Consider the following 144,179-nt stretch of genomic DNA (forward strand, 5'->3'; position numbering starts at 1 on the left):
ATTGAACTTAGCCGTGCTAAAATGGCCTGGCCCTTCCTAAATTTAACAGTAGATATTAGGGTGTCAGGAAACATCACACATGGGCTGGTTTGTACAACTGAATGGGCCAGGAAAATTAATGGATTACCAGCTAGAAGAATATCCATCCACTGCAACCCAACTGCCCAAGGAAGTTATTCTCTTTTGGTAAAAAGTTTAAGCTTGGTGTTCCACCTGCCCATTCTTCCACTTAAAAAATCATGATTTCTGAAAAGGCTTTTCCATGTTGTATCTTTGAAAGCTTTTAACTCCACCTTTATTTTTAAATGCACTTATTTTTAGATCATGATGGCAGCCGTTCTGTTCACACTTTAATCTTACGGTAGTTGCTTTGTGAGGTTGAAGAACAAATTCTCTAAACTGGCCAATTTACTTCCTAGTCCATAGAGATTTTAGTCCTACTTCCATGTGTACAAAAAGAACCAAATGTGCCATTCTGCCAATATTCTAAAAGTAGTTTCTAAAGCTACATGTTTACCCAGTCACCGCTTCACAAGAGCTGCCCTAGTATATAGGCTTCACCAATTTAATGTCTACATAAGCATTTACCCAAAGAGCAAAAATACTATCCTTATAGACACACAAAGTGTCTACAAGGATGCTTCTTTGTGGGTTTGCTTTCCTGTCATACATAAAAAACCCACACAGAGGATTATCAGATCCTGCCTATGCAGTGTTCCCTTTAAATCAATCTGGAGCTTGCTATGGATAAAGAAGTAAAAATGTGATTGGGAATGGAAGAGACAAGAATGACAAGATAACAGTATTCAACAATGACTACACAGGCTGGGTCTGTCACTTGCAATACAGAGAGCGGTGACAATTAAAATGAAACAGGGAGCAGAGATATTACAACCTCTAGTCAAATAGTTCCTGTGTTTTTTATTTTGAGCACTTGGATGAGTTGAATCTATTTTGGGATTGGCATTCAGATGACCAAAATGTTTTAATAACAATAATTCTTTCTGATTTGAATGATGACCGGATGAATAGAATCCTATTGGAAGTACATTCCTTGAGCAGCAAATCGCCTTGGCTAATCTTTCTGAGATTAACTAGGAAAATCTGGCAGCAATAGTCCATTCCACTCTGGAGAAAGAGGGCCTAGAAGCATATGATTATATAATACTGATAAACCTAAAAGTGACCCTAGCTATTATCCGGATGAAAAGGCCAGCAGGGAACCTACCGTATTTAAGCTGCTTTGAACTTTCCAACAGTAAACAACAGTAGAAAGTTTTGCCAAGTATCAGCTACCGTGTGATGTCATGATATGCCATTTATAATAGGCACGTGGCTCCAATTACAGTACATAACACTAGATGGAAAGCTGCATGCTAACCTGGGGAAGGAACCAAGGATTTGTAATTTATTTAGATGCCTCCTTATATGCCATGACTGAAAGGGGAGGAACAGCTGCACCTGCTTTGCTAACTGTTCACAAGGCGCCTTCCCCAGATACTCTCTTTCGAGTGATGTGCTCCAAGTGGGCTTTCTCTGAGGTGTCCAGCTCGATCTTGTACTTGGCTAGAATCTTCAAGATGGGACGAAGCTTTAGCCACCACTGCGTTTTCGGGATACGATGACTGTCAAAGAAGGATAAAAGTAAGGTCAGTATCTTCATGGCAAGGTCATCCATTCCAATGCAACATATTTGGTGGCTGCAGCTACTCTGTCTTTGAGAGATATTTACCTGAGGTTGGGAAACTTGTAGGAAGCTATGAGAATGGGCATGTCCACAAAGTTAAACCATAGTGGTCTAGCGATTAAGGCACTAGACTAGAAACCAGGAGACCATGAGTTCAAATCCCATCTAGGCCATGAAAGCCAGCTGGGTGATCTTGGGCCAGACACTCACTCTGTCCAACCAATGGTGAAATCCAATTTTTTTAATTACCGGTTCTGTGGGCGTGGCTTAGTGGGCATGGTGTGGCTTGGAGGACATGGCAGGGGAAGGATACTGCAAAATCCCCATTCCTTCCACACTCCTGGGGGAAGGATATTGCAAAATCTCCATTCCCACCTCACTCTGGGGCCAGCCAGAACTGGCATTTGCTGGTTCTCTGAACTACTCAAAATTTCTGCTGCCAGTTCTCCAAACTGCTCAAAATTTCCACTACCAGTTCTCCAGAACCTGTCAGAACCTGCTGGATTTCACCCCTGTGTCCAACCCACTCAGTTATTGAGGGGAAAGCAGGAGGAGGAAGGAGCATTAGGTATGTCTCAAGGATACTTTTTCAAGAGACAACTGGACTTTCTGGTTTTCTTTGAAGACGTTTCATTTCTCATCCAAGAAGCTTCTTCAGCTCTAGAGCTAAAGAAGCTTCTTGGATGAGTAGCAAAACGTCTTCAAAGAAAAAACAGAAAGTCCAGTTGCCTCTTGAAAAAGCACCTTTGGGACAACCATGACCTGGATGACTGAGAATCTCCATAGACATTGAGCATTTGGTAAGCTCACCATCTTTATTTGTTATTTGTAAAAATAATAAAGGTGGGATACAAATAAAATATACCTGTGTTTTGGCCTACACAAATAGAAATGAACCTATTCCAAGATTTTCTACCACATGATCGAATAAAGAACAAAGAATTCAATTTCACTCCAGCAGATGCCTAGTTTGTTTAAAGTGAATTATGAGTTATTTAACAATTGACATTTTAAAAACAGACATACCTAAAACACTGAAGTCTGTGCTTGCTTAACAAACTAGAATTTTATTTTAAATCGGCATTCATGTAACAAGCCAGAAATCTACTAAACTGGAACTTGGGAGGAGAAACATTCCCCAAATTCTGCTTGTGTATATAACCTTAATTTATAACTTAGCATTACATGTGAAATGAATCAGGTTCAATGAATCACGGTCAAGTTATTTAAGTCATTCAGTTATAAGATGAACTTCATATTATTAATTAGACACACATCCTGTTTTCCTCAAGGAATTCAAGACAGCTCATACACACAAACCAGCTCTGTGACTATGTTGGGCTGAATGTATGGCTGAAGTTGCATTAGAATCTGGATTTTCCTAGTCTTCCTCTACCTCCTTATCCTCTACAATGCAGATTAAGCCTGAAACATTTGTTCCATTGTCAGAAAAAAATCCAACTTTAGCCTTCCCTTTCCTCTGCCATTTTTTAGATTTCTGAACCTATGGTTCACCACAAAAAGATCAGAAGAATAGGTGACACAGTAAATACCTATGACAGTTGCATGCAAGTCATATTCGGTTTGAGTGTTTTATTCTAACAATGAGGGCTAGAGACTATTTTTAAAAGATTCTTCGGTTCCCAACTAATATTGTGGATTTACTTAACTTTCCATGGTACACTTTCTGATTTTTTCTAGAGAGAAGACTTACTCAAAATCTGTTTCTTCTTTGAGTTCCATCATTGGCTGAAATACCAAGGCGCGTCTCCGCATACCCAGCAGGCAAGCTGAATCAGCAGTGTTGGCAAAGATACGACCTGCAAAAGGAACACATAAAATGTTAACATATTTTATGCAAGCTTGAGTTATTATTCTTCTATTGGAAAGCATTTACTTTGAAACATTGGGTGTAAAGTGATACATTGGAATTTAGCAGAAAAGTCTTCCATTAAAAAAAAAACCCTTTGAATTAAGTACTGCATCGGGCTTTTAATATATGTGAAAAGATCTTAAGCACTGACTTTGACCAATAGACCCCAAGAATCAAGACCATCATAGATAGTATCAAACCTCTGGTGTAGATACTTCTTTGCCTACTGTAATTGATTTCTCCCCTATTCTGTTTATTACCAACACAGGTGTAGCTGCCCACCAATCTAAGAGGCAATCCAGTGGAAAGCTCCTACATACCATGTCTGGAGCATTCTTTGATCTTGCCAGACATCCATGCCACAGCTTTGGCACCCATTTTTGTTCCAAAGTTTCGGTCAAAGGGAGTTGGTGACCCACCCTGTGAAGATAGAAGGAGAGTCATGTTAAATTATGGGTTAAACCTTAGAGTTATGGAAGTGTGATGAGGACAGTAGCTTGAAGTTTGAAAATCTTTGGGTAGAAAGAACTGCAGTGATGGTGTTGAGACAGGTAAGGAAACAGAGTTCAGTGGGCTACTGGGACTTTTCTGCCCAAGGATACTGATTACAGTAGGTGAGTTCACAGAGAGTATCAAGTCTGATCTTTCTGATGTACCTGCTGCATATGTCCCAAAACGTTCTTTCTGGTATCAAAGACACCTTTTCCTTCCTCTGAATACAAATTATATATGAAGTCTGTGGTATAGTTTTCATTGCATTTTTCATTCCTGGAAGCAAAGAAAAGAGGCATTCATGCGGCAGGAAAACATAGAATTGACAAGATAAATAGTCCATAAAATGGAAAGTGTTTTGGTATAATACTGTCAAAAGGGCATTTCATTTCAGAATGTTATTGACAACTCTTGCATATGCTTCTGTCTATTTTATTCACAGGGTCTTCCTGCTTCACTGATTAAAATCTCATTTTCATTTTACAGCCTATAATTTGTAGTTATTGATGCTGTAAATTATGAGCACCAACATTCAATCCACCTGGAAAGCACTTTGTTGAAGAAGGTGGATTTCAAAGAGCAGCCTAAGACAGTTCTTCAACCTTGGAGAAAAATCTGGCTCTTTTGAGACTCCCGGACTTATTTTCATCAAATGTAAACTTGGGCATTTAATCTTGTCCCTTTGCACAGAAATCAGGTGAGCTGAACAGCTGCTGCACTTGTTTTGGTATATGTCTCAGCATGAGGAAAAAGCATGCATATATTATATAGGTATTAAAATAAAGGGGAATATTTGTAGCTCGGGTTGAAATGAGGGATCCTTGGTGCTCTCTGAGCTTGCTTGTTTTCTTACAGATCGTTCATTACTCAAATCAGGTAACACCATCACTGCTAGCTTGAGTAATGAAATATCTGCAAAAAAACAAGCTAGCTCTGAGAGCACCAAGGACCCCTCAGGTATTAAAATGCTCGTGCTGTTTTTCACGATACCTCCACTGAATGGTAAACGTTATTGTCTTCCTGAGATACAGCTAGTTGTAGAAGGATGCTGAGAGCTGTCTATTTATAATATCTAAATCAGTATTTCTCAACTTGGGCAACTTTAAGACATATGGACGTATCCCAAAAGCATGGCTGGATGGGGAGTTAGGAGTAGAAGTCCATACTTCTTAAAGTTTCCAAAGCTCAGAAGTATTGATCTAGAGAAATTTACCCAGGAGATCTAATACTTTTTTTTGTTTCATTTCTCATGGCGCTTATTGGCCAAAAAAAAGTGAAAAAGCAAGCTAACATGTAAAATGCCTGTTTTTCATTTGGGACACTGGATTATGGTAAGAGAAAGGGTCTTGTTTCTCTACAGAATGGTAGGCTGGTTTGCCTGAAATACCCTGCAGCTCATTTTGCTGTTATTGCTCGTTGGACATGGGCACAATATTCATTCTGTATTTAGCGACATATAAACTGCTAAGTAGTGAATGGGCACTGCTGGCTATATGCTGGTTTGAAAGCAGTTCTACATGTTTCCCTACTCCTACAGTACAGTGTCAGCAATGTTGGAGAACTGAGCAAGTTTTTTTCTGCCATAACTAAGCTAGTTTTTTTAGGCCATAACCTAAAAAAGCTAACATTTTCGAGGATGCTGCATACTTTAAAAACAATTCATACATGTATAGCATCTTTCCACAAGTCATTAAACTAGTTCATTTTTTTCAGGTTCCATAGAAGTCTGAAAAATATGTTCAGATTTTTTCAGATTCCATAAAACTCTGGAAGAAATGCAGCTGCCATAATTGGATTTCTCAAAGGAACCCTGGACTTGCATGCAATCTGAAGTATTTCTTAAGTACCTTCAGAATTACTTTCAAAGCATGCACAATCCTACTAATTTCTATGTTCTGTGAACAACTTCTGAGCCCAGTTTATTTTGGGAGAATGTTGATAAACATGCACACTACAATTACAGCAACGTATGCATACCCTTGCTTTTGTTTCTCTTGCAGTGTCAGCCCTTTCCAGACCAGGAAATCGAAATCATAAATACTATTTTTTAATTGTAAGGGTATAGTAACAAAATCTTGCAAGTCTGAACGTGCTTCTTCCCTCCCTGTCTAGTAAGAAGCCTAGAGACATTTTTAGACAAATTACACTCCTGCTTTGAGATTTATTTTGTCAAATAGTTGTCTAGGCTGCAGCTTTTCCTCCTATTTCGCCAAGTTATTTTCGTACCCCATTCCCAAAAAGGACTCACCAGACTTACAGAGAACTCAATGACTTCTAAACTTTTAATCCCCTCTAATAAGTTTAGTCGGGTACCTCAATATTAGGCCTCTTTTCACGGTGGTTTTCATTTTCTCAGTCAGATGTTCCACGTTCATCTGTAAACCAAAGGAAAAAATGGCAACATTTGTTTTTATCCCTTAAATTGTACATTAACACAATGTTCAAATACAACACCGTAGATTTTATTACACTAGTGAAGCCACTAACTTTAACACATCCTTATTACAGAATCAAAATGAAAGCATCCCCCATGGAAATACTTTTCCATGTCAAGTTTATTAGGTAGTATGTTGTAGGTATTAAAGCCAATGATAGCGTTCGAATTTGTGGAGATGAGCACACTAAATAATTCTGTCTGAGAATGTCAAATTGCATTATGTCTATATCTATTTATATTAGTGAAGGCAGAGCCAGCGTCCACGGTTAACGAATGTCTTAAAGTGGTGCATTAGTTTGCTCTCTCTTCTCAAATGTCTGATTGCTTCTGAATAAAGACAAACCCCAGGAAAAAAGGAATAAGAGATGTAATAGGCATTCTCCTCTGGAGGGAGACAGGAAATTATATTGCATGTCTGTAGATAAAAGGCAAGTGCAACAAGCAGTTATACTTTCTCTTAGGAACAACTAATAACCAGAATTACACCCAGTGCAGAAATCAAGCAATGTTATCTGACTGGCTGGAAGAGCAAATCACACAGTGAAACAGCCAATGCGTTCTGTTCCATTCATTCTCTAATAAGCGGTGTTGCAATTACAACTAGAGTTACATTAGAGGTTTAATATCCACAGCAAAATATGTGTGTGTTGGGGGGGGAGGGGATTGAGAAAGTAGAAGAGCATCTTATAGCACATCAGAATAGAATTGGAGATGGGGTTGAGAGTCCCCATTTCCAGGGGTCAGCAACCCGCGGCTCTGGAGCTGCATGTGGCTCTTTCATCCCTCTGCTGCTGCAGCTCCCTGTCACCTGTCGGCTCAACAATTGATAGGGTTTTCAGTTAGGACAGGTAGAGGAAAAAGGATGCTGCTCTAGGAGGAGACTCTATGGTGGGGGAACTGGACTTCCAGTCAACAAGGAAAAAGGACACCAAGCTAGGAGGAGACTCTATGGTGGGAGAACCGAACTTCCAGTTGGCTCCAGAATTGAACGGGGGGCTTCCGGTTAGGATCTTTGTGGCTCTTTTGAGTGTTTAAGGTTGCTGACCACTGCCCATTTTGATACTTTGGAGGTTGTGAAAGATGGGATATGAAAGAACAGGCTTAAGCCAATCTCAACACGACTAAGTACCTTTGGATGCAAAAGCCCACAAATTTCAGAGATATTCTATTTTGGCTCTAGACAGAGTTGTGCTTCCCCGTGGTGAACTGGTTTGTTATTTGGGGGTTTTCATGCACTGCTTCAAGATCAGTGATAGCTAGAACCGAGAGAACTTTTGTATAGATCTGTTTGGTGTATCCAGCCCTGATCAGACACTTATACGATGGACACATCTTGTCCGGATTACTGAAATGTACTCTACAAAACCTCTACAGGGGGCCCTGCCGTTGAAGATCACTCAGAAACTGCAACAGGATGCCAACAATTATAGGTGCAAAATAATTTGTTCTTCCACTCCAAGAAGAGCCTTGGTTACCAGTTGGTTTCCAGGAACAAGCTAAGGTGTTGGCTGTCACCTTTAAAGTCCTTCGTGATACCAGACTTGGATATCTGTTGACTACCTTCTCCCCTTGATCTCTACCCATCTTTAAGATTTGGAACAGGAGAGTCCCTTTTAGTCTTACCTGAAGTATCTTCAGGGACTCTTAGATCCCACTTTCTCAATCACTGCCCCCACCCCTCTGCAACAGCCAGCTGGGCTCCAGCCCTGTTATATTTTGACAAAACTATTAAGATTTGGCTGTTGGCGCAAGCCTTAAGCATTTGAAGTGTTGTTCATGCATTTCCTGGGGGGAGGGGTGTGATTAAATTTACGAGCTATGGTTGTTCCTTTGCTGTGGAAAATAATTATTGCTGTGTTTTCATTTTTATTACTGTTCTGGAAATATGTCAGCCATTTATAGAGTCAGACATGGCTGGAGTGTCATATTACCTTAGTAAAATAATCATAGTAACAACAGAAAAATAATCCTTCTAATGCAGCAGTATGTTTCTGATAACATGCATTCCCTCTAGTTTCTAACTGGTATTTTTTCCCCCTGCTCTACCAAAAAATTCAGGGCTCTTCTAAGATGCAATAAAACTCACTTATCCAAATACTGGCTCCAGCTCATCCCCTAGATCAAGTGATGGCGAACCTATGGCATGCGTGGCAGAAGTGGCACACAGAGCCCTCTCTGTGGGCACACATGCCGTTGCCAGCTGCTCTCCTGATTTCTGGCGCACACACATGCTGTTTCTCGAGCCATTTTCAGGCCTGAAAACGGCTCAAAAATGGCTGAAAACAGGCCGGTTCTTTGGACTGTTTTTCAGGCGAAAAACGGCCCAAAAAACGACCTGAAAACAGTCTGAAAACGGCCAAAAAAATGCCCAAAAAATAGGCATGCACAGGCCAGCCAGCTGGTCTTTGGGTTTCTGGCACTCTGGCGCGCGCATGTACATTCTGGTTTGGGCACTCGGTGCCAAAAAGGTTCACCATCACTGCCCTAGATTATCAACACATGCAGTCCTCCTAGGGCCAGGTATGCAGTTATAGAACGAACTTTTGCCTCTGCAAAAGGTATTCACCTCCAAGTCATGGATGGTGAAAGGATCTTCATAAATGTAGGCAGCATCTGCTCCAGCTGCTAAGCCTGCCATAGTAGCCAGGTAGCCACAATAACCTCCCATGGTTTCAATGATGAAGACCCGCCGCTTGGTGCCAGCTGCAGACTGTTTGATGCGGTCGCAAGTCTAGGAATGAAACAAACCAGTTTCTTAGTTTTTATTTCTTAAGAACTTCATTTAAACACAGAATGATCATATTGAAGGAAGGGAATATAAAAGAGGGAAAGGGGGGTGGGGAGGTATCTAGACCAGTGCAAGGTAGAAATACAGGTAGTTCTCAATTTATGACCAGAATGGAGCCCAAAATTTGTGTTGGTAAGTGAGACATTTCTTAAGTGAATTTGTCCCATTTTACGACCTTTTTTTGTCACAGTTGTTAAGCGAATCACTCCAGTTGTTTAATTAGTAACCCAGTTGTTAAGTGAATCTGGCTTCCCAATTGACTTTGCTTGCTAGAAGGTCACAAAATGTAATCACATGACCCCAGGACACAGCATCGGTCATAAATACGAGTGTTACCAAGCATCTGAATGTTGATCACATGACTATGGGCATGCTGCCCATGGGGTCATAAGTGTGAAAAGACATGTCCCTTTTTTCAGTGGCGTTGTAACTTCAAACGGTCTCTAAATGAACAGTTTTAAGTCGAGAACTACCTGTATATAACATACAAAAACCTTCTTTCCAACTGAGCCAAGTGGGCTCCGTGTGCAAAGTGGAAACTCTGCCACTGAGAAATATCCACTCATTAATTTTAATTGCATGAAATTGCCTACAACTGTGTTCATTGTTTATTGATCATTTAGTTTGGCCTAGGATTACTAAATTTAATACTCTCCCGATTTAGGAACAGCTTTCTTTCAAAAGTATTAAGGGACACGGTGGTGCAGTGGGTAGAATGCAGTATTTCAGGCTAATTCTGCCAATTGCCAGCAGTTCGATCCTGACCGGCTCAAGGTTGACTCAGCTTTCCATCCTTCCAAGGTCGGTAAAATGAGGACCCAGCTTGTTGGGGGCAATATGCTGACTCTGTAAACTGCTCACAGAGGACTGTAAAGCAGTGTGAAGTAGGATATAAATCTAAGCGCTATTGCTATTTTCAAATTCCTACAGCCTATTTAAAACTTGTAGATGGTAAACCCTAAACCTGTATCCTCTATGACTAGAAACTCAAAATAAACAAAATAATATTAATGCTTTTTGAACCATCAGGTCATTTTCTTTCTTCAGGAGATGTTCCAGTTCCTGTGCACAGGAAATACTTGTTGCTACTACAAACCTATTCTTCACTTCAAAAATGCAAATTTAAGCACTGGTAAGATTCTGGCCTTGGTGAATTTTTCCTGAACTGGAGCTGGGATGCTAACAAAACACTTACTGCTGTTATGGTGTTGAGGGCAGTGTCTGCACCGATGCTGAAGTCAGAACCAGGAACATTGTTAGAAACAGTCGCAGGAATCACACAGATCGGGATGCAGAGCTCTTCATATTTGCACCGCCCTTCAATTATTTCCAGACTGCCAGTAAAAGCCTACCAAACGGAAGAAAAATGAGGGGAAGTTCACTTCTATAATCCAACCGGGAATCCAACTTTCTAAATTTGTTCAGATGCTGCACTCAAAACTCCAAGATTGTAAGCATCATCCTCTTGAAGCGTCCAGCTCCTCCCTTTCCATCTCTACCGATAACAAAGGAACTTCATTCCCATTATCATTCTTCCTTAGAATCAGATTTACATTAAAACAAGCTCTGAATATGTTTTTCCTTGTTCAGCTGGCTTAAGGTACAGATGTCCAACCATCAGTGAAACACATTTTGCCTGAAGAAAGATCTATGGAATATGATCTCACTTAGCTATATCTTCCTATTGATCCTATGTAAGATCAGTGAGTTGATCTAATAGCTGAACTCTGCACAGGCCTACCTCAAAGCCACCAATGATAATCAGCCCGTGGATGTTAAAATTGGCAATGGTGTTGCTGATCTCCTCAAAGTATTTCTTGGGCAGAGTCCTACGATCAAACATACAAAAACAATAAAATGTACCAATGATCCTCCTACACACAGTCCCTTTAATTCACTCATAGAATGTACCAGAAAGTTCTCCGTTAACCCAGAAACTTCTTAGTCACCCATATCAGAGAACTGACCAATCTGAATCTGTATAGACTCAGTATAGACTGTTTGGAGCATTTCAGTTATTCCCAGTGCTAAAACTGTGTTTCCCTGAAAATAAGACCCTGTCTTATATTTTTTTGAACTCCAAAATAAGTGCTTGGCCTTATTTTTGGGGAGGTCTTATTATTTTGGAGTGCGTGGAACAAGACGGGGATCCATTCATTCATTCATTCATTCATTCATTCATTCATTCATTCATTCATTCATTTATTTATTTATTTATTTATTTATTTATTTATTTATTTATTTATTTATTTATTGGTTCGATTTATATGCCACCCTTCTCCAGAGACTCAGGGTGGCTTACAATGCGTTAAGCAATAGCCTTCATGCTTTTGTATATACCTGCTTAGTAGGGCTTTCGGGGGCCCCTAAGTGGTGTTCTTTTTCTTTTTTCTTTATACAAAGTCAGCTTATTGCCCCCACAATCCAGGTCCTCATTTTACCTACCTCGAAAGGATGGAAGGCTGAGTCAACCTTGAGCCTGGTGAGATTTGAACTTGCAGTAATTGCAGGCAGCTGGTGCTACTTAACAACACTTTAGTCTGCTGTGCCACCAAGACTCTTACGTCTTTTGCCGTCTTACGTGATTTCCAGCTCTGTCTCCCTAATCCTAACCAGAGGAAATGGCGAGGACTGGCTGCATGTGCATTTAAATATTTTGGGGGGAGGGTTTATTTTCAGGGGAGGGCTTATTTTGGGGGGAGAGCTTATTATCCGGGGAGGTCTTAGTTTCAGGTAAACACAGTAGTCCTTGACTTACGGTCACAATTGGGGCTGGAATCTTGTTTGTTAAACAAAGTGGTCGATCAATGAGGCATCATGTGATCATTTGCTCAATGATCGCTATCCTGGTGCTCCTGGGTGTGGTTGTTAAGGGATCTCATAGGTTGTTAAGTGGACAGAGTCCCAGGTAAGAAGCATCGGTGCCTCAGAATAGGGGAGGCATTGGAAGGTTCCACTTAGGAACCTAAAATCTGCCCAAATTCAAGCAGGATTTTCAGTCTCTGAGAGGAGAGATATTTGTATGAAGTCGGTGCTGGATTTTCCTCTCCCACTTAAGATATACCCCACACTCCTTATCTTACCACATTATTTTTCTTTTGACTCTCTTTAAAATTTGGGCCTTTTAGCAGTATGTGCTTCAATATATATCAGAGGAAAGCATTTCAACATGTTGATTTATTTTTAAGTATGTTTAATTATTCTGAAGCCTCTGTCCCCTCATAATACCTTTTTGTTCCAAGGTTTGAGCCGCCTTTTCCAGTCCAACCACCAACTCCTGCCCATCCTATTTCTTCAATCTGAAAAAAGAAAGCAGGGGGGGGGGAAGAATTTCATAGCTCAGCAACACAATTATTACGATCTTCTGCTCAATATCCCAGTGGTGGGTTGCTCCCGGTTCGCACCGGTTCTATAGAACCAGTAGTAAAACCAGTGGGAGGCTCCGCCCACTGACCCTGATGTCATCAAAATGCTTCTGTGCTTGCGCAGAAGAGTGTGTGCACGAAGTGAGCGTGCATGCGCGGCCCTGTTGCAAACTGGTAGTAAAGGTAAGTAGAACCCACCCCTGCAATAGCCACACAATGGTATACAGAAGAAGGAATGTTTTAAGACACATGATGGACTTGTGAAAAAGCAAAAAGATATGGGATATAAATACAGTTCATATGGTGATGCAGAGAGTATTTCAAAATTAATATTTAGGTGAAACTGGATTTTTTCTTAGTAGGACTTGCAGCCAGTCAACTAGAAAAGGCTTATGGATGATTAGTTTTATACATGGCAACTTCAGCGAGGCTATTATATGCACAAATATGGAATACAGAAAGATCCATAATGGAGGAATGGATTGTGAAGATGGCAGACTTTGCAGAAATCTCTAAAGTGACTTTTCTGATTGAAGGTGGAACAGTAATTTATAAACAATTTATAAAAAACTGGAAATCCTTCGTGGACTTTTTGCTGAAAATGAGAAATATAAATTGGTGATTTGGGAATTTATTGATTAAAAAGGTCAGTTTATAGGAAGATACCTATGATTTGTTATTCGAGAGGATGAAATGATAATTACTGTGGTTCTAACTGCTGCAAAAAGATTGGTAAGTGTTTCTTTAATGAATGGTAGGTGTTTCTTTAGTGATATCTCAGGGGTTGCCACAAAGAAGAGGGAGGCAAGCTATTCTCCAAAGCACTTGAGGGCAAGACAAGAAGCAATGGATGGAAACTAACCAAGGAGAGAAGCAACGTATAGGGTTTCCTGCCTGAGCTGAAATTGGATTAGAAGATCTCCAAGGTCCCTTCCAACTCTGTGATTCTATTCTATTGTTTCCTTTTTTTTTTTTGTTATTTAGAGTTTTTTTATTCTTTCATATAACTTCCTTTTTTTTTTTTTACTTTTTTTTATGTTTCCATAATTATTTTGAATTCTTATGGAAATTTTTCTTTTAACAAAAATATTTTTTAAAAAAAAAGAATGCTTTAAGAAAGGAAGAAACTTCCTTGGCTTTTTGATAGAAACTGATTTTTAGCTTATTTGATCCTAAGGTGAAATGTCCCATTTTTGTCCCTTGGAAGGGGTTGGGATGTTTTAAGACTATAAATATGTGTTTTCTACTCTTATTTGGGGAGGGAAACATAATTAAAAAATGGTGATGCTGAAAATTGGCCATTCTGCTACCCACTGGGGCAGGGGGAAAATCCAGCAGGTTCTGACAGGTTCTGGAGAACCGGTAGCAGAAATTTTGAGTAGTTCAGATAACTGGCAAATACCACCTCTGGCTGGCCCCAGAGTGGGGTGAGAATGGAGATTTTGCAGTATCCTTCCCCTGCCACACCACCAAGCCACACCACGCCCACCAAGCCACGCCCACAGAACCAGCAGTAAAAAAATTTGCATTTCACCACTGAATTGGGGGATTGCAAAGCAAAAAAAATCTGAGAATCACAAGTGGCTCACAGGTTGTGCACTCCATTCTAAGAGAAATGGATGGGCAGGTTAAATGAATTACCTTTCCTTCAGCAAGGCCCTCAAACCCATCATGCACAGCCAGCATCTTATGCCCATGGATCAAGCCAATTCTGACGGTGGATCTCACAGCTGCATTCATGCCTGCGGCTGGTGCACCTACATTCATCACTGCCAAATTGTAGCCACTCTGGAAGAAGAAGAAAAAAAAGATCAGGCTTAAAAAAGTCAGAATTGGGCTTCCAATATATATATGCACACATCCCCCCCCCTTCAAAGTATTGATGGTCTTGGATTTCTTTGAAGGAACCAACCTGAAGGCCACAAAGACTCAGCCAGATTGCTCGGTTTAGAATCAAATTTTAATATCAATTGGGAATGGCTGCAGTTGTCCAAGCTCCCAGAGGGGGGCAGCAGATACCTATGTTTCCTCATAGCATGATATATTACTCTGTCAAACAGGGAATGGAGGGGGAAAGGGTTCTAGCTCTCCATTTCTATCTTCCATCCAAATACCAAGTAAATGGGCGCATATTCAGCCATTTTAAACAGGGCATTTCATACTCAAAAGGAAATATGAAAACCCGTTTTCTAGAACCCCAGCTTTATTCTAAATCATATATATATATATATATATATATATATATATATATGTATGTATGTATGTATGTATGTATGTATGTATGTATGTATGATGTATGTATATATATATATATATGTGTGTGTATATATATATGTGTATGTATATATATATATGTATATATATATATCTGTGTGTGTGTATATATATATATGTGTGTTTATATATATATATATATATGCATATTCTTTCTAGCCAGGTTTTACCTACGTAAACTTAGTTGTTCTACAGACCTAGGTTCTGTAAAATCTCATTCACAAGTTTCTGGGCCTTTTTTCTGCTGACAAACTGCAACTCTGTGTTGCTCTCTGGGAGACTCAGATTTCCGCCTTAAAGGCAGAAATAGCTATCTGAGTCTCCCAGAGAGCAACACAGAGTTGCAGTTTGTCAGCAGAAAAAAGGCCCAGAAACTTGTGAATGAGATTTCACAGAACCTAGGTCTGTAGAACAACTAAGTTTACGTAGGTAAAACCTGGCTAGAAAGAATATGCACATAAAAGCCTACGAAAAAGAAAAAAGATACATTGTACCTTTACAGGAAGGATATCTGAGAAGTGGGTGTGGCTCACTGGCGACGCCTTAAAAGGCAGAAATAGCTATCTGAGTACTGTGAAGCGGTATATAAGTCTAAGTGCTATTGCTACCCTGTTTCCCTGAAAATAAGACATCCCCTGATAATAAGCCCAATCAGGCTTTTGAGAGTATGCGCTAAAATAAGCCCCTCCCAAAATAAGCCCTCCCCAAAAATATTTAAACGCATGCACAGCTGGTCCCCGCCATTTCTTTTGGTTAGGGTTAGGGAGAGAGAGCTGGAAATCAGGTAAGATGGTAAGAGGAGCCCCATCTTGCTCAACGTACCCCAAAATAATAAGCCCTCCCCAAAAATAAGGCCAAGCACTTATTTTGGGGTTCAAAAAATATAAGACAGGGTCTTATTTTTGGGGAAACATGATATTATTATTTTTTTTTCACATTAGGAGCAGTTTTCCAGATTCTCAGGCAGAGAAAGGATTTATACATCATCTGCTACCCAATCTTTCTAACCGCCATCTCTGGCATGCCAATTTTGAGTTCTGCCATTGAGTGGTAGTTTCTTTTTGCCTGATATGCATTCTCCTCCCATCCCAACCATTACCTTGGCTGAGGGTGGATGCACGTGGGCCAAAATCTTGTACACATTCCAGTTATTCATAAAACTCCTGTGGGCAACAAGAAAATTATGATGGATATTTTATCCGCCATGAGCTTTGCAGCTGAAAGAACATTTGAAAGAATGATAAAAATGCTCATTGTTGTTTCCCCATTTACACACAAATACACAAACACAGAGCTAACTTCAAGGGAACAGTAGCAAATAATGAAAAAAGGATTGGGAATGGGATGTAGCCAAATTTAGCTGATCTCAAAAAGCAAACAGGGTGGTTGAAACCGCTATGCTACTCTCGTTTCAGGACATGCTTTTTTGATCGGGGGGGGCGCGGCCTGTCAGGCCTAGAAGCCATCTTTTTCGTTGGATCTTTAGGCCTGCTATATTTATTACTGTGGGAAACTGGGAAGGGGGATTGTATGGAGCCAGGGCAGTGGTGAAATCTGAACCAGTTTACTACCGGTTCGCTGGCTGTGCATGCGCAGTGTGCACCACGCACCAAATGTGAGGTGCACACACGCATTGCAGGCCAAAAGGAGGCATGCGGTAAGTAGAACAGTGCGCGGGGGGGGGTGATCAGCTGTGGCGCGCAATCTCTTTTTTTACTTTTAAAAGCATTGCTTTTAAAAGTAAAAAAAAAAATCGCGCAGCTCAGCTGTGATCATCAGAAGCTTTTTTTACCTTTTAAAAGCATTTTTTTTACAACCTCTGCGGCTGAAGAGGTTGTAGAAAAAATGCTTTTAAAAGTAAAAAAAAAAAAGCCTCTGACGATCAGGCAACTCAGCTGGGATTGTCAGAGCCATTTAAAAGCATTTTTTTTTACAACCTCTTTGGTTGAACAGATTGTAGAAAAAATGCTTTTAAAAGTAAAAAAAAAGCCTCAGATGATCGCACGGCTCAGCTGGGCATTGGGGGGGGGCAGGTATTTTTGCTATCGGTTCTCCGAACCACCCGCCACGATCGCTACCGGATCGGGTGATCTGGTCCGAACCGGGAGCATTTCACCCCTGAACCAGGGTGATATATATAGTCATAATAAGTCATAAGATTCCTTTCTCAGAAAGTCAAGGACATCTTGCCCTGCACCTGGACGGCTGGAACTGGGAGGCATCTCCAGTTGATTGGACCATGTGATGGACATGTGGGTGTTGGGCAGGGACTTGAACTTTCCTTTGGGTGGGGAAACGCCTGGATCAGTCTTGGTCAGGGAACCAACAAGACCAACAAGGCTACACTGAAAGGTTGACAAACATCCCTGAAAAGACAACAGTAAATCCCGGTGGCTGCATGGACACCACATGAAACTACAGAGATGTGTCCATGCAGGCACCAGGAAATCAAGAAGAAGGGTATGAAATTTTACTCTTCACAGTTAATCTGAAATATAAATGTAGCTCTATGCATAAAGAAAGTGCTTCAGATATCTTGTGACGGTAGCATTGCCTTTGGATAGTCTCTCTGAGACATGTCGGAAAAGGGCAGGACCAAATCTAAAATAAATTGAACCACCCCTCCTGTTTCTTCCTCCTTTCCTCCTCCCGTTTCTCTTTACCATCTTTTGTTTTCTCCTCCTTCTTTCTTTTCTGTTCAGACTAAGCCTCACCTTCCTCTGAGTTTGAGAGCATCATCAAACCGTCCTTCAGTCATTGCCGTTGTGACATCTTTGGTCTGTTGAAAGAAGTGGAAACAGTTACCTGTTTCTTACACACAGAGCTTGCCCACTGCCTGTAAAATATTCCATCATTTACTCAAACAAGAAATTTGGAAGAGGAATGTCTCCATTCAAAACTCAAGAAAGAAAAACCCCAACTCCATGTTTGTAGAGAAAGGTACTTTTACTGAGTATGAACTGATAGCAATGAAAGAAAAGCAAGATCTGACGCTAAAGGCATGAAAATCCTTCCCCCCAAGGACCCTGGCTGAATGTCCAATCCTCAGCCCCCCATGGTGTCATGTGGGGTGCATCTTCAGATGGCCCCATCCATCTGGTATGCCAATGGATAACCTTGACTGGCTATCAACAATTCCATTCAGCTGTGCAGAAGACAATGAGAGCATCCCTCCCTTTTCGGTCACATCATGAGACATCTCCACCAACTTGTTTCCCCACCCAAATACCTATACCTTTCCCCCCCACTTTACTATGGCAGCCGATAGCAAGCAAGCATCATAGAGGCTGACAAGGAGAATATTTGTATTTTTAGAGACAGATGGGCCTCTCTTGGCTTGGTGGCACTACTGCAGACAGTCCTCGTTTAATGATGTTAATTGGGACCAGAATTTTCATCACTAAGCAATGTGGTTGAAAAGAGTGGCATCATGTGACCGTACCCCATCACACCACTTAGAGACAGCAATCCCAGCACTCCTATTGTTGTTAGTGAGGTTCACGGGTCATTAAATGAGGACTTCCTTTCAACTTCCTGCCAGCTTCCCACAAGTCAATAGCATGAGGTCACAAATCCCAGGTGGTTGATAAGCAGGCCAGCAAGTACCAGGCAGGGAAAGGTGCAACTACATTCGAATAGGAAGTGAAGGGAAACAGTAATAAGGATATAATAAATAATACTAGAATATAATATACTGGTATACTAGAATTAGTAGAAACTTGTTATTCTGTAACCATTAGGTTCCTGTAATACATATATAGCCTTTGTATTTGTATAACACACATATATTGTACCTTTATATATGTAACACAAATATGCCTTTGTATTTGTATCTCCTGTAACAAACATATTCTGTTATTAGGCCTCTGTAATGTATCTGGTATTTGTCAAACATATGTTCCTGCCATTTGATCTGAACCCATATCAATCTTCTTCCTGTTTTTCTCGTGCCATCTAAGAGCATGGTACCTATCTCAGTTGAAACTGCAGACATCATCCGGGAGATAATTTACACTTCAGCCCTAACTTATACCTTTGATCTGTTCCCTGCAGCCCACGGGGCCAAATGAGCAATTGGGAGAACAAAGGAATGCTCAAGGAAAAGATAACAGCTAATTGGGAGGCTTCTATTCCTTTGCAGGGCAACAAGGAATACACAAACCTAAACTAGGAGCCCAGAATTGGGTACTAAACTGATGTTTCTGAGGGTATAAAAAGGACGCCATCTCTTCCCCAAGGTGTGACTATCTCTTCATATGCATTGTATCTGTATGTTCTGGATATATTCCACCCAGTATTTTGTTTTTGGCCATAAATAAAATCTGCTTCTTTTTGCAAGCCTCGTCTTGAGTCTCTCTCTCTTTGGCATTCTGGTGACTCAAGTATATTTTGGGACTTTACAGAAGGATGACCAGTGAAGTGGCACAGCTGGGCTGGGGGATAGCTTCTGCAGAGTGGGGGAAGATGCGAGAGCACCTTACCAGAATGACTTACGACCTCCCCTACCAACTTCCCCATTGATTTTGCTTGTGGGAAGCCAGCAAGGAAGGTTGCGAATGGTGATTATGTGACCATGGGACACTGCGACCATTCTAAGTGGAAGCTAATTGCCAAATGCTGGAATCACCATCATGTGATTGCTTAGGATACAACTTCAGTGATTTGTTATTAAGTACCACTATTTCAGCACCTTCATAAATGGTCACTGAACGAGTGGTCATTAATCAAGGACTACCCATATTTGAAAATTACACGCAGTCAAAGTGCAAAACAACAGATGCTATTAAATCTAGGCAAAGAAGGAAAACTTCAGGTTCTGTTTAATGTTATAACAGATGTATTGTTTTGTTGCTCTTCCACTACTCGGTAATAACATTGATGATGGTTTTCTGGAAACATTTTTTTCTAGCTTTCTTTAATCTGGCTTTTTGAACCTGGTAAAGATTGTGATGATTATGGAAATTGTTCAGCAGTTTTATGGAAAACGTTTTTCAGAAAATGGCCTGAAAACGGCCAAAAAAAAAGGCATGAGCGCACCGGCCAGCTCGTCTTCGGATTTCTGGTGCTCTGGGGCGCGTGAAAACCAGCTGGCCGGTGCACATGTGCGTGCCGGAAACCCAAAGACCAGCTGGCCGGCGAGCTCATGTGCACCAGCCATGTGGTCTTCAGGTTTCTGGTGCTCTGGCACACGCACATGCATGTGCGTGCCTGCATGTTCCGGTTTGGGCACTCGGTGCCGAAAAGGTTCGCTGTCACTGGCCTAGGGCTTTCTTCCAAGTACATTAGAAGCTACCGTTTTTGGAGAAACCGCAATTGTTCAGAAAGAGAAAGGGTTTGTTAAAATAATAGAACCAGAGGTGGGTTTCAGCAGGTTCTGACCAGTTCTGGAGAACTGGTAGCGGAAATTTTGAGTACTTCGGAGAACCGGTAGTAAAAATTCTGATTGGCCCCGCCCCCATCTATTCTCTGCCTCCCAAGTCCCAGCTGATCGGGAGGGAATGGGGATTTTGCAGTAACCTTCCCCTGGATTGGGAAGGGAATGGAGATTTTACAGTATCCTTCCCCTGCCATGCCCACGCCCACCAAGCCATGCCATGCCACACCACGCCCACCAAGCCATGCCCACAGAACTGGTAGTAAAACATTTTGAAACCCACCACTGAATAGAACCCACCCATCTGTGAATGAAGGTAAAATAATATCTCACAGGTTAGTGAGATAAATGCTTACCACTTGGACACACTCCATAAGAGGAAGGCGGATGGCCTGATTACCAGATAGACTGACAACACATGCTGGGGTATCTGGAGTTCCTTCCAACAAAGCCATAACAGCTTCCACACCCATCCTGCTTCCCTTTAAAATAAAAAAAAGGGGGGGGAGGGGAGGTTCCTTTAAAAATATATTAGGGAAATTGGGACTTTCCCCAGATTTTCATCTCAGGTTATCTCATAGTTGTCCGCAGTCACATCTAAATGTCAGAACAGCCTCAGGAGAGGCCTTCCCTGCTTACTCCAGTACTTTTCATTGCTTTATTAAGTCACTGTGGTTCCTCAAGCAAACAACTCAGGCTGTCACACCAAAGCCTGTATTTGTTTAAGATGTAGGATTGTGGTTGTGTTTTGCTAGAAACACCCCCCCCCCCCACTCCTCGGAACCTGCAACTTCAAAGGTAGAATGGAAAATAAGATTACTTAGATATTATACTATATATAATTATATCCTATAGCCCTGCACTTCCCAAACTGAGATTGTTTTCACGCCCCAAAAAGGAGGAAAGGAAAAGAAATCAACCTCACAGCTCTTTGCCCCAGGAAGTGGGTTTTTTTGTTGTTTAATTCATTACCTTTTAGGAAGATGCGGCTGAACTCATGTTCAGTGCCAAATTCAAGCATGAAATATAAGATTATAAATAAGACTGAGCGCCTGAGCATACACAGTGTGGTTTTTCAATAACTATGAAGACTTTTCCTATGATGGCAAACTTATGACAGGTGTGTTAAAGGTGACATGCCACATCACATCACTGTGGGTGACAGTTAGCATTCAACAACACCCAACAACTATCCAAGAAAGCATGTCCCATTCCTGCGTGTTTTTCAGAGACTCAGGAGGCTGTGCTCTTACAGGGCCTCTGGACCCTCTGGATGTTGTGGGAAAGAAGCCATGACCTTGTATGGCCTCCTGAGCCTCCAAAAATTGCCTTACAACTGGGCATCCTTTCATGTGGGTTGTGGAAGCTGCATGAGGTCATGGAAGAGCTCATTCTCCAAAGCTGCTTCAAGAATGAAGGCCCCATGAGACCCAGAACAGCCTCAGGTAAGGCTACAGCAGCTTAACAACAGAAGAGGACACACACAGCAGATTCGGGGGAGTGCTGGGCCATGGGGGCCATTGCGCCATTCCAGAAGGTGCGCCTGCCTTAGGGAATGGCATGAGGGGGGCTGTTTGAATGGCAGCAGTGGGGCTAGGGCTGAAGTCGAGGTCTGGGCCTGTACCTCAAGGCCAACCCTTGGCATTGCTGCTGAGTGCTGCTATTCAGGGTGGTCTAGATGGGCAGATGGGGTGGGGGCAGATAGAGAATTGTTTCCTTTTTCTTCAGGGGTAATGGTGACACACCAATGAATTTAGGCTTTTTCTGAAATTTTGATATGCTGAATCCAAAAGTTTTGCCATCACTGTCCTAGAAAGATCACAGATCCTTCCTCTTTTTGGCCCCACTGTTTTACAACATGAATGATCTTTCCTACGTATTTTTGGAAATGCTTATTTTCTCATCGCCTGAAAAATTTATGCCGGAAATTTAGCAGACTATGAGTATAAGAATCAAAAGGACTAAGAAGCTTAAATGTCTGCTTTGTGTTCCAAAATGTAATAAATACAGCATTGGGAAAACACATTTAAAAGATGATGATGATAATGATGATGATTACCAAAACACGATCAAAGGCAGAGGGGGTCCCACCACGTTGGACATGTCCTAGGATGGTGACTCTTGTGTCAAAACCCAGGTGTTTCACAACCAGCTGGAGAAGGAAGAGAAATACAACAATTGGAGTTTTTGATAAAATTCCACAATTAATGTATCAAAAGTAGAATGCAGCCCCCAGAATCATGCGAATCTCAACCTTCTTGCCCTCAAATCAAGTTTCTAGCTCTCAAGATTTTAAAGTCTTTTGGACAGGCTGCGTGTGTTCAAGAGAGTTGGGTTATGGGGAGCATCTGCATTGAGAGGAAGAAGAATAAAGGGATACTGTCCGATTTACTTGTGGATGCATATAAGCTGTAGCAAGGTTGGGAAGCTACCTGGAAGCTGCATGTTTGCTTCTTAAATATCATTCTTTTTTTCTTCTTCTGCAAATTCTATTTTAGGATCAGACTTCTATTTATTTTGGGGGGGAGGGATAATTGACTTGTCTTCAGTGATTAGTACTTCCATTGGAACCATTTTGTAGCAGCTACCATGAAATGTGTCCACAGACCCTTAACATTTGGAAATCCCAATGACTTAGTCAACTATATTTCACCTGCAATGAATTCCCCAGGTGGGAAACATGGAGGAAAGGGAGAGAAAAACAAGAATGAAAACTTTCTTGATTTGCTATGAATTTTGGAATTGAGGGGGAAGCATTCAAATATTAGATCTTACACTCTCTAAAACGCATCTTATAATAGCAGAAACTAGTTAAAATTTCACTTAATTTGCCTGTTGGTCTGAACCAGAGGTGGTATTCATCAGGTTCTGACTAGTTCTGGAGAACCGGTAGCGGAAATTTTGACTAGTTCGGAGAACCGGTAAATACCACCTCTGACTGGCCCTGCCCCCATCTATTTTCTGCCTCCCGAGCCCCAGCTGATCGGGAGGAAATGGGGATTTTGCAGTAACCTTCCCCTGGAGTGGGGAGGGAATGGAGATTTTATGTATCCGTCCCCTGGAGTGGGGAGGGAATGGAGATTTTACATTATCCTTCCCCTGCCACACCCACCAAGCCATGTCATGCCCACCAAGCCATGCCCACAAAACTGGTAGTAAATTTTTTTTAATCCCACCAGTGGTCTGAACTGGGTCTTTTAATTGCCCCAAAGCTTAAGATTTCACACAGTTGACTTCCCACATAGTTTTATTTTGGCTCCTACGGTAGTGTTAGGCAAGGAATGAGTCAATCACAAACAGCCCTGAATCACTCACACTCTTAATGTCTTCAGAAGTGATTGGTTTTCCATGCCTATCAATTGCTCCTTCAGCCACAATAATGATGTTCAGCCTTGAGCCTCGAGTTCTTGTCTGCAAGAAAACGAAGGAAAACAGATCGATTTAAAAATGGGATTCAGTCCTGGGTTTGGAGAAATTGGATCTATCAGCCTGCAGAAGACCTTGTTGGGACAAAGACAGGAAACAGCCATCTTTGGAATTCCCTTCAATACCCCAGTGACTTTTTTTTTTTTTTTTATTGCAAAAGTTTTACAATTACATTTTCACCCCCTTTTTCACCCCCCACCTCCCGCCCCAAACTTCCCATCCTCCCTAACCCTCCCTAACCCTCCCCCCCCTGACTTCCCTATTACATACTCATAACTAATAACACTAATATATAAGCCTGAACCCGTCCCTCCCCCTATATAATTTTTCCTCTTTATCTCTTTACATTAAAATATTTCTAATACATTATTTTCAAATAAAAGCTATTTGATACTTTCTAGTTTGGTATTTGTTCTGAACATATTCTATCCACCTTTTCCATTCCCATTCATAAGTCTCTTGTGAACAATCTTTTAAATACGCTGAAATCTTCGCCATCTCTGCAAAACTAGCCATCTTCAAAGTCCATTCCTCGATAGTAGGCAAAGCTTCATTCTTCCAATATTTACCTATCAACAATCTTGCTGCTGTTATCATATACAATATTAGTTTTATTTCACCCCGAGTAAAACCCTTAACTATACCCAATAAGAACAATTGTGGAGAAAATTGAATTTTTTTCTTCAAAACATTCTGCATGACCCACCAAATTTTTATCCAAAAAGCCTTAACTTTCCTACAGGTCCACCAAACATGATAATACGTAGCATCCAAACATTCGCATCTCCAACATTTTGGCTGAACATTAGGGTACATACATGACAACTTTTTGGGATCTAAATGCCATCTATAAAACATTTTATAGAAATTTTCCCTCAAGTTCTGGGACTGTGTAAATTTAACATTCTGAACCCAAATATTTTCCCATGTTTCCAACATCACTGGTTCTTCAAAATTTTGTGCCCACTTAATCATACAATCTTTAACTAATTCAGTTTCTGAATCCCTTTCTAGCAAAACATTATAAAGCCTTTTAATATGCATTGGGCCTTTCTCTCTTATATGTCTAACCAATTCTTCCTCATGCAACATAATACCAGTTTTTTGGTCCTCTTTCCATCTCAGTTGTAATTGATTATATTGTAACCAAGTTAGATTAAGCCCTTCATCCAACAGTGTCTGTAATGTCTTCAGCTGCCATCTGCCCGCATCTGTAAAAAGAACCTCTTTGTATAAAAACCCCCCGAGTGACATTATATTTGTATTCCACAAAGTATGACCAAGATCCAGCCATAGCGGTATTTTGTAATCCCATTTGAATCGGTGCTTCTTCCAAACTCTCATCAAGGAGTCTCTAAGTATATGACTTTTAAATACTTTATCTACTTTGTCGTCATAAAATAAATAAGCATGCCATCCAAATTCGAGATCAAAACTTTCTGCGTTCAGTATTCCAGTCTTTTTACTTCCAAACCAATCACTTGTTAAAGTTAAAGCTGCAGCATCATAATATAACTGTAGGTTTGGGAGTTTAAGGCCTCCTCTTTCTGGAACATCTTGCATAATTTTCAGTTTCACTCTCGGCTTCTTCTCGTTCCAGACAAACTTATTCACACCAGACTGCCAAACTTTCAATTGTTTATCACTTTTAAGCACCGGAATCATTTGAAACAAAAACAGAAGTCTTGGCAAAATGTTCATCTTAACTGCTGCTATTCTTCCAAGTAAAGACAGTTGCAGCTTTTTCCAGGTCTCCATATCTTTCTGGACCTCTCGCCACAGCACCTCATAATTATTTTGAAACAATTTCAAATTTGATTCTGCAACCTGAACTCCAAGATATTTTACCTTAGGTACAATTTCAAAACCTGCCCTCCTTTCAAGCTCATATTTACGATCTTGTGTCATATTTTTAACTATCATTTTGGTCTTTTTTGAATTCAATCTAAAACCTGAAACTCTACCATAGTCTTGTATAATGTCATTCATCAAGATTATTGATTCCATTGGTTGTGATAGGGTAACCACCAGATCATCTGCAAATGCCTTTATTCTATAATCCTCTTGCCTTATCATTATGCCTTTCAAAATTTTAGAATCCCGTATTGTGTTTAACAAGACTTCCAATGTTAAAATAAATAAAAGTGGGGACAACGGACATCCCTGTCTTGTTCCTTTTTCAATTTTAAACTCTGTCGTCAAACTTCCATTAATAATAATCTGTGCCTTTTGCTCTTGATAAATTGCTGAGATTGCCTGTATAAATTGGTCCCCAAAGTCCATCTTTTTTAAAGTCTTTAATAGAAAATTCCAATCCACTCTATCAAAGGCCTTCTCTGCGTCCAAAAAAGCCAGCATTGCAGGAATCTGTTTATTCTTATCAAGATATTCCAATAAGTCTATTACTTGCCTTACATTGTCCTTCATATATCTGCCTTCAATAAATCCCGCTTGGTCCTCATGAATCACCTTTTGAATTACTGGCATCAACCTGTTGGCTAATACCTTCGCATAAATTTTATAGTCTGTATTCAAAAGAGATATTGGTCTATAATTCTCTGGTTTTTTAGGACCAACTTGTTCTTTTGGTATCAAAGATATATAAGCAATTGTCCAAGATGGGGGTATTTTACCCCCTTGTTGAATGTTACAAAATAAATCTCTAAGTTGTCCCACCATTTCAGCTTGCAAAGTTTTATAATACACTGCAGTCAAACCATCCGTGCCAGGAGCTTTGGCTGTTTTTAACTGTTTAATTGCTGCTGTTATCTCCTCCTCTGTTATGGGATAGTTCATTCTTTCCTTTTGTTGATCAGTAATTTTTGTAACTCTCTTATCATTTAAATATTTTTCTATAAGTCCATTCTGCACCTCTTCTTTAGCATATAATTTAGTATAATAGTCCACAAAAGCTTCTTTAATTAATTTTTGTTGAAAGATTTCTTTCCCGCCAATATCAATACTATCAATAGTCCGTATACTTTGTTTTTTCCTCAATGTGTAAGCCAACCATCTGCCCGGTTTGTTAGCGTTGCAAAATGTATTATGCTTCGCATATTGTAGGCTTGTTGCAACTTGTTCCGCCATAAGCATTTGAAATTGGTCTTTCAAAAGTTTTATAGCACTTCGAATTCTTTCATCTGTTGGGTTTTTAATAAGTAGCTGTTCTTTATTCTTTATTTCCATTTCCAACTCAATTCTTTTCTTTTGTCTGAACTGTCTATGTTTAGAGTTCATATAGATAAGTACCCCTCTCATATAAGCTTTACTTGCATCCCAAACAATTTCAATTGGAGTACCTTTATTCAAATTTATTTCAAAAAATTCTTTCAAATGCTTTTTAAGTTCTATTGTATTTTTTTCATATCTAAACAAGTTCTCATTTAATCTCCAGGAACGTCTCTCAACCTTATCCATCTCAATTTCTATCCATACAGGGCTATGGTCAGTCAAAGTTCTTGGAAAAATCTTTGTTCTTTTGGTCTTAACAAGTAGATCATTTGACAACAGGATAAAATCAATCCTAGAAAAAGATCTATGTCTATCAGAAAAAAAAGTGTAATCCAATACGTTTGAATTATGTATTCTCCAAACATCTTTTAATTCCATATCTTCTTTCATATCAAAAAAAGTCTGTGGTAGTCTAATTCTAGACTTTGCCAAGCTCTTTTTATCTAGTTTAGAATCAATTACTCCATTCCAGTCTCCCATAATTAAAATAGATCTATAGTCCCATTGCAATATTTTAGTATGTAATATCTTATAAAAATAATCCTGTTGTTGGTTGGGAGCATAAATTCCAATCAGAAGAGTTGGTCCATTTGCTGTAAACAATTCAATTGCTACAAACCTACCATCTTGATCTGCTTCTATAACTTTCGCTGTTAATTTTTTATTTACATAAATAACCACACCATTCTTTTTCTGCGAAGTCGAAGATATAAAATGTGCTCCTAATTTTGAGTTTATCAAATATTTTTGATCTTGAGTAGTTATATGCGTTTCTTGTAAACATATTATATCATTATTAAATTGTTTCAAATATGTAAATAATTTCTTCCTTTTCTGTGCTGAATTCAACCCATTGACATTCCAAGATAGACACTTAAAGATCATCAGCCTCTTTCTGGAGCGCGGAGCAATATCTTTGAAGTTCATCCGAAAGCTTCGATCTCGCTCCTCCCATAGCGCCACTCTCTTGTACGGTACTCTTAACTGCCTTCTTGTCTTGTCTTTCCTGTTGTTGTTGTTGCTGTTGTTTAAATAGCTTAGATTGAGCTCTAGTTATACGTTGATCTTTCACTTCAGCCAACTGAATCAAATCCAAAATTGGAGAAGAATCCAGCAAGGGCTCACTCAGAAAACCTCCTTCTGCACCTTGCACTGTTTCTAATTCCTGCTTAGACTGTTCTTCCAATTGCCTCTCTTCACTCTCCTTAATCTCCAAAACTGTAGATGTACGTGGAGATGGAGTTCTTTCCTTAAGTATAGTACTATAAAAATGTTGTGCCTTCTCCACGGTATTCAACCGATATCCTTCTCCCTTGTATCTAAAAATTATCCCAGCTGGTGCGTCCCACCGGAAGGGTATCTGTAAATTTTTCAATTCCTTAACAAGAAAACCAAATTCTTTTCTAGCTTTCAGCATTTTAGGAGGTAATTCTTTAAAAATTTCAAGTCGTGAACCCCCCACTTGTACAGAGGTGTGAAAAGATTTTTGCAGGATATGATTTCTAATCTCTCTATCGGTGAAATATATCACCACATCTCTAGGCAGTTGTCTTTGTCTGGCCACCCAAGAGTTGACTCTGTAAATTTTATCTATTTTATGAAATACCAAATCAGGATTAGCTTGTAAAATCTTGGCCAAGGCTTCAGAGCAAACTTGTCTCAAGTCCTGTCTCTCCTCCTCTCGAATTCCCCGAAGCCGTATAGCAAATTCCATCGCCCGGAATTGTATCATAACAATCTCATCTTCAATTCTCTGCATTTTATTGTCAACTTCATCAATTTTATAATCATTGTCTTTCATCTTAACATTAACTTCTGATTTAAATTCTTCAACTTTAAAATCAACTTTCCCAATAAATTCTACCAGGCCAGACGCCACTTCTGATATTTTTTTGGTCACCTTTTTTTGATTCTGATTCACCATGTCTTTAACTTCATTAATTTCCTGCATAAATTCCTGATATGATTTTTGAAGTTTATCATCTATCTCCTGTTGGGATTTTTGAAATTTATCATCCAAAGTTTTAGAAATAAATTCTTTTAAATCTCCCACATCAAATTCTTTTTTCTGAGTTTGTAACTGTTGAGCAGGGGGAGGTTGCTTTTCATGTTTGTGTGTGGGGGGTCCCCCCCCTGATGCCTTCCCTTCCTGCTTCTTTGAAGCCATCCTGGCTCGTGATCTAGTTTTTCTAAAGAGGGAGGTTCCTTTTCCTTTCCCTCCTGCACAAAAACTTCTAAAAAAGTCCCCCAGATTTAATCAAATAAAGACTAGAATAAAGCAAAATCCAGTATTAAAAAGGGAGAAATTGTTGTTTCTCTTACAACAAGCAAGGCAACTTTGTAGCAACTTGGAAACTTTGTAACAAAACAAGATAACTTCACCAATCCACATTCACTGGCTCGTTAACTCTGAGGCTAGGCGCCATGTTTTTTTCTTTTCAAAGCACTTTCACTCACTCGCATTTCTCAAATCGAAAGTCAATAAAGTGCTGATACTTGCGTTTCCAAATTTCAGGATTCAGGTAGTTTCGCTGTTTATTAAAGCCGGTTCTTTCGCTTTAAGTTTCCTGCAGCCGGCTTGTTCTGCAAAAGCAGAATCGTCCCACGTCGCCCGGAGTTTCAGCAGGCTGGGAGGGAGCCACGCCTGTTCTCTCCCCAGAAACTTCCCTGGGGGGTCACAGGGGCTCAACCAGTGCCCTGCGGTCTCTCTTCTTCAATCCTTTAGGATTTAGAAGTTTTCGAGCCGCTTCTTCGTTTCGAAGCGGCTCTACAGGCGGCGGGGCTGGCGGAGCTTCAAAGAGCGCCGCCGACGCCGAAGACAAGGAAACCGGAAGTCCAATACCCCAGTGACTTTGATAGAACTCATTATTATGTCTGCCTGACTAATAGAGGCACAGATTACTTTTACACACAGAATTAAACCAGCATTGTTTGTTTGTTTTATAATCATAGCTTGAAAGAAGTCATAGTAGCTTATTTTAAAGGGAATCTTTAAAGAAGGTCAAATGAAATTTGTGAGACATATGTTTCTTTCCTCTTACTATTTTTTTTTCATTTTGCTAGAATTTTAAAAATATAATGAGGTTAAATTTAAGTTGAGATTTTGATTGTGAGACCCAGTGTACATGTTGTATAACTTTGGGAAACCCCCCAAAATTTTTTACTCTCTTTGTTGCAATATTTGCTTTATTGCGGTAGTCTGAAACCAAATCCACAATATCTCCAAGGTATACCTATACTTTTGTTGTTGTTAGCTGCGGTTGTGTCCGACACATCGCGACCCCATGGACAACATTCCTCCAGGCTTTCCTGTCCTCTACCATCATTCTGGAGTCCATTTAAGCTCATGCCTACTGCTTCAGTGATTCCATCCAGCCACCTCGTTCTCTGTCGTCCCTTTCTTCTTTTACCCTCAATCTTTCCCAGCATTAGGCTCTTCTCCAGTGAGTCCTTCCTTCTCATTGCCTATACTTACTAAGAAGGAAATTCCATTGCTATTTCCACTGCTTTGGTGATTAGTCACCAGTTTTCAAATTTGGATGTTTGGTATTTTGATTACCTCGGTTAGCCTTCTGCACAAGTGATTCTCCCAGCCATCTTCTGGTGGGGATTCTGGAATGAAAACCCAGTCTGCACCACTTGCCAACGCCGTGATAAGGGCTAGATAACTAGGAGAGGAGTGAAAAAAAGTGGAATGTGAGCAGTTACCACCATTGTGCAAGACTTTTAACTAGCAACTTAAACTCCAAGATGGGAAGGTGCTATCTCAAAAAAACAGCTGGATTCAAAGTGTGGTCTCCCAGAGATTGCTGGGGTGCTGTTCTTAGCAGCTGTGGTTAGAAAGACCAATGTTGAGAGATGCCTAGGTTTATTTAATAATATTTGGAAAACAACAGGTTATCACTCTTGAATTGCACACGAAAGCAAGACTTGGCAAAAAATATAGTACTTCTTATCTTCTCCATAGAAAACCGACAGCTTTCTGCTTTCAATACCCAAGTGTTGGGCTGACCCGTTCCTCTTTCAATGTTCTTCACAAGCAACAAACTTTCAGTTCTATTTTTGATAAAGTTACGTTTTCATGTTTGCCTGAATCCAGAAAAAATGTGAATAGCCTTAACTATAATTAGTGGAAACAACCTTGCCTCAAAATCATAATTTATAAAACTGCCTTGATTGTAATAACTGTAGTCAAGCTTAAACACATTTACCCTTTGGTGACCCCCCCCCCAATCTAAAACTAAGGGACCCGGTGGCTCAGTGGCTAAGATGCTGAGCTTGTCGATCGAAAGGTCGGCAATTCAGCGGTTCGAATCCCTAGTGCCATGTAACAAGGTGAGCTCCCGTTACTTGTCCCAGCTTCTGCCAACCTAGCAGTTCGAAAGCATATAAAAAATGCAAGTAGAAAAATAGGGACCACCTTTGGTGGGAAAATAACAGCGTTCCGTGCGCCTTTGGCATTTAGTCATGCCAGCCACATGATCATGGAGACATCTTCGGACAGCGCTGGCTCTTCGGCTTTGAAACAAAGATGAGCATCACCCCCTAGAGTCGGGAACGACTAGCACATATGTGCGAGGGGAATCTTTACCTTTACCTTTTAATCTAAAACTGAAGGAAGATATTCCAATTATCTTCTCATGCCAAGTAGGAGGAATTAATACTAGAACCCAGGGAGGTAGGAGCAAGAAGTCTAGACCATTCTCGCAACCATTATTCATATATTAGTAATCATGATTTAATAGTTTTAGGACAATCTTTTCCACATTAAACCAATCTCAGTGTAACAATTTCCTACCCACAGTGACGTCCCATCACTTCCAGCACAAATGTCCTCTGATGGCTGTAAGATAAAACCAAAGTAAAAACACTAACAGTGACCACAAAACACATTTATTTGCAGAAGTCATATATTCATAATGCTCAAAGCAGGAATAGAAGTGGGTAGTTTCTGCAGAAAATTAAAAAGAAAAATTCCACTTCTGTGATTTGCACATTTTGACTGATTCTTGATCCAATGTGCTGTTTCTTAATTTAAAAGTTTTATTTACTTTTCTTAATAAGTGCTTGCTATTCTGTAACGAACTATTTGTCAATCAGGTTGGCATGTGCATCTTCAGCCTATAATAGGACAGTTAGATATTAATATTATTTTCTGCCTATTTTTTCTTTCTGGCTTTGTTTACTTTTCTGTTGCATAGCAAAGAGAAAAAAGTTTCTGTTTCTCATAGTTGGTTTGATTCTGTTTTTTTCCCGCCCTTTCATATTTGAATTCCTGCCCAAATGCCATATTGCCAAGTTTCTTGAGGAATATTACAAAATGGTGGAATACAGTATCTACGGGTTTACCTTTGAGCAGTGGTGGTGATGGCATCCACTATCTCCATTATCCTGTGGAGAGCAGAATCTGTACCGATGGTCATGTCAGTCCCGCAAAAATCATTGTCAATAGAACCAACCATGCCAACAATGTTCAGGAAGCTGGAGTTTTTGGCTTCGTCTAATGTGATGCTCCCTTAAAGAGAACGGAGAACCAATTAATATCAGCAGAAATTATAATAATGTCACTGTTGCAGTTCATTCTTCATTTGGGAGGGGTGGGGGGGGAAGAAAAACCTCTGTAGGCCAGGTCTTGGAAAAGCAACATTTTAGCCTGGTTGTTTTACACTAAGAGTTGCCACAAAGGAGAAAAATTTGGCTCAGGAACTGAATTACAGAGGAACACGCACAGATATAAAGATATGGAAAGACACTGCTGGCTTTCTCAGAATTGCAATAAAGCACATAGTTTTGGAATATAACACAGCACACAAACTGTGGCTCTAGTGGGAACCCTTCAGAGATGCAGAAATGTGAATTTGTAGAGCAAAATGGGATTCAGAGACAGGGGTGCCTGCATAATGTCTTGGAAACATTATAAGGCAACTGCGTTTTTTCCTGGGGCTCACAGCACAACTCCGGGAAAAGAGATATTTGGCTTAAATTATACCTAAGAGATTGCTATGTGAACTCTTGCATTTTGCATTTTGAATCTGCATCTCTGCTAAGCTTTACTATTCACAATCAGGGCAGGGAAACTTGGAGAATATTCCTAATCTGCCTTATTGAGACTCTGGTTCTAGCCACTGCCTATCCTTGACCCACCACATCAGATTGGGTCAGTAAAACTTTTACCTTCCCATCAGAGAGCGGAAGTGAGAGCTTTAAATCACAATTTAAAGAGGGCTTGTGAATCAGCGAGGCAAAGACAATGATGTTCAAATCTGCAACTAAGCGGATCAAGCAAGAAAAAAAAATATTGATCCAATTGCAGCAGGGAGGTCACATTTTTGAATCTGATCTGTATTTACTTTTGACTGCAGTTCTTAACTTGCCTTTGCGTAACTGTGGTACCTGTCTTAACCAGCTCCTGTAGCAAATTGCTCCATTCTGCTCGGAAAGTGTCCGCTCCAGTCAAACTTCCATCACCACCAATCACACATAGGTTGGTTATTCCTCTCTTTACCAGGTTGCAAGCAGCTTTCAGGCGTCCTTCCCGTTTGCGGAAGTCCATACACCTAGCACTTCCGATTACTGTGCCCCCCTGAAAAGAGACAAAATGGAGGGTAAACTAGGAGACAACGTGGTTGCTGCTATGATCAAAAGGAAGCCCCTCATATTTAACGGAAAATATTCCATGTATAGATTTTAATTTATTTTCTTGAGATCTTTGGTTCGGAGACATATGGACACTATTGGATGTCTCTCTAGAAAGGAAACAGAAACTCAATATAAAGAACTCATTTGTCATCTCCATTGTGCTAAGGAAGGTTAGATATATCTGCCGGCTCCACTACCTAGGCCAACATAGGAAGACTAAACTATTTTTATTGAGATCGGCTATAATAACAGAATCTTGCAAGTCTGATTGTGTTTTATCTCTTCCTCCTTCTTATTGTTCAATGAATTAAGAAGAGATCTGCCTAAAACACTTTCAAATGATATTTTATTATTTTGGCTTAAAACCGTTTCAGCTCCAGATGCCTAGGCCCGTGATGGCGAACTTATGGCACGCGTGCCAGAGGTGACACCCAGAGCCCTCTCTGCTGGCATGCATGCCGTCGCCCGAGATCAGATCTCCGTGGCGTTTCTTTCGTGAGCTGCTGTTTCCCTGCAAATGACAAAACAGAAGTTCATGAAAGAAAAAAATATTACCTCTTGCTGCACTGCCGGTGTTGGGATGCCCCACCTCCCGCTGGCCAGATAGCCTTCGGGTCTCTGCTGTGCATGCGTTCATGTCCGTGTGCATGCGCAGTTTGGACACTCGGTGTCTAAAAGGTTCACCATCACTGGTCTAGGCAATGGTTCCTGATATCTCAGCTAAAGCCATTTTCCTTACTCTCTACAATATCACTCAGTTCTCTCTTGGTAAAAGTCCTATCTCATCCTATCAAAAATAGAATCCCAGGATTCTCCAAGAATAGGGAGATTTATTGTTATTTTTTTGCATAGTTCACAGATATCCAGGTTTTTTCTTCCAACCATAGTTCGTTAAATAATTCATAATAGTCTGATACAAATATATTGGTAATCCCCAAGACCTCACTAAAGCAGAAATAAAAATTATATAATATGTCTTGGTGTTAAGTATAAACCAAGCCAACATCTTGCAAATTCTGTAATACAATGATGTATTTTAAAAAACCCAATAATAATACCAATAGAAGAGAGTATCTGTAGCTCAGGGTTGAACTGTGGAGACCTTGGTGCTCTCTGAGCTTGGTTGTTTTCTTGCAGATGTTCATCATCCAACAGGTAACATCATCATTGCTAGAAGGGAGCACTGATAGTGCAAGCTATTTGCATATAAATAGAGAAGAAACCCCACTCCCTTCTAGCATTGATAATGTTACTTAGTTGGGTAATGAAATGTCTGCAAGGAAACAACCAAGCTCAGAGAGCACCAAGGACCCCACAATAGTAATATGATGATAATAGTGGTAATGATAATGAAGAGGATAATGATGGCTTGGTGTTAAGTGTCAACAAACCAATATTTTACAGAATTCATAACAATATTTCCTTAATTTGCAATTCATCCTTTAGGAAAATGAAAAAAATAAGGCTTATCTTCACTTTGTATAAAATGCTACACTTCTCTCGTTTGCAAATCAGTGGTGGGTTGCCCCCAGTTTGGACCGATTCGCAAGAACCAGTAGTAAAACCGATGGGAGGCCCTGCCCACTGCTCTGGATGCTGCGCGCATGATCCCAATGCGAACCAGTAGTAAAGGTAAGTAGAACCCACCCCTGTTGCAAATCCATTACATTGACCTGATTACAGCATCTTCATGATCATTGAAATCTTCATTGCAAATGGTGGAACAGTATTCAAGAGTGCATAAGAATGCTTGTAAATATCATTGGCTAAATGATCTGTGACAAATTTATCCTCTGCATCTCCAGCCACAGTACAGGGTCTGGCTAGCAACCGAAAGATTTAACTGGAACGGAATCCTCTGCATTTCTTGTTTATTAAATCCAAACAGCCTTTCCTCCTCACCAATGCTAATATGGCTGCAGGCAAAGGTTATCTCCAATTTCAAGTTATTTTAGGCCTCAAGACATTCATTGTGACCCCAGCTGAGATGGTATCATTACATTTAAGACGCTCGACCTTGCCAGTGATCCCAACCAAAGCAAAGGTCACGGTGTTCTAATGATCTCAAGGCACCGATCCCTTTAGAAGAGGTAGATCTAATTATCTTCTGTTCGATTAAGTTTATTGAATATGAGTGGAATGATAAGATTAAAGTTCACAAATTTATCAAGAAGGTAATGCAGAAATGCATAACTTGATTTCTTAAAAATAACACAGGTATGATTGCTTCAATTATATTGGACATTACTGTCCTTTCTCTTTATTACTGTAAGGGGTAAAATGTTAAAACAAACTGGGAGAAAGCTCTACAGGGATTTAATCATGTGAGGTCAAACAGGTATTTGCCTGGGTGATCAGCTTTCTACTAATCCTCAACATCGAGTCTGGCAAAGGCTTCCTTACCTACATATAGAGTGTGTTTTTTATTTCGGCTTCGGCTCTATCAAGCCCCATTGTTAGCAACCACTGGCTTGAAAAACTACACTGCCATATATTCTTTAGGAGCTGGATTTTCCAGTTTGTGTTGAAATAAAGAATTATAGCCACTAAGAATCCTAATAAAACAGTTTAAGCCACTAAGTAATTTGACAAACATAGGCCCCCCCACCATAGTCACACATATTCAAATCTTGCAGATAAATTAGAGATTCAAAAGAAATAAAGGACTTTTGAAATATATAAATATTTTAAAATGGTTTTTGGCAAATGCACAACTGCAAAACATATAGGACCTGGGAGCTTATCTATGCTTTGAATATCTTAATAGTTGCTCGTCTCTGTGATTCCTTTTATAATTAATGGAGGGTCTTTTCTTTTCTAGTTCAACTATTGTATTTTGCAATAGTTTATTCTGACAATCAAATTATTTAGCTATATACTAAAATCTCCATAGCTTCCAATCTTACAGTCAGGCTGGTTGGGACTATCAAAGTTGAGAAGCAATACATATAAAGAACCCTCTCAGGAAAATCTGGACTGTTGCATTTACTTGAAAGTTCACCATCTGGCTTTCTTGTTGAGGTTTAGTCCAATAGGCCAAATGCCTCCCTCCGTGCCTTGGTCTTTCAATACACTTGAATGTCTTACTGTACTTCTGTATTAATTATTGCAAGAATGGAAAGTCTGTAGAGATTCTCAGTCATCCAGGTCACTGTTGTCCCAAAGGTGCTTTTTCAGGAGGCAACTTTCTTGTTTTTTTCTTTTGAAGACGTTTCACTTCTCATCCAAGAAGCTTCTACAGCTCTGACAGGATTCCATTCCCCATTATCCTGCCAGAGCTGAAGAAGCTTCCTGGATGAGAAGAGACTTTTTAAACGTCTTTGGGGCAAGAATGGAGGATTTATGAACATAATGTCACGTGCAATATTCTGCTCCTCATTTTATCTGACCTCTGAGTCTAGGAATGCCATCTCAGAAACTTTAATTCCCATTAAAGGGGTGCCACCTTTCCCACAACATTCCTTGCAGCTTTTTTGATAGGCACTGTAATAAACATTTAGTTTCAAATCATAACCCACTGAAACCTGGGTCTCAAATTCACTTGGAAATAGACTAGAATATACAAGAAGTAGGTAAGTCCATTAGCATTGGTGACTCTTGCCACTCCTTGTTCCTCCTGATGCTGATAACTCACATAATAGCACCAACACTAAGAAGTAGAAGTAGAAATTACAAGGGCAGATTAAAAATAAAATTAGGAAACGTAATTTTACAGAACCAAAGAAATACAGGTAATCCTAAAATTTACAACAGTTCATTTAGTGACCATTCAAAGTTACAATGGCACTGAAAGAAGTGACTTATGACCATTTTTCACACTTACGACCATTGCAGCATGTGATCAAAATTCAGATGCTTGGCAACTGGCTCACATTTATGATGGTTGCAGTGTCCTCGGGTCATGTGATCACCATTTGCGACTTTCTAACAAGCAAAGTAAATGGAGAAGCCAAATTCACTTAACAATTGAGTCACTAATTTAACAACTGCAATGATTCACTTAACAACTGTGGCAAGAAAGGTCGTTAAATGGGGCAAAATTCATTTAATAAATGCCTCACTTAGCAAGATAAATTTTGGGATTAATTATGGTCATAAGTCGAGGACTACCTGTATAATTTTTACTCTGATGCTGTCAAAAACTATGCCCTTGGATCTCCTGGGATTACAACTCCCCAATATATCAGTGAACATAGTTGATGGGTATTTTGAGAATTATAGTTCTAAATATCATGAAGACATCAAAACTATTTTATATCTTCATTCCACTTGAACTTCAAAGGCCTTTCTGATATCTTAGCTTGAGCATCACTTCTGGTGGGGATGATAACTCTTTATCAATTTCAAACATGAGTTTGGAAGAATGAAAATCAAGGCAAACTGACTCACCAGCTGCAGCATCATAGATACACTTTCCCATGTTGCTTCTTTAATGTTATCACCACCATCCACAAGCCCTTGGTAACCCTGGAACAAAAGGCAGAATAGATTATGGAAAATGAGCTAGATAAGGTGGAGATACTGAAAAGGAAGGTAAAACTAACCTTGGGAATAGGGAAGGAATGAGGGCGTGATTAAGGAGGACCCTATTAAAGAGATTACTCAGAAGAAAGCATGAGAAAGAAACTGAAAATAAATCTGTCTTGATGCTGTTTAGTAGAAGATGGGAGGAGAGAAACGTAAAGATTTTGTTATTATATCTTAACAGAATAAAGAGCGTTTCTGATACCCCAGCCAAGCCTTTTTCTTGACCTTGCCTACCTCAAAGGACTGAGAGATACATATAATTTAATTGCATAAGGGGTAATGCTCAGGGTAAAATGTCTTTTAAATACAGTACAAGGCAGGGCCAGATTTGGCCGAGGTGTGGAATTCCTGTGAAGTTCTTTAACAACTGAAAACATTGAACAGGAAGCAACAGAACAAGAGGCATTCTGAATATGAGTTCTTGGCATGATTGTAGTGAGTTTGGCATAACCAACACTATACTATGCTATTCATACTGTCCCTTTCTATTCCATTTTCCAGAAACCATTAGTGCGGGAATTAGGACAACATAAGCCAAAAGCATCGTGTCAGCAATATGGACATGGCATTTTGACATGGTCTCCAAATATGCTCAGTGCTAAGCCAAAGACAAGAAAGGCACACATTCAACAGTGTCCCTAAATGACACCAAGGGAGGAGGGGAGTTATCCAGAATACAACACAAATAAGTGAGCCCTAGACCATAAATGTGGCCTCCAAAATCCCCCAGGACTGCATTACCAAAATTTCACTGCAATCCATTACATTAAAGGCAATAGATTTTTTTTTTTTTTTAATTTGGGGGTAAAGCATAAGATGTAAATAACTTCTCCTTATCATTCCAAAATATTTTTTTAAAATTCTAACAATTTCAACCATGCTCCAGCAGGAGTCCATAACAAACACAGTGAAATAAAAATCACATGCATGCACTAATGTCATCATGTTAATGCTGCAATTATGCACCCCAATGCAATTACGCAAACCGAAGAATTTGCACCATATGCATCATTCCCATTTCATCATCTGCCAAGCTCTCCATCCATGCCCCATTCTCTCTGGTGATATGGCCCCACCAAGCTACATTCCTGTGGCCCTCGGTTCTGAAAACAAAAATTAAAGTGTAAAAAAAGTCAGTGTTCCCTTTTTTGAGCCCAAGAGCTTCGAAGGTCACAGAGCAAAATATAGTGACATTCTCCCATCTTTCCTAGTAAAAAGGACTTTGGACTTTTCCCAGTAAAAAAGAGAGTAAGGACCAGAAAATAAAAGATGGAATATTATATTGTTTGAATGCTCTCCCCATGAAATTGCAAAAGTTACAATTAAATTCTCATTTGGACCATTCCCATATCAAAGTGCTGAAATAGTGCAATTACCAATGTACAAACAGAAATAAGGAGATTATTTTCAATAGTTTGGATTTAGAAGTATACGGCTTGGCCTATGTAGTATGAGGAAGAAGAAAGGTAGAGTGCCATTATAAAATTGAAGTTCATATATAAGACTTCCATGCAGGCAAAGAAAATTACGTATCTTTTAGAAAAAAAGAGATAGGTTACAACTCTTTTCCCCCTCTATGGATGGGTGTATATTTGTGCAGACATACTCTTGGCATGCACACAGATTAGCCGTGTTATTTGAAAAATGTTGGGAGAAAACAGAATTATTTTGTGTCTTTTTGTACTTAAACAAAATTTCTGTAGATAAGAAAAAAAGGAGTAGTTTGGCACATCAGGGAATATTTGAAAGTGGTATTCCTATCTCTCTTGGCAGATTAAAATGGGGTTGCATCCTCCCTGGAATGTTGGAAGTGCGGCCATAACCAAGGGACGTTCTACTACATGTGGTGGACCTGCCCTAAGATTAGGAAATTTTGGTGGAAGATAAAAAAATGGCTGGAAGAGATAACTGGGTGGAAGATAGAAAGAAAACTGGAACTATTCCTCCTGAGTATTTTGGAAGGGAAAATGGGAAAAAAATTACAATGTAACATATTACATATACTAACTGCGAGTAGAATTGTCATAGCACAAAATTGGAAACAACCGGATATCCCCCCCAGACCAAATTATAATTAAAAAAATATATGAATGCGCAGAAGTGGACAGATTATCTATGGAAATTAAGGAAAGGGAAGATACTGAATTCTATTTAATTTGGAATAGGTGGTATTCCTGGCTTGAGAGTAAATCTAAAATGTAAGCAATATTTTGTCATGAAACCGAATTGTGAATAGAAATTATTATAACTTAGATAAGGATGTAAGTTAGTGATAGATAGAAGTAGAATTTGTGTATGGAAGTTAATTAGGATAGAGATACCGATGTAGAAAAGCTGTTACTAGTGTTTAAGTTTTGAAGTGTTTGTTTTTGTTGTATGTTATGGTTTTCTACTTTTTGCTCTTTTCTATTTTTTGTACTGTGTATTTTAATGTTTGAATAATTTTTTTTTAAATAAAAAAATAAAATGAGATTGCATCACTATCCTCTATTGTTTGAGTAGATTAGGATTAATTCAGGGATGAGGGATTGATGACATATTCACTTATGCAGGTCAGGTTAGCAGGAGGGTTAAATGCCAAGATGTCAAAGCCAGCCATTCCCTTTCTTAGCTAGAGCTCCAATGCTTAACAAAGCTAACGAAGACATCACCGAGTGAGGGAACCATCCCATCTACTCACCTCATGAACAAAATATACTTTGGCACCAGTATATATCCCCACTCGGACCACTGCTCGCACAGCAGCATTCATACCTATTTAGAAAGAGGAAAAAAGGAACAGAGGTGGCATTTATACCTGCAAATCACACGTGGAGTATGATTTTGTATAAATTTTGAGCCAGTCACTCTCTCGCTCAGTCCAACCCACCTCACAGGGTTGTTGGGGAGAATAGTAGGAGGAAGGTGTGTGGGATATGTTTGCTGCCTTGAGCTACTTGTAAAAATAATAAAAGCAGGATACAAATAAATGAACAAACATCACTACATTATCACTCTGGGATCTGCAAGGCTTCCCCATACATCTTCCAAAATTGAGCTGCAGAAGCAAAAGATTCCTGAAGGCATTGATTTTTTAATGGTTATGCTTTCATTTCAACAAGATCTTCCTTTCCTATTAAATCACAGAAGAAGCCCATAGCAAAATTAACCAGATTCGTGGAAAGCATTGATTTATAGAATCTCTGGCAGAACTGGCATGGGGTAGTGCAAACTCAACCTTTAATAAAATCAGGTTGGTGTGAGTATTTGGACTACCAAGGTCTGGAGAAGTTTTCCATCTGTAGCACTGAATAGGACTACGCTTCCTTCTTTGGCACCAATGCATAATTTAAGGATCTTCATGGACTTACAGTTCTTACTCAAAGGAGCAGATGGCAGCTGTGGGCAGGAAAGCCTTCACACACACAAAAAAATATAATGTGTCATCTGCCTCCATACTTGTACATACTCTGCATTGATCACGTTGCATGTAGACTATTGCAATGTGCTGTATACGGGGCTGTTATTGAAAATCACTTAGAAGCTAGAGCTTATTCACACAAAGCAGTACAGGTAGTGCATCCATATAACATTTCTGCTCTGTGAGTTGCATTGGTTCCCAGCAGGCTTCCAGAACATTTCAAGATGCTAGTTATTATCTTCTAAGGCCGTGATGGCGAACCTATGGCACATGTGCCCAAAGTGGCACACGGAGCCATGTCGCCTGGCACGCGTGGCATTGCCTGTTCCTCTTCCGGGTTTCTGGCATGCATGTGTGGGTGACAATCAGCTGGCCTTTTTGCATATGGCAGTGCTGGAAATTAGAAGAGCTAGTATTCCGTTTTCCTGCATGAGCATGCACGCCAGCCAGCTGTTCATTGCGTACGCATGCACGCCAGAAACCCGGAAGAGGAGCTGACTGAAATCGGAAATTCATTTTTGGAGGTGCACATGCATCCTGGGCAACTCCTCTTCCGGGCTGCGGCCGAGATGCGCGTGCACGCTCCCTTTTCGGCACTCGGTGCTGAAAAGGTTCATCATCACTGTTCTAAGGCATAGTGCAGTGATGGCTAACCTTTTTGCCATCGCATGCCAGGAGAGGGGGGGGGCAGGGGAATGAACCTCTCTAGGAGTCTCTAGGAGCCTCTCTAGGAGTCTATAGGAGCCTCTCTAGGAGTCTCTGGAGGCTGGGGACAGGAAAAAACGTCACTTCCTGTCCCACTGGGAGTCGGGAAATGGGCCCTTTCAGCCTCCGTAGGGCCTCTAAGGGAGTGGGAAAGGCTGTTTTCACCCTTCCCAGATACACAGGGAGGATCTGGAGCCAGGTAAGAAAGAAAAACGGGCCTTCCCCACCCCGCTCCCAGGCCCTCCATAGGCAGGAAACAGCCTGTTTCCCAGATGGGCCCAGAAGGCCCGAAAATCAGCTGGCCGGCACGCGCATGCGCCCCAGAGCTGAGCTGACGTGCCCACTAATATGGCTCCGTGTGCCACCTGTGGCACGCGTGCCATAGGTTCACCATCACAGGCATAGTGCCTTGTTATCTGAGGGGCATCTATGTTATGTAGCTTTAAGCTGTCCTACACAACTGGACAGAATTAGCAGGCTTTGATCCCATCAATTATACAGTGCAGGTAGTCCTCGACTTATAACACTTCATTTAATGACTCTTCAAAGTTACAATGGGACTGAAAAAAATGACCGATGGCCGTTTTTCACACTTATGAGCGTTGCAGCATCCCCATGGTCATATGATCAAAGTTCAGATGCTTGGCAACTGGTTCATATTTATGATGGTTGCGGTGTCCCAGGGTCATGGGATCCCCTTTTGCGACCTTCTGACAAGCAAACTCAATGGGGAAGCCGGATTCATTTAACAACTGGGTTGCTAATTTAACAACTGCATTGATTCACTAAACAACTGTGGCAAGAAAAGTCATAAAATGAGGCAAACTCACTTAACAAATGTCTCACTTAGCAACATAAATTTGGGGCTCAATTGTGGTCGTAAGTCAAGGACTACCTATATCATCTGATGGGACCCAGGAACTGGCATTCTCTGTTCCAGCACTGCTTTAGAAAATGTTCCCAGGCAGCTTCATATGGCCCCCATCCCAATCTTATTTAAACAAACCTTAAAATCTGACTCTTCGTTCAGGCTTTGAAGTAAAGTGAGTTACAGACGCCTTCTGGGATGATTGGTCTGATAGAATTTGCATTATATTTCCAGCTGTGTACCTTTTTTTATTTTTTGTTTTGTATTATTTGTTTTATATTTAAAACACCCAGAGTTATGATGGAACTGAATACTTTTATTTAATTATTTAAAAAGATACAAAAAGAAAACCACCCACCCAGTACAAAAATTGTGCAATCCAAATGCTTTACTTTCCAAGAAGATGGTCTGAGATTGTCTGCTGGGGCTGATTAAACTCAGGGAAAAGGGGGGAGTAAGCAAAATCAGCATGGTAACAGAGAAATGATGGTTTGTATGTGTAGTTTAGATCTGGATGCCCTGAAAATGTACCATGAATTATGCAAGAATAAATAAGAATAAGGAGCGGAAAGGTGGAACAATGCTGTTCTCCTTGGTGGATGAAAATTCTCTACCATACTTATGAATATACATGAACTTAGATCAAATACTTTTCAATTTGTGATGTGAAGCAGCCAGAACAAGGTAAAGACACCAGCACGAGGCCTGTAACTTACAAATAGTCCCATGTACTAGCCTGATATTCTTCTGAGAATCTTCTAACCTGCAACTCCTTCTTCAGTAACCACTTAAAGGTAGGCTAATAGTTCATTCATGGGCTTCTATTCTTTTTGATGGCTGTTTAGAAAAGTTGTCTTCTATCAGGGGGACTAATAGAGGAGGAAGAAAGATCTTCATGAAAGAGTTTTTAAGTTTTAAAAAAAGAACAGCTGCAGAAACCTCGGGACAAGAGAAATGGACCTGCATGGGGCTACATTTTCTCCCCCAATAAAGAAGATTCTGCCTGAAGTAGATCTCAAGTGACACAGGCAAACTCATCACCTCCCAGCTAGAGTGGAAACGTAGATAGGAGGAGGGATGGCTTACTCAAATTGTTGGATCTCTCAATTTCTAACTGAATGCCTCAGTTGCAAATATGTAGCTATTTCTGGATATAACTACTCCAGACAAAGATATTAGAGTATAGATAAAATCTAACCCAATGGGGTGGGGAAGAGGTAAGATGGATGGCCTATATATTTTATGAATAAATAAATAGAAGGAGTTTTCTTAAATTTGCTTTTATAAAAACTTATGGAAGGCAACATCACGCTATTGCAATCTGGAAACTGATGTTCTCAAAACAACAACAACGATGAAGATGAGGAATATTCTGACAATAGTTTCAAAGAAATGCTACAGATGTATCTGAAAATCTGCCCCTTACTTTCCCCCACCCCTTTCCTTTGGAAAATGATACACTTTTCCATTTCCAATAATTTCCAATGATACACTATTTCATTCAAGCCAATAACTTGGCTGGACTACCTTTCTCTTAAGAATTAGCACAGGTTCCAACTTTGTCCCTGACACAATTCCATTTTAATGTACCAAATGAACATATAAATAATGCTTTGGATCAGTGGTGGGTTTCAAACTATTTTACTACCAGTTCTGTGGGTGTGGCTTGGTGGGCATGGCATGGCTTGGTGGGCATGGTAGGGGAAGGATACTGTAAAATCTCCATTCCCACTCCACTCCAGGGGAAGGATACTACAAAATCCCCATTTCCTCCCTTATCAGCTGGAACTTGGGAGGCAGAGAATAGATGGGGGGGGGCAGTCAGAATTTTTACTACCGGTTCTCCGAACTACTCAAAATTTCCGCTACCGGTTCTTCAGAACTGGTCAGAAGCTGCTGCAACCCACCTCTGCTTTGGATACTAAGTACAAATACTAATTGTTACAGTCTGAGTTTCCTAATGACTTCTTAATAAGGACCGATGACACGCAAGATCAATGTATCAAATGAGGTCCCTGTGGAGTGCATTTGTATTCTTAGATTAGTGTTTCACTCTTAAAACTCCTCTGCTATGTCTCCTTCTTCATTCTGGAGTGATTGTAGTTACTTGCTACTCCAGCTTATAAATTGCTCATAACCCTTGATCTTCCCTAGGAAGGATTGCACATTTTATTTTTGAAAGGCTGACATTTAAAGTCAAGTGATGTAGAACAGTCTACCATGCCAACTTTCTGCTGGCTCCAAATATACCACACCAGGAGAGGGGATGTAATCCAATGTCAGCCATTATACACCCCCAAACTGTCTCCAGTGGGTGACTGAAACAGGGAAAACTCTGCATATTCAAAGCAAGAGGTGGCAGTTAGCTACCACTTTGAAAAAGTCTGCTTTTGAGGTAGGAAGATGCAAAATGCCCTCGGCACTCAATCAACCTTACAGAATTGATAAGAAGACGCAAACTCAACATTACTAAGGAATATTTCCATGTCGAAGAAGGAAAATGATGCCCAGAACCTATTACGCATTTCCAAGAATTATTAGTTTCCACTGCAAATTAGAGCATGGAAATGGCTTGCCAAAGGCTTGCCACTAATCATTAAATACCTCCTCTCAGAATCAACTAAAAAAAAAAAAAAGCAGACAACTTGCCATGTTTGAAAAAAATGCTATCTGGTTTTTCTGATTTTGTAATAGTCCCAATTAATCAAGAGGTACAGGAGCTTGGGAATTTCAGGAGTAATAGTGTAGTTTATCTATCCTGGATATCCTCCACATGGATATCAGTGCCCCGAAATTCCTAGACAACCTACTTATATTTGGGAATTCTGGGAGTTAAAGTCCATTTATCTGGAGGGGGCCTTGAGGCAGTGGTGAGTTTCAAATTTTTTTACTACCGGTTCTGTGGGTGTGACTTGGTGGGCATGGCATGGCTAGGTGGGCGTGACTTGGTGGGCGTGACAGGGGAAAGGATACTGCAAAATCCCCATTTCTTCCTGATCAACTGGGACTTGGGAGGCAGAGAATAGATGGGGACAGGGCCAGTCAGAATTTTTACTACCGGTTCTACAAACTACTCAAAATTTCCACAACCGGTTCTTCAGAACTGGTCAGAACCTGCTAAAACCCACCTCTGCCTTGAGGTTATGGAAAACTAGTTTAGTATTCAGCCTTAACAAGATACTTTTTTAAAAAATGAATTGGAACTTGATTAAAGATTTCAAAACCCTACACAAATAAAAAGGATTGAACCCGTTAGTGGAAAAAGAAAATAAAGCCTAGGCTTCCAAATTGGGAGGTCATCCCAAAAAAGACCTTCTTTTGAGCAGCAGACAAATTGCTTGCTGATCTCAAAGAACAAGCAGTTGATATGGAAGAAGTGCTCATTCAGAAGTTGTAAACCACTTTAGGCAAGGCAAAGAAAATACATGAAGCAATGTCTCTTTTCCTTTAAGAGGATTTCCCTTGTATTAATACCTATGTAGGGCATCTATACAGTTTTTCTATATTTTGCATTTCCAAAGCACAAGATAATTTGTTACCAATCTTTGGCAATTTTGGCTCTGAACAGTACTCCAGAAGTTGCACACATACACGCACACACAAAGCAGGGATGAAATCCAGCAGGTTCTGACAGGTTCTGGAGAACCAGTTACGGAAATTTTGAGCAGTTCGGAGAACCGGCAAATATCATCTCTGGCTGACCCCAGAGTGGGGTGGGAATGGAGATTTTGCAATATCCTTCCCCCAGGAGTGGGGAGGGAATGGGGATTTTGCAGCATCCTTCCCCTGCCACGCCCACCAAGCCACACCACGCCCACCAAGCCACACCCACAGAAACAGTAGTAAAAAAAAATTGCATTTCACCACTGGCACAAAGGGATGTTTCATATGCTTGAATTTATCAATGCCTGATTTACTCTCTGAATACATTTTCTCAAACGAATTTGGAAAGACTTGGGGAACCCAAACCCGATCTAATTCTGCCACAGGGAAGAACCTTTGAATGATATATGCCAACTGAACTGAAATCAAAACAGTCATAGGTGTAATATAAAGGAAACCCCCAAGAAACATTGGTATACATGCTCTTCTCACCAACCTGCTATCCCTCTATATTGGTAGGACTGCAGATCCCATTAAATAGCCATTGATCATGTGATCATTCTGAGAGTTGACCCAATACATCCTAAAGGTGACAATCTGAGGCAGGCTGGTAAATAGCTTCTCAGTTGTTCAGCTTGTGAATGCAAGCATTGCGAGATATCTTTCTGTAATATCTTCCCCTTCAAACTCCCCTACAATCAATTGCTCCTTCCTATAGCCAATTGTTATGGGCAGGTTGGGCTCCAATTTATACCTCAAACAAAAGTTGTATAACTACAAGCTTGAGGGCTGTATGCATTCTGGCCAAAGAGTTGCTTGTGTTCTCAAGAACTCTTCCAAAATTGACCCTTAGTAATAATTTTAATGAAGTAAAAGGAGAAAAGAATGAAAGAGGAATAAGTAAATTAACCATATTGAATGCATTAAATGAAAACCTAATTAAATCAAGAATCCTAGTTTTGGTTCCAGCCCCACCTACTTTTAAGACTGCAACTTCTGACATGCCATATAAAGTCCAAAAGCATTTTCAGTCTGAAAACATTTGCAGAACTCTACTTTAAACCCATCAGTAAGGTTTGACCCAGATACAATGGGTCTGCCTTCATGAGTTGCCATGGTTTTCCCAGTCTATTATTTGGGTTTCCTATCCATCAATTAGGGATGACCTAGCCACATAATGAATGAGCCATTTATAACAGCTAAAGTCCTTGTACTGCTCACAACCTTATAGTAATTTTTGTCTGGGTATTTCTTCCCTAAAAAGATTTTTTTTTTCCAAAAATGCACTGCATTTGTTATTTTGTATCTGTCCAAAAGAATAATCAGGATGAACATGGTAACTATGAAAAATTTTGCAAGCCAAACTGGTAGCACAATTGTGTGTCCATGAGTGATATTTTTGCTAAGGAGCCAATAGGCTGGGTTTTACACGATATATGATATCAAGGCAAAGACCTCACTGAATCATGATGCAAGCTTCTGAAATAATTATACAAAGAGTTTTCATGTTGGAGAAAAACAAGCCACTAAAGTTCTATTAGATCAGAAACAGAAAGGGAGTTAGAGATCATCTAGTCCAGCTTTTAGGCTTAACTGTGGAAAACTTCAGCATGCTGACAAATGATCACCTACCTTTTTTCTATTCATAAATCTCTGCAAACATATATATTAATGGTGCAACAAGAATTCTGAGAACAATTATACATTTTCAAAAAGGCGTTTGAAACTGAAACAATGTAAACATTAATTATTTCAATATGAGATGTGTGAGTTTTAGATTATGTGGTTACGTTACATACACACACACACAAAGTATATATTTTGTTTTTTTCTGTCTTGTGCTATTTATAGTATATTATGCTGGTCTGTTCAACTGCTTTCTAATCCACTTAAACAACAACTAACAACAGGACGTGGACTAAAAGCTAAGATTTGGAAGGGGAAAGCTAAATTAAAGGAAAAAAATAATTAATAAAACTCTAGAAACCATATAGACAGGAGGCAGTAAAAAATTGATCCTACAAGCCATCGACTTCAGAGGGAAAATGAATAATAAAAGAACCAACCGGACTGCTTTTAAAACACTTTTTAAGCAATAGAAAGAAGATTAGGGAGGGGGTGCTGCAGCTGAGGAAAAGATTTCCCTATAAGAAGGCTGTGGGTTGTTGTGAAGAAAGAAAGAATGCCTTGGTAAATAGGATCAACCCCAGTATGCATCCTCCTGAGAAAAAGTTTTCACTGTCGGGGCTGGGAGAAGAACTGTAGGGATAGAGGGGGAGGGGAAAGGAACTTGTGGGTCAAATAATTGCTTCCCACAAACTTTTTACTTTGAATAAATCTGTAGCACACCTATTAGCAGCAGTTTGCAAATTAGTCTGGGGAAATTCCGGTAGCCAGAATGAAAAACAAATAAATAAAATAAATACTGGAGTATTCAGCCCCTTTTATCCTGATTCCACTGGGATTCAGAACATTGCAGGTTTTGCCACTTGTTTTTCAGGCTATTAAACAAAGGTAATCTGAAAGCCAAGAAAATTCAGAGAAGAGCAGACAATCCACTTACCTTGGGCATCGCCTCCGGAGGTCAACACAGCAATGGCCTTGCCAATCCCCATCGTGTTACTGTGCTCATGTTTTAACTGTGTATGTGCCATTCTCTGAGCTGGAAGATCAACAAAAAGTTCTTAAAGAGGCTGATGGAGAAAAAGCCCGTCGTCTTCCTGGCCACCCTGTTCTTCCTCCCGCTAGGAACGGACACGCTGCCTCTGAGGTCCAGAGTGCCCTTCATAGACCTCTGTTGTTGCTTTTCAAAGTCTTTGTCCCGCCTCCTCTCTGGTCAATGATAAGTGAGACTGTCACATGTAAGTGATCCTTAAAGCTGCGTCAGCCACACCTAATCCTAAAGGGTACATGGCCAGCTGTCCTGAGTACCAATGAACAGGAACTCTGAAATGATGTTACATTATTAGCTGTGTTTTGCTTAGGTACTTGTAGGGACTTGGGGAGAACTGGAGTTGGATTAGAGTTTACAAGAATATAGGAAAGAAAGAGGCAAAGGTAGCAGTCCTGTATCCCTTTTCTTTTCAAGTGCCATTAAATTCAATGGGACATACTCTTGAGTAAACACATGTGAGAAAGCAATATTAAAATTACAAATATTTTGTTTTAAGGACAGTAGAACAAGGTGTGTTAGAAATGCCACTTTAAAAACCAAGGATGGATCATGGAGTGTAAGCAGAAGGATGGATCCTTAAATATTAAATAAATATAAGATTGATCTTAAAACATAATCTTTATATTGTCTCATGGTGTACAGTCAGTCAAGTTATTGTTTAATTTGTCTGATATGTTCTTGCTTGATTAAAAGATGATCCTCATGAAATGACCACCATTTTTTTAAAGAGAACACATCAGCCAGTTTAGGATAAACAACAAAAAACAGAAATTAGAGTACACCAGGGGTGGGCAACCAGAAGATTCTCAACTCCAATTTGGGGGCTCTCAGAGCAGATCCCTCCCCAATTGTGCAATTAAATGTAGCAACAGATGGTTTATTTTGGGCACATGTTCTTCTTTGATCTATTAAAGTTCTACAAAGCATGACTGTATGATATGATATATAATATATGATGATATATTATATTATTTGCTGGATTTAAAACCCATCTTTCCTCTATTAGCTCAAAATAATATTAAAACCTTTAACCTCCAAAGTACTAGGTAGAGACGTTCTATTTCCTTCTCTGTCACTGAACACACTCAAAACCGTAGAAATGGTGGTGGACTTTAGGAGAAACCCTCCCATGCTACCATCGCTTACAATACTAGACAACACAGTATCAACAGTAGAGACCTTCATATTTCTAGGTTCTACCATATCTCGCAACCTAAAATGGACACCCAACATCAAAAAAGCACAACAAGGAATGTTCTTTCTGCAACAACTCAGAAAGCTCAAACTGCCCAAAGAGCTGCTGAGATAGTTCTACAGAGGAATTATTGAGTTTGTTATCTGCACCTCTATAACTGTCTGATTTGGTTCCGCAACTCAACAAGACAGACACAGACTTCAAAGGATAATTAGAACTGCAGAAAAAACAATTACTACCAACCTGCCTTCCATTGAGGACCTGTATACTGCACGAGTCAAAAAGAGGGCTGTGAAAATATTTACAGACCCCTCACATCCTAGACATGAACTATTTCAACTCCTACCCTCAAAATGACACTATAGAGTACTGCACACCAGAACAACTAGACACAAGAACAGTTTTTTCCCGAACGCCATCACTCTGCTAAACAAATAATTCCCTCAACACTGTCAAACTAGTTACTTAAATCTGCATTACTATTAATCTTTTCATTGTTCCAATCACCCATCTCCTCCTACGTATGACTGTAACTTTGTTACTGGTATCCTTAAGATTTATATTGACTGTTTCCCTATGACTATCATTGTGTTGCACCTTATGATTCTTGACGAATGTATCTTTTCTTTTATGTACTCCGAGAGCATATGGACCAAGACAAATTCCTTGTGTGTCCAATCACACTTGACCAATAAAGAATTCTATTCTATTCTATTCTGGGGCCTTTGGAGGCTAGTAAAAAAACATTTGCTCATCCCTGACATACAGATTACAGATTCCAAATCACAATGGCTGATTTCATATATGGTAAGTCAAAGACAAACAGCCTGGTAGATGTCTCAGCCTCCCTCTTCTGTATTTGACACTAAAGGTTATAGCCATCAGTTGTAGCCTTTATTCTTTAAGAATTTATCCTATTTCTTTTTAAAGACATCAGAATTGTGGACATTATAAACACGTAGAATAATATTGTAGTGTGAAAACATATTTCCTTTTCTCCGGCCAGAATTTCTCCCCATTTACTTTCATTACAATAGAGAGGAAGAAAATATTTCTCCATTGTATATGTCTGTATATATAAAACATTAGCACATGCACATTTCCATTATCAAAAAATCAATTTCTAATAGTTCCAAAACAAAGTGTGTCTTTTTGACAGTCACTGTCTAGTGAATTATAATCATCAGCCCTTTTTCTTGACAAGTTTTCACTAGCCTATTAGTATATATTACAAGGTAAGGGTTTTTTTTCCTCAACATGCCTCGATTTGTTGTTGCTTTTTAATGTCCCTTGTCCAATCTAGAGAAATCTTTATGAAACTCCTCATTGTTCCTTTTAGTCCATAAACTGTTATGCATTACAAAATTCATGCTTTGTGCATGTATAGAAGAAAAAAAATCTGTACATGAAGCTATGCATTATTACAACAGGGGCTGGCAAGATGTGCTTCAAATATTTTGATTTACAGTTCTTATATTTTACCCTATATATTGGTTGTTGGGGCGATGGGAAAATCCAATAGTACCCTTCCTATAGATAATACAATCCAAGCCCTAGCTGCTTTGATAGATCGTCCTTGCAAGTGTTAAAAACTGCCAATGATATAGAGGTTGGCAGAAGCTACTGTATTTATGGCACAGATGATATTTTTCCCCTAGTTGTACAGTTATCTGTAACCTGACAGGAGTCGTGATTCAGAGGAAGCTGTCTGCATGCAATAAGATGAAGAATTCAGTCAATGCAAAAAAAGGAAAAAAAATACAGGCATAAATGTATTAAGCTTATTGGTGGTTTCAAACCTGTCATTTTCTGGATGTATTAGGTCAATAATCCACATTCACTAGGAATTCTGGGAGCTGTAGTTAAAACCCATCCAGAATGTCATTGCTCTTTCAATATTCAAAGTACTTTTGGAGCTGTTCTTGTTCTGTTTTCATCTATTACCTAGCATAGCCCATCTTGCCTCCCACGTGCCCGGCTGAGCTTCATTCAGATAACAGAAGTTCATGATGCAGCAAATACCTTCTCTGCCTCTCTTAACTCTGCAGGTACCTGGTGTGAGCATGCAGTATGATGTTGCTAGGAAACAAAGGCAGCCTTTTCCCATTTCCTAGGTCACAACCATCTGCTGATAAGCCTCAGTGACAGCATCACAGATTCAGGAACTGAAAAGTCTCTCTGCTCTTGAGCTTCAATGAAGCAGTTACACCAGGCAGGTAACACTTCATTTTGAAAGGCCTTTAATATGAAGATCCTAGCACAGCATGGTCTGTTTTTGTTATTCCCTCTGCTAATTTTCTAAGATTTTGGCTTCTGGCGCATGAGGCAAACTCCTACCTTTCATGTTTTCAAAGCTAAATTTGGAGCAGGCTTCTGTCACATTTGCAGCGTGGGAAAAAAGAATGATTGCTAAAGATCTGGAGATCTTTTTTAAAAAGAAATCTTATTTTTTCTATCCCCTTCCTACTTCAAATTAACAGTTCCTCTCTTTTTATCTGATTTATTGATTTATTGATTTATTTATTTATTAAATTTATATCCTGCCCTTCTCCCCGAAGGGACTCAGGGCGGTGAACAGCCGAGAATTAAAATAACATACAATATAAAAGTTAAAATAATTAAAATTAAATTAAACGGCCGCCCCAATTTAAAACCCCTAGCAATACAATTGAAAAACTAACCCATAAAACCTATTCAGGCCAGGCCGGCTTGCTGAAATAAAAACGTCTTCAGGGCCTTACGGAAAGTGCGGAGATCCGGAATCAGCCGTATTCCAGGAGGTAGCTCGTTCCAGAGGGCGGGTGCTCCCACAGAGAAGGCTCTCCCCCTGGGGGCCACCAGCCGACATTGGTTGACCGACGGCACCCTGAGGAGGCCCTCTCTGTGAGAGCGTATTGGCAGGTGGGAGGTTATCGGTAGCAGAAGGCGGTCTCGTAAATACCCTGGTCCTAAGCCATGGAGCGCTTTAAAGGTGAGAACCAACACCTTGAAGCGCACCCGGAAGACCACTGGGAGCCAGTGCAGCTCGCGCAGGAGAGGTGTTATATGGGAACGCCATGTTGCTCCCGTGATCACCCGCGCGGCCGCATTCTGGACCAGTTGGAGCCTCCGGGTGCTCCTCAAGGGGACCCCCATGTAGAGAGCATTAGTGTAGTCCAGGCGAGAAGTGACGAGAGCATGAGTGACTGTGCATAAGGAATCCCGACTCAGAAAGGGGCGCAACTGGCGTATCAGGCGAACCTGATAAAAAGCCCCCCTGGCCACGGCCGTCATATGCTCTTCTAAAGACAGCCGTGTGTCCAGGAGGACACCCAAGTTGCGAGCCCCCTCTGTGGGGGTCAATGACTCGCCCCCAATAGCCAGCGATGGCGCCAGCTGGCTATATCGGGATGCCGGCATCCACAGCCACTCAGTCTTGGAAGGGTTGAGTCGAAGCCTGTTCCTCCCCATCCAGACCTGCACGGGCTCCAGACACTGGGACATCACTTCAAGGGCATCATTGGGGTGGTTTGGGATGACATGAAAGCCCATTCTTTTCTTACTATTGTTTTTAATAACTCTGCCTTCTCTGTGGGGGCACCTACCATCTGGAATGAGCTCCCCCGGAGATACGGAGGATCGGCGCTCCTTCCGCCGTGCTGTGAAGACCTTTTTATTCCACCAAGCGGGCTTGGCCTAATCTCTTCCCTTTTTAAATATGTAAATTTTAATCTGTTTTTAAATTATTGGGGTATTTTAATTTGTCTGGGCCAAATAATTTAATTTGATTTTATCGGGTTTTAAATTTTGTGTATTTATGTATTTTATTGTTGGCTGTTCACCGGCCTGAGTCCTTCGGGAGTAGGGCGGTATACAAATCAAATAAACTAAACTAAACTAAACTATGTAAAATTGTTTACAAATTGTAACCGGCCCAGAGTTGCTTTGCAAAGTGAGATGGGCCACATTAAAATTTAATAAATAAGGAAAGGTAAAGGAGAGGGCATTTTACATAAAACTTGTTCCATGAAGATGGTTTCTAACAAATATAATTTGTGAGATCAAGTAGCAATAGCATTTAAAATTATATACCACCCCACGATGCTATGGGCAGAGTTGGCCATGGTGAGTTTGTCATAGACCCAGCTGGAAGCAATTAATTATATTTTGAATATAATTATAACTTTGAATAGTGCAACTTTGAATAATGGGACCATTTCATGGTATTACTGGAGACCTAGGTGTATTATGCAAACATTATTTTGAGCCCTGGCAACGCAGTGGTTAGAATGCAATATTGCAGACTAACTCTGCCCACAGTCTAGGAGTCTATGACAATTCGCCAGTTTGATGGAACTAGGCAATGAAAAATGTTAATATGAGCCTCTTCTTTTTTGCACTTGTGACATTTTCATCTGAAGGAATCTTCCTTTGGTCCATGTTGTTAAAGGCTCTTCTTAAGAGAGAGCACATGCACAAAAATAAACAAATGCAGGCTGAAGAAGCAGCGCCTTAAATTATTAAGTGACCTCAACTGAGCATGGGGTAGCCTGATATTAACTGAATTTTGGTTTGCATTAAATGTGATTCTATTGTGGTAATAATTTGTACTAAACCAAATATTGCTAGTGTTGGTGATCACCTTTAAAGCACTCCATGGCTTAGGGCCGGGGTACTTATGGGACCGCCTTCTGCCACCAATTGCCTCCCACCGGCCAGTTCGCTCCCACAGAGAGGGCCTCCTTATGGTGCCATCAGTCAGACAATGTCAGCTGGCGACCCACAGGGGGAGAGCCTTCTCTGTGGTGGCACCTACCCTCTGGAACAATCTACCCCCAGAGATACGAGTGATCTCCGACCTCCGGACTTTTCGTCGGGCCCTAAAAACCTATTTTTTTCAGTTAGCCGGGCTGTCCTGATTTTATGGTTGGTTTTAAAATTTGATATGGATTTTAATTGAAAAGTTTTAAATTACGGGCCAAATTTATTTAATTATTTTAAATCTATTTTTAACTTTTATGTATAAATGTTTTTTATCTTGGCTGTTCACTGTCCTGAGTCCGAAAGGAGAAGGGCGGTATAGAAATCTGAAAAATAAATAAATAAATTGCTTGATTCAGTTGCACTCATCACAACAGCTTTATGCCCCATTCCTAGCATTTATGATCGTGAGGTCTGATTTCCTAGATTACAAGGATGACTAGCTGCTTTCTTTCAATGTAAAATCTGGATGAGATGGGCAGAACACACACCTAATAAACAAACAAATAAAAGTTTATCCTATTTTCTAGCTAGAATTTAACTTGAATTTTGTGATTTAAGCTAAAGGCTAAACATACCAAGGCCTCCAACCCTCTTCTACTACGATTGGCAACTCACTAGAAGTTTATTTTATATATTGAGTCTCCACCTATCACCCATAATTCTGCATACAGCCTTCTTCCATCTGACGCATGTGAGATGGATTGGATAATGAAGGATACAATGGAAGCTGTAGTCCAAATTTCTAGATCCCAAAAACAGTCTGAGAAATAGGTACAAAGCAGAGTCATTACAAACACAAGAGAAAATACTTCTTCAGAGAAACGTTAATCCGTGGAGGACAAATGTTGCTGCAATCTTCTGGATGCAGTAGAAAAACCAATTTCAGATATTTGAGCAGGAAAAAACTATAACACCAGATTCCTGATTTTTTTTTTTTTGTCACCAGACTACTAAACTATGAATATGGAACAGGCAGCCTGTGTGGTATATACAGCTTATTAACTCCATTTTTGTGGCCACTGCTGCCATAGTTGTACTGCTGAAATAGAATGTTGAAATCACACTTTGACAGTATGTTTAGGTAAAAAAATAAATACTATACAAAAATCTAAAATAGGACAATTAAGCTGCCAAAAAGTTTAATGTACCCATCAATTACAAAACAGTGAACATTGGGGTCTCGGCCTATTTTTTCTGGTGATTTTATAAGACCATTGTGTGTCCTGTCATCAAAACATTAAAAGTATTAAAGTGTAACCCATAACATTACAAATATTATCCATTTTTACATGTCATTTTTTTACAAACCGGAATGACTGGATCAGTGGGTGAGTTGCCCCCAGTTTGCATTGGTTCTATAGAACCGGTAGTAAAACTGGCGGGAGGCTCCGCCCACTGACCCTGACATCATAAAAACGCTTCTGCGCTTGCACAGAAGAGCACGCGTGTGTGAGCGAAGCAAGCGCTCGGCCCCATTGCAAACCGGTAGTAAAGGTAAGTAGAACCCACCTCTGGACTGGATCCATATAACAACTGTACTCCCAAATGGATTAAATTTTATCTCATGTGGGATAAAATATGTTAAGTTATAGTCCTGGTTCACATAGGTTGAGTGATACGGTTAACTTTATCGTTATTACCATCTTGTTAAATTTATTTCTACTTTTGCTTACGGAACTCAAGGTGACAAACACAGCACCCCATTTTTCCCCAACCAAACTTAAGAGACAGATTGGGTTCAAGGGAACAATTGGTGAAATGTTACTGAGTAAGCCCAGAATGGACATGAACCTGAAAATTGAACCGCAGAGACTTTTCACCTAGGAATATGTGAAACTGAATGCTATGGCTGGAAATACGTCATCATTAACAATCCTAACTTAGCATTATGTCTAAAGAAGCCCTATGTCAAAACATAAAATGATCTGACCATAACTTTGCCAAGGTGTGGACAGTGCCATTGTATGAAGGGAGGGAATACAGAATCCTTGATATTCCATGATGCAGCTACAAGTGATTAAAGATAGGGAAATTCCACAGCATTATAATTTCTCAGTGCCTTCAACAGTGCCTGGATTCATTTAGTTTTTGAATTGAAACTTACTCGCTGCCTAATGCAAATGAAATTCCTTGAAAAGTGACATACTTCTGTTAAGCAGGTGACAATTTCCTTCTCTGTTCATCCCTAAACATTCTGTGTCACAAATAATTAGTAATAAGTCACAGATAGACCCTAAAGCTTTGCGGCATCTTCTTATTCTCTTTCAAAAGTTACAGGCAAATTGTAATTTTTATGTAACAGAAGGAAAAAAAGTACATGGGGAATTATGTTAACTAAATTGCATTTAAGTTTATTTAATGTTTAAAATCAAGATCCCCTGAGCTTTGCCACATTTTCCATGTTATTGCCATCTATTTTATTGAGTGTGGCTGCTGGCATACCAATTCAAAAGCTACTAGAGGCCCTCAGCATAAAAAAAAAAAAGTTGGGTCTATATTAAACTATATTTATCCATGTTCCTTACAAAGATACAGTTTTCTACAGTATCGGGGGGGGGGGGGAACTAACCCAATTTACCAGTTTAGCTAACATTGAGAGGACTTAATAAATTTGAAATCTTCACAACCTTGCAAAATTAAATCTAAAAATCAGTACTGTTGCAGTGTTTCCCTGAAAATAAGACTCTTATATTTTTTTGAACCCTGAAATAAGTGCTTGGCCTTATTGCCATGCGCTCATTGGGCTTATTATCAAGGGATGTCTTATTGGGGGGAAACAAGGTATATATTTTATGAAGATTGTAGAACATTGCCATTCTAAATTTATGATGCAGAAGTTTGTGATTCAAAAGGTTGTGATTATCTAAAAGCTCTTTCCTGCTTACTGTTGTCCCAATAATGAGGATTTCTGGGGGACAGCAAAGTTAGTCGAGATAATAATGGGCAACACAAGACATAGTGGTGAAGCTAAAAGCAAACTGGATTAGTTTTTTATTATTTTCTATGAATTCTTCATTTTGAACCTCTTCAAACAGGGAAGTTTCATCTTGTCATATCTGCTGGTTCCTCTTTATCCTGTTTATTCAACATTGTTTTAATAACCCATTCTGAAGAAATACAAGAATTCTGCTCTTGGTCAGTGCTTTGGAGTTCATCCCTTTAAAAATACTGATTTTTGTTGGCAGATATAATGGAAAGTTATTTGGGGAAGCTGGATTCATTTAGTGACTTCATGGTTCACTTAACAATCAATGTAAAGTGGTCATAAAATCGGGTCTGGTGATATGACTTGCTTAACAACTGTATCACTTAGTGACTGAAATTCTAGTCCCAACTGGGATTGTAAATCGAGGACTACCTGACTTAGACAGAGATATGGAGGTGCTGCTGCCTAGGTAACAGGGATTAAAGCATTTTTTTAAAGTCCAGAAATCTTTTGGAAGCAGATCAGATACCTCCTTAATTCACTGAATATGTTCATCAGGACTTTTGAAGTTTTCTTCTGAAGGAGAAGGAAGGATAATGCGATTAGACTTGCAACATTCCGTTAATATAGCCAATTCTAATAAAAATAGTTTCAGCCATCTTGTAGAGTTGATTTCATGATCTGGTCTACCTGGTGGGGCTGATACCTTGGGAGATTCTTTTCTTTGCTGTTTAGAATCACCACTGTAGCAATAGCAGTAGCACTTAGACTTATACACCGTTTCACAGTTCTTTACAGCCCTAAGTGGTTTACAGAATCAGCCTATTGCCCCCAACAATCTGGCTCTTCATTTTACTGACTTTGGAAGGATGGAAGGTTGAGTCAACCTTGAACCAATCAGAATTGAGCTACTGGCAGACAGCAGAATTAGCCTGCAATACTGCATTCTAACCACTGGGCCACCAAGGAATCTTGGGTGAGAATGATAGGCCAAGCAATTTCACTTAATTCATCTTGTATTTTCAAGATTTGAGGCTATGGGGGCTGGAATCCAAATAAATGTAGTAGGCACAAAGTAAAGAATATGTCCTAGGGCAGATGAGATAGTGGATTTGTCCATATAGTATTTAAATTAAAAAACCACAGAAGACAATGTACATAGAAATAAGGAATGTAATTTAAACAGGTTTCTCAATGAGTGAAGGGAGGAACGAATTTTATGGTGCACCACTTCCAAGCAGAGCTCACATAACTTAGCAAATAACAGTCAAGCTGGACTGAATCTCTTCACATTCTCTTACAAAGTCAAGAAAAAACTACTTTTGCCATGTTTTAGGAAGCAAGAAAGGATTATAGATGCAGACTAAGTAACAAGATGAAAAAATGCATTCAAACAAGTCACAGTATTAAGACTTATATCACTTCGCTAACTAACTAAATATAAAAATGTATCAGTTGAAAATGTTCATCAGTACTTCATCTATTTTGAAGTTTTCTTCTCAAGGAATTCTCGCACCGACTTAGTATTATACACCAGCCTTAACCAATTCATACTGATTCAGCCTAGAGACCCATATGTGAACTCCGCAGACAGATAAGTATTAAGCAGAATTGCCAAAACTGAAGTCTGAGAATTTTGGGTACAGATATCAGATATTGTAATTGTTAATGTAACAGAAGGGGAAACTTACTGTGTGGAGAGAAATTAACTACTGATTTTTATTTATTTGATTCAATTTAACAAATTTAGTTTTTTGATGTGATGCCACCCACTGTTAAGACTGTGGCCAGTAGTACATATTCAAGGATTAAATAGGGCTCTCAATCTTATACAAGATACACATAAGTGTGGTAAAATAATAAATGAGAAAATATTCTGCCACACTTTACCTTCTCTCTTTACCTCAACATATTTGCAGCACAGCATTTTCATATAAAGTACCAACTTGGAGTCAGTTTTCTTTCAAAGTATTAATTAAGTTGCACACTATGGTATATTTATCCACTTTGGAAAGATCATTATCTTTGGTCAAAGTAAATATGACTTCATTTATTTTTTTTATCCTGTTAACGTTTTTTCCTCCTCCTGGCCTGCTACAGCAGACAAAACAGTCTGGGTTAGTTGCAAAGCTGAGGGAGAATTGTCCATATCTCCTGTGAAAACACTTCCAGACATGAATCAAAGTGACTTCTTATCATGAACAGACCAAATGCTATCCAATGTCTGAACACCCTATGATGCTTCAGCAGGAAAATCCAGCAAATTTAAAACAGGCATCCTTACTAACCTGATTGTTCTTCTTTTTCTTCGGAGAACAAATAAGTTAAAAAGATAACAGCTGCAAATGTGAGAGAGACTGAAATAAAAAGGCTGGACCCTGCTACTGAGAGGTCCAGTGAAAACCACATAACCAGGACACGAGTGCTGTTCTGTATGATATTTATAGATACTATATTAGGCTCCAGACAGCTGCTTCTGTTATACATCTTTCTTATTGGTGGATATAATAGTCATGTCCTTACACTGAAATTGTGATGCTGGCTTGCAAGTACATTCAACTTTAAAGGTCTACATTCAAAAGTAGATATCATTTCCAAAAGGGAGATCTATTTTACCGGGCTATACCCAAACAAGATAATCCTGATCTATGAATGCTATTAAAGAAAGAAAGAAAAAATAACAAGTGTACTATAATCCAGGCAACTCAGCACTCTCTGAGTCTATGTGTAGACTACAGTTATTAGATTTTTCTATGCTGACAAGGAATCTGGAATCTCTGGAATTCTTTTGAAATCTGGAAGTCTGGATGATTCATGGCATACACATTTATCCAACCCATCTGGATGATGACAGATTCAGGATGGTGGCTGTTAAGCATTTCTTCACGCATGCAGAAATAAAACCAGGCTGTAACCATCTTGCAGCAACATGAATTGTGTTTGGAGCTAGAGTTGTTTCATCTTAAACAGCAAACCAAGTTATATCAGAGAGTCACATCACGAAACATCAGGCACGTATGAGTTAAGTGCAATAAAAAAGATCAAATGTAGATATTAAAAGACTACAATGCATGCCTCAACTAAGGTACATGGTCACTTTTGCTATAAAAATGCATTTACTTACCATTCTCAGCTTTTACCTCAGCAAATGCCCCAGCAAAGACCCGGTATTACTAATTTATTGCTCACCACGGTGATGAATACACCCACATGCAATTCAAACCTGTACTGTATATGCTTACTCAGAAATAAGTTTCATTATGGTCACGCCTTGTTTCAGAATATAATTGCCGACGGCTTTCACAGAAGTTCATGCATATCATTTTTTAAAACTCCATTGAAAATATCTCTTGAGACAAAGCACCCGGTGGTAAAATAGCTTTAATCCCAACCATGACCAAACCCTTATCTCAAATGTTTCGCTCTGTGCCCAGTTCTTTGCCTTATTTCCAGATGCTTTTGAGCTTGCAATTTCCGAAATCTCGCACCGCTGCTGGCCACATCGGCTAAGACTGGGGGGCCGATCGCCAATTCATCCGAAACACACCCGGGTGCTGCCTACCCTTGGAACAAATTTTGCCGAGCTTGGTGAACCCCACTCCCGCCACCACATGAGTTGCGGTAGCACCATACATTTCCATGCACATCTCTTAAAATAATAATAATAATAATAATAGGTGCTGCCAATTTGGACTCCAGAAACTGTTTTCTAAACGAGCCGGAGAAGAGCCCATTCATATTCAACGATTCCTTCCATGCATATAATTCCACCCTTTCGCAATCACACAAGAACCAGGTATCACCAATTTAACCCAAAAAAAAAACTAAACCAAAACACGTGGGCTCCCACCGCGCGAGCGAGAAAACGCGCACGCGCTTTATAAAAAACAACAACAAAAAAACTGCCCAACGGCTCCGGCAGCGAGCGCTCGCGCTCTCGCGCGTGCGCAACCCCTCCGCCTACCAATTCCGTTCAAGATTCTTCGGCCGCGAGCTTTTTTTTTTTTTCCCCTCCTCCTCCTCCTTGTTCCCCCGCCCCTTTCCAAGTCTCCACCGTCTCCGCCGCCAGTCTTCTAAGCGGGCTGCTTCCGTTCTCCGGAAGAGAGAGAGAGTTGTGGGTGGGGAAGGGGAAAGGAAGGGCGGGGCGAAGAAAACCGGAAACGTAGTTTCGCTTCCGGCTGCGTCGGAGGGGCTTCCCGCCTCTTCGAATCCGGTTGGAAAGAAAGAAAGAAAGAAAAGAAAGGACTGCGGGGCGGTGTTTCCGAAAGGGGAGAAAGACCGAGCCGGAGAGTGTGGGGGAAGGAGGAAAAAAAGGGGAAGGGGGGAGGGAAGCCGTCGATTGTGCCCTTCTCCGTCATGGCCGTCGGTTTAGCTTCCGGCGTGAGGATGGGGGTCTGGAAGTGTCCCTATGGCAACAGCGCGCCTTTCTACTAATCTCCCAGGCCCGACGCGCTTCCCTCGAGAGCCCCTTTCTCTGTGCTCCCGCTCTGCTTTCCTCCCGTCCCCCTTTTGAAGGCCTGAAAGTGACTGAAAGAGAAAAGAGCGGTCGAGTTGAACGGCGAAGCGCGGGAGTTTCCTCAGTTCTAACCTTTCCTGCCCTGGGAAGACAGGCCTGGCGGAGCTTGACGGTTGGTCATGTTTCCTTGCGAATGCTGAATATTTGGTGTGTGTGGTGTATTTTTTGATCCCAGCCCTGTAGGTAAGCTGCGTGTTTTGGAACTAAACTCCCAAAGAACTCATCGTTGCTTGGTGCTGAGAGAAGTTATCGCCAAACAACACCTAGCAAACACATGAGGTTTTTTTTGCACGTGGAATATCCCCATATAACTCTTAATTGGGGAAGGATGGATGTGAATAGGCCAAAACAAATGTTACCCTCTCCTGCTATCCGTAGTGTCAGCGCTCAGGCTAGGCTTTGTTACTAAATAGGTCTGAATACTGTTTAGTATTTGGTATGCTACCCTGTTTCCCCTAAAATAAGACATCCCCTGATAATAAGCCCAATTGGGCTTTTGAGCGCATGCACTAAAATTCCCCCCCAAAAATAAGCCCCCCAAAATAAGCCCTCCCTGAAAATACGTAAATGCATGCACAGCCAGTCCCCTCCATTTCCTCTGGTTAGGGTTAGGGAGACAAAGCTGGAAATCAGATAAGATGGCAAGAGGAGCCCCATCTTGCTCCATGCACCCCAAAATAATAAGACATCCTCAAAAATAAGGCCAAGCGCTTATTTCGGGGTTCAAAAAATATAAGACAGGGTCTTATTTTCGGGGAAACACGGTATGGTATATATTTAGTATAGTATACCATATTTAGTATACATATAGAACAAAATTTCATTTTAATGTAAGCCGATTAGTATATGTTCAAAGTGACAATAAAGTTACCAATCTGGAATTAGCAGAGTTGGATTTTTTTTAAAAAAATTATATGTGTATATGTGACAATGGTAACATTTGTCATAGAGTTTTATGGGATTGCAGAGTTCATCTAGTACAGCTGGTTTAAGACCTCTAGTGAATGACAGCTGGTCCTGTTTTACATTTGTTTGCCTTTGTGAAAATAGAATGGGGAAATCTGAATGTGGGAGGAAAATTACACACCCAGAATTGTGACTCTTACAGTTTGCCTTCAGTTCTTCACAAATTTATCATCATGAATTGCAGACTAATTTAAAAGGATAATCACATCCTGAATAAATAGTTCCACACTTAATTTTTAGTTACATCCAGAAACACATGAAGAGTATGATGAGTTAGATACACATCTTTTTTTTAAAGTCAACATCAATATAAACAGATTGTGTTTTGGAGAGATTGTATCAAAAAATGTTTGACAACAATTTATTATTTAGACTGACACACTTAAGAGTTGGAAAAATATATGGGCAGGCTGGGATGCTGGGCTTTATTTTTTTTAGAAAGAAGGAGAGGAAATGGCCTGAAATTTATATATAGCCAATAATATACAGGTTCTAAAAAGATCTGCTCAAGACTTGCAATTTATCGATATATAAAATGACTATTTTTAAGAGATAAATTTTCTTTTTTCTGAGAAAAATTTTAAAAATAATTTTTAAATTACAATTTTAAGTTACAAATCTATCATAGTATTTTTCCCAGCATATCATAAGATGGAATGTAGAACTTGGGTAAACAGATGAAAGATGTATATTTTTTATAATAGCTGTTTTTGCTGTTATTAATATGGCTCATTGATATTATATTTTAATATGATTTCATAAGAGAATGTCAGCGGGCCCTCCCCAACCTGGTATGCTCCAAATGTTTTTGGTAGTCTGAAATAGCTCTTCTCAGTATTTGAGAAAATTACCAAATTTGATTCCAGCTTTCAGAGGACAGAAATATTGTTTGTAGTGTCATCCTAAGTGAAGTTGGAGAAATGCGAAATGGCAGATCAACAGCCGCTTTCAAATCCTACCAACTATATCAGGAAATATTGTGGCATGAGAAATACATCTTTTTTTTCTTTCCACTAGGACTTTTATAAAAAATGTGACATCTGGTTCATCTGTTTATTTAATGTTACACATTTGCTTTATCTTTTGCTCTTTTTTCAGATTCTTTAAGATTTGATTATCTTGAGTCAGTTATGTAAGGAGCATAATGATGGGTGAGTATGCTAAACTAATCCATTTAATTGTCAATTTTAAGTTACTGTTTTAGAATCTACCATGTCAAGAAATTTCTCACTAAAGCAATTGGCATTCATTTTTAGTTACAATCAGATTTATTATTTTACATTTAAGAATTAATACATTTCTGAACAATTTCTATAACTAATGACTTCCCTAATGCTGCAAATTATTTGCTATCCAGGAGAGCAAGTATACTACTTTTATTCATCCCAAAGGACCCACTTGTTCCACATTTGTGGTTTTTTAATGATCATGAATATGCCTCAATTAGTAATTGTGGTAGATTTGTGAGAACTACCACACAACTGTTCATCTCTTGATAAACTCATTAGTGAAATTTAGTTTTAGTACACAGGTTCTATGGATCTATTTAAAATAATCAGATTGTGAGGGGAGAACACATCTCCTACTTTTTCCATCTGTTGGGTTCACATATTCTGTTAAGTTATAATGTGATTTGCTGGGGGGCAGACAAGGGCTTGTTTTATGTGAACATAGCCATTATGCTGTGTAAACTGCAGTTCAGCTCAACGTTATGAGTGAAACCATTTGGTTCATTCAGCAAAATATGATTAAATACATCATGCCTTAATGGAGTGTGAACTAGTTATATTCAAAGGGTCCTTATCTACTTTCTTATATTTACATTTTTAAAATAATATTTTAAAATATCGTTCCTTTTTAGAAGCAGCAAGTACTCATGAAAGCATATTCTGTTGCATTTTTCAAGTTAATGACATTAGTGTTACTTGATTGATGTTTTCTTCCATGTATATGTATAATTTTTCTACTTCGTTTTGTCTTCTGTTTATTTTTTTCATAAGCCCAAAATTGCAGACATTTAATCTTTTGCTCTCATTATTATAGTTACCTTTCACTGTGTTAAAATTGTGGAGCAATACTAACACATTGCCTATATTTTGGTGTGCTTTTTTATCTTTATTGACGTCTCACATGTATTCTTTAGTACTTTCTCTTTTGTTATATAGAATCTGTAACAGCAAGAAAACAAATTGCTTATTTTTCTTCCTCAAATAATACACTTTTTTTTAAATTAAAGATGAAACTACTGACTGTATGAAGATGGATGCTGGGGACTATATGCAAACTAATCATACTTCTGTGTTCAAGACTTTTCCTGAGCAACAGAATGTTATTTCAGGCAACCAGCATCCATTGTCTGACAACAAGGTTTGGGAATTGGCTACTTCTGCTTTCTTATCTGTATAGCAATTTTTTATAAATCAACATATGTCTGATCAGAAATTAATTTTGAAATTACATTTAATAAAGAAGCTAGAAACTTATCTGTGTCACTCTGGCTATTTAGATCAAGATTAATAAGATTTTAATCCTCTGCTTCTATATATTCAAGCCTCTGTGATTAGTAAAAATGCTGAAACATTTATTACAGAATATTTGGTACATGTGGTTCTTGCTTAACACCAATTGAGACTGGGATTTTCATCACTAAGCAATATGGTCATTGGGTGAAACATTGTAACAGCACCACTTAGTATCATCAATGGCAGGGGCAATGCAACAGTTATAATTTTGAAGATGGTCATAAATTCCATCTTTCAGCCCCATTGTAACTGAACAGTGGTTGAATAAAATGGTCATTATGCAAGGAGTACCTGTACTTATTAATTTGATCTTTTTTTTGCCTTACAATCATGAACAGTAATAACATTTTGTTTATCAATTTCTTCTGTTTCCACCTAATAGCGTTCTCTGATTGACTTTTGCTTTTTCAACTTTATTAATAATTCTTTAGTACTGAAGTTCTAGATATTGTGAAATAATAGCCATGTCTAGATTGTTTTGTACTATTTTTTGTATCTTTTGTAATCAATTTTCATTATATTTTGTAAATGCAGAATTTTAGGGGGACTAGGAGTTGCAGTTATTTTTTTAAATTATGTAATTGTAACTAATGAACTTACTGAAAATATTTTAAATACAGTTCTTTTCTTGAAATTTTCTTTATTTTTTGTTTCTCTGTTTAGTTTTTATCAAACAAGTTTAACAGCTTGGCGGGACCTTCCACTTGTTTAACAGGAAATACTTCTTGTAGTTTCAATTACTATCCAGGTAAATCTGGCTGCACTGGCTTTGAAACAGATGAAGATCCATTAGAAGATTCTAACATTTAGGTAGTAAGTCACATGTGATATAGAAATAAGGCCTTATGTTAAATGAAGACCATTCCCCTATTTAGTAGATGCTTTAGATTCAATTTTACTACCATACAATTTATAATTGAATCTAAAGTATCCACTAAATAGAGGGATGGTCTTCATTTAACACGAGGCCATATTCCTATAGGGAGCTAATATAATTTGAAATGTTCTTGGTAGTTTATGGAGGAAACTTTGCTGGTTGGATGACTGGTAATTATAAATATCAGTTGTTAGAAGGAATTTCCATTTACTGTATTAGATACTATAGCACGGGTGTCAAACTTGATCGCGTCACATCACAGTATTGCAACAATTTTTGCCGTTGCGGAGCTCGGGTAGGCATGGCCTGCGTTGTGATGCATCAGCCTACCAGCCACCACCTGTTCTATAGTTTGGTCTGAACTTAGGTTCTTTAAGAAAGGCATTGCTAATTTAGCAAGCATAGACTTACACTTGTAAAATATATGTATTTTGATTGAATATTCTGATGTGTTCATTTGCATACTCTGCATATTGAACTTTTTTTGTTTGCATCTTTACAATATTGAATCTCTATTTCTGAAAACGTAGATAGAACCAAGTAAAATTTTAGTATAGCTCAAAGTTTGGTAGGAAAATTTGGTAGAAATTGATCATGGACAGTCAAGTGACTATCCTCACCCCACAGTGACTTTCTTTAAAAGTATTTTTGTAAACTGGGATTGAATTGTAGCAAATTTACAAATAAAAAAACCAGTTAATTATTAGCTCAAAGCTGTTTGTTTAAACATAAAGCCAGTTGACTTTTCCCTTCAAAATATATTTTGGAAAATCTATTTAAAATCTTTGTAATTTCTTCTAAATATTGGGGAACATAGAAAGCATATTTTTTTATGCGATAGGCAATATAAGAGATTATGGGCATCTCACTGACCATTCCTTGCTTCTTCTCTGGCAGAATCCACAAGCTTTGAGAGCTGCCCAGCAACTGGAGTAAAAAGAACATTTGGAACAAGTGCCAATGGTCAGTGGAAGAGTTGCAGCTCCCCTCTTGGCTCTGTTTCACAGAAGCCCAGAGTAAGTCGCAGTGTATATTTTGAAACACGCAAAAATCCAAGGTACCTAAAATTTTCTCAATTAATTTTTGTCATTAACACCTTAATTCTATTTGTTGCAGGTTTAGTACAATATGAAACATTTTGAAATGTAACAAAGCTTAGATGTGATTGCTTAGGATAGAAATGCTAGCAGTCCTCACCCATGGTAATTGGGACCAGGAACTGCGCTAAGTGATAAAATCATAAGATGCAATGTCACATGACCACACCAACTTACAATAATAGCTTCAGGATTCAGGGTTGCAGTCTTTAGCTGAATTTTATGCGATTGCACCATCCTGCAGTCATGTGATAGCCATTTGTGACCTGTCAGCTTCCTCATTGACTTTGCTTGTTGGAAGCCAGCAGTGAAGATCACAAATGGCAATCATGTTGCCATTTGTTGCTGGACACCGCATCGTAATTGCAAGCCAGTTGCCAAGTGCCTGAATTGTGATCATGTGACATTGAGGACACTGTGACAAGACCTGTTGTAAGTACCCCTGGTACAGTGTTGTCATTTTGAACAGTTACTGAACAAGTGGACATTAAAGGAAGTCGGTGGTTAGAGTGCAGTACTGCAGGCTACTTCTGTTGGCTGCCTGCAATTTGGCAGTTCAGATCTCACCAGGCTCAAGGTTGACTTGGCCTTCCATCAAATCAAATCAAATCAAATCAAATCAAATCAAATCAAATCAAATCAAATCAAATCTTTATTGTCAATGCACAACATGTGTATAATGAAATTGAATGAGCCTCCCTTGGTGCAGTCTCCCCCAACAGAAAATACATCTCAATAAATGAAAGAAATAGAATCCCTAAACCCAAATAAGTAATAACTAACACACATTCCCATACACCTATATGTATGTAACATATTATATTACATCAGTATGAACATGTTGCATGTTGCGCTGGCCCTGCAAGTCTTATCATATTAAGCCTAATTCTGGTGTTATGTTGGTGTTATCCTTCCGAGGTGGATAAAATGAGGACCCAGATTGTGGGGGCAATATGCTGACTCTGTAAACATCTTAGAGAGGGCTGTAAAGCAATATATAAGTCTTAAGTGCTATTGCTACCTGTAATAGTTTTGATGGGCTAATTGGTGAAGGGAGTATCCATTAGTCACAGACATCTCCTAAATAGAAAATACATCACTGGTTCTTTGTGTCATTTGGTAAGTTTGAAGCAACAGACTTCACCTGAAATAGATATGTATTTACCAATTAAAGTCATTGAGGCAGGCTTTAATTGGCATAGAATATTGGTCTGTTTCATGGGAAGTTCATTGGACTGAAGTCCAGTAATTTGAGATTTAGCTGTACAGGTAGTCCTTGACTTAACAACCATTTGTTTAGTGGTCAGTTGCAATGATTTATGACCAATTTTCACACTTATGACCATTGCAGGATCCCTATGGTAATGTGATCAGAATTTGGACACCTGACATATATTTATGACAGTTGCACTGTTTTGGGGTCATGTAATCGCCATTTGTATCTTTCCTAACCTGTTTCCGACAAACAGAATCAAGGGGGAAGCCAGATTCATTTAACAACTGTGATGATTTCCTTAACAATAGTGGCAAAAAGGTCATAAAATGGGATGACTCACTTAACAACTGCCTTGCAGCAACAAAAATTTTGGGTTCCATTGTGGTCATAAGTTGAGGACTACCTGTAGGGATACAAAAGTAGCTGCCAATGTCTTAAGTGAACTGCATATTTATTCAGGGGTGAAATGCTCCCAGTTCGGACCAGATCACCTGATCCGGTAGTGATGGTGGCGGGTGGTTCAGAGAGCTGGTAGCAAAAATCCCTGTACGCCCCCCTCCCTCACATGCTCAGCTGAGCCGCGTGAACGTCAGGCTTTTTTTTTTACTTTTAAAAGCATTTTTTCTACAACCTCTTCGGCCAAAAAAATGCTTTTAAAAGTTAAGAAAAAAAGCCTCTGATGATCGCGTGGCTCAGCTGGGATCGTCAGAGCCTTTTAAAAACATTTTTTTCTGCAATCTCTTAAGGTTGTAGAAAAAAATGCTTTTAAAAGTTAAAAAAAAAAGTTGGCCACACCCACCCAGTCACATTAACCCCCCAAGCCACACCCACTGAATCGGTAGTAACAGATTTTACATTTCACCCCTGTATTTATTTCTTGTGAGATTGGCCTATCTCCCAAGGAAAGGCTGAATCCTGTAAATACATGCTTTTAAATTGCATGGTTGGGAGGTTGCATTATAGAAATTATTTGCATTTTTCCTTTCTAAAAAGACAATCAACGGTGTGAAAAAGTTGTCTTACATGTTCAAGTGAATGGGCTAGATGCCAAGTATGGCATCCCCTGGAATATGGGTTAGGAATTACCAAGCCAAGCCACAACACCAAGCAGGAGATGGCCCAGGGGTTGAAGACCAGGAGAGCTTCTGGGAAAGGAGACTTGAAGCTAACAGCCTTCCATCCTATATAGACTTGACAATGTCCATTATACAAATGGCAATAGACTAGATGAATAACATTAAATTCAGAGTTTAAAGAGAGGAATATCAAGTCAGAGTTCAGAGATAAACATCAATAGCCATATTGAATTCAACGGTATAGTGCAATATCAGGTTTTCAATTTCAATTATATAGAATGTAAAGGATGTATGTTTGTGTTTTTATTTTTTATAGTTATAATGTACACTGAAGACTGCATTTAAGTTTGTTATACCATATGCAATGACAATAAAGTAAACTAAATATAAACATTGTGGAAGGACTTGAAATAAGCAGATCATACGTGAAAACCTCAAATGTTTTGGAATTGAAGCAGCTCACCATGGATGAATGGGTCAGGTTTCTGACCCCAATTACAGGAATATTTGGTTGCAAATTATTGCAGCCAAAGAAGTGATTATTTTTTCATACTATTTTTTCATGCATATCATATTTCAGGTGTGAAGTATCATCAAAATCCACTATTGGATCCTTTATTTGTTTACTCAGACTGCCCTTATGTCAGTAGAATCCACGTGAAAGCTACATGTTAACCTCCAAGAAAGCATTGTTAAACTGATACAGTGTGAAACACAGTATCACATCATTTCTTGTTACCGCACATAAATCTAAGTTCATTATGAATTTTTTTTTCACCGTACTGTATATTTAAATTGTCTTTTTAAAAGAGAATATTCATGGTTTGCTAGGGTTTCTATATGAGTTTTTCTAGATTGCATAGAAACATACTTAAAACCTGAATGTCTTTATAAGGCTAGCTAAAAAGTCTTACCATTTTTTTCTGCAGTATGACTGCAAATTCCTTTGTAGGAAAATCAAACCACCATAGTCAAATTTCTGCCTATGAAAAATCCTTTCCAATTAAGTCCGTTGCTAATCCATCATGCCGTCGGAGCTTACTAAGTCCCAAGAAGTCTCAAAGAAGATTCATCAGCACTGCAGAAGAGGTAGGTGAAAAAGGAAAACAGAAATAAATTGAAGCTGCTTTGGTGGAGGAAGACAGAGTTAAATTTCGTTGGACTGGGAAGTTTATATATTTTCCCGATCTATCTTGTGTTATAGATTTTTTCCCAAGGTAATGTTGAAATATCTCACAATGCTCAGTTATCTTAATTTTGCAGAAGAGCAGCATTGACATAAATGCTTTTAGTTCAACTCCTGGATTTTAGGCTGAGAGAGGAAGTAGTACCTAGAACAGTGATGGCTAACCTTCTTGCCATCGCGTGCCAAAAGCGGGGGGAGCGCAGTGGGGTCACACGCACGCGTGCCCACATCCATAATTCTATGTGCCCCAATCCCCCGTGCTCCCCCCGTTTTTGGCATGTGATGGCCCGGTAGGCCCGTTTTTTGTTCTCCCCAGGCTCCAGAGCCTTTCTAGGAGCCTGGGGAGGGCAAAAACAGCTTTCCCCACCCCCCCAGAGGTGGCCGGAAATGGTGTGTTTCCTGACTTCTAATGGGCCCAGAAGGCCTGAAAATCAGCTGGCCGACGCACGCATGCATGCCGGAGCTGAGCTCGCGTGCCCACCGATACAGCTCCATGCGCCACCTGTGGCACCCGTGCCATAGGTTCGCCATCATGGACCTAGAAGAATAGAACAATAAAAAGTGAATAAATTTAAGGGATTATTTTGGTGAGAAAATCCTAAACAAGGAAAAAAATGAATAAGAAAAGATGACATTGTTAAGAGATGCCCATAAATAAGTGCTGCAGATGTGTGAAATATAAGTGTTCATAGAATAACCAACTATCCATAAGCCATTTTCTGTGGAATGCCATATGCTAAATAAATAAATAAAAAAAATTTTATTGAAAAGTTTTTTAAAAATTTACACATATTTTCCCCTCCCTCCTTCCCCCTCCTGCCCCAACCCTCCCCCCCGGACTTCCCAGAGCAAATACTGGGTATAGCATTTAACAAACATAGAAAAAAACATAGGCTAACTATCTATAGATTTATCTCCCTCTTGCACTTTAACTCCCCTTGTTCATATCTAAATATAACTATTTAAACCAATTATTGCTTGAAAGTAATCAATCCAACTTCGTTTTTGTCCGTTCTTCAATAATAAGCAAGTCTTTCTTCCAGTATTACACAATCAGAGCCCAGTTACAATTAACCATCACATCTCCAATGCTTACATATATTAACACATTAACAAAATATTTTAACCAATCTCAAATAAAATATATTGTAAAAACCTTATTTTTACTTTTTACCCCATAAACTTATATTGATTCTTCCTGGAAACGTTCCTTACTTAATAGCTTTGCATAAACTTATTCATCTTATTCTCTACGAATCCCCTACTTATAATCAAATACCATCTTCACTATTTAATATCTATAAAAAATATTGTGAAAACCTTCCCTCAACCCTTGCACCACTTATATTTTCCTTATAACCCACAAGTTTATATTTATTCTTCAACAAAATATTCTTTAATATAGCATTAATGTAAGTTAAAACAAAGTATGAAGGTTTAAGTAATATCCTTCTTCTAACCCATAAATTTATATTAAATGATCTACACTGTCCATAACTTTTACATCCACAATATTTTTCTTTTAACCCATCAGCTTATATAAATTCTTCAACAAAGCATTCCTTGAAATATACTTCAAGACAAAAGTGAAAGTTTGGTCAGTGGCCCATAACAATTCAAGAACAAATCATGTCCCTAAATATAAGTAAATCATTCATTTTCACTATAATATAACTTTTCAAAACAAATCATATCCCTAAATACAGGTATAGTCATTCATTTTCACTATTACTATCCTCCCTAACAAGGAGGATTATAATTTTTCCATCTCCATTTTTTCCTGACTTTTTTGCGAACCTTCTTCAGTCTTATTCCTCCGCCCTCTTTTATTTTTATAAATTCTTGAGTTTTCAACTGAAGTTGCTGTACCTTACAATCTTCACAAAGTAGTTCCTTTCAGTAAACACACCTGCGATTCCATTTTTGTAAAAAAGTTGTAAAGTTCCACTTCGAATCCTCTTTCTTATATTAGAAATCCCAACACCTGACAATTTTCCAGTTGACTGTATCAAAGCCTCTGGAGAAATCTCTCTCGGTATTTCCTGATTACGCTCCTTCAAACCTCTCAGCCTTTCCTTCTTAATTTGAAAAACGTCCATTCCATTTTCCAAAGGCACATTAAACTGGATTGTTTCTCCCACCTCTTCATTCAGCAACTCACTATTATGTGGCATCTGAAATACCGATACAGTATCTTCACTTGTATCTTTGTTGCAAATTTGAGTAAAATCTTTCTTGAAAAACCCTTCCATTCTTTCCACTAACGCGGAGGTAAATGATTCTAAAGTTTCTTTAAAGAGATCCACAGTCAGTATTTGTGTATTTACTGATGTATATAATGGTAAGCCTTCATCACTTTCAAAAAAGCCAGCCCTTTTTTTCTTTTTTCTTCCCAAGAAAACTTTCATTTTATACTTTTCCAGCAACTAAATCAATTATTCCAATCCTTAAGTGGTACAAGTCTTTTTTTTAAAAAAATAATTTTTAAATCCTTCTCCTTTTAAGATAAAATCCTCTTCTTTTAAACAGGGGCTTTCAACACAACATAATACTTTGTATCTAACTTTCACTTCTTCACGCCCCATTAGAATCAAACGCCATCTTACTTTCCCTTTCTCCCATAGAAATTCAGAGGGAAGTGATAGACTTTTCGGAGTTAAAGTTTAGTACTTGCAATTTTAGTTTCTCCTGTATTTGCTTTGCCAGCTTTCAAGTCCAAAATCTTTTTAAAATTGAGTTGCTGGGGTGGTCACAGCGTCTAGTTCTGCTTGAAACAGAAACATCCCGGATCCGGAGCAATGATGGGCTTTCCGGGGAGCTCTCACCCTTTAAGCCCCAGATTTAAAAAGAAACCTGGGGCTCTTGGGGAGCTCTACCCACACTCATCGGCTCTCTTTCCCCCCTTCTCCCAGGGGAAAAGTTTTCAAGATGCTAGACAGCTGATTTTCGCTGTTCTAGCATCTCTAACGGAATCCCGGGGCTGGCGCTCACAAAGGAGCGTCTTTCGGCGCCGGCAGAGCCACTGGAAATCCCAATAAATTTCTGTGGACTCTTTCTTATTAAGCACATGACCATTATCTGTGCTCTCACATTGAGATTATTTTTGTCCCTGGCCATGAGGTTTATCAATGCTTGTTTTAGGATCTTAATTTATTCTGCATATTATATAAACTTACTTTGTCAACTTTGTAAATTAGTTTAAACCGCTTTTGCATCCTATAAAATATTATGTAGACACACTATTGTACTGTATACTTTCTGGTAACGTATGGGATTTTTTTTCTCAGACAGTTCGGGAAGAAGAGAAAGAAATATACAGGCAGCTGATTCAAATGGTTACAGGGAAGAATCTGTCAGCTTCCAAAGCCTCTTCATTATTGTCTCTTCACCTGTGAGTGTCTGAAATATATTGAATAATCTGATTGTCTACAAGTTTGTTTCCAAAATTTCTGGCCTTTTGCTTTTGTTTTCAGGACCAGATGTGGAGGTTCCAATAAAAAAACTACGAAAGAAACTGAAAACAAATGTATGAAACCTTTTGATGTTTGTGGCCCCTCTCTGGGCAACCCATCATCCAGTCTTCTTAGGATGCAGGAGCACCATTCTCACAAACCACTATCGCAACCAGTTTGTAGTTTTACTTCCCATGTTAACTTTGATCCCAAGACCAGTACACCCATACAACAAACAAATCTACCAGCATTGGATGTGCAGACTGAAGGTAAAAGCAACTGATATACTTTGAAATACTGTGGGTTTTATTTCCTGACCCCAAACTCTTGACTTACTATTTTCTCCAGGCCATCTGCACTGTTAATTCTCAGATGCAGGTTTGTTACTTCTTCTAGCCTGGTACCTAAATTAACTGAATAAATCTGAATTCAGTCATTGTATGGATTCTGTTTTGGAGAAAATTATTGGTACAGAGTAATAATCTTGCACCCTGTTTTGTTTGATCTAGGAAGTGATTCAGTCATAATGCTAAATGGCAAAGACTTCAGATCTCCAGCTCCAAGGCAAGTGGGCTTTCTGACTTGTAGAAACTACAATTTATTGTTTTGAGGGGAGTAGAATAAAAAAAAATGGTTGAAGTAAATTTGTTGAGCTTAGAGTAATAGAATAAGGAGAGCAAATTCATTAACGCTCCATTAATTTCAGAGGGACTTTAGCATTATTTATTTCTGATCTTGGGATTGTCCATTTGGCCTTAGTTTACTTTGAATAAAACATTTTACTGCATCAGTAATTCATACAAATTTTGTGGTTTTATGTAATAAACCTCAAATTTTAGAAGTTTTTTTTGTTCCTATCCCTAGACTGTGAATGTTAAAAGGTGTCTCAGACTTTTCTCCAGATTTTCACTGCTTTTCAACTCTGCTGCTGTTTCAGAGTTTTTCTCTAGTCCATTTGCAGTACCATTTACTGAAGCATTCTGTTTCCCATAGCTTTTAAATATGCAGTATCATTTAAGCAGAAAGTGTGACCTTTTCCCAATTGCTGGCTCCAATAATGTTCTGAAATTGCTAGTAGAAATTGCTAGTAAATTTTTGGTAGAAATTTTTGTTTGGTTGCCAAGTGCACAATTGGACTTAATGTACTGCTCTTGATATTTTCTTCTGTCTTAGCACTACAGTTGAACTTAGCTTTAATACTTCTTGTTTCCTTTTTCCTGGAAGACGCATTAAACCTTTCTACTTTCTGCTTTTTTTTAGTACACCTTTCTTTGAGGCTGAATTGTGGATAAAAGAATTGTAAGTACATTCCATTTCTAAACCCTTATAGTTGTTCTTCATAAACTCATATAATCAGCTATTTAGCGTTTTTGTCTCTAGTTTAGCCTTTTTTTAACGCTGAATTTATCTTCTTGATTTGACTAGCAAAAAAGATTGCTTTTGTTTTCCTTTTCCATTACTGTAAAGAAGCTAGATAGTCTGAATTCCTATTGCTAATGAGGGAAGAAAACTATATGTTAAGTTCACATATCTTAGTTGTATATTACATAGGATCACATAGGATAGAATATCTGAGAGACCAAAGCATATGGGACTTTAATTTATCAATCTGTGGTCTCAAGACTGAAAATATTTTATAGAAATCATTGTGAAAAATTGTGAGGGAGATGGGCAGTTAAGCGTGATAGATAGATAGATAGATAGATAGATAGATAGATAGATAGATAGATAGATAGATGATAGATAGATAGATAGATCGCCTGTGAAATCACTTTTCTACTTACATGCCAATATTGAAGCGCTTTCAGGGGTAAATACAAATCTTTTCTGTTTTAAAACAGAAAAATGAGCATTCAAATCCCAGTACGAAATCTTAGTCCATGCTATTAGATCCTTTCTTGTAGATCTTTCAGTTAAATTTTGGCAGTATTTAAAAGATTGTTGCCACAATTCACTCTTCTGACTTTCTGAAGAACTGGAGTATTGCTGTGACATTACTAGGAGTGCATTCATTTTTTTTTCTCCCATTTACTTTTCAGGGGCTAGGAGGATATCTTAAAACTGCCCCCACATGGCCTGAATCTGACTATTTGTTACAGAATGCTACCAGTTTGATCTAGGAATTATCAGTGAAATGCAAATGAAGTCCCAGTGTGCAGTATGCAAGTTGCCTACCTTGAACTAAAGATGTGTGTAGGTGTCCAATAGGACTAGCAATTAGGTTAGCAGACATGACACACTCACCCATCATTACCCATCCTATATCTCAAAGCAGCCTTCCCATAAGGAAGGAGCAGAAGCTGAAAGAAATAATAAGACAGGCATAACTAAAAGTGTGCAAAAATGAATTTTCATGGCTGGTAATTCTGAATATTTAGTTTATTGTGTACAAACCTCTATCTAGAACCAGTGTATATGACTCCCGAGCCCGTGAGAGATTGCGACATATAGAGGAGCAGAAAGCCTTGGCATTGCAGCTTCAGAATCAGGTGAGAAAACTCAATATGATTATTGTTTTTAAAAGATCATTGAAATTATATCAGAGCTGAGAAAGGTGTCTGATTTTCCAGGTTCCTTCTGTCTTCACTATGACTGATAGTAATTGATGCAATTGGATACATAGTTTCCCTTAAAATTGCCATCTGAATCCTTTGCTTTACCTTTAATGCATGCTAGTTGACTCATGTCCTGTTTGATCATTGTTTCATAGGTACAGTAGAACCTCTGGTCATGACCATAATTTGTTCCATAACTTTGGTCGCAACCCGATTTGGTAATGACCCAAACCTAATTTTGGAAATTTGGCGCTTGTAATCTTTGGTGCAGATTACATAAATATTTTAAGATTAAAATTTGAATTACTTATAAGTTATTACTATGTAAATTATGATGTAGATTATTGCTTAAGATACATAGATTACATAAATGGTTTGATACTATCCCCCTTAGTTCAAATTAACATTTACGTTTATTTTTCAACCACCTATACCACATTTCCCATACTGTGTAGAATTCCTACTTATATAAGTATATAGCATGGTTGAAAGTAGCCAAACCGAAAATGTTGAATTGTACTATTATGTTATTCAATAAAAATCCCCCCCCCAAAAAAAAATGGCGCAGAAGGGGAAATTGGCCGCGGGAAAAAAAATTGTGAATTTTTTGGTTGGAACCCGATTTGGTCGTCAGAAGCGTTTGTAACCAGAGGTTCTACTGTATTTACTTCCCTAAATAGAGTAAGAGAACGACCATAGGTAATCAAAAAAGCAGTGGGAGTGGAAGTGACATCTGACTTGTTGCTGGCTTCCCCGTTGACTTTGCTTGTGGGGAGCTGGCAGGGAGTGTCAAAAATCATAATCACATCACCATGGTGGCACTGCAGAGCAGCACATCAGTTTTGCTGCATTGGCCACAAGTTTTCCAATACAGCTGGTCTGAAGATCCTTGAAATTTCAATCCCACAGGAGTAATGGGTCCTAGATATTGGACACATTCTTTAAGGTATCTCGATTCAAACATTATTGTCCTATAGTGCACAGTTTCACCTACTTGAAGGTTATAGACGAAAAGGTTTATAGATTAAATTGGAAACTAAGAAGCTAGATATCGACAAGCTTGGCCATATTTATGAACAGTCATTAGATTTCCCTGTTGTTGATACGGGCTTTAACTTCATATAACCGTAATTCCAGATAGGTTTGATGACTGCATCCTTCTGTACATCAACTAATGTAAGAAATCCAGACAATAGAGGTGGACAATTTGATGGCAATTCCTGTCCACAGACATCTGGGATTGCCCACTGGATGTAATGCTAAGTGTCATTATTTTAATGATCTTTTTAGAGACTGCAGAAAGAGACCTCAGTACCTGAGTCAATAAACTTACATCTTCGAGTTCCTCTTGAAAAGGAAATTCCTGTCACCATTGTTCCAGAAGATAATAAAAGAGTGGATAGTGAAGATGAATTTCCTGAAATTACAGAGGTTAGTTTTTAGATTAATGGTAAAAAATCTTGATGCCTTGGTGAAATAAGTACCTGGACAGTAGTTTATAGAGTTGAACAATTATTGTGGTAAAGTCATTTTTAAGATGTGTCTCTTCATAATACATCTCTGTGATAACATGCTCTGTCCTGTTTTGAAATTCTGTATTTCATCAAAAGCTAGATTTTGGGGGATGGTATTTTAGCCCAATTTGATATTGCTGGTAGTTTTGTTTCCTGTGTTATCAGCTTTTCTCCGGGGTGGGGGGGAAACCCTTAATTTCAAATTCTTTTTTAAGTGCAACATTAAAATATATAAGAGGTAATCAAAACATTTCCAGACTTTTCCAAGAAAAAAATATTTGTAGAACATAATTATGTGAAATCTTTTTCAATATATAATAATCTTCCTGATCCATAGCCTCCCCCTCCCAAACTTTGAGTATGTCCGACCCGTATTTCTCCTCTTTGTGTTCTCACTCTGCATTTTGGAACTATCCTTCATAATGAAGTTTTTCATCAGGAGTCTGATTTTCAGTTTGGATTAAAAATGTCAGTGAGTTCTCCTTCCTGTTAACAATTTATAGGAAATGGAGAAAGAAATAAAAAATGTGTTACGAAGTGGAAACCAGGATGAAGTGTTGAGTGAAGCCTTCCGATTAACCATCACTCGGAAAGACATTCAGACACTTAAACATCTCAACTGGCTCAATGATGAGGTAAATCTTCAGTCTCTGTTTCAAACATAATTTTTAAACTCAAGAATTGTGAGTTGTAAAGGCTCTTTGAGTCGTTCCTCTACAGATATCCAGAAGGGTAGCTGTCTAGCCATCATTCAAATACATTCACCACTGCTCCAGATAATTGGCTCTACTCTTTAACTGCTCTATTCTTACTGTTAGGAATTTTCCCCTTAGCATTCAGTTGAAATCTGCTTTTTTAAAGTAACTTACATCCATTTTTCTCTGTTATGTAGTCTAGTGAGATTTTTACAGATAGTAGTCCTTAAGTCATGCTAATTTGTTCAGTGACCATTTGAAATTACAGAGGCACTAAATGAATGGCACTTGCCCAATCTAGCCGCCCTGAGTCTTTGGAGAAAGGCAGCATATAAATTGAACTAATAATAATAATCTGCAAAGTTATGACAGTTGCAGTGCCCTCCTCAGTCACATGAAAAAATATGAGTACTTGGCAGTCTGCCTATATTTAAAACTGCAGAGATTCTTCAACTTTTGCCATCCCTTGACTCCCCCCTCCATCTCTGCCCTTTGGCCCGCTGCACTCCGCAGCTGCTGCCCACCTGTGTTCCATCATCCCCAGATGACCTTTGTCATCTTCTTGCTCCTGCTGCTAATCAAGCAATCCTGGCCTGACCCTTTGAGAGCCTTTCTTGAAATCATACATATTGTGTTTCCACGAAAATAAGATCCTGTCTTATATTTTTTAGAACCCGAAATAAGTGCTTGGCCTTATTTTTGGGGATTTCTTATTATTTTGGGGCACGTGGAGCAAGATGGGGCTCCTCTTGCCATCTTATCTGATTCCCAGCTCTGTCTCCCTAACCCTAACCAGAGGAAATGGCGGGAACTGGCTGCGCATGCGTTTAAATATTTTTTTGGGGGGGGGGTATTTTAGCGTATGCGCTGAAAAGCCTGATTGGCCTTATTATCAAGGGATGTCTTATTTTAGGGGAAACAGGGTATTTTCTTCATGAGACCTTAGGAAGAAGGGTTTGTGTGGCAGCAACTGTCTTGGGAAGGGCCAGGGTGGGTACACCTCATCAGCAGTAAGGTATTTCCTAAAAAGAGAAAACACAATAATCAAGGGCAGGCAAAAAAAAACAAAAAACCTGCCATTGGAGAAGAAGCAGTTTCTGATTTCCTTCTGGTTTCCCCATTGAATTTCCTAATGTTAATATGGCAGGGAGATTTGGAATCTTCCTCCTTTCCTTTCTTCCCCTTCCTTGCAGGCAAGTAAATGGCTGCTGCTGGATGGGGGAGAGGGTGAGGGATTGTGAGACTGGATGGGAAACTCATGACATAGATGAAAAGGAAGATCACATGACATAGCAACAGCACAGCAGCAGTCAGTAGCACTAAAGCACCTACAACTTCCCCAAATATAATTACTTTAGGAGTCATGGTCCTGGACTTTGGATGCATTCTATAAATTAGCCCATTAGAGATACTTGGTTCAAAAAATTTTGCTCTATGATGCGCTGTTTCACCCAGGGTCATGACACAAGTTTTTAGTGGTATATACCTGTAGATAGATGCTTTTTAGGAATAGAGAAGCTGTTTGAGAAAAATACCAAATACTAACATGTATTTCTCTCACACACAGATTATTAATTTCTACATGAATATGCTGATGGAGAGGAGTAAACAGAAAGGCTTTCCAACTGTTCATGCATTTAACACATTTTTCTTCACCAAGTTAAAAACTGCTGGGTATTCAGCTGTAAAACGTTGGACTAAAAAAGTAGATATATTTTCTGTGGACATTCTATTGGTTCCTATTCACCTTGGTGTCCATTGGTGCCTAGCAGTGAGTATATTATGTATATTTGTGTAAGTGTTCAAGTGAATTCATACCAGCTCTTTCAAATGTTCCTTGTCTGTTCTGAATGCATTCTAAATTCATTCTTTTCATTTTTGCATTTTTACTTTCTCAAATGCTTGCTTCTGAAACACTTTTCCATTCTGTTTCCTGCATTATCCCAAATGTGTCAAAAGTACATAGTTCTGCATAAGATTATGCCAATGTCTTGATACAGAATTTTTGCCTTGTTTAGGTTACTGACTTCAGGAAAAAAACCATCACCTACTATGATTCAATGGGTGGATCCAACAGTGAAGCTTGTAAGATACTCTTGTGAGTATCTCTTTTACATTAAATATGTTTCCTCATTATTTTAGGATTGATAGAAACAATCTTCATACCAAATGGTTGTTGCTGTTATAACTCTTGGGAATACTGAACTTTCAAGGTATTTTCCAAAGGGACAGCTAGAAGCATGTGTGCTTCTGTAACATGAAAGGTAAAGAGTACCCTCTGTAAAATCAATTCAAACAAATCTGATAAATTCCATCTTTTTGGGAGGCTTCCTGTTAAACATGAGCCTCTGGGCCCTTTATATTAAAAAGAGGTTAGGGTATGAATCTCCCAAATGCTGAAAATTCTCTATCCTCTATATATTCTTGTGATTGCAGTCTTAAGTGTAGTATATTTTCATTTAAAAGTTCAGAAGGTTATACGAGAATAGAAAAATAAAAGGAATGTAACATACAAGGCAATTATAAAAAGAGATTAATCATATTTGATAATAAGGCCCTTAAGAGTACAGAATAAGGGAAGGGACCTTGAAGGTTTTCTAGTCCAACCCCTGCTTAAGCAGGAGACTATACCATTCTGAACAAATGGCTGTCTCAAGATGATGGTCTCTTAAAAATCTCCAGTGTTAAGCACCCGCAACTTCTGCAGGCAAGCTATTTCACTGGTTAATTGTTCCACTGTCAGGAAATTTCTTGTAAGTTCTAGGTTGGATCACTCTTTGATAAGTTTCCATCCATTACATCTTGTCCTAATTTGAGGGGTAGGCTCTTGAATCCGAACATAATGGCAGATTTGAATTTTGAGAGCAACATTCAGATTAATCCACACTTGTCGCTTTTCCATCTGGAAAGTGTATTGATCATTTTACAGGTTTGGGCTGAAATGTTTTAATACAGAATTAAAATATGACTTTAAAGACATAAAAACATATTGATTTATTGTATTTTTGTTTGATTGTTCAGTTTTTGTAAATTTTCTGAAAATTATATTACAAAGAGCAGTTTATTAATAACTTAAAGAATTTATTGTTTAAATTATTTATTAGAATGTAGAACATAGAATAATAGAGTTGGAAGGGACCTTGGTGGTGTTAGTCCAACCCTCTACTTGAGCAGGGGACCCTACACCATTTCAGATAAATGATTATGCAGTCTCTTTTTGAAAGCCTCCAGTGATGGAGCACCCACAACTTCTGGAGGCAAAATTTTATTTTGACTTCAGAAGTTCAAAATATTGCTTCAGTGAAGCATTTCAAGATCCTCTGTGTCAGAATAAGCTCAGTTAGAATTTATTCCCCTAGGTGTGGTTCATCCTTCTTTGATGTTAGACCATTCTACTTAGTCTAATACATTACGTGGCCATTTAAAAACAACACCTAGCTAAATGTAAGAGTGTGTATGCGTGTGGGTATTGATATTATTAAACATTTTAACATTAACATAATATTACATAAATAGTCAAAGGCATCAAAAATCTATCGGGGGCATTGTAAATATTAGAGAAACATTGATATTTTTATGGGCTCATTTTAACAGTATTTATATCCACAGAAAATGTGTCTTTGATAAATCAGCATGTTACAACACATTGTAAGCAGGCATTTCAGGATGAAACAAAATGGGATGTTTGCTTGTAAAGCAGATACATATTCCTGTATGTTTTCAGAGTCTTCTTCACTAACAGCACTGTTTAAAATACTGTCCATCATTTACAGAACAAGTCCTTTAAAAGGTGGGCTATATGGCATAGGATAAGAGCTGAGGTGGTGCAGTGGTTAGAGTGCAGTACTGCAGCTACTTCAGCTGACTGCTAGTTCAGCAGGTCAGCAGATCAAATCTCACCGGCTCAAGGTTGACTCAGCCTTCCATCCTTCGAGGTGGGTAAAATGAGGACCCAGATTGTTGGGGGCAATATGCTAATATGCTATATGCTAACTTCGTAAACCGCTTAGAGAGGGCTGTAAAGCACTATGAAGCAGTATAGAAGTCTAAACAATAATAATAATTATCGAAAGTAAATTAGTAAAAAAAAGTGTTATTAACAAAGCATATCAATAAAACAAAAATATTCATGAAATTCATCTTAACCCTTACAATGGATACCATACCTAGAAATAGTTCAGATTGGTAAATAAGCTAAGAAAGTAAAATTGAATTAATAGTGAAGAAAATAATTGTTCTGGAAGTTTTCAGGTAGCCCTTGATTTACGACCACAATTGGGACCGGAAATCCAGTCACAAGTCATTGAGGTCATAAGTCAAGGGACCCACATGATTGGATCATTTTGCTTTTACATTTTTTGTGGTGCTCATTAAGCAAATCACTGTGGCTGATAAGTGAATGTTGCAGTCATTAAGCAAACGGGTGAACCCGTTCTCCTGAAAGGGCGTTTTTTGCTGGAAGCCATCAAAGAACGTTGCAAATTGCGGTTACATGATCACGGGACACGGCAACTGGTTGTAAAGTTAAGATAGTTGGCAAGCGCCCAAAACGTCATGGGGGCAATGACATTTTACAATGACCAGAAGTGCTTTACTAGCCATAACACACCCATTCAGAGACCTTCGTAACTCCAAGGGGCATAAAAGGACTGGCTATAAATTGAGGATTATTTGCTTATCTAGCAACACAGTACAGCTAGTCCTCGACTTGTGGTCACAATTGAGCCTGAAATTTCCATCATTGAACAAGCTAGTTAATTGAGTTTTGCCCCATTTTCTGACCTTTTGCCATGGTGGTTAAACAAATCATTGCAGTTGTTAAGTGAACTGTGACTGTTAAATGAATCTGGCTTCCCCATTGACTGGGAAGGTTACAGATGGTGATCACACAATCTTGGGATAGTCCAACTGTCATAAATACATGCCAAGTGCCCAAACTTTGATCCTGTGGCCTTGGCGAAGCTACAGTAGTTGTAAGTGTGAAAAATGGTAATAAGTCACTTTTTACAGTGCCTTTGTAACTTTGAACAGTCACTAAACAAATGGTTGTAAGTCGAAGGCTACCTATAACGTTAAGTTAATGCTCATCTGTGGGCTGTCCTTCATCTGCAGGAACACATGTAATCATTAATGTGTGTCAGTGAAGGCCACAATATCCCTGATATCCAAAGCAACTTGACATGACACTTATAACATTTCCAGAAACAAATTCCTTGCCACCATATTCAAGCAACTTGTAGTTTGGGCATTACGGTAATGTGTTCTATGAGGCACTTCCTGAGAGGAGATTTCAGCCTACAACTAGTACATAACACCAGAGCGAGGCTTCTCATAAAACCTTTGCTAAAGGCTATTAAAAAATCTCCCAGGTGGTGTTGATTGATAAGTTTGTGAGTTGCAAGTTGTTTTGAGGAACTGCTTATTTTCTTACATATTTATGTGCTCATGATATTCTGCTGAGGGTGCCCTGTTCAGTATATTAAGACTATCTGATGTTATCTGGCTATGAAACCCAGCCCCACAGTCTCTTGTGAAAGCATCCACCAAATGAACAACCTTCTGATGGAAATAAGCCAGCTTTCACAGTGGAAGCTTTTCATCAACAATTAGAACTTCTTGTTTGCTCTTGTCTTCTCTTGGTTTTGTTTGACATTTTTAAACTAGTGATCTTGATTACATAGTCTGTGAATGCTACTCTAATGACTTTACCATTTCTACAATCATTGTACTTAAAAACATGAAGAGTATACATAAGAAAATGCTGCAGGAATACTGACAAATAAAATTAGTTAAGAAAATAAAGAAACAGCAATTAATGTAAATTTGCAGATTGCATAAATCAAAATGACATAAAAATGACATAAACCCTTTGCTAGGGTTAGCGCCACAAGGAATTTACGTTGCTGGAATTTAACCAAATATTCTTCAACTTTCTTAGTATACTGAATGTGATGGGAATTAATGACTACACTTATATACCCATGCATTCTTAGAAATCTACTTACCGTATTTTTTGGAGTATAAGACGCACAGGAATATAAAAAGCAGCTTAGTTTTTGGGGAGGGAAAGGGGGGAGGAATCTGCCGACCAGGTACTCACCTGGCTAGTGTCCTTAGTGTGGTCAGCTTCAGCACATTAGTTTGCTGTTTTTTTTCCCCTGCTTGGGGATAAAAAACAGCTTCTAAAGCACAACTGATCTTTGGAGAGAGAAGCAATGAGAAAAGCAGGCAAAGCACGGAGATCACTCGGTAGTGCCTCGTTAGGGCTGAAAAAAAGCTTCACAGCTAAGAGTCCGACCAGAAGATGCTAGCCCCTGCTTAGGGCTGGAAAAAAGCTTCACAGCTGAGAGTCAGAGGGAACAGACAAAGCATGGAAGATCGCTTCACTGAAAAAAGTTTCTAAAGCACAGCTGAGGCTTGGAGGGAGCAGGCAAAGCATCGATTCACTCGCTAGCACCTCGTTAGGGCTGAAAAAAAGCTACAATCAGAGTATAAGATGCACCCAAATTTTCAGCCTCTTGGGGGGGGGAATGCGTCTTATACTCCGAAAAATACGGTATTTGCATTTAATATTCGGGAATGTGTTTTCTCAACCTTGGATAGATCTACAGTATAGAAACTTTGGAGGCCATCCACCTTTATTCCTTTAAAGCATTTCTACTCTTCCAACTGTATGAAGGAGCTTAAAAAGGCAAGCATAAACATATAAATACGTCCTACCAGCTTCAAAATACAGGCACATATTTTTACAGGTGACCAGGGTGGACTGGAGATGGGACTTCTTGTTCCAGTAGTTAGTAGCAAATTCTACCACAGTTGCTGCACCTGAGGAACCAATAATGGGTATGTCAGCATTGTGTCAGGGCAGGCAGTGGGATCTGCAAGCTACTATGGCAGGGCTGTAAAACTCACGGCCTGTGGGCCGGATGTGTCACATACTGGCCATGCCCATGCCCAGTTTAGCAAAGGGAGAAAAAGTCCAGATACGTCACCTGACGATGCTGTGATGATACGAGTTTGACATTCCTGTACTATGGTCTATTGTTATTACCAAAATTAAAGCCCAGAAACTACTCACGGAGCTTAGTGAAATTCTCATTGTGGTTGGTGGTTAAAAAAAATACTCCGTAGGGAGTTTTTTGAAAAAAGAAAAGACTTCAAAATTGGTGTTTCTTCCTCTCTCTTACACCAAAGGATTGCTTTGTCAGTAGGTCAGTATGTAGTCCTCATTTTCCTAGAAAAATACATTTTTCACTTAGGAGATAATTGAGCATCTCTCATTCGAGAGCTCATTGTAAAGCAGTATTAGTCAATCTTGGCAACTTTTGGATGTGTGGGCTTCATCTTACAGACTTCTCAGCAGTGCCAATAAGTTTAGGGTGTGCACCTTTCCAATTGGAAAGATGGCAATAGTTGATTTGTGTATTGTTTTGGAATGGTGGCTTTGTGTAAAGGAAATAATATATACATTGAGGATTTTTTCTATGTTTTACATTATATTTATTACAGTAAACTCAATAGAAGAAATCACCAATATAAATATTGCTATGGCAAACTACATTGCTAGTTCTTGTCTGGAATTAGAAGCAGGCAATAGTAAAAAGGAATGGGTAAGTGAAAGATAATTGGCTCAATAATGTATTTAGAAATATATATTGGATTCAGCTTTTTGGTTGTTAAATAATTAGATGGTTGCCCTGAGAATGTTGTGGTTACAGCTTTTCTGCTAGTTTAATCTTACTGGTAGTAAGAATGGGAAGACTTCAGTTTTGTCTAGATGACTAGTGGACATCTAGAATAATGCAACGGGAACTCAGCTTTTAGCTGATCGACCCTTTCCATAACTGTTTTTCCCTTTCTATTTCCTTTCAGGAGGCTTTAATTGGTTGAATGCAGTGGGAGGATCACACCGGGAACAGGGGACAGAGGTCCTATTCATGGTTAGTGACCCTTTCATGCTTTCAATCTTTAGAGCTTCCTGATTTTTGGTGAGTTTTGAATGATTTGTCTGCCCCTTTTTAGAAAGGGAAGAGATTTATGGTGTTAAAGATCTGTTGTTTAATTCTATCAGTTGTATGTCCTGTTTGAAAAATCAGATAAGGAAAACATATTAATCTAATTCAGCCTACTACCATTAAGGATTTTAGAAAGCCGGATAGCTTAGCTTTCTTCTTGCTCTACAAAGTTGATGATGAATAGCTGATGAAGTGATGGAAGGATTATGATTTTTAGTTGATTCACATACCCTTGCTAGTTGTGTTACTTGGGTCTTAGATAGGCTGTCTTCTGAATATATTTTAGATTGTGAGAATGGGGGTGGCAATTCTCATGAAGAAAGTGGTTTGCCTTAAAGTGCAATACCAATGCATATTGCTTCAGAAGTAGTGAAAAATGAAGCTTTCAAAAGATACTAACATGTGAGAGAGTTTAAAATGTAAGGTTGAAGAAAATACCTGAAATGCTTTGGCACATACACAATACCTTCTTGAACACCTGCATAGTGCTCATGTCTTTTGCATCCATCAGAACATGCCCTCTTTTTTGTAAGTGGTTCCAATGTATGTTTTGATCATATTTCAGGACAAATTAGATATTCTTATGTAGTCATTGTTTATTGGCAGAAAGCAGCATCCTGGTCCATCTTATTTGAGTTTGGAAACTAGGCAGGTTTAAACTTACTTAATATTTGAATAGAAGATTACTAACACATTCCTGGATTATATGTTCTGAAGAGTAAATGAAAAAAAAATCTCAGAAGAAAGCAGTGGCAAACTTTAGCATTTTTGCTAAGAAAACTACATGATGTGTCTGTGAAGCCAGCAGTAGCTGGGCTCAGATTGAAGGAGTTATTACACATACCATTATTTGTTTTTGTTTTTGTTTTAAAAAAATCTAATAGAGTTGTTGGCAACCAATTGGAGAACTAGGTGCTGGAATTTAATATCGGGTTAAAACCCAATAATATCAAGAACATTTGTTTAAATCCATTCTTTTATTTCCCCCCCAAAAAATTATTTTCTTGACTATAGTCATTTAATTGAAAAATGCCTTTCACTTTTATTATACCTGTCTATTTAGAAATGTAAGAACTAAGGAGTTTCACTTTTTATCTTTTTAAAATCTTTCTGTCCTTTAAACCTGTAAGAGGTAGTGATGTTAGTGAGTGCTGGCAGTTTTTTTTTTTTCAATTTTCTTTTCAGTATTTTTGGGTGGAATCTGAGTACTTGAATGTTTTTCGCACCTTGCATTTAAAAACTGACATAATAGCATGAACTGAGGTTGTTTTGAGACCTGCAAACATAAGTCTGAGGCCCTTAGATACTCCATCTCTGTTTAAGAGATTAAGCTGTCACAATGACTAGGTAACATATCTTTGAAAAAAGCAGGTTTGTCAACTAACATAAGAAACCATAATAAAATTGAACTTACTGAGCCAACAAGAGATACTTAGGGGAAGAAAATGTATTGTAGCATTACTTTTAATTTAATTCTTCATAGCTAATTGAGTAACCAGAGTGTTGCCATATGCTGGGCAGTTAGACATTTCTGTAGTGGTCAGTAAGGAATCATTAACATAATAGGAGCTCATAGCAAGCTCCCTGGAAAGTTCAATTATGCTTTGTTTTCAGATTTAGGATATCTGTTTGCTATGCTGTGATATTTATCTCATTAGTTTCAGTTTAATCCAAATCTATGTCAGGCAGAGAATGAAACTGAACCTTATGAATCACTGCTTGAAGTAAAAAAGTTATCTCAAACCAGGTGCAATAGATAGTACTTGCAGCAAAGATAAAATACAACTTTCGTGAACAAACCCAAGGGTACTAGAAATTTCCATACAAAAATAATTGAAACAAATAGTAAATTGTTCATCCTTTGCCAAGACAAGAAAATCCTGAACGTGTGTATATAGTAATGCGAGTATATTAGGACTTTGCGTTGTTTGGCAATGACTCTCAAGATATTTGTCAGACTGTGTTTGAGTAAGAACATTACGATTTCTGCTATTCATTAAAGCGAGCTTCAAAATGGGTGTTGTGTCTTTAGGAATTGCATTAACTTTGTGAATTAATGTTGCTTGATGCAGTATGAGGATTTCTTTTAAGTGAAGCTGTGGTGTGGGGACTATTGAGTAATACATAATGGACTTGCAGAAAGCATTTCTGAGTGTGTGGTTTTAAAGTATATTTACTGGGTAAAAAAACAAGCAATAGAGCTGTTTTGGGTGTTTAGAAAAGGAATCTCACTTCATGCTTTTCTTTGTTTTCCTCATTTAAAAATTTTAGTTTTGTCTTGAAACCTTGTCACACATGTATAGTAACAGTTCTATCTTGACTTGAGATTAGAGTTAGAGCAGGGAGATAAAATTATTTGGGAACCACAGTATCGATGAAGTTATAGGACAAAGGCTAACTTTCCTGGTGACATTTAATTGGCAAGGGCTTTTCTGTCTAGGAATGGAAGAACAGGATAACACTCTCTGCTGAGGGAAGCAAGAGGTCAAACGCTCTTCTCATTCCCTTTGATAAAAGGGATTTATAGCTGTTTAACAGCTTTGACCATCCTGATATAACTAAATATTTTTGCTAAGTAAAATTCTTAAAATACAACATTCATTAAAAGTCTTTCAAATGTTTTGTTGTGTGCTAAAATGTTTGTGTTGTGTTCCAATCTCTGCAGGCAGTACTTAAAACAGGAAAGCCTGGATAAAAAGCGCAAGGAATTTGATACCAATGGCTGGATGCTCCTGTGTAAAAGAAGCCAAGTATGTATGGCTCATTGTATATAAGATTCTGAGTTGTTTGTATTATTAATCATAGCTTGTATGTATTTCCCTGGTTAAAAAAGATCAGAGGTGGAAAACAGTTCCCTTTCAGTCCTGACTGTAGCAGATGCAGATATTTAATAATGCATGCATCTGAAAAAAAAATAAAAATTATTTATTTATTTATTTATTTATTTATTTATTTATCAAACTTATATGCCGCCCTCTCTCCGAAAAGGACTCAGGGCGGCTCACAGCAATAAAACACATAAAATTCAATATTAAAATGTTAAAAACCATTAAAACTCCCCTTAAAACATTATTAACAGGCATATAGATATTATCAGCCCTTTCAGGAAAGCCAAGTCAGGAAACAAAACTCCACAAGTCTGATTAAAAATACAATTTATTGTTACAGATTATAGTAAAAGAACCTTGAAAGTCTCGCTGAGTTTTCTTTCTCTCCCTTTTAATACCCTAATAAATTAAGGAGTTAACCTGAGCTTCTTTCTCCTGCCTTTACTGTTTCTTAGCCTTGAAGTATGCTTTGGTTTATGGTATTGTCTCTGCTTAGTTTTCCCAAGGTAAGTTAGGAAATCTGACTGATCATATCCCCAGTGTCAGCCATTTTGTGAGAGCATCATTTTGTATTCAAATTCCAAATTTGGAGCCAATTTTGAAGTCTTCCAATCAACTGGAATCTGAATGCTTGTAGTAACTCTTTTTCAATACTTACCACTGCAATATTACAAAAAAACTAACATTCTACTTCCTCTGCTATTAAGGGGAAAAATTGCATTTAATATTTCCATTTGCTTTCCATCTGCACTTTACTTCTCGGGGGCTTCTTTTTTTATTTTGGGCTCTTGTTGCTCTCCCCTGTAACTGAAAAAGCCAGGCAAAGTGGCAAGAAGTTGAACAAAGAAGGGACATTGGAATGAAGAATATATGATGAGTGGGAGAAGAACACAGCCATAGATATCTTTAGTAGCTTCTGCAGCCAACTGTAATTATTTGAACTGGAGTTCGGTTGTGATTGGAGCTAATTGTGGAACCTGTTGTAAAAGAGCCATGGGGTGCAGTGGCTGAAGTGCAGTATTGTAGGCTAACTGCTTACAGCCAGGAGTTTGATTCTGACTGGCTCGAGGCTGACTCAGCCTTCCATCCTTCCGACGTCAGTAAAATGAGGACCCAAATTGTTGGGGGCAATATGTTGACTCTGTAAACCGCTTAGGGAGGGCTGTAAAGCACTGTGAAGTGGTATATAAATCTGCTATTGCTATTTATTTTGGCTTATTTACCAAGTTGAAGCTTTGCTTTTGCTGCCCTTGTATCTATCTGGATTAAAATGCCCCCCCCCCTTTTTTTATTAGATTTATATGCCGCCCTTCTCCGGAGACTCAGGGCGGCTTACAATGCGTTAAGCAATAGCCTTCATACTTTTGTATATTTTATACAAAGCCAGCTTATTGCCCCCACAATACTTCAAGCATTGAGAGCTTGAAACTTTACCTGTTGTGTGCACTTTATATAACAGTAGTATTGGATAAAGCCAGTATTAAGTTCTCATCAAGAAAATAAAGGGAGATGGGTTTATTTGTCTTTTAAAGGAGATCCCACAACAAATGAATGGCAGTGATTGTGGGATGTTTGCCTGTAAATACGCTGACTGCATTACCAAAGACAAACCAATCAACTTTACTCAAGTAAGTTGGTCCTGTATGGACATCTCTTTGTTTTTATGGGGAACATTGGTTGTGGGAATTTGAAGCTACCGTTTGTAAATACAAATTCAAAAATGATGGGTTTTTTTAGTGAAGTAGTGCTGGCTGGATTAATCTTGGTTTTGTGTTCAAGCAAGGGAGGAGGGGCAGAAATATGTCAGTATGCATTAAAAATGAATGCCCTGGTAATGTCACAAATATATTGATATTACTGATTTCTTATTGTTAAAGCAACACATGCCTTACTTCCGGAAACGAATGGTCTGGGAGATCCTCCATCGTAAACTGCTGTGATTTCATGCCAAGTAAGACACTTCAGAGACTGAAAACCCCAGGTTTCCTCTTCTTGGCCACCTCCAAGTGGACTGCATGGGTTTCTCCACTGACAATACTCTCTGCATTACACTTGGGTGTCTTTAAAAAGAAAATCGTATCTATTTCTTGGACCAGTGTGCCCATGCAGCCTTTTTGAAGCACACACTTTCTTTTGTATTTTGAAACCCTATTTTTTACAAGGGACATTTGAAACTTGGAGGAATGCAGCTTTTTATCTTCAAGGAGATTTCTGCCTCTCTTTTTTAAAAAAAATGGCCAGCTTCTGCAAAGGACTTAAGACCTGCCAGTGTTCAGCTGTAAGGCCTTGGTGCAGGGAAGTACTTGCAATCTTTTCTTGGATCTGTCACGATCTAGAGAAGACTCTAATGTGCATAGTACTAAGTAAGTGTGGGTTCTCCACATTACTGTTGCTGCAGCTAATTATCAGATGTAAAACATGCAGGGATGTGTGTCTTGGGGAATCTATTTGCCCCAGGTTTTCCAGATGTGTGTGCATGTTTATGTGTTTTCTGCTTCTTATAATCTGCTGTTAATAACATGGGTGTTTCCCACAGCAGTTGTAGCAACTTAGATTCCCTTTTATTCTTAAACTATTAAAGAGAAATGGAATTCTTTGAGAATGGAAGGCAAATAGACACCAGCACATGAAAAATGACCATTTGCTCTGTTTTCCACCATGGCAGGTAACCTTTTTAATTCTACAGTAGGGCTGCCCAGTAGAAAATTAACAATCCTTTATTTTGACATTCAGTGTTTATCTTGTCACAGTAAATGAGTCATCCTCTAATTATTGAGTGATTATGAGGATTATGAGTCCTCCTCTGATATTCAGGACTAACCATTTATCCTAAAGACAGGCAAGGATTTGTGGGCAGGGGCATTCTGCACCGAAAGTCCTTATTCTTCACTGCCCCCTCCCCAAGCCTGCTGTGGTGGGTTTTAACCTGAGAAAGAAGACACCTTTGTGGCCTACATCACTGCATTCAGATGACTGGGATTATCCCCCCCTTGAAAGCCAGCATTTTTTTTTCTTAACCACATTCTTGCAATGCGATCTGGAGCTCAGCTTCACAAAGAATTACAATTTTGAAGAGTTGGTGCATTATATTCTCAATAAAAATAGGATTTAAAACAAACTAAGCAGCTGTAATGTCAGTGGATGTTCATTTGACAGAGGATTAAATAGATGTTCGTCTTTCAGCTCTTTGTAGAATTAAGGTACAATATAACTTGTTTTAAAACTTTAATTATTGGTAAACAGTTTTTATACTATAAATATATAAATATATATATATATATATATTTATATGCCTTTCCCAGTGACTGCCAATGAACAAATATATATATATATGATATTTGCAGCTTTTTTTCTCTGTTTTTAAAAAGCTGAATTGAAAGTTGCTTTTTTACTCATATGCTCCTCCCTCCTGTTTTTGTTGTTAACAGCAATTAATGATGAGTTGAAGAATGCCCTAAAGAGAGTTTCTCCCCCTCCCCCCATCCTATTTTTGCTTTGGATTACAACTTCCATCAGCCCCCTCTGGTCCTGTTAATGGAAGTTGAGACAAATATGTTGTACGTGGACACTAAATAGGGGAAAACTGATACTGAATCTGTCCAGCTTTTGTATGAAACCAGTAAGAGATCCTGCTGGCATTGAGAGATCTCTCAACAGGCAGGTTTTTTAAAGGGCCCATGACACCCTGTTTATCATTGACGGAATTATTATCTTTTGTCCAATATGAGAGAATACTGCCGTTTCAGGTGATACTGAAGACTATCTTTAATCCACAACCAACAATTTCTGTACAGCGAATCTTGCATTTGTTTCAGTGTGGAATCCATATTTAAATGGAAGTTTTATATAGCAGCTGGATTGGTCTCTGTTTCTGCTGTTAACCAACAGAAGTGGAATGCAGAAAGAGAGGATTCAGGCCCAAGAGCTTGGATTTAAGTTCGCATGTCACACATACCTCTTGATATATCTTTTTTAAAAAATTCTAAAGTAAATGTCCTCTTGTGTTTCTGCCATCAAACAGGGAACATTTTATATATTCTATATGTGGAAACAATAGTTTTGTACAAATTTCCCATTACCCTTCCCCAATTTGTGCTCTTCCTAGACATTTGTACCTTTTTTGATGTCTCTTTGTGTTTTTTATACCAGTCTCCGGTCCCCTTTTTTTATGTTTTTTCTGCATAATCTAATTTTATTTTGTAATGTGTTATTCTTAAATAAACTCAGCCATTTAAAAATGTAAAGAATCGAAGTCTGTTCTTCTATTAACCTGCAATGCAATTTAGCTTGTATTCTTATTTCATAGGATATAGTATATTTAATAGAATATAGCCATAGTCCTGGCATATATGCTTCACTGATTGGAAAAGAGTATATTTTTGCAGAATTATACTAAGCTTTTATTCTACAGTATAAATAGAATTAAACTTACTCACAATAAAGCTTACAGTTACCTATTTAGATATTAATTAGCTATTCAGCTTTTACAAATGTGATTTTTCCCCCTAAAAGAGCCAAATCCTTGATTAGACCATGCTTAAAACTCTTAATCCAACAAAGTGGCTGGAAATTTGTTTCATATGATTCATTGAATCAGCTTCAGATACTTTTTTGGAGATTAAGGAGCATTAAGACTTGATGTTCAGGTAATCCTTGACTTACAATCATTTGTTTAGTGACTGTTCAAAGTGACAATGGCGGTGAAAAAAGTGACATATGACTGGTTCTCACATTTATGACTGGTCCTCACACTTGCAGCATCCCTATAGTTGTGATCTAAATTCAGGCACTTGACAGCTGGCACATATTTACAGATGGTTGCAGTGTCCCCAGGTCATGTGATTACCATTTGCGATCTTTCAGCTGGCTTTTGACAAAATCAGTGAGGAAAGCTGGATCTGCTAAATGGCTGCATGATTCATCGAACAACTAATAAAAAAGGACATAAAATGGGTCATGACTTGCTTAGCCACAAAAATCCTGTTCTCGATTGTTACTCGAGGTCTACCTTATATTCTTTACACTAGGAGATGTCCTAGTGTCACCTCCTAGGTGTAAGAGCCTTGCAGTGATGACTAGTTTCTTCCATGGTATGGCAGGTTAAAACTGAACCATAAAGGAGCTAAGGTAACAACCTTCCTTAAAGCTTGCTAAACCAAACCTTGATTACCAACTATGCCTACAGTAAAAACTGAAAATAGATATCTGCTTATTGAGACAACCCTTTATGTTGTCAATTAGATTTATCTGTTGGCTGTAGTCAGGTGAAGAAAAAAACACGATCCATCCCATTTTAGTGGTGCTGTGTTACAGAATGTCTTTTTGTACACAAAAGTAACATCTAAAATTTTTGAAATTATTTTTATTTTACATTTAAGTACATAGAATTAGCTTAATTTGTTACCATATAATCAAACTTCCTAATATTTAAATGTAGTGATAAATCATAGCACAGAATCGCTCTGTGGTCATTTTTAAATCAATGTCTGATCATAGATTTATGGATATTAGGAGTATATAAATTGCTATTACTTTGTACAGACTCAATAAAGCTACACTGAGCTGCTCATTTAAATAATTTCTCCCCATCAGTCATACTAAGCCTTTCCCTTTTTTCCTTATCAGTTTCTTCATTAAGACTGTTTGACTACATTGTTAAATACAGATTGACACAGAAAAATTACACCGGTCCTTATCTTAACCAATTTCATTGTATATATGATGTACAATGACAATAAAGGCTATACTATACTATCTTCCATATCTGATTTATAAATAGTGCATTCTAAAGGTGCTTTTTTCTGGAGGCAACTGGACTTTCTTTTTACTTTGAAGACATTTCACTTCTCATCCAAGAAGTTTCTTCAGCTCTGACTGGATGGTGGGGAATAGAAAGATTTATATTCCTTGCAGACAACTGAAGAAGCTTCTTGGATGAGAAGTAAAACAACTTCAGAGAAAAAGGAAGAAAGTCCATTTGCCTTTGGGAAAAAAAAACCTTTGGGACAACCATGACCTGGATGACTGAGAATCTCCATAGACTTTTACAGATAACACCCATTTACAAAATTCGAACGTTAGGCAAAAAGTTTTCATTATAGTAGCGAAAATAACTAAGCAACATTTTGCACTAGACCAGGGTTTCACAACCCTGACAACTTTAAAACATGTGAACTTCAACTCCCAGAATTCCCTAGCCAGCATGAATGAATTCCAGCCAGCATGCTGCCTGGAGAATTTTGGGAATCTTTAAGATGTGAAGACTTTTAAGTCTTCACATCTTAAAAGTTGCCGAGGTTGAGAAATACTGCACCAGACCCTAGATTAGTCTTACTGTTAGAATTTGGGAAATTCTGAATGAAAAATTGCTGCAAAAAAGGTAATGATATTAAGATTTGACTAGCAATAGCAGTTAGACTTCCACACTGCTTCATAGTGCTTCTCTTAAATGGTTTATAGAGTCAGCACCAGTGGTGAGTTTCAAATTTTTTTACTACTGGTTCTGTGGGTGTGGCTTGGTGGGCATGGCAGGGGAAGGATACTGCAAAATCCCCATTTCCTCCCGATCAGCTGGAACTTGGGAGGCAGAGAATAGATTTTTTGGGGGGGGGGCAGTCAGAATTTTTACTACCGGTTCTCTGAACTACTCAAAATTTCTGCTACCGGTTCTCCAGAACTGGTCAGAACCTGCTGAAACCCACCTCTGGTCAGCACATTGTTCCCAACAATCTGGGTCCTCATTTTACCGACCTCAGAAGGATGGAAGGCTGAGTCAAACTTGAGCCTCTCAGAATTGAACTGGTGGAGTGAGCAGTACCTGCAGTACTGCATTCTAACCACTGCAGCACCACGGCTCTAAATTCAATTAAAAGGTAGTAGGTGTGGGACTATTGCTTTTTTAAAAAAAATATTAATGGATGTGATGCAGGGGTGAAATGCTACCGGTTCGGTCCAGGTCGGGCAAACCGGTAGTTTAAAAAAGCTACGATCCGGCGATCACCTGTGCCACACGGTTTAGCTTTGCTAGAAAGCAAGATTCCCTGCTTTCTAGTGAAGCTAAACTGCGAGCCACAGCTGATCCCTCCCCTCGCGGTTCTACTTACCTTCCCAAGCTGCCTTTTGGTGCGTACTGCTTCCCTGCTTTCTAGCAAAGCTAAACCGCGCGGCACAGGGGATGGTCGGATCGTAGCTTTTTAAACTACTGGTTCAACTGGACCTTCGCCCAAACCAGTAGCTTTTTAAATGTGCAGTGTGAGTTTGGTGCGCACTGTGCATGTGCACACAGCGTGTGTTTGGTGTGCAGTCTGCATGTGCATGCAGTGCACATTTGGTGCATACTGCGCATGCACAGGCAGCACACACTTGGCACACTGTGCATGAGCGGCCAGCAAACCGGTAGCAAACTGATTCAGATTTCACTCCTGATGTGATGGCTTATCCCACATTCAATAAACTTGTAGCTATTAAATGTTGCTGGAAAGAGGAAGAATCCTGATTTCTGTTGAAAGTCAGTAGCAGAACTGTATAAACATCTTAGAGTTCTATCCTGAAATTTATGGTTAAAAGGGGAAAGTAAATAAAACTGATTATTTACAAAGGGATATATCTGTTGTTGTAGATAGGGGGCAGTAGCCTCCCATATTCAAAGAAAAACGTGTGGTTTGTCATTTACACTTCATAGTGTTCATATATAAATACATACAGCTTATTAAAAGTATCAATTCACACCTCTACATTCTCTGGCTAGTATTTGAAACTTTCTTGATTCTGGATTTTGTGAAACAGCTGGCAGCAAAGCCTAGTTATTAAAAAGCAGCGGAGCCAATCTGATACTTACTGATTGCAGCAATGATTCTACCCTCATCTTTTCTACACTCAATTGCTGTAGTACAATTCCTAGTTTTATCCCATTCGTGATTCACTCTGCCCTCCAAAAACGGTAATTGACTTCTGTACCAAACGAGATGGTTGCTGATTTCATGGTTAGAGTAGACAAATATTTTATAAAGCTGGCACAAAGCCCGTGATCTAAAACTCAGGATACTTGCGAAAAATTGTTTACGTAGCCTACTTAGCTGATGGCTATTTAAACATAATTCACCTTAATCTGCCATGTTGAGTGACAATATGTCTTTGGATGATCTTAGAAAACTAAGCAGGACAGACCCTGGTTAGTTTTTGGGTGGAAGACCACTAGGAAATTCGAGAATAGTAAATTCACGTATTGCTGTACTCAATATGATGCTTAATCTTCACAAAAATATTAAATGTGAGCCCTGGTCTCCCACAGTAATCTAAACTAGTCATCGATACAAAGGTAGACTACTGTGGGAGACCAGGGCTCAATGTTTAATGACTACTAAACTAATCCATTAATCTCATTATTCCTTGAAAGTTTATCTCTGTGCCTTTGGGGGTTTACAGGTAGTCTTAGACTTACAATCACAACTAACAACTGTCAGGTTCCAATCCCCAACGAACCCTAACCCAACCCCCAACGAAAGAAGACTCCAAGGCTAGAAGTTCCTCAAAGTTCCATTTTATTAGAGATGTCATATTGGCACATCTGGGAAAACAATCTGAAAGCTTCCAGGTTTTCCCCACCCAAAGGAAAGTCCAAGTCCCTGCCCCAGCACCCACATGTCCATCATATGGTCCAATCAATGCACCGTCCCAACTGGAGATGCCTCCCAGTCACACCACTCCAGGTGCAGGGCAGAATGTCCTTGACTCTCAGAGAAAAGAATGTTATTATGGCTAGATATTTCTCCAACTCCATACAATCCCCCCTCCCAGCACTAAATGTAGCAGTCCTGAAGATCCAAAGTAAAAGATGGCTTCCAGGGCTGAAACTAATCCATTAATCTCATTATTCCTTGAAAGTTTATCTCTGTGCCCTTTTGGGGGCTTACAGGTAGTCTTAGACTTACGATCACAACTGAGCCCAAAATTTCTGCTGCTAAGTGAGACATTTTTTCAGTGAGTTTTGCCCCAATTTACGACCTTTCTTGCCACAGTTGTTAAGTGAATGAACTGTTGTGAGAACTCCCCATACTTCTCCACAACATGAATCCTGTTGGATTGCAAATTATAAGATTATCAAGGGATGAGAGAATTTGAAAGATGGTAAGATGGGGGCCCTAGATAAGAAGCATACAGGTAGTCCTCAACTTATGACCATAATTGAGCCCAAAATTTCTGTTGTTAAGTGAGACATTTGTTAAGTGAGTTTTGCCCCACTTTATGGCTTTTCTTGCTACAGTTATTAAGTGAATCACTGCAGTTGATAAATTAGCAACCCGGTGGCTAAGTGAATTTGGCTTCCCCATTGACTTTTACTTGTCAGAAGGTCACATTAGGTGATCGCATGACTTTGGGAGACAGCAATGGTCACAAGTACGAACCAGTGGCCAAGCGTCTGAATTTTGATCCCATGATCCTGGGGATGCTACAAAGGTGGTAGCTGTGAAAAACAGTCGTGAGTCATTTTTTTCAGTGCCATTGTAACTTTGAACAGTCACTAAATGAACTGTTGTAAGTCGAGGACTACCTGTACCTGAAGAAGTTTGTGGAGATGGCAAAAATATGGGCCATCTACAGACTAATGCAATCGTGTTTCACGGAGTCTAAAGCTGGGAGTGAAAACATCTGAAATTATGCTTCCCCCCACCTTTTCTTTCTCTCTTTTATTCAGAGATTGCCCACTGGTTTAGGGATTTTCAGGTCATGTTGACTCTCCTCACAGCTTTCTCTTTGCAGACATGAGCAACGCTTTCCAAGTACCCAGTCATTACCATCTTTAATCTCTGCACACACACATGAACAAGGATCTTCTGTAAACGTTGCTGGAGCTGAACGGACAATCTTTCATTTATACCTTGCTCCTTCCTCCACGTTTCCTTGTAGAAGACAGGAGCTCTTTATGCTAAGCTTAAAGGGATGTATACAGGTAGTATCTGACTTACGACCGATCATTTAGTGACCATTTGAAGTTACGATGATACTGAAAAAAAGTGACATGACAGTTTTTCCCACACTAGAATAGAACAGAATAACAGAGTTGGAAGGGACCTTGGAGGTCTTCTAGTCCAACCCCCTGCTTAGGCAGGGAACCCTACACCACTTCAGACAAATGGTTAACCAACATCTTCTTAAAAACCTCCAGTGTTGAAGCATTCACAACTTCTGGAGGCAAGTTGTTCCCCACCCAAAAGTTGTTCCACTGATTAATCGTTCTGTCAGGAAATTTCTCCTTCGTTCTAAGTTATGACCATTGCAGCATCCCCGTGGTCATGTGATCAAAATTCAGACATTTGACAACTGCCTCATATATAATATGATGGCTGCAGTGTCCGGAGGTCATGTGATCACCTCTTGGGATCTTCTGACAAGCAGTCAATGGGGAAGCCAGATTCATATAACAGCCATGTTACTAACAACGGCAGATATTCACCTAACAACTGTGGCAAGAAATGTCGTAAAATGGGGCAAAACTCACTTAATAGCTGTCTCACTTAGTGTCAGAAATTTTAGGCTCAATCGCGGTTGTAAATTGAGGACTACCTGTAGTACAGATTTCCTACAGTGGTCACGATGTGGATCACTTAAAGCTTCATTTGGCTTGCTTATCAACCAACATGAATGAGGTGGGAATCCCTTTTCCACAATTCCCCTTTAGAACTAATGAGACAAATGGATCAGAAGTGGTATTCAGCCGGTTCGGGAAAACTGGTAGGTCTGATGATCAGCTGGCCCCGCCTACCTGCCCCCGTCCTATCCTGTCCTTTATTTCCTGCTTTCTAGCTCATCTCAATTGCGTGGCACAGCTGATTCCCCCCCGCTGTTCTACTTACTGTTGCTGACGTGGAAGGTAAGCAGCTGAGCTTCTAAATGCTCCATTTTTAGCGTGAAGCGCACGTTCACCAAACCGGTTGTTATAAAATTTGAATCCCACCACTGAAATGGATCACATATGAATCATCTACATCAGGGGTGTCAAACTCACGACGACGTGTTGTCACGTGACGTATCACAACTTTTTCCCCTTTCACTAAACCAGAGGTGAGGGTGGCCAGTGAGTGACACATCCAGCCCGTTGGCTGCGAGTTTGACACCCCTGATCTTCAGAGCCCTACAATTCTGTTATAGGGATATAGGTGGTCTTCGTTTACTGATCACTTCAAAGTTACAACAACACTGAAAAGGGGATTTGGAACCAGTCCTCGAGGTTGTGTCCATCACGGCAGTCATCTGCAGTCGCATGGTAGCAATTTGGGTGCTTAACAACCAGCGCACAGGTATGACAGTCGTCGTATCCCACAGTCATGTGAGCACCATTTGTGAGCTTTAAAGCCAGCTTCTAATAAGTAAAGTCAAAGCGGTAGGAAATTGCAAATTGCAGTCATGTGACATCACTTCATGACCTGTGGTGATTTGCTATTGACTGCAGCCAGAACCCGAGTACAATTATGTGATAACCCAAAGGTGTTTTTTTTTTTTTTTCAAGAGGTAACTGGACTTTCTTTTTTCTCTGAAGACATTTCGCTTCTCATCCAAGTTCAGCTCTGACTGGATGGTGGGGAATGGAAGGATTTATACTCCTTGTAGACAGCTGGTCATTTTGTTCTGCCCCAGCTACGGATCCCAAAGAACAGCACACACAAACTCTGAACAAAACTTAGTTTACTCAAATAACGCAGTTTTAGCAAATGCCGGCTGTTAATAAGCGTTCTTAACAGCCTGCCAGAATTCCACAGATAAGATAGTCAGAGTCTTACTGGAGTTGGCAGAAAGCCCAGAAGCAAGGTTGCAGAGAAAATCCAAACTCGATGATTAGCGAACTAAAGTTGTTTCCTGCAGCTTATTGCAAGCTGTGTTCTTTCTTAAATAGGCTAAGGGAGTGGCCAATTAGCCCCAAGCCTTACTCTCGAGGAGACCTCCTCCTGAGGAGCCACTCCTGCCTTTTGGCAGCTCTGCGCGCTTGTGCATTGAGAAGAAGCTCCTCCTCTTCATCCTCTTCACTTAAAGGAGCCTCTGGAGGTTCTGAAGGCCCTGGCTGAATCCCTGCCTCTGGCACCACATCTTCTTCAGCCTCCTCGCTGTCCGACTCGAGCGCTGGCTGCACAGGCTGGCGCAGCACCACACCAGCCGCCTCGTCGTCAAGATCAGCAACAATCCGTGCAGGCCGCTGGCGGGCCACAACACATTTGCATCCTTTTTAGAGTGTCATTGAGGCTACTTGGAGGCTTATCTGTGTCCTCAGGGTCACCTGAGTCATTGAGAAGTTGGAGCTATACTTTCTGCAGAATGTTTTTCTGCCCTGTGTCCCTTCACTGTTGAAGGCAGCCACAGGCTGTTGGGGATGTGTTATCTGCATCTCAGACTGAAGTGCAAATGGTTCCTGTACTGGATGAGAAGCAAAACGTCCTCAAAGAAAGAACAAGAAAGTCTAATGGCCTCTTGAAGAAAAAACACCTTTGGGACAAACATGACCTGGATGACTGAGAATCTCCATAGACAATCATGTGATATTTCATTTTATGACCATGTAGCTTAGTGACAGAGTTGTCAGTCCGAATATCTTGGATCCAAGTTGTTTGGTGCCTTTTGTGTCACAACAAAAACCAGTTTGATAATTGAATAGGCACACATTAGACCAAAAGATATGGAGAGACCCATGTTGAAAAAGGCTAGATTAGAATGCACATGGCATATACCCAATCAATTCTGCTCAGTTTTTATATTTTATTGTATTTTGCATACATATACATCCCCCCCCGCACACACACACAGAGCCACAGTTCTAGTTTAACAACTACTTGACTCCAGTTTTTTTTTTTTTTAAATATTAAGAATATTGGAGTGCCATCCTCTGGATCGAAAAAGAATACCTCACAACAGAATACCTTATGCCACCAGGCTTCAAATTTTGGGCTTAAGACAATTTAGAACTACACCGTCTTCGGTCTGACCTAAGCGTAGCACATAAAATTATCTGCTACAATATCCTACCTGTCAATGACTACTTCAGCTTCAACCACAACAATACACGAGCACACAATAGATACAAACTTAAGGTAAACCGCTCCAAACTCGATTGCAGGAAATATGACTTCAGCAACAGAGTGGTCAATGCCTGGAATGCACTACCTGACTCTGTGGTTTCATCCCCAAATCCCCGTAACTGTAACCTTAGACTGTCTACTGTCGACCTCACCCCATTCCTAAGAGGTCTGTAAGGGGCGTGCATAAGAGCACCAGCGTGCCTACCGTCCCTGTCCTACTGTCCCCATTTATTTGTATCCATTTCCTGTATTCATAATCATGTTTATACTTACATCTGTTATCTTATACATGTTGGACAAACTAACTAAATAAATAAATAAAATATTTTGGATGTCTGTCTCTGAATGGGGAGAAAAACTCCTCCTGAGAAGGAGATTTATTGGCCTTTTTTTTTTTTAAACCAGTGTGATTTTAAGAGTGAACTGGGCACGTGTCTTTTTTTTTTGTTAGCAATATTCTGATCTTACTGTTGGAATTTTTATGTGCTTTAAAGGATACCTCACCTTTGAACTGGATTGTGGAATATGTGGCACAGCTCCTCCGTCTCCCTCCCTCCCTCCCTGAACCTGTGGGACGGGCACTTGCTCAGCTGTGGCTTTCCAGAGCTGAAAGGACAGTGGGCTCTTTGTCTAAGGAGAGGTCTGCTTCTTAGCAGCCCCACACCACTGTCTTTGTCAAGGGATACTCAGATGAGAGCCACACAGGCCGGGTTTGCTGTTCCCCTGGGAAGGAATTTGCCTATGCAGCCCAGAGAATGCCAAGAATGCTGGCTTCCTGCACACTAAGCTTTGTCCTTATAAGGCTCAAGGGGTAGTCCAGGCTCCTGAGACAAAATGCCTCAGGTTTTTCCAGGATCATTGTCCCAATTCCATGTAAGGGAAAGGCAAAAGCCATCCATTCTACAGATCTGACTTCTGCCTTCCTTTCAATACCTGGTCCAAAAACAGCGTTTGTAACACTGTGATGGGAATTTGTATCAGGGCCTGCTGAGAACCAACTAACTACCTCCAGCTCCGGGTCAGCACGGATCATACTCCGGTCACCACTGAAATTTGAGATTTGCTATTTTATGTTTTCAAATAGAAGCCGGGATAAATATTCAAGCCAGGGGTGCTGTTCAGCAAGTTCTGACAGGTTCTGGAGAACCGGTAGCGGAAATTTTGAGTAGTTCAGAGAACTGGCAAATGCCACCTCTGGGTGGCCCCAGAGTGGGGTGGGAATGGAGATTTTGCAATATCCTTCCCCCAAGAGTGGGGTGGGAATGGGGATTTTGCAGTATCCTTCCCAGTGGTGGATTGCTACAGGTTCGCCCTGGTTCGGGCAAACCAGTAGCAGTGATGGTGGGAGGAGGCTCCGCCCACCCATCTGGATGTCATCAAATACGCTTTGTGCATGCGCAGAAGTGGCGCCCTTGTAAGCAAAGTGAGCATGCGCATGTGAGCGAACCAGTAGCAAAGGTAAGTGAAACCCACCACTGATCCTTCCCTTGCCATGCCCACCAAGCCACGCCCACCACGCCACACCACATCCACCACACCATGCCCACCAAGCCACGCCCACAGAACTAGTAGTAAAAAAAATTAAATTCCACCACTGATTCAAGCCTGTTTTTTCTATAGGCTCAGAAGTGGATGGTTTTATTAACAGTGGAATGGAAGCCTGTATTCCAGACTGTGCTAAACTACAACTGCTAGCGTTCCTTAACAGATCTCTACCTCCCATAAGGGGGAAAAAAAACACCTGAGGCCCAGCACTTCTTTTTGAAATTTATTTGTTTATTGTCTTAAAATACTTCCTCTTCTGGAAGATGCAGCTGTGTGATCCCAGCTGATAAAGCTACAGTAGCCGCTTTAATAAGCTGTTTGAGTTTGAGCCTGGTGCTGTTTGCTACCCCGCTTACTCTACAAGAAGGGTGCCTACGCTCCAGTCCATGGATCAGCACCGGGCACAGCATGCCAGAAACAGGGCCGCGCAAACAAGCAAAGCCCCATCCACGAGATGCAGGCAGAAAGCGAAACCACACCCCCTTTCATCCGCGGAAAGACCTCTCGCCACGGAACCAGTCCCTAATCCCCAAAAGCTTGGGGGCCATTGCTTTAGAGCACTGTTTTGCCTTCAGATCTGAAGCAATGCACCATCCAAGTCAGTGGTGGGTTGCCCCCGGTTCGCACCGGTTCTATAGAACCGGTAGTAAAAGCATCGGGAGGCCCCGCCCACTGACCCCGACATCATCAAAACATTTCTGTGTATGTGCAGAAGAGCGCACAGCCCTGCTGTGAACCGGTAGTAAAGTTAAGTAGAACCCACCCCTGATCCAAGTGTATTAAAACGTTACTTCAAGTTAATTTTTTATATTTGATTCTTGTTTGCAATAAATTTAGTGGTTGTTGAGGGAGATAAAAAAGACTTCAAAATGATAGTCCCTAAAGAATTCCCAGAGACATAACATTAACAATTAGTGGCATGCTGTATCATAGTTATAAAGTGGGCTTTCAAATTAAATTTCTTCAAAAAATTTCTAGGCAGTTTACTGATTTTGAGAGGCTTTGAAATTTTGCTAAATCAAATGTTTTGGTCACCAGATGCTTAGGGGGGAAAAAAAGCTTCAGCTGAGATTAAAAAGTTATGAAATGTAAAAAAGAAAAAAAAACATAAAACCATGAAAAACAATTAAGAGTCAAATGTTCGCACCCTGCATTGGAATTTATAAATCAAAAATAATCCCAATGACTTTGCTTTAAAATGGTGTAGCAAAAGTTGCAATCCTAGAACAAAAGTCAAGAAATCATGGCATTTTGGAAGGGACCCACTTCTCATTTCCCATACAATGTTTGTTTCAAATGGGAAGATTGTTTTTTCCTCTTTTCATCAGAGCTGAGTCAGAAATAAATCAGGTCAGCTGCTGAATCTATCTATCTGTCTGTCTGTCTGTCTGTCTGTCTGTCTGTCTGTCTGTCTGTCTGTCTATCTATCTATCTATCTATCTATCTATCTATCTATCTATCTATCTACCTACCTACCTACCTACATACTGTACATCTATCTATCTATCTATCTATCTATCTATCTATCTATCTACTTACCTACCTACCTACCTACCTACCTACCTACCTACCTACCTACTGGTATCTATCTATCATCTATCTCTATCTATCTATCTATCTATCTATCTATCTATCTATCTATCTATCTATCATCTATCTATTTATTTATTTTTAATTCAATCACATGGTCTGCCTAAGAAGATGCTATACTAACTGCAAGAATGAAACACATTCCAGAGGTTTAGTGTGCCAAAGCACACATCCTGCCCTCTTTCCTTATTCCTTAGTAATAGCCATCTTCTCTCATGCAGACTTGGCCCTCGTGTCATCCAACCTCATTTACTTACTTATTTCCAGTAAGCCCAGTCACCACTGAAGCCACGGACTTGGTGTGAACATGACCTGGCTCACAGGTTGCAGCTTGCATTTTTCAGCATTCCTTGTGCCTGGTTAGAAGGCTGCTTTGTGTGAGGTCATCAGGAGGACTGTCGAGACCCCCAACCAGGGTGGGATGGTAGGGAAGTTAGGAACATTCCAGCTACCATTTATTTGGATATTTTCCATTGAAAATATGCATCCTTCGGGAATGGGGCTTTGAAAAAAGTTTAGAGTGTACCAGAGACTTGAGCAAGCCCAGCAGTCGACATATTAAAAACCTGCCTTGAAAGCAGTTATCAAAGAAGACGATTAATGTTTCAGTTTTACAGTGTTATTCAAAAATGTAATTGCCAATGGAAAATAGCCACTGTGATTTAAAATATTTCTGTTTTGAAATGGAAAATAAACTTCTCAATTGACACCATTTTCTTGTTTAAATGTGCACATATGTGTACACACACACAAAAGGCCTGTCAAACTGGATGGAATAGAAACAGATCTATCAACAGCACAAGCAGGTTTTATATACATTTAATCAAAAAGAGCCTTGGTAGTACAGGGGTTTATGGCACCCTGTTATTAAGCTGGTTATTAAGACCAGCTGCCTGCAATTACTGCAGGGTTCGAATCTCGCCAAGGCTCAAGGTTGACTCAGCCTTCCATCCTTTCTAAGGTAGGTAAATTGAGGACCCAGATTGTGGGGGCAATAAGCTGACTTTGTATAAAATATACAAAAGGAGGAAGGCTATTGCTGAGCACATTGTAAGCCGCCCTGAGTCTTCGGAGAAGGGCGGCATATAAATCAAATTTAAAAAAAAAAAATGCACATATTCCTCCTCTTTCCCCTGGCTTCATATACAATCTCTGTAGGTGCTCCAGTAGTTAGAAGCAGATTGCCCTTTTCATGTGATGGAAGAGAATGATTAACTACACAGGGAGTAGACATTTAACACAGTAAATATGCCTGGTTAATTTGGTTTTAGTTGTTTCATTAAATTTGAATTAAACTTAAGCAAATTTGAATTTTGTCTCTGTCCTTAATTCTTTGTCAATTTTCACATTTTAGAGTGCAGACACCCCAAAATAAGCAGGCTCTTGGGAGCCCAAATATGGCGTGTCCCTAATTTATGTTATCATTCCTGTAGTTCACAAGAGGCCCTGACCAAGTTGTCAATTTGTTCGACATATTATTATACTTATCAGTCCTTAAACTGGCTTACTGACAGCTTCAAAGGCTTCTCATGTTTCTGTCATCAGTTGGCAATAAAAACTGAAATTCCTCCCTATAGAACAGTCATTTCCAAACTATGATTAGGTGAATGGAGGCCTTGAGGAAAATGATTGGACATCTCTATTACTGTACGTAACTTAGAGGGGACATAGACAGTGGTGGGTTTCAAATTTTTTTACTACTGGTTCTGTGGGTGTGGCTTGGTGGGCGTGGCAGGGGAAGGATACTGTAAAATCTCCATTCCCACCCCACTCCAGAGGAAGGATACTATAAAATCTCCATTCCCTCCCCACTCCAGGGGAAGGTTACTGCAAAATCCCCATTTCCTCCAGATCAGCTGGGACTCAGGAGGCAGAGAATAGATGGGGGCAGGGCCAGTCAGAGTTGGTATTTACCGGTTCTTTGAACTACTCAAAATTTCTGCTACTGGTTCTCCAGAACTGGTCAGAACCTGCTGAAACCCACCTCTGGACATAGATTGTGCCACCTGGTTCTATATTTTCCCTGTACTGTGACACCAAGGAAAGAAATATTGCCATTCACTGATATCTAACTCTCAGCAGAAAATTCTGTAAGCATCTAGGACCGTGATGGCGAACCTATGGCACGGAGCCATATCTGTGGGCATGAGAGCGTTGCCCTAGCTCAGCTCCAGCACACGTGCATGCCGGCCAGCTGATTTTCGGGCCTTCCGGGCCCACTGGAAGTCAGGAAATGGGCCGTTTCTGGTCTCCGGAAGGCCTCCTGGGGGTGGGGAAGGCTGTTTTCAACCCCCCCAGGCTCCTAGAAAGGCTCTGGAGCCTGGGGAGGGCAAAAAACGGGCCTTCCAGTCCCACTGTGCCATCATGGGCCAATAGCAGGGAGACCGTGGGGGGTCACACGCAGTTGTGGGGCGGGGTGCATTGAATTATGGGTTTGGGCACATGCATGCGTGACCCTCCTGTGCTCCCCCCGCTTTTGCCACGCCATGGCAAAAAGGTTTGCCATCACTGATCTAGGATGTCTGAACATAAAACCTGTCTTTTAATTTGGAGCCCGGTGTAATTTTCTTCCTCTCAGGTGATAGCAATCAGGGTCAGCTTTCCATCAACCAGGGCGTAAGCTGGTAGCAATGGATGTCTTGTTGGATTGCCAGAGGAAGCTGCATTCCCATTACCACACAAACCAGCTATTTGCATGCCTGAGTGAAGTGCCAACCCTTCTGACATTGTTCCATCATGAATGAGGTAGGGTTACCTCTTTAAATATTATTCTGTTTGAGCTTCCTACCTTTTGGTGTACACCCAGCAGTTTTCTCTCTTGACTCTCTATTTATGGCCTGGTAATATTAACCATAGTTTGTTGGCCTCTATTTGTAATGTGTATCCTCCTTTGAGCAGCATAGACAGACATTATATGAAACCTTTCATAGATTCCCAGTTATGGTTCCTACGTGTTTACCTTCAACCCTTGGAACTCATATGTTTTTGTTCTTACAACTAGCAGAAGATGGTGATGGTGGTTGGAGAAATTTTGGTTCCTCTTATTCAAATATTATAATGATGCTTGTTTCTCTGTGGAGTGAGAAGGGACATAAGAATCCAGGCTTGGGCCAGATGTGTTGGTGTTTTCTTAATTCAGTTATGCCCAGGGGCCCCGCTGTAAATATCATTTCCTCAATGGAGATTGACATATTGAAAATGTGGGTAGCCTAGTTGCAAGTACAATGAGTTCTTTCTCAGTTGGCGTTGATAGTGACCATTTGTGGATGGCGTTATTATAAAGTTTAGCCACTAAGTGGCAGCAGTCTTTAGTTGTATTAAGTAGCATCAGTCCTCTGTTTCTTCTTAAAGGTTGATAGGTATGTTCTGGTCTCACAACCCTTCTCCATGATACCATGATTTGGTTTATGGCAGAGGTGGGCAACTATGGCCCTTTTATGACTTGTGGACTTAAATTCCCAGAATTCTTGAGCTAACATGGCTGGCTCAGGAATTCTGGGAATTGAAGTCCACAAGTCATAAAAGGGCCATAGTTGCCCACCCCTGGTTTATGGCATTGATGCTCATGTTAGCTGTAAGCGCAGAACGTAAGGCCCTCAGTATATTGCTGAACTACAATTCCCAGTGGCACTAATGACCTCAGATAATGAGGAATGTTGGTGATGGTATTTACAAAAAGATTCTACCCTTGGCCCTAGATCGAATCCCCATAGTGGCATTGCATCTTCAGAAAATTTGTGAACAACCTGAGCAAATGCTAGACAACCTGTACCCTGTTGAGCCATCATTTCAAAGATATTTCCTTACCTCAACAAAGAAACAGAGTGACCATGGTTGGGCAAAAAAACAGTCTGAGTGGAAATGACTTCTGACTTCCTGCAGGCTTCCCCAGTGAGTTTCTTAATGGGAAGCTAACAGGGAACATCAGAAATCTTCCTTCCTTCTCTCACTTTCCTTACTTCCTCCCTCCCTCCCTCCCTGATGCAAAGATGAAGGAGCTATGTTGTCTGTCCATTCTGGCTTTTGGATTCCCCCTACCCTTCCAGGCAGTGATGAAATTCAAATTTTTTTACTACTGGTTCTGTGGGCTTGGCTTGGTGAGCATGGTGTGGCTTGGTGGGCGTGGCTTGGTGGGCATGGCAGGGGAAAGATACTGCAAAATCTCCATTTCCTCCCCACTCCTGGGGGAAGGATATTGCAAAATCTCCTGATTTTGCTGGTTCTCCAAACTACTCAAAATTTCCGCTACCGGTTCTCCAGAACCTGTCAGAACCTGCTGAATTTCACCTCTGATTCCAGGGCTTTTTCCTTCTACTTTTTCCTCCTCTTTTTTTTTTGTTTTGCTCTAAACATAGAAAATAAGGAGAGCCATGCTGAGCCATCTGAGAAAAACCCCCAAACCTATCACAGTGGTACAAAATAATCTGAACATGCTTTAATTCTCCAGGAATCTTCATCAATTAGAAGTTAATAAAGAATTAGGGGTGGGGAATAATTAAGTCATGAAAAAGTTTGGACCTTATCAATTTACAGCAGGGAATAAAACTGGAATATGTATTTTCATAGTATTCGATATTTGGCTTTCCCATCTGATTTAGCAAGTCTCCTACTTCACAACTGAGGAAGAGTCTTGGAGAGTCTTACTTTCTTGGAGGGAGAAATTCAAAAGACCTTGTTTCTAGGACACTACTCCAGAGATTATAGTATAAGACTAAGGCCACTATAGTGGCCAAAATTGTGGAAACCCTTTGGGAAAAATGTATTTTCTAAAACTAGCTAATAACATCACTTTCTTTTTTTTTGAGTAGTACCATAAAATTATATATCAATGGAAAGATAATTTAATCAAGAATGTAATGCAATAACTTTTATGAAGGATTTGCTATTAGAATAACAGTTACAGTTAAAGAAGAAAAGTGAAACATGTAGAAAAAACGAGATATACAAAAATTATCACCATAGAAAAAAGATATACGAAAATGATCACCATGTCAATTAATATTTAGTTGGGTAACCTTTAGCATGAATTACGGCCTTGCAACATCTTCCCATGGAGTGAACCAAGTCTTTTAGTTTTGCAGCTGTTCTAATGTGAATCCAAGATTGAATGATTGCTTCTATTAACTGGGTTTTATTGCTGGGTCACTTCTGACTAATAAGTTTCTTTAGTCAGCTCCATAGATTTTCAATTGGGTTAAGGTCTGGGCTATTCCCAGGCCATTCCAGCAGTGGAATATGATTATCTTGAAACTCCAAAAAAAGTGATGTTATTAGCCATCAAACCTCAAAAATACACTTTTCCCAAAAGGTTTCCACAATTTTGGCCACTACTGTACAGCCTTAAATTAATGCTTGCATTTAAAACAAATTAAATAGTGTAATCTATTTATTCCCATTTTCTTATTTTTTTTGAACAAATGGAGTCCGTGAATTCTGAAATCTCTGATTATGCTTGGAAAGGTCGCTACAAATAATACTTTCTGGTCTTTCTGTGAAATTAGAACAATAGTAAACAAAGATATTTAAACTAGAAGGATTGGATAGCTAATTTCCCTTGACATTTATCTTTCATTTCTTTCTAACTATGTTTTCCTCTGCAAAGAATTTTCTGCCATAAGCACTGTTATTCTGTTTTTGTCATCGTGAGATTCCTAGATAACATCTGTGCCTACAGATATTAAACAACTGAGATAATATTTAAATGTTATGTCAGAGAGCTGGAATGCAGGAATCTCCAGTATAACTCTCTCTCAATAAGAAGATATATCTCCAACAGGGGTGAAATGTAAAATTTGTTACTACCGGTTCTGTGGGCGTGGCTTGGTGGGGGGGGTAATGTGACTGGGTGGGCGTGGCAAACTTTTTTTTTAAATTTTAACTTTTCAAAGCATTTTTTCTGCAAATGCAAAAAAATGCTTTGAAAAGCCTCTGCCGATCAGGAACACAGCTGGGATCGTCAGAGCCTTTTCAAAGCATTTTTTTAACCATCTCTTCCGCTGAAGAGGTTCCAGAAAAAAATGCTTTGAAAAGTCTCTCTCAGGATCAGGCAACTCAGCAGGGATCGTCAGAGAGACTTTTAAAGCATTTTTTTCTGCAACCTCTTCCGGGGAAGAGGTGGTTAAAAAAATGCTTTGAAAAGGCTCTGACAATCCCAGCTGTGTTGCCTGATCGTCAGAGCCTTTTCAAAGCATTTTTTAAACCACCTCTTCCCCGGAAGAGGTTGCAGAAAAAAATGCTTTGAAAAGCCTCTGATGATCCCAGCTGAGCCACGCCATCATCAGAGGGTGTTTTTTTTTACTTTTAAAAGCATTATTTTGGCGGAAGAAGTTGTAGAAAAAATGCTTTTAAAAGTAAAAAAAAAACACCCTCTGATGATTGTGTGGCTCAGCTGGGCGTGGGGGGGGGGGCGCAGGGATTTTTGCTACCAGTTCTCCGAACCACCTGCCACCATTGCTATGGGCGATCCGGTCCGAACCGGGAATATTTCACCTCTGATCTCCAATATATCTTCTTATTGCTCTCTCAGAGAGAATGAGAAGGAAGTTGATGTCATATTCTCTGTGAGAAAGAAAAGATGGCAACTTTGCGTCATTTATTGAGGCAATGAGGCTTTGTGTGTCTTTGCTTCTGTTTCATCATAAACATTTTCTTTTTGATAAGTCATAGACATAATTGACAATGGACTCTAGCTATATTAGGTGTTTGATTACACGCATTCCCAGTGTTAAGAACAAATTCTTTTCCCTAAGTTTTCTCCTTAACTGGAATTTATCTATAAACTCAGAACTTGTACTTAGAAAGAAGCTGCCTATTATAGGTAGTCCGCAACTTACAACCGGAACTGGGACCAGAATTTTTTTTGCGAAGCAAGGCGATTGTTAAGTTAAGTTGTACCACAATTTTACAATCTTTTTGCCATGGTGGTTAAGCGAATCACGGGGTTATTAAGCAAATCCAGCTTCTCCCATTGACTTTGCTTGTTGGATGCTGGCTAGGAAAGTCACAAACGGCAATCACACGCATGACCCCAGGACACCACAGCCTTTGTAAATACATCCTGGTTGCCAAGCGTCCAAATTTTGATCACGTGACCATAGGGATGCTGCAACAGTTGTGAGTGCAAGAACTGATTGATAAAAGTCACTTTTTTCAGTGTTGTTGAAACTTTGGATGATGACTAAATAAATGGTGGTATGTCCAGGATTATCTCTACTAAAAATGGCAGACAGCATTGTCCTTCCTCAAGCCAACAAAGCTTTGAGCCCTGCAATGCTTCCACGAACGCCTGAAAACTACTGAAAACAGGGTGTATATTGAAAACATGTGACTTCATCACTTTGTTGGCTTGAGGAAGAATGCTATCTATCATTTTTAGTAATAGGCAGCCCATTCATATTTAGGGGTTGACCTTAAGTCGGACATTCTTTAACCTAGGGGCTGCCTGTAGTTGAAAATTATGGTCCTATAAGTGGCTATTGGGAAGTATATTCAATGTTATAGTTATGTTCTCCCTATAAAGAGGAAGATCCATCAAGAAAAGGTGCTGGGCACCACTTAGTTCAGTTTTCCTTGAGAACTTGTGGGATCTGTTTGAGACTAACTCCATATCAGCAGAACATTAATTCTGATGCAAACAATGAGGATTATTTAGTTCACACATGCATACATTTATCTAACTCCTTATTTCTGAACCAATTCGTGAAAATGAAACCTATTTATGATTGGAAATTTAATTTTCTGAATTTTTCAAGGCATCTGGCCATTTAAAAGAAAATAAATACGATATGGAAAAATTTATACAGAGTGTATATATTCAGGAACAAATGAATAAGACACACTGTACAAAGGAAACATCTTTGCCAGAAGCTGAGTACATTAGAAAGAATTGCCCGCAAAAAGGCATTGGCTTAGAGAAATGTGAATCTAAATACAAAGACTTGTTATTGTAATTTTTTAAAACAAAAATTCTCATTCAAGAAACTGAACTTGACATATCTGCAAACTGTAAAATCCTGAAATTGTTAGGTTTGGCTATTATTTTTGATTAACAAGAATTTGGTTGGGTTTTTTTTTTCTCTCTCTCATTTTCTTATTGTTGCTTTGGGAGGATTGAATAGAATAGAATAACAGAGTTGGAAGGGACCTTGGAGGTCTTCTAGTCCGAGCCTCTGCTTAGGCAGGAAACCCTACACCACTTCAGACAAATGGTTATCCAACATCTTCTTAAAAACTTCCAGCATTGGAGCATTCACAACTTCTGGAGGCAAGTTGTTCCACTGATTAATTGTTCTAACTGTCAGGAAATTTCTCCTTAGTTCTAAGTTTCTTGTCTCCTTGATTAGTTTCCACCCGTTGCTTCTTGTCCTACCCTCAGGTGCTTTGGAAAATAGCTTGACTCCCTCTTCTTTGTGGCAGCCCCTGAGATATTGGAACACTGCTATCATGTCTCCCCTCGTCCTTCTTTTCATTAAACCAGACATACCAAATTCCTGCAACTGTTGTTCATATGTTTTAGCCTGCAGTCCCCTAATCATCTTTTTTTTTGCTCTTCTCTGCACTCTTTCTGGAGTCTCCACATCTTTTTTACATTATGGCGACCAAAACTGAATGCAGTATTCCAAGTGTAGCCTTACCAAGGCATTATAAAGTGGTATTAACACTTCATGTGATCTTGATTCTATCCCTCTGTTAATGCAGCCTAGAACTATGTTGGCTTTTTTGGCAGCTGCTGCACACTGCTGGCTCATATTTAAATGGTTGTCCACTAGGACTCCAAGATCCCTCTCACAGTTACTATGTGGTACCTTGCAGGATATAGTGCTAAAATGTAGATTAAAAGGAGGAAAACAAGAAACAATTAATTTTAACAAATTCGTGAAAACAAAGAAGGTTATAAAATAGAAACAGCAATTTGTAAAGGATTGCAGCCATATCATAGGGACAAATAGAGTATCTCTCACCTTGCCAAAAGGCTAGTGTTTTCCATTAACTAAGTGTTGTACTTGCCGTATTTGGGCTGCAAAAATCTTAATGGCCTTTGGATGGCAGTAAAGAGATATGGAAAATTCTATTGGTCTTACCCAACCTGCCTGTCTCCAGGATGGGATAGCAATAACTTTTCTTTGCTGCTACTTAGTATTCCCACTAAGTTTTGCAATCCAGATATGGCAAATCTATACAAAGCAGATATCCACATAACTAAAATTCCCATTTCTGAGTATCTAAAAACATATCCAATAAAAATAACAATCCTTCAGGTGTGGTCTTGTCTGTCTGATTGGTTAGGGGAGCATCAAGGCAGATTAAGTTCAAGTTTGCATTTATGAATCAACCTACAGATGTGCTATGACAGATAATTTGACGGCAGCAGCTCCTAGGCCAAGAATTTGGTCGATCTTGCCTCTCATGTATAACATTACCTCTCTGTATACAGGCATCAATGTATAGACATGAATGGGTACTCTGTTTCTTGCCCCCATTCATTTATTTTACCTCCAAGGTGGCCTTTCTTCGTTCCTCAGCAGAAATCCGGGCAAAATGCTTTCTATTTATATTTCCTTGCAGACATAGACTTCCTTGTCTCCTAGATTTGCCTTTGATAGCATTGCATACAACACGGTTTTGCTACCACATCAGCCCAAACAGATTTAAAAGGGATTTAACAGCACTGTAGCTTGGCCAGAGCAGGTCCCAAATTCTTCCCCCCATGCTAAATAAAGCCAAAAGCATGAATGAAATAAATACATTAAGTGGAAACCAAGCTCATCATCTCTGCAGCTTTGTTTTCTGTGTCAGGAAGGCAGATAACTATGAGTCTTGGGCCTTTATTGTAAAACGTTCTAAAAATGCAAAACCTGCAAAAATTAACGTTTTTGGGTGTTCAAGACTGAAGTATTCATAGTATTAGTAGGCAAACTATATATGACCTGCAAAAATCCAGATGAGTTAATTCTATTTTAATGTACATTAACATAATCTTGCGAGTCTGAAAGTACGAATTTCCTGCCATCTCCTTTACAGACTGAGAAATTAGGGAGGATCCCTTCTGAGCCTCTTCATCTGCCCATTATGCCGTTGCAGGCTAGGCCCTCTCTGATCTGACCATTCCCAAGGCAGCATTTCTTCATCCGTCTCCCAAGGTCTTTCTCACATTCCATTACACTTGCTCACTGTTTAAGATGTCTATGGAGATTCTCAGTCATCCAGGTTATGGTTCTTCCAAAGGTGCTTTTTGAAGAGGCAACTGGACTTTCTGATTTTTCTTTGAAAATGTTTCACTTTTCATTCAAAAAATTTCTTGGATGAGAAGTGAAATGTCTTGAAAGAAAAGTCCAGAAAGTCCACTTGCCTCTTGAAAAAGATCTTTAGGACATCTTTGGGACACATGTTTAAGATCTGCTTTCCAAACCTTTGATTTCGTCACCACCAAGGGAAGCTCTGTTAATGGGAAAAGTAGTGTAGCACTATCAGATCTGAGCTCCAAAAATTCTGGACAACTGTTGTGGCCCACTGGCGACCAGCAGAGTCAGACAGTGAGGAGGTTGGGGAGGAACTTGGGCCAGTCTTAGGGGCTGGAGAAAGCTCGGGCGAGGGCTCTGCGTTGGAGGCAGAGAGGGAGTTAGACAGCAGCGAGGCAGAGGAACAGCTGGAGCCCGTTCCCAATGTGCGCATGCGCAGAGGTCCCAGAAGACAAGAACTATTAAGAAAGCAGGACTCGGGAGTAAGGCCACACCTTGGAGGTGATTGGCCCCTCTCATAGGCCATAAAAGAGGAGTGAATAGGATGTGGGCTTACAGGAAGCAATTAGTTCATCTTGTTTTAAGATTGGAAAGTTCTGTTCGTGACTCTAATAGACTTGGTGCCAAGTTTGGCTTTGCTCTGCATTTGGAAATTGGTTCCCTGGCAGCGTTCCAAGTGAGATAAGGTGGGGGTTGATAAACATTCCTCTGAAAGACTGTTTGCTTCATGCTTTCTAAGGAAGCCTAGGTCAGAACAACAACCCTATGCTATCCCCACTGAGTGATCGCATGGATTTTCACAGCCCAGCTACAGTCGCTTTATGACAGGGTTTTCTTCATGGTGGCCTCCCAGGTTATGAAATCTTGGACAACTCACAGCAATCAAACAAATTACAGTGAAAGCTCTGTGGCTGAAAATGAATGCTTGCATTACCTCCTATATTCTGGCTTCCATATATACCTGTCCTTTAGATCTCTTAGTAATCTTTCCATGGAGGGAAGCATGATGATATTGAGCGTCAGTATTTTTTTGTGCATTCCTGCAATTTGCAAGATGGATGTCTGTCAGTCGCCAAACATATTTCTGCCAGAATGGAAATATGAAGCTCCTTCCAGACACAATAATTCATCTCCCTACTTATGCTTTCCTTCCTTCCTTCCTTCCTTCCTTCCTTCCTTCCTTCCTTCCTTCCTTCCTTCCTTCCTTCCTTCCTTCCCTCCCTCCCTCCCTCCCTCCCTCCTTCCCTCTCTCACTCTCTCTCTCTCTCTCTCCTTCCCTCCCTCCCTCCCTTTCTTCTCCTTCTGCCCGGGGTGGGCTGGGGGCTGAATTTGGAAGAAAGCATTAAGAATTGCTATGAGCTTGATGTGGGGAATCATTTTTGAAAATAAAGATTAGCACTTTGCAGCATACCAGCTTTACATTTAAAAAAAAAAAAACTTTAATTTTTTTAGAAGAAAATAGAGCATAGCATGGAGAGTGGGAAATTCCAATTCAGTTGCTTTGGGCACATTTATTTATTTATTTATCAATTTCATAACGTAGTTTTCATTCAGGAGTTCAAAACAATGAAACAATGTACATACATTTCCCTCATTGTGTCTTTCCCACAGCAAACCTATAGGCTGGGCTGTGAGAGAATTATTAGTTATTAAATATATATATATCATCCATCTCATTATCAAAATGACTTCCGGCAGGTTACGACACAATAAAAGCAAGAATATATAAATATTACAAATCTTAAAAATTTAAAGTCAACAAGGATTGGATAAAAATGACCCAATTAAAAAGAATGGCCCTAAGACACCCCCCACCCCCACCTCACAGTAGGATTCATAGATAATACAGGTAGTCCTTAACTTACAACAATTCCCTTAGTGACCGTTCAAAGTTTCAACGGTACTGAAAAATGTGATGAATAGAACAGAACAGAACAGAACAGAATAGAATAGAATAGAATTCTTTATTGGCCAAGTATGATCGGACGCACAAGGAATTCATTTTTCATAGTTACAACCTTTGCAGTATCCCCATGATCATGTGATCAAAATTCAGATGCTTGGCACCTCCTTGATATTTATGACCGTTGCTGTGTCCCAAGGTCATGTGATCCCCTTTTGCAACCTTCTGACAAACAAAGTCAATGGGGAAGCCAGATTCACTTAGCAACCAGGTTACTCACTTATCAACTGCAGTGATTCACTTAACAACTGTGACAAGAAAAGTCGTATAATGGGTCAAAACTCACTTAACAAATGTCTCACTTAACAACAGAAATTTTGGGCTCAATTGTGGTTGTAAGTCAAGGACCGCCTGTATGTATTCCCTTCCCCCAAAGAACAACAAAATAAAATAAAACCTATAGAAAATGCCTTATTTCCTTCTGGATATTTGGATGTTTGCAGCCTAATGATCCTAATATTGATGTCCATAAGCATTTTGTTAGGGTCTTGGGTTAGCTCAGTGGTGTCAAACTCACGGCCCGTGGGCTGGATGTTGTTACGCCTGTTTTATCGAAGGGGAAAAAAGTTGTGATACATCATGTGACGATGTAATGACCCGAGTTTGACATCCCTGGGTTAGCTGATCAAAACTCCACAAAATAGTTACTCTGAACAGCCACTCCTAGTAAAAGGTGTAGATATCCACTCAGGTGTGTCTTTTTTAATGGAACAAAATTGCATATGCCTATTAAAGTAGAACCATAGATTTATGTCATCTCTTGGTAGATTTAGATAATCATCCACTGTTAAATATAAACTCATTATATTTTTTAAAATCTCAGGTATACTTTTTCCAACAGCACTGATTATTTTGACTGAAAATTGCATCAGTTCGAATTGTTGATTGGAAGCCAGGGTGCCTTACATGAGATTATTTATTTTTATTTATTTATTTTTATTTGTCAAGCATGTATAAGATAACAGATATAAGTATAAACATGATAATGAATACAGGAAACGGATACAAATAAATGGGGACAGTAGGACAAGGACTGTAGGCACGTTGTTGCGCTTATGCACGCCCCTTACAGACCTCTTAGGAATGGGGTTTAATTAATAGGATTAATCCACAAATTAAAATAAAAAATAATAATAAAAAAATAAAAAATATGGGAGACAATATCAGTGGATGAGAAGCGAAACTTCTTCAAAGAAAAACCAGAGAGTCCAGTTGCCTCTTGAAAAAAAGCATCTTTGGGATATCAATGATTCCATCACTTGTGTGGTGGGGCAAATTGTTTTGCCCCATCCTCTGTCCCAGTGAGTGTTAAAGGCTCATAGCTCACTTGGCTTCTGAAACTATGGATTCACATAGCTTGCCTGAGCTCTGCTACTGTAGAGAATGCTATCTTTGTGCCCTTCAAGAACTGGTGTGGCTATGAATTTGTTAGCTCAGCTATATATTCCAATAGAGACATTGAAAGGAATCTCTTGTATGAGGCACAGACCTTTTCGTTGCAAAAAAATAAGCTTTTAAGAATTCTGGGCTCTTACTTATTTGCTTTATTACACTTTTGCAAATATTTTAAGGCAACAGAATTTGGAGGCATAAAAATCTAGGGATGCCTGAAATCTCATTCCAGCTCTTCCTTCAGTTATAAGCTCCCTAGAAAACATCTTTTTAAATTTGGACATCAGCAAACCTCTTGCATCATTTCTGCAAAATTGTCACAGTTCTGAAGCTAGAAAGTTGAAGGTCCATCTTTCTAAACTACACTTTGGTCACCAAAATATGTGTTATACGTACAGGCAGTCCTTGTTTAGCAACTGCCTTGTTTAGCAATCATTTACGCTTACGATGGTGATGAAAAAGCACTTTATGATCAATCATATTTACTACCATGTTTCCCTGAAAATAAGACCCTGTCTTATATTTTTTTGAACCCTGAAACAAGCGCTTGGCCTTGTTGCCATGCACTCAAAAGCCCGATTGGGCTTATTATCAGGGGATGTCTTATTTTGTGGGAAACGGTTATTTGAACAGACCTTTTTATAGGACAAGGGAAAGGAGAAAAGCATATTGTGCAAACTCTCTAACTCATACAAATTATCTACTTAAAAATCCCTTAAATTCGGCTGTAAAATGGTCTTGCTTCAGGCCAATCAAATTCTCCCTATGATTCTTTTCGTTCCTGAGGCAGAGATAATATCCTAGAAAGGCTTTCCTAAAATAGACTCTCTAGGAAATCACATCACTTTCTCTTTGGTTAACTTTTCTCCTCCTTAGGACCACACGGTGTTGGGGGAAAGGGGGCAGTCAGGGGTAGTTTACTCCTGGGGTCTATCTTTCATGATATGAACTCCAGTTTTGCTTCTGCCCTGTGTAGTTCCCTCCCTCTGGAGAGAAAAATCTGAAGGAGGATTAAAAGAAGATCGATGGGACCAAAAAAGTGACTATCAATGGCAGATTCATCCTTTATCCTTGTTGCACAGATTCAACCATCCTGCTGGCTCGCAAAGATGAGTTTATTGGCAGGAAAAAAGGAAGGGTTGGGTTGTTTGTGTTGTGTAAACACAAGCAGTGGGATTTCCGGGAACTCTGGCCCTTCATGCCAGAGTCTTAATGAGATCTCTATTTTTTAAAAGTAAAATAAATATCTTGACTTATGGTAGGAGTTGGGTTCCGAGCATGAATGCTAGAACTAGATGTTATTCTTTCAGGGCATAATGTCTATAACTTTGTTGGTATATATTTAAGATATTACTTAATTACTTAAGATTTGTTACTAAAAAATAAAATATGGAAGGTGAATTGTGCCTGTAAACAGTAGGTGATGTACTTTAGTCAATAGCATTGCTAGGCATTTTACATAGCACAAGTCCAAGCTTCTTCTTGCTGATGGAATCTCACATGATTAAGTACCCCAGCAATGCTGTCCACTTCCTGATTGGCTCTGAAACTCCTTAGGGCAGTGGTGGTGAACCTATGGCACGCTGAGGCCTCTCTGTGGGCACGTGTGCCATTGCCCCAGCTCTGTGCGCGCATCTCTTCAGCTGGCCTTCGGGTCTCTCTTGTGCATGCACAAGGCCTGGGACACACCTGCACGTGCGCCCATGCCTTGCAGTTTGGGAGGGGTGTGGTCGCATGTGCAAGGCATAGGTGCATGTGCGGGGTACACACGCATGTGCCTGCACCTTGCAGTTTGGGTGCGCGTGCACATTTTAGGCACTCAGTGCCTAAAAGGTTCGCCATCACTGCCTTAGGGTAATACCTTTGATAAAGAATTTTTAAAATGCTGCCAAATACATTACCTGAGTATTTCACAAACCTAATAATGGCCATGGTTGCATGTAAATTGAACTGTGTTGTAGTTCGTCAATTTGTTATGCTATCTGACCCATTCATAGTTTATCTGTAGACCAGGAATGGGGAAACCAGTTTTGAAGATATTATGAAACTGAAATTCTTAGCATAAGTTAGCATAATCAGTTTGGTTCAGGTTGTTGTCAATCATATCACACAATATCAGGTAGGTCACAGTATCCCTACACTTGCCTTAAATCAAACAGATATTTGCCTCCAAGCACGGATGGTATCAACCTATGAAAAACTTCTGAATTTTTCTTAGCATGGTGTCAGGATAAATGAAAATTAATCAAGAGCTGCTGGTAGTCTCTAGATTGATTGATAACTAGATTTAAGTATGATCAAGTCAGTGTCAACTCTTAGCAATCACATAGATGTTTTCTATGACAATCTATCTTATCACCATTAAATGAGTCCGTCTACTTTCTGCTGATTGTCTTCTTCTCTTTCCATCCACATTTTCCAGCACTAGAGCTTTCCCCAAAACTTTTAAAAAATTGCTCTTAAATTTTAGTCTGAAAGATGAAATATTTAAATATGTAGAAAGAAATTAAATAATTACATATTTTTAATCATTTTTGAACCTAGTTTCCATTGAAAAGGGTTTGACTCTCGGTTGTTACAAGAACAAATACTTGATGTTTTGAGCTTCCTCCAGCAATATCCTTCTGAGGATAGTCCAATCATGTCTTTGATGCCATATATCCGTGGTCTTTTGATCCCAATATCTATTATCCTCCCCTTCTTTTCCCCAGAAATTTGCCAAGCAAAGCCATTTTTCCTCATCAATTTTTTTTCTGATTACAAAAGTGCATCCCTTGGCATGTTACAGGATTGTGTACCACTGGAACACTATCTAGGGACAATGACCAATAGCAATAGCACTATTTAGACTTATATACCACTTCCTGGTCCTTTACAGCCCTCTCTAAGCGGTTTTACAGAGTCAGCATATTGCCCCCAACAATCCGGGTCCTCATTTTACCGACCTTGGAAGGATGGAAGGCTGAGTCAACTTTGAGCCAGTCAGAATCGAACTGCTGAACTGCTGGCAGAAGGCAATCAGCAGAAGTAGCCTGCAGTACTGCATTCAAACCACTGCGCCACCACAGCTCATCTCTATCGTGTAATTCATCAAGTGATCTTGAGCCAATTGCTCATTTTTAATCTAATTTGCCTCACAAATATCTATAATGAGAGCAAGATCTCACATGAAGTACTAGATGAATTACTAGATGAATAGCAATGTGACTTTATCCCTGATGTGTTGTTGTTTTTTACCAGAAACATGTAATATGGCTCAAAATTCTTAATCAAAATTAAACACACACACACACACATTTTTCACACTCATGTCATAGCCACCATTTGGATTTCTGCAGAAATCAGAATGGAAAACATTGGATCATATGGTCTGGCTAGGTATTTTCTTAAGAGTAGCTCAACATGCCTTAAAGAAGAGCAGCTGAGTTAGATAAGATAAGATAAGATAATTTTATTTCTATACCGCCCCTCTCCCGAAGGACTCGGGGTGGTGCACAACCAAGTAAAAACACAATACAAACATCATAATTAAATTTAAAAATTATTAAAATTCTTACATTTGCGGCCAAAATTCGTTAAAAACCCCAAAATTTAAAAACTCCAAATTTAAAACTCCATTACAAAGATAGCCCTGCCTGTCGGAAGAACAGGGTCTTGAGGGCACAGCGAAAAACTCGGAGGTCAGAGATTGTATGTATTTCCGGGGGCAGTTCGTTCCAAAGGGCAGGGGCTCCCACAGAGAAGGCTCTCCCCCTGGGTGTCGCCAGGCGACATAATTTGGCCGACGGCACCCTGAGGAGTCCCTCTCTGTGGGAGCGAACTGGTCGGTGGGAGGCTATCGGTGGCAGAAGGCGGTCTCATAGGTACCCAGGTCCTGAGCCATGGAGTGCTTTAAAGGTGGTAACCAACACCTTGAATTGCACCCAGAAGACCACTGGGAGCCAGTGCAGCTTGCGCAGGAGAGGTGTTACATGAGCGCAACGGGTTGCACCTATAATCACCTGCGCAGCCGCATTTTGAACCAGTTGGAGTTAAGGGTGAGGTAGCTGTAGGTTTTCATACAAAGCTATCTGTCAGATGTAAATGCCTTATTCTTTAATGTGTAAATAATGTATATATGGAACATCAGGGGTTAACCTATTCTTTGGACTTTAATGTATTCATAATTTACCACTCCCATTCCTGGCTCCACCCCTTGTATATATAAGGAGCCATCCTCCCCATTTTACTTGCTTCTATCTTGAATATTCAGCGAATATAGAATGCCTATTATGATTAAAGAAAAATATATTTAAATCACTAACTTCTATTATCTTTATTGAGTCTGATCCTGAAAATATTGCAACAAGCTGGTAGCAGAGGATGGTTAATTGACTCAATAAGTAATTAAAAATGTCCAAGAAAGATAGGCCCAACACCAGGGCCTACAGCAAAGAAATAGAAACTGATCAAGAGACGATCAACGAATCCACTAATGCGATTTCGAGAGAATCCGAAGAATACACCACTGAAGAAGAAGAACTGATGAGTGAAAATAACGACCAGGAAGAAATCGAGATAGAAAATAACGAACTCAGGTCAGAGATATTAAAAATACTAAAAAGCCAAAAGAATGATGAGAGCCTCATCGCGGACCTCCAGGAGATGCTGAGAAACAGCGGAGCAGCGAGAGAGAAAAACGTCATTAAAGAAAAACCCAAAGATCAAAAAACTGTGAGTGAAATGACTACTGAGAAAATAGTTGTAAAAAAGAAAAGATGTGACATCGCGCGAAATTTTGAATGGCAGCCATCTTGGTTTCAACGAACTTCAAAAGAGAGTGAAGCAGAGCCAATCAAAACGCTCAGTTCAAAATTTCTGGCGCGAAAAACGCTATCAGACGAAGAAAGTGAAAAAGAAGTCTCAAACTCTTCAGATGAACCAAAATCAGAAAGTGAAGACGATTTAACAAAGTCTCAAGTAAAGTCAGCAATGAAAACGCTTTTTGCTGCTTTTGGGCCAAGATTGAAAATTTCCAAGACATCAACAAAGAAGCAAGAAATCAAACCGACAACTCAAGACCTGCACGCTCCCATCCTGACTTCGAAAACGACGACACCCGAGCCCAGAGAGCCATGCCGATTCCGTCCTACACCGCAGACAGAATCGAGTGCCAGCACACACAAGAGAAAGAGAAGAACCGTCGCCATCACCAAAGCCCCAAAAACCGAGCCAGAGACCGACTCATCTGAAGAGGAGCGGATCGAGAGAGCTGAAATGGAGAGAACCTTCCACAACGGCGCCAAAGAAGAAATGAGCAACGCGCATGTGCAAAACTACGTAGACAGCCCCGAAAGACTTGAACTGGCCAGAGAACCGCGCAGACTCGTTACAAGCATCCCAATGCCGTTCTGTAATTTCCTGCACTTGAGAGACCACGGACTGCCTCAGGTTGTAAGTAATGGACAAAATAATATGGGGAATTTACCCAGTGACTTCCCAAAACTTAGAGTTGATGGCATTAATTTACAAGAGTGGTACCAACAGCTTCAGGTTATTTTTATGAAAGAAAATTTACTATTCTTTATAACTAGTCCTCCAAGAAGACCTTGGACTTTAAAAATAGATTGTTTACATCATAGAGCATTTTTCATAATAATTTCTAGCGTGTCTCCTGCAATGTATCATAGCATCAAATCAAACCTAACTGTATCAGAAATAATTCAATGCATGTTTAATCTATTTCACAGCGATAGCGTAGCCACAACCACAAGAATGTCTAAGGATTTCTTTTCTTCTAGAGTGAAACCAGGGGTTTCTATAAGTGAGCATTTGATAAATCTAAACAAAATAAGAGCTGAGCTGCAATTGAGGGGGGAAGTGATTTCAGATCAAACAATGAAAAGTGTTATTATCAGTTCACTTGATCCATCATGGGATAGCTTTATGTCACACTTAGATACCATTAATTTGGGATATTTATCAATAGAAAGTCTATCTAACAAATTGATAGCAGAAGACAATTCAAGAAAAAATCGTTCCAGTAACCAAACAGAACACAAATCCTTTAGGAAAGTAGTCTTTCAAGATAAATATAATGAGGCCTTTAGATGCCACAATTGTGGATCCAGGGAACACAGTAGAAGAGACTGTCCCAAAGTCCCAAGGGAGAGACATAGGCCAGAATATAGGAGCAAATACAATTACAGACAATCTTCCACAGATAGACACAAATATAGAAGTCCACCAAATTACAGAGAAAGTAGAGGGGGTAGAGAAAATTCAAAAGAGAGAAAATCTGGGTCACTAAATGGGCTAAATAAACAAGACAGCATCAGAACACAACAAGATGAGAACAATAATTGGCTTATTGATTCTGGTGCAACAAATCACACCACTAACAACAAAAGTATATTATCTTCATTTACAGAAGATAAGTTTGTGATAAAGGTAGCTAATCAAGAAAAGGTTCAAGTATTAGGCAGAGGAAATGTGACCTTGCCTGGTTTAGGGAAAATAGAGGGGGTATTATTAATCCCAGAAATACCTCACAACATACTGAGTGCTATAAAACTAAGCAGAGAATCTGACATCAATATAGTTTTCTCAAAGGGGAAAGCAACTATAGAAAAGAACAAAACAAATGTAGGCACTGTGATGATAAAAGGGGGTCTACCCTATCTGATAACCAAAGAAAGATGGTTACATAACATTGATTCAAATATGGAAGATTGTATTGAAGCAGATGATGAAAATGTCAGTAACAGTGACAATGATGAATGTAAAATAACTCATGATAACAAAAATACACACAATGAGAAGAAACCAAAAATAGGTAAACCAATTCATGATGAGTGTGCTCACATCTTACATAGGAAGTTAGGACATGCAAGCTTTCCTGTAGTACAAAAAATGACTGAACACGCAGAAGGTGTCAAAATAAAAAATTGTGAAAATTATTTGGAATGCTCAGTATGTAAATCCACCAAACTAAAAACCAGTCCCAGACCAAAAAAATCTAACAGATCAACCAACAATATTTTTGATTTGGTACATATGGACTTAGTTGGTCCATTAACTCCATCAATTACCTATAGAAAACGTTACTTCCTAACAATAGTGGATGATTACAGTCGCTATGGTTTTGTTTACACATTAAAGCACAAGGATGAAACCTTTCAGAAATTTAAGGAATTCTACAAACGCATAGAAACACAACATAATATCAAAATAAAACAAATTATGACAGATAGGGGATGTGAATTCATGTCTAAAGAATTCTCCCAATGGTTAAAGGATAGAGGGATGCTACATTTCACGTCCAATCCATTTTCTGCATTTCAAAATGGGATTGCAGAGAGAAAGAATTCCACACTACAAACCATGATTAGATGCACATTAGAGGATGCTGGTTTAGGCAAACAATTTTGGTCAGAAGCCTTACATTATTCAAATTACACTCAAAATAGGACATGGTCCAGTATTGTGAATAAGACACCATATGAGGTGATGTACAATAGAAAACCCAAATTAGCACACATGCACATATTTGGAGTTACTGCAGACGTACACATACCTAAACAATTGAGGAGAAAGGGAGAAAACGTATCCAGGAGATTAAGATTCATGGGATACGAAACTGGAACCAAAGGGTACAGATTCATTGATAATAATAACAAATTTATAGTATCCAGAACAGCTGTGTTCCATGAGCAGGCCAATTGGTCTAAATTGCACCTTAATGAAATATTTCCTAATAAAAGCAAAGATAATATATCTTACGAGGAAGGAACAACAGAAAATCAAAGTATTAACAAAAGTAAGAACAAAACCAAAACTTGGACAAATAGTCAGCATAAAATAAAGACAGACACATTAACAAAAAAGGAAGCTAGATATTTGCATGACAACCATAGCAAACCTGAAAGAAATATTAGAAACAATAGAAACCAAATACCAAATAAATACAAAGATTACATAATGCATATGGATGAAGAACAAATAACACCTAATACATATGAGGAAGTATTGAAACTTCCCCGTAAAGAAAGAGAAAAATGGGAACTAGCTATGGAAAAAGAGATGGAAAGTTTACAAGGATTAAATGTATTCACACCTGCGATCGCACCTAAGGATAAAACAATTATAGGTACCAGGTGGATTTATAAAATTAAGAATTTAGAAGGAGGTAATACCTTATACAAGGCCAGACTAGTTGCACAAGGTTATGCACAAAAATATCCAGAAGACTATACTGACACATATTCACCAACAGTGAGAACAGAGAGTGTCAAAACAGCTCTTGTAGTAGCATCTGCACTCAATCTGGACGTGTTTCAATATGACATACAGACTGCATACTTACACGCAAAATTAGATAAGGAAATATATGTAAGAGCACCACACAGTCAATACACTAATAAGAACGAAATTTGGTTATTAAATAAGAGTCTGTACGGATTGAAGCAATCTGGCAAAAGATGGTACGATTGTTTGGTAAAAGTACTTAAGACCATGGATTTCAACGCCACCACTGCTGATAACTGTTTCTTTGTAAAAAAGAGTAATGATCATATTGAATTTGTATTAATTTATGTTGATGATATTTTATATATTGGAAAGCATAAAGAGAGCAGGGAAATCTTTGTAAATAAGTTAAACGAACACTTCTCATTAAAATCACTAGGTAGAGTGAACAAATACCTTGGTGTACAAATTAACAAAACAAAAAGGGGATTCAAACTTACTCAGAAAGATAAAATCATTGAACTCCTAAACAAATGTAACTTAAATAATGCCAAAACATGTGACACACCTATGCAAACTGATTTTCTCAGAAACATTGATGAATCTTCCCCTGAGTTTAAAGACAACACATTTTACAGATCAGTTATAGGTTCACTCCTTTATATATCTAATTGGACTAGGCCAGATATTGCATTACCTCTCAATTTATTGTCAAGATATGTTAGCAGACCAACCTTGTATCATTGGGAAGCTGTCAAAAGAATTTTAAGATATCTGAAAAGTACATTAGATTTTTGTTTAATATTGGAACCCAATAATGACAAAGAACCAAAAATTACTTGTTATGCTGATGCAGATTGGGCTGGTGATACATCATGCAGAAAGAGTACCTCTGGTTATGTTTTTCTATTGAACGATTGTCCAGTTTACTGGTATACTGGTAAACAAGAACTGGTAGCCACTTCTACCACAGAAGCGGAATATGTTTGCTTGTCTAAAGCTGCAAATAACCTTGTATGGTTCAATGATTTGATCACAGATGTTTGGAAGAAACCTACTTTACCATTTATTATGCATGAAGACAATAAAGCGGCCATTGAAATATCTAGATCCGATGCAATTGGACAAAGGTCCAGGCATATTGATATAAAATTTAAGCACGTGAGACAACTATCTCAAGACGGATTCATCAAAGCAATACATTGTGATACTTCTGAACAATTAGCTGACATATTAACAAAACCCTTACCTTCTAAACAACACAAATATTTAACTTCTAAATTATATGTATTATATTGTCCTGAATCTGAATGTAACTGGTGTTGTATAACGAACCGGCATTTAGAGGGGGATTTGTCAGATGTAAATGCCTTATTCTCTAATGTGTAAATAATGTATATATGGAACATCAGGGGTTAACCTATTCTTTGGACTTTAATGTATTCATAATTTACCACTCCCATTCCTGGCTCCACCCCTTGTATATATAAGGAGCCATCCTCCCCATTTTACTTGCTTCTATCTTGAATATTCAGCGAATATAGAATGCCTATTATGATTAAAGAAAAATATATTTAAATCACTAACTTCTATTATCTTTATTGAGTCTGATCCTGAAAATATTGCAACACTATCTAAAAGTTGCTGATGGCTGAAGGTAATGTCTGAAGTTTATTTTTTATTATTAAAGTGTATTCTAGATTAAAATACAAATAGAAACAAAGATAATGAGGAATATGGAAAAGTAAAGAGGGGAAAGGGGATGCAAGTTAAAAGGGAAAGAAAAAAAAGCAGTGACTTCCAACTTCCTTTGCTGTACTAGAATACAAAATATAGGTACAACCACAACTTTTTTATTTTACCTACAGTATTTAGTACTCCTACATACAGTACTTAGTGCATACAGTATTTAGTATATACCATAGTACAGTGATGGCTAACCTTTTCCAGATCGAGTGCCCAAAGCGTGCGGATGTCGGCGTGAATCCATGTGTGTGCGTCCGAACCCCCAAAATGCATTGTGTGTAGAGTCCCCTGAATCCACCCCACTTCCCTGTGCATGTGTGTGAGGCCCCCGCATGCACCCCGCCCCCGTGCATGCGTGCATGGCCCCCTGCACATGCCTCACCCCCAGTGCATGTGCAGCACAGACCCAAAGACCAGCTGGCTGGCGGGAGGCACGCGCGCATGTGCGGTGGAACTGGGGTGACGGCTCACGTGCCCACAGAGAGGATGCTGTGTGCCACCTCTGGCACACATGCCATAGGTTCGCCATCATGGTAATAGTAGTACTAGTATATACAATATTTAATACATAACAGGATTTAGTACAAATACAGTATTTAGTACATACAGCATTTAATACTAGCCATTTCTATATCAATGTTAATCTAATCATCAAAACCAACATTTCACTTTTTTTCCTGTTTGGAGGATAAAATTCATAAGTAATTTCCCTATGGAAACAAAACTGAATAAATTCTATTCTTTAATTAAAGCAGTTGGTTTTGCTATCTCTCCATCACTTTTTCTATCCATTCTTCCATTGTGAGAATTAATATGTCTTTCCATTTTTACACACACACACACACACACCCCAAATTAAAAGTTGTGGGCTTGATAAATTTCTCTTGCACTTTGAATCCTGACTTGACTCTCTGGGTGATGCTTCATTGCCTGGATGATGGTCTTTGCTCTGTTATCTTTCCTCTCTGGAATCTTTTGGACTGAATGGCCTTTTGATTTGTTAGAACTTGGGCTTATAATTATACTTTTGCTCATCCCTTACTCAGGATAGAGAGGAAACCAAATGAACTGGGGACAGTGGCTTGAAGACTTAGTTCATGAGAAGAAAAAATTTAGGACTGCTTCTGGTCCAATAAAAACAGATGCAAAGATGAAGCAGATTTCAATTCTGATAGATCTCAAAGCACCAGCCAGACCTTTTGCTGCAGAGGTGGTTTCGCCAATCTAATTTTTTTTTAAAAAGAACCATCCTTAATTAAAATAATAAAGGGATCATGTTAGTTCCTGTCTGAAAAATGGTTTCTTCAGTTCATCATTATTTACCCGAATCCACAGCTTTTCAATGTTTGTTTTTGCTTCCTCGGTTAAATAAAATAAGGAGGAGGATTTTCCTATATTTCGTTTTGCAAATGCTTCCACAAACACAAAGTGATCTATTAAACAAACTCCATTCCAATACCAATAGGAATTGGGCAGAGAGGATACTTGAAGTCCAGAAAGAAGGTTTGATCAAGAAAACAGCCCTGGCCAACTCAAACTCAGGCGCTATGAAGCTCCATTTCAGGGATTCTTCTATCAATCTTTCCATTTAGTTGGGCTTCAGGATTTTGATTTATGAAATAAATTTAAACAGACCTTTTTTTCTTTCCAGCTTTAATTGCCACAAAATATATTCACAAATGAAGAAATACCTTGTCTTAAATCAAAATTTCTCAGTGGCAGGGCTGTGTCTCATCTTTGCTCCTGACTTTGCCAATACAACCCCAATATCACAAAGTTTGAAAAAAACATTTGATATATACATTAAAATTTTGTTTAAAAGTGATACATTTTTCTTGCTAAGTGAAATCACTACCTTTATTTGTATGTGTTCACACAGCCTAATTTATCCTTTTAGAGGGTAAAAGTACTCAAACTTTGACAACTTGTAGAAAAGCAAAGATAAAGCAACATGAAGTCACATATCAACACTGATTGTAATTACATAACAGGAATATACAGTAGTAGATTTAGCTGTCTTTTTTCAGAGCTTAACAGGTGAATTGTTAATTATTCTCCAGAAGCTAAAGGTCATTTAAAAAAAAAAACTTGTTAGAAATAAAATTAACTTTACTTCAGGTTTGAAAGAAGGGTGGAAAACAGATATTCTAAGCACTTGGAGAAGAACTTATGTTCACCAAGTAAATTCTTAACTTTGCTACAAGAATTCTATAAGATTTTATACTGTTAGTATTTAACATCATCATAATATAATACGTATATGTCACCTATGCAACAATTTGTTGAATGAACTATAGAAAGGAATATTTTTTCAGTTCTGTTGGACATGTAATAGAGCATCTAGTTTATGAGAGAAAGTTTTTGATGAAATGAAAGTTAGGACCAAACAAAGTATTGAAAACTCTTGAGTTTAATTTTCTTAGATCTATTAGTCAGCATTAAAAAAAACCAAAAGCATTGTTATTGGCAGCTGTTTTCAAATGTAGCATTTATTTATTTATTTATTTATTTATTTATTTATTTATTTATTTATTTATTTATTTATTATTTGTCAAGTACGTATTAGATAATATATATAAGTATATATAATTAATTATTTGGATTAAATTATGATTTTATTGTACTTGTTTCTTAACTTGTGTTCGCCGCCCTGAGTCCTTTGGGAGAATGGCGGCATATAAATACATTTAATAAATAAATAAAATAAATAATATATATAAGTATAAGCATGGATTGAATACATAAAATGAATACAAATAAAGGAACATTAGGACAGGGACGGTAGGCATGCTGGTGCTCTTATGCACGCCCCTTACAGACCTCTTAGGAATGGGGTGAGGTCAACAGTAAACAGTCTTAGGTTAAAATTTTTGGGGTTTTGGGATGAAACCACAGAATCAGTAGGGCATTCTAGGCACTGACCACTCTGTTGCTGAAGTCATATTTTCTGCAATCGGAGTTTGGAGCGGTTCACTTTAAGTTTGTATCTATTGTGTGCTCATGTATTGTTGTGGTTGAAGCTGAAGTAGTCATTGACAGGTAAGACATTGTAGCAGAAACTTTTATGAGCTACACTTAGGTCATACTGAAGGCAGCGTAGTTCTAAGTTGTCTAAGCCCAAAATTTGAAGTTTGGTGGCATAAGAAGGTCTGATCAATTCCTATGCTTACAAAGATTTCTGGAAAAAATACATATGCTGGATAACCACAGTGTAGAAACATCTTTTTACAAGAGAAGTTATGTCTTTATTTGTTCCGCAAGCAATAAGCATATCTCTTTAAAAATAATCTGGCTTTGTGTACAACATGGTAGATTTATAATGGAACATGAAGTATGTCAGTAAGTTTAAAGTAGATGCAGAATGCATTATCTTCAATGAAAATGAAGTCATTCTAAAAATTCCAACACCATGACTTTTTTGTTTTATGCTTCAAAGGCTAAGGTACATTTATCAGCCAACATGCCTTTTTGGATGGCATGCTGTCTTGTCTGGCAAGACAGCTTAGTCTGTAGCTATTGAACCCAGGTTATCATGAGAGCCTTGTTCTACTCAGCTAAAATTATAATATTAAGGAATAGCTCCTGAGACAGATGAAGTCTTATTTATTTATTTAAATTAGATTTATATGCCGCCCTATCTCCATAGGACTCAGAGCGGCTCACAACAATTAAGATATACAATCTCAATCCAAGTAAGAAACATGTTAAAATACATATTAAACGCATATTAAAATATATTAAAAATCAAAACCCCATCAGTCCAGGCTGGGCAATTTAAATAGCCATGTTTTTAGTTCGCGGCGGAAAGTGTGAAGGTCAGGGGCCAACCAGAGCCCCCGGGGGAGTTGATTCCAAAGGGTGGGTGCGCCCACAGAGAAAGCTCTACCTCTGGGGGTCGCCAGCCGACATTGTCTAGCCGAAGGCACCCTGAGTAGGTCCTTCCTGTGAGAACGCTTGTGAAGTCACCTGACATTCAGATATAGCACCTTGAGATCCTCCAGGAATGATAGAGAGCTCTGTAGGTACTGTTGGAAAGGTCCATCTAGGTTCACTTCCAAGTGGGAAGTTCCAAGAAAGACACTGGAAACATGGAGACTGCTTGGAAAGATGGTTTAATGGTGGACAGGACCACATGGGTTTTTTGGGTCCGGGGCAAAATGAGCACATGGGTGAGAGAGAGAGAGATTTATACACTCTCTTGGGCCCTGCCTTAGAGTTTCCTGTTCCTGTACAAGAAATGTATCCCATTGGCTGTCAGACTCCCAGGGAGCGGGCGTCTTAGCTAACTTTGTAGGCTGTCTGTGTCCCAGGCTTCGTTGAGCCTTGCTGGGTGATGTAATCTTCCCAGGTGCCATGTGGTGAGATGGGTAGAGGGCTAATCCTATCATGTCTTGAGGGCCATGTATTAATCCCATTACCCTGGAGCTGAAGGGGTGGGGGCAGGAAGCTGCTTTGTCTTTAAAAACATGTTTCTCCTTTTCTGATCCAGGGAAATATAATATTCTGCCTCTTTAATATTTCCTAGAATATTTCATTCTTCTAGGAAGTGGGTAGGTGCTAACTTCCTACAGTACATACCTGCCTTCATCAACCTGGCACCCCCTCAGATGGATTAGAATATAATTCTCATCATCCCTTGCCATCAGCCATGATTTGTGCCATGATTTTATTTATTTATTTATTATTTATTTACCTGCTGCCTTTACTATTTTTTAATAAATAACCCAAGGTGGTGAACATACTGAATACTCTTTCCTCCTCCTATTTTCCCTACAACAAAAAAACCTGTGAGGTGAGTTGGGCTGAGAGAGAGTGACTAGCCCAAAGTCACCCAGCTGGCTTTCATGGCTAAGGTAGAACTAGAACTCCCGGTCTCTTGCGTTCTAGCTTGGTGCCTTAAAACCACTAGACCAAACTGCTTTGCAGTCAATACAGTCCAACATGTCTGGAGGAAACCTGGTTGGGGAAAGCAATCTTAATTACTTATTGGTAAGCATTTTCAAGTAAGTTGTTATTTCAGCCACAAAGAAAGCCATGACAGTGATGCAGTGAAGAGCACCTTGTTTTGTGGCTGCTTCAACTGTTAACCAGACAGGGGGACGGTGCTTCGGAGTTGTGACATCTCATTTGTAGAAGGTTCTTCTGAAAAATTTTCCTGACATCTAATGTGATCATTTCAGTACCAAAAATCATGAGAAGAACTGGCAGCTGTGAGTTCATATTTCTGCATATATAAGAATAATAATAATACTAAATTACTTCTATAACACCTGGTGACCAGGAGGACACATCTGTATGTGCAGGGTTTTTTTTCACAATAATATGGAAAGGATTTCCCATTGGTTTATTTCAGGATTCTTTTTTTAAAAAAATCTTTCCTGGGATTTCCTGTTGGTCTCCCATTTAGTTATTAACCTAGCCTATGTCTACTTAGTATTTTTAATACTAAGTCAAGTTCAGTAAATGCTGCCACCCGCTGAAGTTTTTAATACTATATAAAATTATTTTTATTTGAATCGGCATGCCGATTCCTTGAATGCGAGTTGGTTTTATTATGATTTGATCCACTGTCATATTTTTTATGTTGAGTGTGAGTGCTGCTTTTTTAAAAATTGTGATTAAATGTGATATTCTGTCCCTCACTGTTTTGATGTAACCTTTCTCTATTGATATATGCAACATCACTCTATATACAAAGTGTATATTTAGAATGGAATACTTAATTTGGCCAGGTGTGATCAGATACTCAAGGAATATGTCTCCGGTGGAGAAGCAGGGTACATTCAAAGCAACAGAATAATGATCACGATCATCATCATAATATAAATGGGAGTGAGGAGTAAGAAGGATAATAAAAAGATGAATAATAATGCTACAGCTATACTGCTTGGGTAAATACCCATAGTCATTAAACAGAATCATGAAAATTAGATATTCAACAGAGTGATGGCCTGAGGGAAAAAACTGTCCCTGTGTCTAGTTGTTTTGGCCTATAATACCCTGTAGCACCTGCCTGAGGGGAGGAGTTGAAATAGTTTAAGTCCGGATGTGAGGGGTCTGCAGATATCTTCTCAGCCCTCCTTCCAATCAGCACAATATACAGATTTTCTATGAAGGCAGGCTAGTTGCAATTATTCTTTCTGCAATCTTAACTATCCATTAGAGTCTGTGGTTGTCCTGTTTATCTGCTGTACGAAACCAGACAATTATAATGTCAGTCCTAGAAGCCATCTTTTACTTTGGATCTTCAGGGCTGCCACATTTAGTGCTGGGAGGGGGGATTGTATGGAGTTGGAGAGATATCTAGCCATAATAACATTCTTTTCTCTGAGAGTCAAGGTCATTCTGTCCTGCACCTGGAGTGGTGTGACTGGGAGGCATCTCCAGTTGGGACGGTGCATTGATTGGACTATGTGATGGACATGTGGGTGCTGGAACAGGGACTTGGACTTTCTTTTGGGTGGGGAAAACCTGGGAGCTTTTAGATTCGGGTTTTCCCAGATGTGCCAATATGACATCTCTAATAAAATGGAACTTTGAGGAACTTCTAGCCTCGCAATCTTCTTTCATTGGGGGTGTTACTTGGAACCCTGACATATAAATTATGAAAAAATGATTGATTATGTGCCATCACCTTGGAGTTTACTTTCTATTTCTTACATAGATTTTCTAAATATCTATGATCCATTCAAATTTCCAAGGATCAGAGCTAAAAAGGGGCAGCATTTTATTACCCTACTGCATGTTCTCCTTTTCACCTCAGTGAGCCCATTGTTGCACCAAAGAAAAATGGCTAATATGTATGTACACATCCTGACAGATCTATCCTTTTCTATTCAGTTGCATCAGAGGAAAGCAGTGACAAGACACGATGGTCTCTTTATAACCCCCAGAAAGGAAGGAATGAGTTCCCACCAACAGGGAGCTTCCTTCCTGCCTGCCTGCCCTACATTTCAAGCAAAAGAGTTCAAATCTGTTTTTATAGAATCTCCTCTGCATCAAAGCAGCATTTAAATTAAAAGTTAATCAGCTCAGTTGCTACTCTCATAGATCAACATATATGGGATAAGAGAGCGATGTTGCAATTCTTTGTGTGGTAGAGATCGGAAGAAAATGGTCACTGCAGCTATAGGTTTCCTTCTTCTAGTCCTATAAGAAAAGGGGCTGTAGGAAGTTAGCACCCACCCCTCTCCTAGAAGAATGAAATATTCTAGGAAATATTAAAAAAGCAGAATATTATATCTCCCTGGATGAGAAAAGGGGAAACATGCTCTTGGAAAGCAGCCCCCACCTTTGTTAATAGCCCCAGAAAGACAGGTGCCAACCAGGGGTGGGTTCCTCCCAGTTCGGCCTGGTTCTCCCGAGCCAGTAGTGGTGACGATATGACGTCACCGAACTGGTTCTGCCCCCCCTGCCCCCCCGTGCCCCCCTGAGTTATTCTTACCTTTTATTTGGCCCCACCCCCAAAGTCCAGATGGACTTTTCTTTCAACAGGGCCTCCCTCTTTTTTTATCTTAAATGACCAGGTGTGAAGATTGAGCTTTTGTATTTTCAGTCTGTCATAGTTACTTTTTCAGGTTTGGATGGAAAAACTGGCATCTGCTCCTGTTGGCATTGGAGATGATGAAAAAACGAACCATGAAGGACAGTCTGTTGAAGTGGTGTTTATACTGGTGTGGAAGCAAAAACATTATAAAAGGAGACGATTCTAGCTGCCTGTAACCTCAAACCAAACTGTAATTGGCTGCAGTGAGAATTTCATTGAGTAATAGACAGCAGATTAAGGAAAGAAGAAAAGGGGAAGATAACAGATAAGATGGCTCTGTCTACAGGATTCAAGAGATTACTCAGGCATCCTTGGCATTGCTATTGGTTACTGCTGGAGACAGGTTGAGCAAGCAAGCATAATCACCAGTAATCAACTAATTGACAGTTTATTAAATACGAAAGTACATGCATATCTGTATAAGGATATTTATTTGACCATTTAGATTCAAATCAAACAATATTAACTTCCTGTTGTTGATTTGAGTCCTAACTCTGTTTTTTAGGTAAGGAAAGCTCATAAGAGAAGAGTCCTATCTCTCAATTTATTGCAAACTATGTTAGTTAAAAGTTTTTTCTGTTTTGTAGTCTAAATGGACTACATGGCCTAGGATTACCAGATGACCAGCAAAAGGAGGATATGTCCTCTTTTTCATCTTCATATGCTTCATCTGGCAGACAAAGCCTTAAAATCAAATATTGTCCATTTTTCTGAGTTTATTTATTTAGAACCATTTCCCCAACAATAGTCATTCAAACCTTTCTGCATTGTTACTTTGTCAATTATCTGCTTCTTTCTTTCCTTCATCTGTTGTCAGGTGCGAAGAATCAGAACCGCTTGTTAAATTCCAATTAAGCTGATTTATTGCTCATGCCCATATACAAGATTGTAGTCAACTAATAATCAACACTAATTTGGCGCTAAAGGTTAATGGAATTCAAGAGGCTTGTGGGAAAGTAATGACTCTAGGCTGATTCCTTTCTTGACTCTGGCTTCAGACTCTGCCACTCCTTTTCCTACATCTTTTGACAGACTCAACATTATTTTAAGGGGGATTACATTATTTTATTTATCATATTTAGCAGAGGTGGTATTCAGGCTGTTCAGACCGGTTCACACAAACCGGTAGCAGAAATCGCGGGTGCCCCCCCCGCCTCTATGCCATCCTATTTAGGCACATTTTTGAGGCTGGCCGCATGTGTGGAAGGCGCATGCACATGCAAAGCACATGTGCGGAAGGCTGGGCGCATGCACGGAAGGCAGGCGTGGGGGTGAACCGGGCACCCCCCCCCGAAGCGAACATGCGGGCAGGCGGGGCAAACCAGTAGTAATATAATGTGAAACGCACCACTGATATTCAGGAACCATCCATCCCCTCATAAAACAACTCTGGGAGGTTCATTTATTTCCACATTCCAACCATCAGCTTCACTGCAACCCCTTCAAATCTACAATTATTCTAATCAGCAAATCCTATGACAAGTCATACACTTCTGTGGCAAAATTTAGAAAGAATGTCATTCTCGATTCTATATTGCCTCTAGCATATATTCTTGAAAACAAATGTCTTATTGGAAAAATACTGCAACTGAAAAACCAGTTACTTCTGATGTTGTAAAAAGGAATTTCATATACACGTAGGCCTAAGTACATCTTTTATAGTTTTCACTGTATTTGTGAGAGCAGTTCCTTTGCTACCACAATGAACTGTGGATGGTATGTCAAACAGCTAGTGCAGACATATAGTTTTAACCCTTGCTAGATTATAACCAGGCCTACCCAAAATGGGAAATCAAAGATGGCCCCCGTGACATAGGTGGGAGAGATCAGCTATTCAGAAGTGTTGCTCTGTTCCTGCTGGGTGGAATGCTTGGGTTATTTTCAGACTTCATTCTGTTGCCTCTGGTTAGAATTGGGCAGGCGGGAAGGGAGGAGAGAAATGCCAGCTGTTTAGCTCTTTTCTCTCTAAATTCAGCCTCCAGTTTCAAAGGGCCTCTTTGTTCACAGGTACCTTTCTGCAAAGTTGATTTTCCATATCCCACTTATTTTGTATCCCACCTACACATACATACACTCTAGCTCTATAGGGATTTTTTTTTTAAAGGAGGGAGGTAATCGTCTCTCTAACGTCTCTCTATTTTGGTCTGGAGAAATTTGCTGAAAGGAAGCATTGCATTAAAGTACACTTTTAACATAAAAAGGCTATCCAGTTGAAATCACCTCCTTTCCAGTCTGCCTTTTCAAGAAATAACTTGTATGTTGCCAATATTATTTGAATAAAATATTTGGTCAAGCATCCAAGAAAATATTTTGAAACTGTGTGTCCAGGTAATATTAAAAAAAAAAAAAAATCAGGCCAGAATCCTATTTTCCAAAGCAGCCAACCAATTTCTGGAATGTCTGTTTAATGTGATATATAATGTCCTGCTATGCTTATTACAGTTAATTACTTTTATTAAGGAAAAAATTAGTTTCAATAGATACATGGACAGTGAGTAAAACTACACGCTTCGCTCAAAAGCTGTTTCCCTATAGCTGGTATTGAGATAAACTGCTTCTAAAGTTGGAAATTTTACCATAGTCTTAATTACTAGCAGCTGTTAATAGAATTATCTTCTCTGGATTTATTTAGTACTCTTAAAGTCATCTAAATTAGTGGTCATCATAATGTTACATGACACAAAGTCATATGAAGCAGTGGTGGGTTGCTCCCAGCTCGCCCTAGTTTGGGCAAATGGACAGCGGCGCAACGGGAGGCTTTGCCCACCCACCCAGACATCATCAAAAACACTCTGCGCATGCGCAGAAGCGAGCGTGCACCCGCACACTACCAATAGCGAACCGGTAGCGCTGGGATTTGAAACCGACTACTGATATGAAGTTTGGGAAAAACCTTACTTTTTTACTCTACTAAATGCTTTGCCAGTTCAATAGCATAAACTGAGTTCCAATATTGAGAGAGATTTAATTCTCTCTAATCACTTACCATCTCTATGATTGTCCTGTTAATCTTTAATTTAAATGATTAAAAGATCCTAAAAAGTTTAGCTTTTCACTGTAAGTGCAAGAGAAGGGAGATGCTTATTTGTTTTCTAGGGGAAAAGAAAGATAAATTAATGTTACGTCACCTATTCTTTGGCTTCCCTAACTTTGCAGGTTGCAATACCTTTACACGGAGTGCAACCTTCTGAATCTAACAGAATTTAAGATTGTGTTGATAAGAGCCTAAGAGCTTTTCCATAGGGCAACACTAAATTTCTATTATTCATAATAGGAATTGGCAGAAAACATTGCTAGCCTAAAGAAGATCTGACTACATTTCCAACCCTCCCATTGTGTCTGTAACAAAGCGGGACAAGGTTATGTCTGCATTGGAATTGGAGTAGAGAGGAGAAAGATGGGGCCCTTGGGGATTCATAGGCTGGCAGCAGAAGACCTGTGGGATCAGAGGACTGGCGCCAAAGGGGCTGTTCTCCGTCACTTCTTCTCCCCTCCCACCAACATGCCTTCTGTCACGCATGGAAAGAGAAATAGGGAAGAGTAAGGACCTGTTCTATCCTTTCCCCCCCACTTTTCTCACTATGGAGAAGAAGGGTGGAGCAACTTCTGCCAGCAGTCGCCAAAGTGATACTATCCATGGCTTCATCTTGGAGGTCCTAGCACAGGGGTGTCAAACTCGATTTCATTGAGGGCCACATCATGGTTCTGTCTGACTTCGGAGGGGCAGGGGGCGTGGCCGGGGTGGCCATGGCCATGGTGGGCATGTCAGGGGCATCTGTGGTGGTCAAGTGCTAAGGCAGGACTTCCCTGAGACTCCCCCTTACTCTCATTATAACCTCACCCCTCCCTCCCTTCATCCTTCCTTCATCCCCTCTTCATTCCCCTGTCTTCTTCCTTACCCTCTTTCCTTATTTTCCTTCCTCACTCTCTTCCCTTCTTTTTCTTTGTCTTTCCTCTTTCTCTTTCTCCTTTCCTGTCCCTTCTTGCGTGCTCAAAATGCAAAAGGGGAAACATTTCTCCTTTTGTTTTGTTTTTAGTTTGTTTTGATAGTTCTCTGCCAGCGAAAATGGAGCCCACACCCCATTTTCGGTCATGACGACCTCCTGCAACCTTCTGCCAGGGAAAACGGAGCTCCGTTTTCGCTGGCAGAGGTACTGCAGGCCAGTCCTTTGCTGTTTCCAGGCCAGCCCCACAGGTCGGATCTAAGCATCCCATGGGCCGAATATGGACCCCGGCCTTGAGTTTGACACCACTGTCCTAGCAGAAGAACTGAAGCTGGCAGTGCCAAAGTGAAGCTGGCCACCCTCCTGTTCCTTAGGTGCTGCAATGCCTAAATTTCAGGAGGGCTTTGGACTAGGAGCACAGAGAGGACAATGGTTCACCTTCATAACCTCCGTAACAGTAGGGTGTCATTGCACTATAACAAACAGGATGTATGGATGAGCTCTTAGAAAAGATTTGTATTGGTCAGCAATCTCCTGAAATCTGTCAATAAAAATCAGAAGATCTCAAAATAATAGCTGACTCAGAGAGGGCCAAAAGCAGTAGATCTTATCAAATGAACAGACAGGCACAGACAGATAGATTTCTCCTTGGCTACCTTCTATCTATATCCCCAACCAGTTCAAGCCAGATGACACATCTGCTATTATACTTGCCTTGTATTGAGTAGGGTATTTTTGGTGATCTTAGGGGAAAAAAATTAAGATTTCTGTGCTTTAATTATAGGTAGTCCTCAATTTACAATAATTCTTTTAGTGACATCAGCACTGAAAAAAGTGACATTTTTCTCACTTATGACCCTTGTAGCATCCCCATGGTCATGTCAGTGGTGGGTTGCCCCCGGTTCGGAATGGTTCACAAGAACCGGTAGTAAAACCAGTGGGAGGCTCCGCCCACTGACCCAGACATCATCAAAGTTGATGTGCACATGCGCAGAAGAGCACGCAGGCACGATGCAAACTGGTAGTAAAGGTAAGTAGAACCCACCCCTGGGTCACGTGGTTTATTTTTGAGTGCTTGTCAACTGACTCACATTTATGACGGTTTCAGTATCCTGGAGTCATGTGATCCCCTTTTGCAACCTTCTGACAAGCAAAGTCTTTGGGGAAGCCAGATTCACTTAACAACCAGGTTACTCACCTAACAAATACAGTGATTCAGTTAACAAATGTGACAAGAAAACTCATAAAATCTTGCGAGATCCAGCCATGAGCGGTGTGTATGGGTTTTTTTAACGTCTCTTATTGTATATTGTTTATACTGTCTTTGTTGTAAGCTGCCCAGAGTCCTCGGAGAGTTGGGCAGCATAGAAATACGAATAATAAATAAATAAATAAATAAAATAAAATGGGGCAAAACTCACAACACATTTCTCACTTAGCAACATAAATTATGGGCTCAGTTGTGGTTGTAAGTCGAGGACTATCTATAATGGCAATTATCTCATATTTGCAAATTTTCTTAAAATACAAATGTGCTTCTTTCCTCTTGCACACATTTTGACTTTGATTCGAGTTTAATTTAGTTTCTTATATTTGTATAATTTCAGAAATAGTGCAAAGAATTAAAAAAAAAGCTGCAAATAGTGTGTGGAGAGGGTGGGAGAACCACAGAAGCACTGGAAAAGACACTCCCCACACTCACACTATAGATGAACACATAGAGGCACACACACACAGAGCCTAAGGAAGGGGGAAATATTTCATTTTGTTGCTCTGAAAGGAATGCAACCTTTTTCTGAAGGGTCTTTCAGAACCAAGCAGGTTTTGAGAATAAAGAGCCATTTCAGAAAGCAAAACCCCTGGCTTGCTTCCAAATGATGGATGTATAGGGAGAAATGACACATCTAAAGCTGGAAAATGATGCTGCATACAGTGAACTGAACCATTCTTTCCTAGGTGAACAAAATATCACATCAGTGCCATGCCATGAAAATGTCATTTGAATGCCCTTTTGCAGAGCTTGCAAAATGATTTCATGAGCTCAACTTGTGGAAGGGCTATTCTAGTTCACTGCAATCACATATCTTCAACTTTGTTCTTTAGCACAGAGAGGGGCCTCTCTTAAATGATTCTTCAGCCAAGCCTCTTCTGCAGTTTTTTGCAACTGTATGAGGAGTGGGCTT

General features: G+C 39.3%; 2 protein-coding genes across 5 annotated transcripts; one reads left to right on the forward strand and one right to left on the reverse strand.

Annotated features, from left to right (window-relative positions):
* Positions 1–896: 896 nt before the first annotated feature.
* Positions 897–62,207, reverse strand: PFKM (phosphofructokinase, muscle). Of its 2 annotated transcripts, none has more exons than XM_070937966.1 (23): positions 62,192–62,207; positions 49,253–49,351; positions 40,794–40,867; positions 37,976–38,053; positions 33,341–33,530; positions 32,297–32,462; positions 31,746–31,790; positions 30,507–30,615; positions 23,606–23,701; positions 22,350–22,442; positions 20,647–20,772; positions 17,631–17,695; positions 16,016–16,079; positions 14,284–14,430; positions 12,506–12,576; positions 11,019–11,106; positions 10,473–10,625; positions 9,056–9,220; positions 6,366–6,427; positions 4,217–4,328; positions 3,881–3,980; positions 3,402–3,507; positions 897–1,625 (listed from the first exon to the last, which is right to left on the reverse strand). In XM_070937966.1, exons 2-23 carry the CDS (start codon positions 49,341–49,343, stop codon positions 1,478–1,480), a joined length of 2,349 nt encoding a protein of 782 aa, XP_070794067.1. In that variant the 5' UTR covers positions 49,344–49,351; positions 62,192–62,207; the 3' UTR covers positions 897–1,477. The 2 variants fall into 2 exon arrangements, with proteins under 2 accessions (XP_070794067.1, XP_070794066.1); XM_070937965.1 differs by lacking the exon at positions 62,192–62,207 and adding an exon at positions 60,516–60,607.
* A 294-nt stretch (positions 62,208–62,501) lies between these two features.
* SENP1 (SUMO specific peptidase 1) lies at positions 62,502–94,989 on the forward strand. Of its 3 annotated transcripts, none has more exons than XM_070937970.1 (18): positions 62,502–62,855; positions 64,808–64,860; positions 65,946–66,076; positions 66,895–66,979; positions 68,006–68,165; positions 71,427–71,586; positions 74,971–75,074; positions 75,157–75,404; positions 75,645–75,699; positions 76,396–76,434; positions 77,540–77,624; positions 78,981–79,121; positions 79,708–79,839; positions 81,467–81,670; positions 81,918–81,997; positions 90,580–90,664; positions 92,275–92,370; positions 92,620–94,989. In XM_070937970.1, the coding sequence occupies exons 2-18, from the start codon at positions 64,854–64,856 to the stop codon at positions 92,680–92,682; spliced, it is 1,875 nt and encodes a 624-aa protein (XP_070794071.1). In that variant the 5' UTR covers positions 62,502–62,855; positions 64,808–64,853; the 3' UTR covers positions 92,683–94,989. The 3 variants fall into 3 exon arrangements, 2 of the variants coding, with proteins under 2 accessions (XP_070794071.1, XP_070794073.1); XM_070937972.1 differs by lacking the exon at positions 62,502–62,855 and adding an exon at positions 62,913–62,926; XR_011600036.1 differs by lacking the exons at positions 92,275–92,370; positions 92,620–94,989 and adding an exon at positions 87,772–87,839 and having other exon boundaries at positions 90,580–90,597.
* The last annotated feature ends 49,190 nt before the right edge of the window (positions 94,990–144,179 follow it).

This window comes from Pituophis catenifer, unplaced genomic scaffold (assembly GCF_029215685.1).
Source record: "Pituophis catenifer annectens isolate HBS135680 unplaced genomic scaffold, rPitCat1.0.hap2 SCAF_2, whole genome shotgun sequence".
Classification (NCBI taxonomy): domain Eukaryota; kingdom Metazoa; phylum Chordata; class Lepidosauria; order Squamata; family Colubridae; genus Pituophis; species Pituophis catenifer.

Excerpts from the sequence above, each read along its gene's own strand:
- PFKM (XM_070937966.1), bottom strand. The coding sequence starts at position 49,343 with ATGGCACATACACAGTTAAAACATGAGCACAGTAACACGATGGGGATT. Across the intron at positions 30,616-31,745 it reads GTGATGGGACGTCACTGTGG|TTATCTAGCCCTTATCACGG; the intron begins GTAGGAAATTGT and ends CTCCTCTCCTAG. Across the intron at positions 17,696-20,646 it reads TTATGGAGTGTGTCCAAGTG|ACCAAAGATGTCACAACGGC; the intron begins GTAAGCATTTAT and ends TTCTTTCAACAG.
- SENP1 (XM_070937970.1), top strand. Across the intron at positions 71,587-74,970 it reads TCATCAGCACTGCAGAAGAG|ACAGTTCGGGAAGAAGAGAA; the intron begins GTAGGTGAAAAA and ends TTTTTTTCTCAG. Across the intron at positions 81,998-90,579 it reads GAAGCTTGTAAGATACTCTT|GCAGTACTTAAAACAGGAAA; the intron begins GTGAGTATCTCT and ends CAATCTCTGCAG.